General features: G+C 52.3%; 2 protein-coding genes across 5 annotated transcripts; one reads left to right on the top strand and one right to left on the bottom strand.

The window, feature by feature from the left end:
• The first annotated feature begins 5102 nt into the window (after positions 1–5102).
• On the top strand, positions 5103–102966 carry IL16 (interleukin 16). 4 transcript variants are annotated; one of them, XM_047736113.1, is made up of 19 exons: positions 5103–5544; positions 31853–32265; positions 64046–64154; positions 67300–67442; positions 69195–69305; positions 72324–72438; positions 77849–77922; positions 78516–78732; positions 79140–79257; positions 81339–81471; positions 85619–85706; positions 87671–88149; positions 91606–91756; positions 93544–94636; positions 96104–96272; positions 98207–98308; positions 100425–100683; positions 100922–101044; positions 102518–102966. In XM_047736113.1, exons 1-19 carry the CDS (start codon positions 5505–5507, stop codon positions 102709–102711), a joined length of 4131 nt encoding a protein of 1376 aa, XP_047592069.1. In that variant the 5' UTR covers positions 5103–5504; the 3' UTR covers positions 102712–102966. The 4 variants fall into 4 exon arrangements, with proteins under 4 accessions (XP_047592069.1, XP_047592070.1, XP_047592071.1 ...); XM_047736114.1 differs by lacking the exon at positions 5103–5544 and adding an exon at positions 15421–15650; XM_047736115.1 differs by lacking the exons at positions 5103–5544; positions 31853–32265; positions 64046–64154; positions 67300–67442; positions 72324–72438 and having other exon boundaries at positions 69242–69305.
• A 2950-nt stretch (positions 102967–105916) lies between these two features.
• STARD5 (StAR related lipid transfer domain containing 5) lies at positions 105917–113917 on the bottom strand. The gene is made up of 6 exons (XM_047736117.1): positions 113729–113917; positions 113035–113084; positions 112546–112678; positions 108027–108144; positions 107285–107378; positions 105917–106534 (listed from the first exon to the last, which is right to left on the bottom strand). Exons 1-6 carry the CDS (start codon positions 113825–113827, stop codon positions 106387–106389), a joined length of 642 nt encoding a protein of 213 aa, XP_047592073.1. The 5' UTR covers positions 113828–113917; the 3' UTR covers positions 105917–106386.
• Between the last annotated feature and the right edge of the window lie 5818 nt (positions 113918–119735).

The raw sequence follows: 119735 nt of genomic DNA on the forward strand, positions 1-119735 counted from the left end.
AATTGGTGTATTATCTGACTCTGTAATTCTCCGAGTCCAAAAGTAAATGTTGAAGCCAGCAAACATTTAAAAATGAGTGGGTTGGTTGACCAAGGAAATTGATTCTTTGGTGCATTTAACTACCCAGGGCATAGAGGCATTCAGGTTAATAATTACACATCAGGCTGAAAAATAGTCTGCTGGCTTCCCCTGGGCCAGCCCCGGCTCCCTTGGGGTCACTGTCATTCAGGTGGTCACGTGTCCCTCTGGGCAATGGGGCGGCCCCATCTGGGAGGTCATGCCAACCTCCTCGGACAACAGGGCAGGCCACATGCTGCTCGGGGCCCCGAGGGAGGACCAGGAAGCTGAGCAGGGGAGGTCTGTGACATTGGGGCTCCGTTCTTTCTGACACCTGAGATGGGATCTGATGGTGGCCGCTGGGCACTTAGAGGTATAGGCTGAAGGAAGCTGGAGGGGGGGTCCGGGGAGCCGGGGACCTGGTTCCTGGGGACACTGGCAGTGAACCCTGTCCTAGGGAGCAGAGAGCTGGATGTGGATGGGGCTGCCCCTGGGGACGGTGCCTGTGCTGGAACCCAGTAGGGACAGCGGTGTGTGGTTTGGAGGGAAGGAGCTGGCACGGGCCACGTGGTCCAGCATCCAAGTCGGAGGCGAGAACTAGCTGGGTTGTACAGTCAGGGTTGGGTTCAGGGTAGGTTCTGGGTACAGCAGGGAGGGGACAGGCCAGTCCGTGGAAGAGGAGGCAGGCTTGGCAGAGCGGCTGACACATGGGAGCTGGAGGCCCAGGGCTCAGGCAGGCCTGGCAGGCCCTGCACCCATGGCATGAGCATCGCCGGGGCCCCCAGGCACACACGCTGAGCCGCCCCCGCCAGGCTCCCTGGGCAGAACTGGCTCAGGACCGCGTAGGGCCCCCTTCACAGCTAAGGAAGGGGACCCAGTCCTCTGAAGTGAGCACACCCGGGGGGCCTGCTGAGTTGAGGGGGTCGCACACGTCCCCGTCCCAGGACCCTAGCCCTGCAGCCGGGAGCAGAGGCAGAGGCCGCACGAGGATGGTGGGCTGGAATGTTGGGGGCGGAGGTCATGTCTCCCCTCAGGTAGTTTAACTAGTGAGAGACGGGGCCTCCCATTCTTTGCGGCAGACCTTGTGTGACAGACGAGTTCGGGCGCTTTCGGGGTGCTTTGGTCCTAAACCCGACCGTGTGTGACGAAAAGATGCTCCCTCAGTCCCCTCATGGGGTGATCGGGGCCGAGGAGGAGACTCGTTTATAGGAGGAGGCTACGTGGAAAGAACAGAGAACACAGAGAGAAGCCTCCCCGCAATGTGAAACCCCTTCCCCCACATCCTAGCTCGTCCCTTACAATCTGTGATTATGCCTGACCTTGCGCCACGTGGCCTCCTTCATTCACCTGACTCGGCACCTTCTGGATGGAAGTAGCTGTGTGAGGAAGCCCGGTGGCCTGGGGGCTTCCTGGGGGAGCTGGGGGGGCAGACACAGAGGGCGCAGGTGGGGGCCTCAAGCTCGGGGCGACCGCAGTGCCCTTGGCTTCTCCCCTGCCGCACACTTTGGAAATGGTGCCCTCTAGGCACCAGCCTCTCGAGCTTTCCACCAGAGCCCTGGGGACACAGAGTGCAGACAACCCGGCTGGCAGGCTGCCTCAGAGGCGTGTGGATCGGCAGATCGGTTGAGGAAATCATTCTGCAAATTTCTGGAGCCTCGGATCTGTGCCAGGCACTGTCCTGGGCACTCAGGATAAATCAGTGACCGAAACAAAGCTTCTTTCTTGTGATGAACACAGTCTGTGCCTCTGGGCAGAGCTCTGCTTCCCATGCACTACGGTTTCCTATATGTGCATCTCCCCCTCCCTTTTTTTTGCTAAGAAGTAAACTTGCTCTTTTTGAGGGAGGAAACGAATTAGGAAATACAAAGTAAAAGAAATAAAAAGTGCTAATCCTCCCACTGGCCAGAAATAGCGTCTGTCACCATCTTGGCATGGAACTGATAGGTTACTTACAGGAGAAAAAAATGACGTTTGGACACTCAGCCTTCCGAATTTTTCTGCACCGAACCCACTTGTAAACCGTCACTTCTGCAGCGGACGGATACTAATTCTGCTAATGCAAAGTGTACTTAGTTGTTCCTGATTTACTCCTGCTCTGCTCAGTCTCCTCTGGGCACCTACGAGCGCTGTCCGTTCGGGGTCCCGTCCCCCTCACGGGGCGCTGAGGAGCATCGGGGTGCCGGGGAGGGTGCAAGCCGTCCGTGGGCGCTGCTCCGAGCCCTCAGTGTGCGTGGAGCCCACCAGCTGCACCCGCATCCCCAGCTGGGCACCCAGGCCTCCGGTCCTCAGCCGGTGCAGGGCCCTCTCCTCCCTCTGCGTGCCCCTGTCCAGAGCTCCCTGGTCGCCCCGGCACGGTCAGGCAGTTCTGGGCACCTGCTCCAGGCCCGGGGAACCTTCAGCCACACTCCCTCCGTAGGAAGACGTTTCCACTCGGGCAGGCATTTCAGGCAGGAAGTGTGTTCCTTCTTGTCCCCAGAGCACACTGCCCCGGCCTCTTGCTGTCAGCCAGGAGGGAATGGAGGGGGGGCTCCTTTTCAGGCCCCAACACGTGGGCCTTGGGGAGATTTTCATCTCCTTTTGGATAAGAAGACAACTGTTCTTTTTTTCTTTTTTTTTTTTTTTAAGATTTTATTTATTTATTTACTGGGGAGAGAGCAGGAGTGGAGTGGAGAGGCAGAGGGAGAAGGGAGCCCAGGGCGGGACTCGGTGTGGGACTTGATCTCAGGACCCCTGGATCGTGACCTGAGCCCAAGGCAGACGCTCCACCGCCGGAGCCCCCCGGCACCCCGAGAATACGGCTGTTTGTCTGAGGCTCCACGGGGTAAACATGTTTGAATCCTCCGCGCTTTGTTGTTCGTAGCCAAAGGCAAGGTTTTGGCATCAAGAAAACAAACAAAATAGAAACAAACCAAGCAGGTCACCTTCCTGTTGCTGCTGTAGGACTCGCCCCGGGAGTGGTGGTTTCAGAAACTACCAAGTCGTTACCTCGCAGTTCTTGAGGGCGGGAACGCAGCAGGGTCTCCCCCGGCTGAGGTCACGGTGTCGGCAGGGGCCGCGTTTCTTTCTGGAGCCTGGAGGGGAAAACCCGTTTCCTTCCTCCTCCAGCTTCTGGGGGCCGCCTGCGTCCGTGGCTCGCGGCCCCGTCCTCTGTCAGCAAAGCCGGCGGTGGACCTTCTGGTCCACCTCGGACGCCCTCTTTTGCCTCCTTCTCCCACACTTAGGGACCCTTGAGGTGACCTGGGGCCCATCTGGATAATCCAGGATCATCCCTTTATCTTCAAGTCAGCCGATTAGCACATTCATTTCCATCAGCGGCCTTAACTACCCCCTGGAGGACTCAGTCATTCAAAGATTCCTGGGCAGGACACGGACCTTTTTGTAGGGACCGAGCTTCTGCCTACCCCCGCAAATAAAACCTCCTCTGTCGAAGGATTACTCTATCTGATCAAAAGCCATGACTTTCAAAATTATAGCCCTCGCTGTTGACTTGACAAAAACCTACGTAGGGGTTCTAAAGCCCATGGCTTAACTTAAAAAAAAAAAATAAAAAGCCTATTTAATTAAATCTTTTTCTCTCATCCTCTAGATGGTACGAATGGAAAGCTACCGCTGCTCCCCGAATTGTGGGGGATCATCGTGGGTGCGGGGAAGTTCATACAGGAAAACGCCCCTAATTCTCCTTCTCCGAATTTAGTCTTCTTCCGTGGGGGTAGATCACACCCCACACTCGGCAACGTGCACCTTCTTTTTTTCACTTAGCCGTGTAGTGCAGATCTCTTCCTAGCACAATAAATCCTACTCTATCGCGTTATTTTAATTTCTGCAAAGCACACCCTGTTTCGGTAGCCCCGGCCCTCCCTGTGGCTAAGGCTGGGTCCCGCTAGATTGCAAGGTCAGGTCTGGCCCTGGTGCGGACGTCTGAGCTGCTTTCCCGTGGCTCCAGGCCTGGGCGGTTACTTGGTTCTTGGGAGCGAGGTAGGGCCTGCGGCCCTGGGATGGGGATGACGCTCAGGGAGCTGTTCCCACTTCAGGTGCTGATAGTAGACGTTTTCCTGGCAACCCGAGGCACTGGCCAAAGACACCCTCATTTAAGAGGTACGTGGGCTGTATGTGTTGGTCGAGGGTCCAAAGTGACCCAGAGGCATTTTGAGCAAAGCGTTGGTAATTCAGGCACTTTCGACTCTCCAAGGTCCTGAGCAGTGGCAGCATGGACACCAGTCAAGGGGCCCGCCGTGGCCACGCCAGCGACCCAACCCAGGAAGCCCCGGGAGCTCGGGGCAGGTGACAGGTAACCCCAGAACGGGACCAGGGTCTGTGTCACTTGCTTCCCCGGTGGCCTTTTCTCTCTATCAGACGGAGCAGCCTTTCCTTTCAGTCCGACCCTTCGTGGCCGCGTCCCCTGAACGACCACATTCTTCCCCAGTTTCCAGCTCTGACTCTGTGCTCACTTATTGTATATTCTTTTGGTCTCTTCGGTGGGGAATCCAAGGATTTATATAACCCAGCAATCAAGTTGGTCACTTAAAATAATAGTACATCTTGTCCAAGTCTAAAAATAAAATCTCCTGGTATGAGAAGGCAAACAGGGGAAATCAAGTAGAGTTGGCAGAATGCGTTTTATAACCCAGCAAGCCAGGGCTCGCGCCCACTTTTCTTTTCTGCCTGCTTGTCCCGACCTGGGTGGGAGTCAGAGCGCCTTCTGTTTGTCCTGATGAAAGCCAGCCTCCACCTTCCCCGGGGCCCAACTGCCCTTCTGGGGACACAGCCTGCATTCACCAGGAGCGGCTCTGCCCGAGCCCTTAGCAGATTTTATGAAAGGCGTTTTCACTTGGATTAAACAGGCGCTGTGTTTGTGTGTGGTGTGTGTGAAGGAGAAAATGAATCACTTCAACTCTGGGCAGGGATTTTAGGTGTTGTGTTTGTCGCTCGCAATTACATAAACACACCAGAACTCATTAAAAAAAAAAAAAAAGTCGGGAGGTGGGGAGCAGAGCCTAGCACTGGGTATGATCTAAACAGTTTAGCACATTTTCCATACATTCGACCTCAGAGAGGGCTGTATTCAGTCCGCTCCCAACAGAGCCTGAGTCCAAAGGAAAGTTTGAGGTTTTACATTTCTGTTTGCGGTACAGGAAAAGGCTTGTGATCGGAGGTCTTGATTCAGTGAAATAACATTGCCTTCGTGAGCATTTGCTTTGCAAGAAGGGCAGGGGTTGGAAGCAACCGTCGTGAGACTTTAAAGATTTGCTGGCAGAGGGAAAGGGATTTTTTCCCTCCCTCCCTGCCGGGGAACAACAGTCCTAACGAGGAGCTAGCTACTTCGCAGTTTTAACTCACACTCAAATATTCCCCGCCCTGAAGCTGCCGGCGATCCCTGGGACGTCTCCATCGGGCTGGGGCTCTGAGGGGCTTTCCGTGACTCAGCCCCATCCTCAAAGCCCCGCGGCATGAGTTTACAGAAGAGAATCTTCCTTCGGAGGGAGAATGGTAAGTGCAGCTTCTTCTCAGGGGTTCCTGGGGGAGCCGGGGATGGACAGTTTGCCTCTTCTCGGCATCCTCCGGGAGGGCTCTGGAAAAGCACGACTTGGGTTCTGCCGTACGTAGAGTGTGTGTGTGTGTGTGTGTGTGTGTGCGCACGCGTGCGTGCCCCTGTGAGGTGCAGCAGGACACATCCCTGTCTGTCTGCATTGTCATTGTGAACCGGCTGTGTGTGCACTAGGGTGCTTGGCAGAAAGGTGAGGGGTGACAGTGTCCCAGGTCCCCTGAGGGGACGAGAGGGAGCCTGGGCTGGTGCAGTGGGTTTTTATGAACCCTTGCTTCCTCTGTGAATGTTGCTGGCAGCGCTGGAGGGGGGAGGGGGCGCGGCAGACACATCCCTGTCTAAACGCATAGCTGTCAGGGTCCCCCGCTTTGAGCTCTGGTCCCAGCAGGAAACAGAACAGAAGAGGCAGCTGCTCAGCGTCTCCGGGAGAATGGAGCAGGGGACCTCTGAGCCTTGCAGGGCTGGGCACGGGGAGGGGAGAGGTGAGGCTGGGAGGGGCTGTCCTTGCTGCCTTTCTGCAGGTATGGCCCAGTAGATCTGAGTTTGTTTCTTCAGCGACCTCCTTTTGCTCTGGAAACATAAATAAACAGGCACCAGGGAGAAGGATGTTAACCCTTCTGCCCAAATTTTAAAGTCAACACTGGCGGAACCTCAGCTCTGTTGTAACTTTGGCATAAGAGAGTAAACACATGGTTTTCTTTAACAGGGGGAATGAGACAAGTCAAAGGCACACTCTGACTGTTCCAGCTGCAGGGAGATATGGAAGATAGGGCGAGAGCCCGGGGGCCCATTGGGTAGGTTCCTTCAAAGCATCTCTGAAGTTGGAAGGAAGGCAGTGGCATGTAGGGACCAAGAACCGAGCTGTGGGGTCCAGCCACCCGTCAGAATGTCTCCCTTTGGCCATAGACCATGTGGATGCATTTACTGGGGAGTCTTCAAGGGCTGGGCTTGATCTGGTATTCAGTAGGTGCTCAGTATTTGGGGAAACCATTTTATTTCTGGGGAGGCCTTGCTACTTCCTGTCCCTGGCTGCGTCTCCAGGTCTGGCTGGGTTTACTGGTAAGATGCTGGGGCAGAGATCTGTGCAGGAAGGTCATTGGAGAGTGTCCCTAGGGACACCACCTGTATCTCCTTCCCCCAGAAGGAGAAGCTGCACAGGACACAGCTGAGACCCAGCTGATCCCATGGGTTTTGTACCCCTGTAATGACCTGTCACTGCCTGTGGGCTGGCCCAGTTCTGGGGCACAGACTTCGGCAAAGCAGCTGTCCTCAGCAGAGAGTAATTCTTGCAAAGAGACTCAGCTGAGACAGCTGCGGGCCGCCCTTTGTCAGCTGTGGGGAGGAATGCCTCTGTCCTGGGTCTGGGGGCCAATCTGGGGACACCCTACAACCCCCTTAATAGCGATGAGTAAGTCCCTTTTTCTCTGAGTTCAGCTGCAGGATAATTGGGGATTAAAAGCACAAACACCTGTCCAGCTAAAGCCTTACCCTGCCACATGACCTGGGGAAGCCCTTTCCCATTGTGGGGGCTCACTGTCCCCATCTAGAAGGTGGACAGAAGGCTAGAAGTGGAGTTGAGCTGACCTCTAGGAAGGCTCTAGTCCTGCCATCTCACAGGTTTTGAACACGAGACGCAGCGGTTGCTTGTAGCCCCAAAGGTCATGTGATCCCTCCGAAGGCGCTTCCACTCCTCCTGCTGGAAATGGAGCCACCATACCTGGGGGGCCTCGTGAGTGCCCACGGCCTGCGGTCGGCAGGGAGGGACTCTCAGAGGGGGCTCGGCATGGGGCTGGAGCATACGGAGTGGGGTCTGTGCCCACGGAAGGAGTCGAATGGCATGGCACACCGCCGTACTTCTTCGATAGTCAAGAGTTGCATAGTGGGGGACGCCTGGGTGGCTCAGTTGGTTAAGCAGCTGCCTTCGGCTCAGGTCATGATCCCAGCTTCCTGGGATCGAGTCCCATATCGGGCTCCTTGCTCGTCAGGGAGCCTGCTTCTCCCTCTGCCTCTGCCTGCCGTTCTGCCTGCCTGTGCTTGCTCTCTCTCCCTCTCTCTCTCTGACAAATAAATAAATAAAATCTTAAAAAAAAAAAAAAGAGTTGCATAGTGGTGCCCAGGACAATCATGCGTGCACTGAGTCTGTTGCCCACCCCCATCCTGCTGCCCATTTTCTACCTACTTTTCAATCTGCAAAGAATGAAGTCACTTTCTCAAACACTTGGAACTCCTTTTCAACCACTTACTTGGGATGTTCTAGGCTGCAGACCCTAGGCTGGTTTCCGGGGATCAAACGGGACTTCTGAGACAGATGATCACACACACATAACTGTACGGACAAGGAGAGTTGGGTGTGTTGGGGTGCTCTGATGGAGAACTGACCTGGTCTGGTGGGCCAGGGAGGCTCCCCGAGGTGGTGCTCTTTGAGCTGTTTTCTGAAGGGTGTCTGGGCGGCCAGTGGGGGAGGGGTGGAGAAACCAGCTCTAGGTAAAGTGCACGGAGCCTTGTAGGAAAGGGATGAGAGAAGAGAACTGTCCCAGATCTCACCAGCTTATGAGCTACCGTGAACATTTCTAGGGTACTTCCACCCATCTGTTTTCTTTGCAGCATTTAAGAAGAATAATCATGGGGACACCTGGGTGGCTCAGTCGGTTGAGCGTCTGCCTTTGGCTCAGGTCATGATCTCGGAGTCCTGGGATCGAGTCTCACGTCAGGCTCCCTACTCAGCGGGGATCCTGCTTCTCCCTCTGCTGCTCTCCCTGCTTGTGCTCTTACTCTCTGACAAATAAAGAAATAAAATCTTAAAAAAAAAATAAAAATAATCAGGGTGACTTGTTAGCTCAGGAAATACAAGCTTTTGCTGGAGAGTTGAGGCCTCAAGACGCTTCTCTGCGAGCGTGAGCCTGTCCCCTGTGTCCCGCACACCTGGAGGGCAGCCCCCGGGAGTGTCTCTTGTGAAACCAGCCTCTGTCCCTCCTGAGCAGCCATCAGCACCAGACACCAACTCCTTTGACCCTCCCTGCAACCCTGGGAGGCAAACGCAGTTGTCTCTCTAGGTGAACAGAAATGAGGCCGGGGGACTTTCTCCCAGTGGTTTGTTTCCTTCTAAAGCCCGTGTTGCTAGCATGCTGTAGGGACCGTGACCGAGCAGCATCGATGGTGACCCTCACATGCGCACAGACTCATTCCACGCGGTGGCATTGGTTCCTGCAGTCAGCGGAACCCCCACCTGTATGGGCTTAGAAACTCACTACTGATTTAACCATTCCCCAAATTATGGCTTCTCTAACTGCTCTCCATTGTATTTCTTCTGAAATATTACAGTTAAAAATCATTCAAACGTACAGAAGAGTGGAAAGGATTGCTATCAGGGAGCATATCCCACTATTTAAATTCTGCCAGCAACAGTCTCCTCTACTTGTCTTCCCACGTGTCTGTCCATCCTGCGGCCCGTCTGTCCGTCCATGCATCCTCCTTATTTCTCGGACACATTTCTGGAGGAGTTCTAGGCATTCCCTGCCCTTCACGTCTAAGCACCCAGCAAGTGTGTCATCATCCGAGTTCCGTGCTTGCTCACTGTTCTTGTAGGTAGAACATACAGAGCCGGAACGTGCACATCTGGAGGGCGCCGTGCGATTCGTTTTGGGAAAAGCAGACGCAGCTCAGTAAGCCCAGCTCTCGGCACCCTGCGGAGTGCTGCGCCCAGGACACTCTCCCGAGCCCCTTCTCAGTTGTGTTCGGTCTTTTACTAATAATATATTACGTGTCACTAAATTTAAACATGGAGTTTGTCAGACACAGTACCTGCTTTGTCCTGCCTCTGTGTGGGGCAGAACTCTAGGCCATACGGCCCCCGCTGTGCGGGACCAGCCTCCTGATGAGCTCAAGGGCCGACTTCAGCTGGGGGCTGCCAGGAGGGACCCCCAGCGGCAGGTTGCTCTGGGCTGAAGGGAAGCAAGACACTCTGCTGCTGGAGCAGTGCGTCCCCCGGCGGGCGTGGCGGCTGGGCTCTGGGTTCTGACGAGGGGTTGGTACGGGTGACCCAGCGGGTGAGCAGCAGCGGCCCCGGACTCCTGGTCCAGTGCTCCGTCAGGACATACTCCACCTCCAGCCCCGCAGCGCGTCACGTCCCTCTGTCTCGGTCTGTATTCCATCCCAGTCTGTGCGTCTAGCCGCAGATCCCTCTCTCCCTCTGGCTTCCCTCCCTTTTTTTCTGTTGCTCCTTTTCCCCTCTCCTCCTCTCTTCTCATAGCTGTTGAGCCCGCACTCTTTGGGGGATAGCAAGGGCTACCGAGAGGTGTGGGATGTGGTCCCTAGCACAGAGGAGCTCACGCTTGCTGGAGAGGACATGCACGAGCCAGTCCGCATGGAGGGCTTCGGGACTGCAGGAGGGCAGCTCTCGTTGGGGCGAGCTGGGAGGGGCATCAAGGAGGACTTCCTGGAGGAGGTGACGCTAGGTCAAACCTTGAACACTCTCCAAGGGCTGGCCAGGAGGCAGGGGTCTGGGAGTGAGACAGGGCAGCGCAGGGTGCGTGCAGCAAGGTGAAGAGACGGGAGGAAAGCGGGAGCATCTGTGGGGAACGTCAGGCACGGGCGAGACCAGCCCGTGACCTTGGGCAGGGATTTTAAATTTTTGTTTATTGAGTCAGTCATGTCATGACAATAACAAATTAAGAAAAGAAAGTCAGGATTTCTTCATCTTTGCAGATATTGCTCTCTGCTGCAAGGCAGGAAGCAGCGCTCTTCAGATAACTGTGTGGGCTGAGAGAGGAGGGGGTCCAACTGCCTCGCTCCACAGTGTGAGGGTGGGGTGGGCGGGCACCCTGGCTGGCGGGGCCTCTGGCGTCCTGTCAGAGACCCGGAAAACAGGGACTCGACACCCCAACGTGAGCACGCAGACCCAGGGGTCCTGCCAACGCTCCGAGGAGAGGAAACCCTCGTCCCTCACTCCTGCCCTCACCCCCGCGTGTCGCTGACTAACACCTGGCCTTCTCGGGGCCAGGTGGAGGGGAGGCCAGGCCAACAGTCCTCCTGATCTTGGCCTCGAAAAATCACCAGGCAGCCCAGACTGCTCCCTCCCGCAGTGGGCGTTTAACCCTTTCTAAGCCCGTGCTGGGCTGCCTGGTTCGAGATTTCCAGACGGCTCAGCTCCGCTCCCCGACTCAGCTCATGCTCGCGGACGAGGGCTGCTGGGACCCTGTGGACACACAACCCTGGGCTCGAATCCCGGCTCTGTCGCTTTACCACTGCACTTCCTCTCTCTCCCTGGCCGGGCAGGGAAATGGGGACAACCGAGGGCACCCACCCCGCAGGCTCATCGTGGAGCCAGACTGCGTGCCCAGCTCTTGCCCAGCGTCTGGCCCACGGCGAGTGTGCGCACAGAGGGTGTCCATCAGCCAAGCCCGCAGCCCCACGTGCTTTCCTCTCACGCCATGCCCATGGACGAATCCACGAGCCTCTGCGTGTCCAGGCCGCGGGGCTGTTGGGGCTCCTAGAATAAACTCTCTTCCCTTGGAGAGACAGTCCCACTATTTCTTAATCCTGGTGAGGAGCTAGGACGGAGAGTGTGGCCACGCTTCTTGAGTTCTGTTTAAAGCTGTGCCTAATCAGATTCATTTGATTAAGAAACTATCTGTAAGAGATCTTCGTAGGCTCTAAAATGCAAACAAATGTGGAAGCTCGTTACACGGCATTAGTCACTCATTTACTCGTTCAGTCGCGGCTGATTGTTTGTTGAGCCCTTAGGGGCCGAACGTGTCCTCGAGCTGCAGACCCTGTAGGCTGGCAATGTCTGTCGGGGGGCAGACCGCTGACACACAAGCACCCAGACAGTTCAACAGCACCTCTGGGCAGTGGCAGGTTCCCCAAAGAGGGAAAAATGGAGGTGTACTGGGGAGTGCCCAGGGGCCGGTACAGATGGAGTGGACAGGAAAGGCCACATGCAGGACATCAAGACAGGAAAGAGCCCACCATGTGCAGATCTGGAAGCAGAGCCTTCCCAGAAGAGAGCAGTTTGGACCAGCATGTTAGGGTGACGTGGGCTCAGCGTGTTCGAGAAAGGGAAGACGACCAGGGCTAAGGTCGTGTAACTCTTTTGGGATATGGTAAGGCATTGGGATGTGATTTGGAAAAAGTGACACAAAGTCTTGGGTGAATATGTGGGGCCTCTGGCCCGTAGACGGCTTGTTCCTAACGACGCTCATGCTCCCACACTATCAGAGAGGTTTAGGAGGGGGACCAGACTGCAGAGGAGTTGGCTGGTCCCCAGGGAGCTGCCTCTGTCCATCCCTGTGATTGTACATCTGGCCAGGGGCGGAAGTCCTGGCTGCAGGGTCCCATTCTCCGGTGCTGGGCCCCGGATTCCTGGGCTTTTGCAAATGAATGGATGATGGTGACAGTTCTGCAAACGTGAATCTGGGAGGAAGAGATGGGAAAGAGGCAAACCCAGAGCGCTGCTTGGGGTGGGAGTCTTGGGGATCTCTGGTCAGTCCCCAGGGGGAGATGCTGAGCAGGAGGCAAGAAAAAAGAGTTCCTGAGTCAGAAGTGAGTTCGTGGCTGGAGACGTGGGTTTGGGAGCTGTAGGCCCAGGGACAGCCTGCATGCAGTGGGACCTAATCTCATGGCATCTCAGTGAGGCTCTGGGACATGGCAAGGGTGCACGCCCGGAATGGACAACTGAGAGAAGAGAAGGCTGGCGGGAGCACAATACGTCTCTGCAGAAGTCAGTGACAATTGTCACATCAAGTAAGACCTCTCTGGTCCCGTCCTCACGACCTCAAGTTCACAGCATGAAGAATTCCTCAAGGTTTTTAAAGAATACTAGCCGGGTCTGTGCTTGGACCTCCCAGGAGCCTTGTCAGATTGTTGGATTGCTGTCCCGATTCTGCAGAAGGGAACAGTGAGGCTTGGAAAGGGCACGGGACCGGGCTAAGCTCATAGAAGGGCCGGCGCAGAAGCTGGGGTCCCTCATCTGTTGTGAGGCCAAGCATGACCCTCTTGATCTGGCTGCTTTTGGACCAGAACAGACGACCCCGTTGCAGTGTTTTAAAAAGAATGCACTTTTCGTTTTGCCTTCTGAATATTTTGATTTGTGACAGCAAATGTGTACTACTTTTACAATTTAAAAAAAGCAAGGGGAGCATCAGAAGAAATTGTGGACATAGAGTTTAAAAAAAAAATGGATGAAAACATCACCGCATAAGTAGAACTCTCGGTGTAGTCCCGGAAGACGCCGGCTCTGCAGGGAAACGTAGTAAAGGCCTCCTGGTCCCGGGGCGCGAATCCTGAGCGGACCTGCAGGGGTGTATGGGCATGTTAAGCCACCGTGTGAACACGCTCTGTGCATTACATTTTAGGGTATCGGTTGTCAAACTCTGGCAAGCATCGGAATTGCTTGGTAAAGATTTCTGGGCTCCATGGGCTGGAAGGAGCAAGGTGCTGTTTTCCTGCTGGAACGTCCGCGTCTTCCCAGACCCTGCAGGCAGTGTGGCTTCATCTGAGGGCTGCAAGGCCCACAGACGGGGGTTTCAGGTGCCGCTCTGCCCCCAGAACCTGTGCGCCGTAGGAAGGCAAGCTGCTCGTTTCTCGAACTCTAGTCGCCCCATCTGTGAAATGGGTCTAGGGATAGAACCTGCTCCATGGGGGTGAGGACAGGGAAAAAGAAACAGAGTGCTGCTCAGCGGCTAACGCATGGACAGCTGTCTGCAGAAGCCTGCCAGTCCTCACGTCACCAAAACACACACGTGTCTGTGTGTGCAAGTGTGTGCGTGTGCCAGGACACAGAGGCGATCACATGCAGGTGAACCTCGGTTTTCATGCTACGGGAAGGTGAAGACGCAGGTGGAAGGCGCACGGGTGCAGTGTCCTTGGGGGCGTGCTGCTTCTCCTGCGGGCCCATCCCTCATGAGCTCTGTGCTCAGAGTCTTTAACCCCATCTGGCTGATGAGCGAGCTAAAGCAGAGACACGACCCAGATCCTACAGTATGACCTGGGCTACATGTGGCCTGACACCAGCTGCGCGGGCTCTCCCGCCGGCTCTCTGCTCCCTTTCTGCTGGTACGCAGCGAGCTGGCCTATGAGGTGTCAGGCGGCAGTGGGAAGTCTGTCCTTTTTCTGGAGGGGGTCCTGGAGGGCACAGATGCAGTGGTTTCCACCTTGAGGTGCAAAGCACCCTGTGTCGGTAAGGATCTGGGCAGGACCTCACCCGTACCTTGGAACAAATTCGCCATCTGCTAGTTAAGCAAGACAGGTCATCTGGTAGTAGGACAAGGCGGGACTGGATGCAGCATGGGTCATGGTGGCCAGAAGTGGGGGGCTTAGGCTTGGTGTAGGAGGGAGGCTGTGGGGTCTGGGAAAGGTGAGGCTGGCCTCCAGAGGCCTGGGGTACTGCATCAGTCCCAGCCTTTCTGCCAGAACGAGCACGACAGCCCCAGGAGCCGCTGCCTGGGCCCAGGCCCCAGCTGTACTGTGCCCAGGGAATGGAGAGAGTCTGCATGTGTGCATAGAAAAGCTAGCACTGACCAGGGCCTCCACCTCTTGCCCTTGAGAAGTTCCTCCTCTGCTGCCCTCCAGACTCAGCCCCACACTGTGCGACTGTCCCCCGCACCCGCCGACAAAGACAGCTCTGTCTCCCACGTGCCTCCCGGCGACCGTGGGCCTGGCAGCCAGCCCCGCGTGGAATTCCAAGGGCGTCCCACGGGATGCACCTACACCCTCATTAAAGCTGCCAGGAAGTCCTGAAATATTTGCTGGGGGGCACCAGGGCACATTCCACGCTTCATAAGAGGCCCCCCAGACGTCCCGGCCTGGCACATGCCATCAGCTCACAGAGCCTGTGCTGAGGACACGCGTGGGAGGACGCTCCTCAGGGGGCTGATGGGCTGAATGCCACCCTTAGATTGAGCTCCGCAAGGGGACACGTGGGGGCAAAGCACCCCAGTCACACGGCAGTCATCCTGAGAGCGGAAACAGAAGCGCCTTGTCCCTGTGGGCTGTGGCGGCGCTCCGCTCTCCCTGTGTCTGCCCCATCCCGGCTCTCTCGCCTGCATCCCCTGTGTGGCTTTGCCAAAGCAGAGTGACAGGACCTGCCCGCACAGCCTCCCATCCAGGAGGACTAGGGCCCTGCCTGAGAATCTGCATTTCTAGGAGCCAGGGCTGATCCCGCTGGCTTGGGCACCAGACTTTGAAAAGCACTGAGCAGCATCCGTTCCCGAGCCCAAGAGCCATTTTTTAGTGCAGGGACAGAGATACGGTGCCACAGACGGAGCGTGGGCTTTGGCATTGGGTGGATCTGGTATGATCCTGGCTGGGTGACCTTAGGGAAGTTGCTGGACTTTGCTGAGCCAGCGATGGGCTGTGACCCCAGGCCACCCAGTCACAGTGCTCTGCGAATTTTCGGGTGGTGATAGCTTTCACCTGTGATATGGGTATGAAAATATTTGCTACATCGGTGGCAAGACTGTGTGAGCTGATGTTTCTGTAGAGCCCCTAGCCATGCGCCGGGCACAGTGTGCACCCTGAGTCACACTCGATGCGTTCCCACTCTTCCAGCCTCTCGTGGCTTGTCCAAGGAAGGCAACACCAGGAACAAGGAGCCTTACTGGGGTTCTGGGTTCCTGGGTTGGACTGGCCTCCCGGGTGTTCTCTCTAGCCCAGCAGATGGTCGACTCTGTTCCAGGGCCGAGCAGCCCAGTGCTGGCAGCCGTCCCATCAGACCAAGTCTTTTCACGTGGAGAAATCAGATGGCCCAGGCCGGAGTCTCTGAGCAAAGCCGTGCCAGCCTGGACACATTTGCCCCGAGTCACCTGTCCAGAGCAGGTGGTCAAGCAGCGTCTGACTCAGAGCCTCCCAGCCATCGGGGCCTGGGATCCGACCCAGAGACCGGCCTCCGTTCGAGCGAGGAAGTCCGCTTCTCATTGTCAGCCGGCTCGGACCCAGGCCGCAGCCCCAGGCTGGCCCAGATTGATGGTGTCTCAGTCTCTGCTGGGCGCTTGGAGAGGAAAGTGAGGGAGGTGGCTGCTCTGGGGACCGTGTATGGGGAGGTAGGTGGGCCCAGGTGAGTGAATGTCCCTCGGACTAACAGCTGCTCTGCCCCGGAGGCTGACTTCTCTGACCTGTGTAGGGGAGCGGCTTGGTTGGGGGAGGGGCTTCATGGCCTGTTTGGAAGCTGTGCTGGGGCCTGGGCAGGAACGGAAGCCACAGTGCTTGGCTGGGAGTCATTGGGGTGAGGGGACGTGGCTGCTGTGTCCCCTGCCCTTGCTCGCCATCCCCGGGAGTTTGTCTGGGATGTCGGGCTGTGGGACCTGCTCGGTGCAGGGTCTGCGCCAGGGAGCAGAAGGGAGAGGGCGGGAGAGAGGTGGAGGTACTGGGGCAGGGTTTCCAGCTGCCACCAGGCTCCTCCTCCCTGAAGCACAGACATCTTTGACCTTGACCCTCTCTGACCTTGACTGCCTGTCAGTCTCTCCACTATCATGGTCGGGGTCCCACCACCAGTTCCCCGGGCGGTGGTCCTCCCTGATGAACGCGCTTGCGTCTTTGTGGGTGGAGGAAATCTCCTTCTCTCTGCGGACACGGGGAGCATCTACCCCTCCTCCTTCTGACAAATGAATCCCCTCCTGTAGGCGGACCCCCCCCTCCCCGCCCTGCCCGGAGCACAGCAGCTCTGTCCCAGGAGCCCAGCCCCGAGGCAGCCCGGGGAATCGCTGTCTGTGGTTCTGCTTCCCTTTCCTCGGGGTCCCCGGGAAGGACCGGAGTGTTCCCGGCTTGCCAGCTCCTCCGTTCTCCCTTGGTGTCCTGCTGTAAGTGGCTCAGCAGGTACAACCTCCGTGGAGGCTCCCCCTTTCCTCCAGGCCGGGTGAGGACAGAAGCTATCAGGCTGGGCCAGGTGCCTCCACGGAAGCCCTGCTGTTGGTTTGTTCAGTCCCCGGTGATGCTCCTGAGTCACACCCAACCCCCCAGCCCGTCCCTGTGTGTCTTCCTGCCCCAGGCACCGCGTTCTAGAATGTTTGCAGGTGGCATTTTGCTGGAGCCTCTCAGCATCCCTGAGATCCCTGGGATGCTTTCCTAAGCGTCTCGGCTTAGGAAATGTGTCCCCAAAACGGAGAGCTAAGGTGATGTACCCAGGATCACTCAGCTAGAAAGTGGCCTCCCGGGACCTTCACCCCGGCCTACTCCAAAATCTACACTCTCCACAGCTCTGATACGCACCTAGCAAATGTCTGTATTTACTAAACAAGAAAATAACCTTAACTTTCCTGGGTGAAATGTTGGGTTATCATTACCTACAGCAGGTGTTTTCTAGCTCTTTCTATCCACGGGACCTCTTCAGAACTGAAATCTTTCATGAAAACTCACATGTAAACTGTCAAAAGCAGAATTGTTCAGGCAGAAGGTGGGCCAGGAACGTGGGACCCGCCCTTCGCCAGCCTGCCACCCCCCACCCCTGCCATCCCTCCCTGGGGCCCAGCACGGACCCCAGGGTTTGGGGGTAACGTGAGGATGGAACACCCAGAACTGAAATCCACTCGCCAGCGCGATGGGGCCCTTGTTCCTCAGCAGGCTCCTCCGTCTCATCAGCCCGAGCTGGCATTTCGGTCTCTTGGCTCCTGCTCACACCCCAGCTCCGGGGCCACCGAGAGATTTGCTCCGATACGAGGACAGAAGGGTCTTTTAAGGCTTCCTGCCTTTGTGCACTCTGTTCTCTTGACCTGACACGCATTCTCTCGAACCTCCCGCCTTCCCTTCTCCAGGTGGAAAGCCCGCCTTCGGCTTTCCAGCCCCAGCTTGTGGGCTGATTCCTCGGTGAGGCCACTTAGCGAGTCACCACAGGCAGTGGCTCCCCCTTCAAACCTGCATTAGGACACTCCCACTCTCGGAGTTGTCTCCGGACCCACATATGTCTTCTCCAGCAGAGTTCAAGCCCGTGCCATCCTCCTCGACTTGCCGTCCGCGCCGGGCACACGGTGAATGGCAGGAAGCTGTTTGTTGCCTGAACAAGGGAGGAACAACACGGACATAACCTTAGCCACAACCATCTTACCTTGTATTTACACTGTCCATTCGGGATGGCAACAAATTGTCACCCATAAGATTTTTTTTGGTCCTAAGGCACAAATTAGTGCAGATAGCAACACACTCTCATCCACGGGTACAAAAAGTATCCTTGGAGGCAAACTAAACAAATTGTTCTAGGTGTGGTTAAGAGGGCGGCTTGAAGTAGGAACCACTTCTCGTTTTTCTCTTTCGTTCAAACTTTGTTGGCCCCGTCAGCTCAGCAAGGTTGCCCAGCATCTGGCAGAGACGCCGAGGGTCTCCGTGGGAGAGATTGCCGAGCAGACGGGGGACAGGCCACCACGTGTGGAGGGCAGGCTGGGGGGCAGCCAGAGCCCAGGGGAGCCGCTGGGCTGGGCACCCTTGGAGAGGCTGGAGGGCAGGGCGTGCCCCGGGGGAGCGGCTCTGGGCTGGCAGCGCCCCTGCATGGGGACCCTGGAGCTGGGACCACGCACAGAAGGGGCTCTCCTAGGGCTTGCTCTGGGTCCTGCTCTTGCTCTGTCGTCTGCATGGACAGCTGGCCAGACACCTTCTCACAGCTCTTGCAGCAGCTGGGACGGGGCTGCTCCGCTGGTCAGCGGCTGGAGGTGGCCGCCGTGGACACATCCTCACTGCGGGGACAGCCAGCACCTGTGCGGGCTCCCCGCAGACCACAGCAGCCGTCTTCTGGCAAAGCGACGCTGGGGCAAACTCGAGCCCCCTCCTCCTTCCTCTCTCTGCAGCCAGAGTAGAACAGGGGATTTCAGAATCCATCCCGCCTCCTAAATCTGCAGGGAGACAAGCAAGGGCAGGGACATTGCCGTGTCCACAAGAACATTCAGTGGCTCAGAAGAATGGGGCCAAGTGGGAAATGAAAGCAAATGTTCCCTATAAAGCGGCTGTGGGCAATCAGGGAGGGCTTTAGGAGAGTGGTTTTCAGACAAGACCCACGAATGCGCTAGAAATCAGTTTAGTGCCTTGAGACCAGCATTGCTTTTAAAAGAAAAAAAAAAATACAATGAGAAGAATAGAGTATATCAGAATGCACCAGGCTCCGAGCAAAGGCGTATTGTATATCGTTTCTGTCATGTTTTTACTTCACTACACCGTAGTAAGGGTATCGTTTCATGAAACTCTCGTCTTAGTTATCTATGTTTATGCACGTATGTGTGTTTACAAACTTTTATGTACACATGCATCTCCTATGTGTTTATGCGGTATGTATTGTGTGTAAAATGTAAATTTTTACAGTAAGACAGGATCTACAAAGTTTCAAAGAGCAATGGATAGGATTTGGAATGGAGATGGGTAGGGAGAGCATTTTAAACCCCAAATATCCCCGATCTTCTCTTCCAACAAGGTGGCCTTCTCCCCATTAGCCGAGGCAAAGATCCCAGACTGAGTCAGCCCTGAGTTCGTCTCTTTCTGTTCTTGTCTTTTCTTAAATGGATCAGAAGGGCTAGAGCAATGGAAAGGTCGGGGAAGGCTGGCAGGTCCCCAGCGTCACGTGCCTTTCCTCTCCTCGTCCTCTGAGCACTCAGTGGCCAGCTCCCGCTGGGCTGCGGGGGTCCAGCCCCTGGAGCAGGAGACCCTGGTGCGTCCTCGAGCCTCGTCCCTGCCCTCTGTTCCCCATGCATTGGGCTGATTAGTAAATACAGATAATACAACCGTGTGTACGTGTGTGGTGCATGTGGGTGTGTTGACAGAAATAGAAGTAAGATATGTCATTTCTTACCAAAATGCAAACCCAAACCCGTCTTCTTACACAGCACACACATATGCACACACACGCACACATGCACCCACGCACACAGAGACAGAGGCTGGACCACAAATTCTGCAAAATTCTTGCCGGCCAAACACTGATAATTTAGGGCTTGATGTTGCATTTCTCTGATTCTCCTCTCAGTCCGACTTTGAGATTGTAGATGGCAATTCAGTACCCCACTGCCGGCTCCCCAGGAAGGGGTCTTAGTTGTCGCCCTGGGCGTGTTTCAAGCCCTATCCCACTTCTTCTGACAAGTAGGTCTTACTTTAGGTTTGTGTGTTTTAAATTTCCGTGTTGTTGTTTTTTTTCCTTTCTTCCTTCCTAGATTGTAATGTAGTGAGGTGTACCCATTGATTATAGATTTATTATATCACTGCTTTATATTTTGATTTTTACAAAGTTTTGCTTTGCCCCACAACAATTCTTTTCCTGCTTCTGTGTAGCACAAAAAAGTCTACCTCATTCTTCTCCGCGCATGAAGAGCTGTCCCTGTATCTTCAAGGTCAGAATAGATACAAAGTAGCAGGGACAACTCACTGGGTATGTCCCAGGGATGTGGATAAGTGGGCAAACTATCCCGTTAGAGGTCGTCCAGGCCAAGTTACCACACAGAGTCCGTAAGATGTTTGGTTCGACTTTACACATTTTATCTGGCCAGGAAGCACTTTCCCACACTACATGCAGGCGTCCCCAGTCATTCGGTAATTATCGAGCGATTGGTAGGTGCCACTGGCTGAGTCGGGCCTGGCGGTCCAGCTCTGAACACGGGGACAAGCGCCTGCCGGGGTCAGACTCGGGCTGCGCTGCGGGGAGAGCGGGTTCTCAGAGAGCACAGACCCCTCCCCGCCAGCTAAGACAGCGCTGGGGTCTGGAGAGTGGCGTGGTTGGTTCTGAGCAAGTTTTACCTAAGGAGGAGGCATGGAGAGTGGTGAGAATCTAGCTCAGTCAACGGAGACCGAGGACGTGCGTGGCGTGGGCAATGCCTGTGCGGGCCCGCGGGCTGGGGGCGGGGGGCGCTCAGGAGGCTCCCGGGCCAGTGATCCAGTGAGGATTCCAGAAAGGAGCAGAGCAAGAATGGGTCCACCAGGCTGATGACGTCAGAGCTGAAGCCAGGCCACCGAGAAGACTCCTGTCCATTCAACCAGTCACGTTCTTAGCGGGACCATCTGAGAGGACGCACAGGAGAAAAACTGCCTGCGAAGCAATGGTGTGTCATTGTCCCCAGACCTTTACGTGCTCTGAAGCACGGAGACTGGGAGGGCGGCATCCGGGAAGGAGCGAGGGAAGGCCCATCAGACATGGCAGCACGCTTGGAACGGACAGAGAGGAAAGACAAAGTCCCAGTATTGCACTCAGAGACTCTCTATGGAGCCACCAGCAACCTAAAATCAGAGTGCGTGACCTCTCGGTCACTGAGGAGGACTAGAAAGGGAGATTGACTGGACGGGGAAGCAAGGAAAGGAGGCAATGAGGAGCCACACCTAGAGAAAACATGGCGGAATGAAGATGTCTGGATTCGGAGGAAGACATAACGTTCTACATTAAATACGTGTGAGGTGTATGGTGGGTGACGTAAGACATGAGGTCGTACCTTTGTTGGCCTTTGTTCAACGTGGGGCTGAACCATGTGAGTTCACATATATGTGGATTCTTTTGGAAAAAAAGTGCGGTGTGGTAGTGTAAGTGGATTTTTTCTTCCTTATGATTTTCTTAACCGCATTTTCTTTTCTCTAGCTTATGTGATTGTAAGAATGCTCTCTGAGGTACATAATTTACACAAAATGTGTGCTTATCAGCAGTTTATGTCGTCGGTAAGTCTTCTGGTAAATGGTAGCCTGTTGGTAGGTAAGTTTCTAGGGAGTCGAGAGCCAGGTGTGTCGCTAGCCCCCCTGTTGTTCAAGGGTCATGTGTGTATTTAAAAAAGACTCCCAGATTCAGCTTAAAAAATAAATGAAAAAAATTAAAAAAAAAAGAAAACTGAAAAAAAAACCACATTCTCCCTCCCAATCTAGTTCCATCCCTCTTTTAAGAGACACATTTAAAACAAAATTGCATCAAATGAAAAGGGATGGAGCAAATGCCGATGAGAAGAAAGTGGGATAGTGGACCAGATAAATATGGCGTCAATCAAGAAGTACCTCCCACAAAAGGACAAAACGGAGAACACAAAATGGAGACACGGACATCAGAGCACTTCACACACCCGATAAAGCCAATGGCGTACACAAAACAGAAATGTTTAGGATATGAGAAACGCGATGTCAAATTTGAATGCACAGCAGTCTAACCCTTGTCAGATTAAGCAGATGAAATATAAGTAAGGAAATGGAGGTGTTGAATTGCATGACTTCAAGACTGGGTATATATGTATATACATGTATCTTAATATCACATTTGGACACATACATCTTTGAAGTTTCAAACAGAGAATTCTAATTCTTTGGAAATGTGCACGCCACATTGAAAACACTTAGTCATGTTGCATACTGGCTGGCAAAGTAAACCTCAATAAATTCCACCAAGTAAAAAATGTCCAGGACACATCCTGTGGCCACGATGCAATTAAACTGGAATTTTCTAATAAAAAAAATTATAAGAACAGCAAGGCTGCCTCTTGGAGTTCTGACCATAAGACATGAATGAGGACAACAGCAGTCCCCTGCAGAACGGAGCCTAAGCTGGAAATCAAAACTACAATTTATGAAATTTTGAAATTATGAAAATTTGAAATTATGAAAAATTGAAATTTCATAAAAATTCATGAAATTTATGAAACAACAACTGAAAGTCATGTTTCAAAATCCATGGGGTTGCAGCCACAGGGACATTCGGAAGAGGAGTTCTAGCTTTAAATAACGGTGATGATGTCGGCAGTACTGGGAATCACAAGTAGCCTATAAGCTGTGTGAAGGGCTTGACATCCAGCATTTTAATTTATTCTCACAAAGTTGCCATGGGGTGGCCACCACAATCATCTGCATTTTACCAAGAACGTGACTGAGTCACAGAAAGGTCAAGCAGATGTTCAAGGTCAGACACTTAGTAAATGATTGCACTGGGATTTGAACCCAGATTGAGCTGGGCTCTGAAGTCATAGCAGGTGACAACGGCACGCTATGCTGTCCTCTCTGAAACAGGAAGAACAGATCTGAGGCAATCAAATATGAAGCTGTAGAAGGTAGAAAAAAGAAAATATCAGAAACACAGGGTGGGGGGTTGTTGAAGGAGTAAAACTCAAGCAGAAATAAATGTAACAGAAAGCAAACCAAAAAGAGGAGATGTTTGCACTGGTTCTTGGACTCAGTCCTTTGGAAGTGCGGATGGCACTATCTCCTCGAGTCAGAGCAGAGAGGAGGGCGACCGACAGAGCCCGTGCACAGAGTTCTGCAGAAGACTTTGCAAATTCATGGGCAGCTCCACGCTAATAAATACAAAAAGCAAGTCATCGAAATTGACGAAGGAAAAGACTTTTGGAAAAAAATGAGTTATCCGATAACCAAGGAGAGCTTCAAGAAACCACCTCAAAAGCAATGCCAGAGCCAGAAGATTTTATGGAAAAGTTACGTCAAGCTTTTACTAGATGTATCTTAGATGATCCAACCATTTCAGAGTGTAGGAAGGGATGTCAGCGTCCCAAATCTTTTATAATGCCAACACGACCCAGGATGATGATGGGCTGTTTCTGTCTGGGGACATAGACACAAAAATCCTGAGCAAAATATAGGCAAGTGAGTCCTGGTGTTTAGTAAAAACTGTGAGTTGTGAGCCAGTGGGACGTGAAATAACATCAGAGTACAGGTGGCCCAGCCTCACGACGGCCAGAGGTTCCTTCCCGCAGACAAATCGGAAGAGGAAAGGGACGTGCGTATGCCAAGGAGCTGAGATGGCTTTTAATAAACACCCATTCTTGGGGGAAATGCTTCCCAAGTTAGAAATAGTAGAATATGTCCTCGATATAATAAAAAATAATTTTTTCCCTTGATACAGCAGTCCGTATCCTACCTACCATCAAATGCTTGCGGGAACTTCCCTCACTGTCTAGAAAAAGACGTGGCATGCACCTGTGTACCATTGTTTACTGATGTCCTGCCTGGAAACTTCCGTGATATTAAAAAAAAAAAAAGGAAATAAGTAGTATATGCATTTTTAAATGAAGTACAAATTTTAAAAAGATTTTATTTATTTATTTGAGAGAGAGAAAGAGTGCGAGATGGAGAAGCAGACTCCCCACTGGACTGGGAGCCCGATGCAGGACTCCATCCCAGGACCCCGGGATCATGAGCTGAGCCGAAGACAGATGCTTCACCGATTGACCCACCCAGGCACTCTTAAATGAAGGAAATTTTTAACATTCAGTTAGAATCAGTTGGAAACTCAAAAGAAGCTGTTGAGGACCTAGGGTTTGAGGGAGTATGAGAGATCTACAAGGTTGTCAATTATGAGCTAAATATGCAAAACTTGTGACTTACTTAAGGACAAGCAATACCCAACTAGAAAACTTATTTCACAAATGGTACCGTTCCCAGTAGAAACAGAAGCACTGGGGAATAAATGTAATTAGAGATATGTAGAGCCTAAATGAAGAGTATAAAATTTGATTGAAAAGAAAATTTTTAAAAAATGAAGAAATGTTCTCAGGTGGGAAGACTTTCTCCTCAAGTTCATCTGCAAACCCCAGGCGATCTTAATAAAAATTTCAACCGGATATTTCAGAGCCTGAGAAAAATCGCTGTAAAGTTAACCAGAACTACCTGTGGGCAAAAATTTGCCATAAATTTCAGTTTTGTTCTCCAAAACAGGAACCTTTATTTTTCTGGTTCTGAGTGTGAAACACAGTATAAGAAAAAAAAGATCAGGCAAAGAAATTATTAAGTAGGAAGAAAAAGCTTTCTGTAAGATCCCCCGGCACTTTATGTATCCTCCGGAAAAATCATTAACACTTTGGTGTTCGCTAATATAAGTACATTTCTGAAAACAAACCTGGTCTTTAGAACCGTTTTACAGTGTTTCTCAGCATTGTGGTATAGGGCGGGCTTCTTTCCGTGCCCACATATGGAGATTTCTTTTTTTTTTTTTTTAAGATTTTATTTATTTATTTGACAGAGAGAGAGAGATCACAAGTAGGCAGAGAGGCAGGCAGAGAGACAGGAAGGGAAGCAGGCTCCCTGCTGAGCAGAGAACCGGATGCGGGGCTCGATCCCAGGACCCTGAGATCATGACCTGAACTTAAGGCAGAGGCTTAACCCACTGAGCCATCCAGGCGCCCCATACGGAGATTTCTTACACGCGTGTTATTGGAGGCACGATTCATCGCTGACTGTGCACAACTTAACACAATCTCTCCCTGACGGACATGTAGGTTGCTTCCACTATTTTGATTTTTTTGCCTTTCAGCTTGGTACCTCCTGGGGGAAATTCCCTCAGTTTCCTTGGGGGTGAGCACAGTCGTCTGCACTCAGGGGGCCGTCCGTGAAGCCATAAAGGGGCTGCACATGGCACTTGAGGCTACGTGGTCACCTCAGTGTCCCAGCCTGCAGCCGGGACCTTTGTGCTCCTGCCTGTCCCTCCTCCCCGTGACAGACCGCCTCGTGTGTGGCAGCAGCGTTTCCTGAGTGTCTCCTATGAGCAGAGCAGAGCTCTGGGCACTGGGTTCAATAAGGAGTGTCCTTAGTTGGTCCCTTCCGAACAGGGACTTCCCGGATACTTCCCAAGAGGAATTATACCTTCAGCCTTTACCACATTGGAGGGAATCCGTATATTGAAGGGGAAAGGGCCGCCCCACTTTGTCCTTTGTCTCAGAGGCCTGGGTGTTGGGGAGGGCATCCTGATGACCCCATTCGTGCCTGCGTGTTGAGGGCTGAGATGACCTTCCTCCCAGGGAGCTGAGAGTGCAGCCGTCCAGGTGAGGGGCGCCTCCCAGCGTCTTACCCGCCTTCTAGGCTCCTCCAGAGAAACAGTTTCCAAAATGTCTTTCTGGTGGCTCGGCCTTGTCAGCTACTCTGAGAGGCGGCCCATGGGGCTCCATGTCCCTGTGATGTCAGCCGGCTGCCTGGAGTCCTTCATTCTGTGGTCCCAGGTGGGGGACCTTCTCCTAGAGTCACAGAACCAGCGGGTGAGGAGGGATGGATGGATAGAGAGAGAGAAGGAGAGGGAGACACAGAGAAAGACACGTGTTCTGAGGGGTCGGCTCACACAATTATGGAGAAGTCCCACGATCTGCCAGCCCGCAAGCTGGAGGCCCCGGGAACCGCTGGGCGTACTCTACGGCAAGCCCACAGCCCCCGAGAACCAGGACAGCCAACGTGTAAGCCCTAGTCCGAGTTCAAAGACTCCAGAACCATATCCCAGGGCGGGAGAGGATGGGGTCTGTCTCAGCACGAGCAGAGCACATTCGCCCTTCCTCTGCCTTCTGTTCTATGCGGACCGTCAAGGACGATAGACTGGGTGACACCCACCCTTTCCTCAGTCAACATTCAAATGCTCGTGTCTTCTGCAAACGCTGTCACAGGCACACCCAGAAAGAATGTCTGACCAGCGATCTGGGCTGTCACGGAGAATTGTCCATCATACATCTCACCTTAGCCAAATGGTGGGGAAAGGAGTTTCCCATCCTCACTACCAGCTGGGAAACAGCCCCGAGGTGTCTCACCGTTTGCCCAGTCCAGTGCCTGCGTCCAGACACACATGCCCAACCAGTCCCAGCCACAGGCCCCGAAAGAGCAGGGCCCTGAACGTCCTCCCTTCATCCCGCCTCCGCGTCCCTCTTCGGTTCAAGACAGAAAACACCCCCTGGGCTGCAGTGACCCAGCTTGAAAAATTGCCTTTGATATAAGACACTGTCGGGGAATTCAGAAATTTGAAACACATTTTATCAGCGAGTTCGCCTTTCTCCACATGGTTATTTACCCTCTCGAAGTTCTCCAGTGAATTAAGTGTATTCCATCCAGATGGAAACACCATGGCCTTTCCTCCAGGGTTGACTTTGCCCAGCAGAGCGACAGACACGTCATGCTTTTCAGCAAGTGCTGAATGAAACTAATGGGAAGGGCGGGCAGGTGGGCGGGCTTACCGACCCTGCTCCCTGGCACAGTCCAGAAGTTGTTCAAACTCCTTTAAAGGAGGAACTGGCCATTTCTTTGCACTTTGGCTTTATTCTTTTGGCTTTTGTATTTTCTATAGGGATGGCAGCGCAGCCAAGGTCAGTCCTGAGGTCCGCTGAGGACCGTGACGGTGCGTCAGTCCTCATCCCTCTTTGGGGTGCGGTGGCCTTGTGTGTGTTCGGGGACAGCCCTCCAGCCCCAGCACTCTGTGGAAGGGGTGGCGGATGAGCTCAGATGGAAGGAAAAGGCCCCCAGGGAGTGGGAGAGCCGTTTCCTGGGCTAAAGCAAATCCTTCGGGTTTTTCTGCCAGGAAGTGAAAGTAGCTGGTTCTGTGGGCGTAGCCATGCTGGAAAGCTTTTCTGCACGTCCCCAGGAAGCCTCTGGAAGAGACCCCTAAGGTCGTCTTGCGGAGAACTCACTAGCGGCAGAGAAAAACCGACAAGAGCCTAGCAAACACCCTTGGAACCTAGAGCAAAATCCCAGAAAACACACTGCCCAGGCCTTGCAGGCCGCTGGAAGGCTGCTGCACCGCAGGGAGAGGCACGGGCTTGCCCCCAAGCTCTGCTGACATTTGGTCCCAGTAGGAGCCAGAGCTGGTTCCAATGTCCTGAGCACAATTACCAAAGCTAAGCAGAACCATGTGACCACGGTGCTGTGTTTCCAATTATTCTCTCTCCCTTCTCTCTCCATCTTGCCCTCTACGCCAGGCCTAGAGGGAAAGCAGTCTCCCACCCAAGTCCAACTCTGGCCACTCCTCTACAACCCTTTTGCTATTAGTCCCTCCTTTTGTTACATTTGCCATAAAAGCAAGGTTCATTTTGAAAACCATCTTTGCTCTGGACCAAAGGGTTAGCCCCCGGCCCCCAGCATACCACCAGCGTCCCATCTCATGGCCTCTGCCATCCCCACAGGAGAGCCAAGTCTACGCAAAGTCACAGTTCCCTCCAGAAAAGCTTATTTTAAAAAACTGACAGTACTCATCAGACACTCCTGCAAATGGTCCCCTGGGATTAGCACAGTGTCCACGGAGGAATGTGACCTGTCTGCTCTCCTAAGTCCCGCATGCAGCCAACTTCTCCACCACTGAGTGAGGCACACAGCCTTGCACCTGGTCCTGAAGTCTCCAAGTGTTTGTGTCCCGGAAAGCACCCATCGAGGGAGCCCGTCTTTGCTGGGATGCTGTGGTGGGCTGGGAGAGAACGGGAACCGGAAAGGGGATTGGACTTGCGTTCTATGAATCCAGGCACACAGTGACAGAGCTTGGTGGGAAAGAATGCAGAGGCTTTTATATGAGAGACTGGCACTTGAGAGGAGAGATTCGGCTTTGACTGCAGGTAACTGGCTCCTCTCCTAGGCTTACGGTGGGATGAAAGTTTCGAAAAGACTCTTTGTCCCTGGATGTTACTGTTTTACTTTACGTGTGCCAGTAGCATCAGAGAGAATGGTTATTCCAGGAGGATTTTTTTTTTAAGCAAAAAGAGAAACTTGCATAGTGGGCATTAGGTATGGCTGGATCTAGGTGCTCATATTACATCCTTTAAATTCATCCTTCTCACTCTTTCTCTCTGTCCTCCTTGCTTTCTCTCTTCTTGTTCCCTACCTGTTCTCCAACCTCTGTGAGCTCTACACACCCTGTGTATAGAAAGTAGCTCTCCCCTCTCAGCGGCCCTCAGCAACTCTGTATTTATATCTTCCCCATCTAATACCAGTGCAAGTCCAGAAGGATCGTAACACACAACTTTGATTATCTTTCAATTTTCCAAATGCCTGATGGACCAGGGCTGGCTATGAGCAACACATGTGCATGTGCACACATGCACGCACGTATACACACACACATACATACACACACACACACACCCTTCCTTCTCCATGAGGCTCAGGTAAGCTATGGGGAGTCCTCATGAATTTGAAAAAAATGCAAAGTAATTTATTGGGCACCTGGGTGGCTCAGTTGGTTAAGCATCTGCCTTTGGGGTCCTGGAATCGAGCTCCACGTTGGGCTCCCTGCTCTGCAGGAAGCCTGTTTCTCCCTCTCCCTCTCCCCCTGCTTGTGTTCCCTCTCTAGCTGTGTCTCTCTCTGTCAAATTAATACATAAAATATGTTTTTAAAGGCAAAAAAAATTGGATATAAATATGTAAATACTCATAGTGACCTTTGCGTTGTGAGTTACTAGTTCTGGGGAGTTGAACCCACAGAATCAAAAGAACTCCTATTTTGGGGATGATGGCAGGGAGGAGAGCATTCAGCATTTGGATTTGAAAGGTGACAGCTGGGGTAAAGCTGAGTAACGAGAAGGGAAAAAGAAAACACTAAAAATTGAACTTTACGTATTCTACAGCCAGTAGATCTGAGCCCTGCCTGTCTGGTTTTAACAAATCCTCTCAAAACGGAACAGGTTCCAGGCAAGCGGACTGTGTCCTCTGGACCCGGGTTCATGACTTAGGGGCACATAACATGCAGAAGTGATCAAATGAGAGTTTCAGTGGTTTCAGGGGAAGGAAGCCGACTGTGGGCTGTGGCTTGAAGGGAGGTGAGCCTGAGGAGAGAAAGTGCAGGGTGTAAAACATTTGTTCAAGAAGATAAAAAGGAATAGTGTTCCCTTGTCAGCATGTGTCAGGGTTAGGGTTAGTGTTACAATGTGTTACCATGCTAGATCTTGTGTTAAGAATTCTCACTGTAACAAAAGACAAAGAGGAAAGAAGAGATGAAGAGGATAAGAAAGAGATAATGAGAGGAGGATGTGGAGTTGACACATAGTTGCTTTTCTTTTTTTTTTTTTTTTGCGAGAGAGCACGAGCATGTGAGCAGGTTGAGGGGAGGGGGAAGGGGCGGAGGGAGAGAGAGAGAATCTTAAACAGGCACCACGCCCAACGCAGAGCTCAACGCAGCGATCAATGTCAGGACCTTGAGATCATGACCCGAGCCGAAATCAAGGGCTGACTGAGCCACCCAGACACCCCTCGACATAGTTTTTTGGTTTTTTTTTTAGATTTTATTTATTTATTTGACACAGAGAGAGAGATCACAAGTAGGCAGAGAGGCAGGCAGAGAGAGAGAGGGAAGCAGACTCCCCGTTCAGCAGAGAGCCCGATGCGGGGCTCGACCCCAGGACCCTGAGATCATGACCTGAGCTGAAGGCAGAGGCTTAACCCACTGAGCCACCCAGGCGCCCCCACAGTTTTTTTTTTTTTTTTTTAAACAGAAGCAATCTGCATACGTTGCTGGAGACCCAGTGTGGAGGAGAGATTAGGAAACCTGCCCTCCAGAGGGGGGATAACCAGTGCCCGTGTGAAGCTGTGGAAGAGAGCAGGTTCTAGACTCATGCTGCCTGGTTTAATTCCTGCTGTCACCGAGCCCTAGCTGTGTGATCTCGAGAAAGTGACTTAACCTATCTGTGCTTCGATGATCCTTTTTGTGAACCGAGGATATTAATGGAGCCTGCTGTAGATTTTTGTGAGGATGAAATACTAAAAGCACTCAGAGCAGTGCCTGGTGCATCACGAGCCCGGGTAATTATTATTATTTGTTATTATTTTGCTGGTGCTGGTGCTGGGGGAGTGGGAGCCAGAGAACAGATGGTGGTGGGGGGAGGGCGCAGCCTCAATGGGAGGGCAGGTGTTCCACCACCGAGGGTGTGGACAGTATGTGTGGACAGCAAAGACACGTGCTAATTCGATAGTAGGAAGCCGGGAGGATTGCTCTCTGAGAGCTTCTGCATTTGCACGGGGCAGGAGGAGACATTCTCTGTCTAGGATCCAAAGGGAGGGAAATCCAGTTTCTAAGAAGGGAACGTTTTGAAATAGTCGTTGCTGAGAGTGTAGGATCAGACTAACCGTGGAGACGCCGGGCAGCTCTTGGCCAGAGCTGGGGGTCTGATGGGCAGCCAGGGATGTCCCATGGCTATGGTCTGCTCGGGGCTGGGGTGTCCCTTGTGCTCGGGGCTGGGGGTGTCCCACGCAGGGTTCAGCACCTGGAGCCAGGCATGGGGCTCAGCACAGGGCTGACTCCACCTGCAGAGGGGGGTTCTCCCTTACTTAAGCTGGGAGGACATAGCATACGGGACTTGAGATGCTGGGAAGATGGTGGCTGGATGAAATGGACCAATATCCTAACATCTGGTTAGTTTGTACTAACGTCTCAAGAGCGACGCCAACATATACTGGGCTTTCCCACATTTTTTCATTCATTCTTTTGCAGTCATGGCTGAGGTTGCTGTAGATGGTGAGTAATCTGATGACATTAAGGAGCTGATACAGAAAATGATCACTGGGTGCCTCATGGGGGTTGAAGAAAAACAATCTTCCTTTAAGAAGGAATTCTCCTTGCGGGGGCTCTGGAAGGGCTTCTAGTTAGGAACGTTGGAAAGGCTCTGCTCTTCCTTATTCAACCCCGGCTGTGCCCCTGCAGTGGCCCCACGGTCTGCTATTCTGAAACCGGCTCTCCTTTGTGGCTTGGGCCCGAGTCAGGAGCTCTGGATGGACCCCTTCGCCACCTGCCTCGCGGAGACTGAAGCCGAGGGAGGGGCCTCATGGTGATGCGGAGCAGGGCGGGCTGGGAACCGAGGGACGGGGTTGACAGGTGTCTGAGGCCAGTCCTCCCTCTGTCGGGCTGGGAGAGCTGGGGGCGGGAATGGACGAAGGAGCAGGAGCCTCTGGCCGGGTTGTGACCTTGGGCCCTGGGAAGGGCACACTGGTTTGCCAAGCACCTGCTGCGTGAGGGTGTTCCCCCCGCGCTACCATCTCTTAGATGCCATCAGCCCTGGAGGGTCGGCACCGGCCGACACTATGTCCCAACCCGGGTCATAGGCTCTGCATCTGGAAAGGAGGACAAGGCAGCAGCCGTCCTCAGATGGGGCTCCTGGACTCTGGGGTTTCTCTGGAGATGCTACAGGACTCACCAGGGGTGGTGCAAGGGGACAGGCAGGTACATCCTCGTCCCCATCACCCCGAACCCGCTCCATAGACTGGAGCCCCTGCAGACTGGCTGGAAGCACAGATGTCACAAAGCTCGGACCTCTGTCTCTAAAGACATCCCGGGACTCTGACGGCTGCTTTCTGCCATGGCGCTTTGGGCCTTTGGGTCTGCATTTCTCTGTTCTGTGCCTCGGTTTCCCTGTCTGCAGAGTGAGGGTTTGGATAAGAGAAGCTCTGGCCTCGGGGAGTGGAGGGGGTGGTAAACACTTGGGTCTCCCGGACCCCATGAGGTGGGCCACGTGGGCGGGCCAGTGCCACCAAAGTTCGATCTCCCCCGTGCCCTGCCACACGGGCACCAGCTCCCGTGGCTCTGCTCCAGGCCTCTGTCCCACTCCACTTGTCAGTAGCAAGTCACACTGCTTCTTTCCTTCCTCTTTCCTCCAGGGACCCACGACGTGGCAGCTAAACCCAGTCCAGTCACCACCCGCCACCCAAGGGCCGCAGACCGGGAGAAGAAGAAGGGCAGCCTCACCTCCTCTCTGAGGATGGACCCGCACGGCCGTTCTGGAAGGAGCAGGAAATCTACAAAACTGCGGTCCATCTCCCGGTCCCTGATGCTCTGTAACGCTAAGACCAGTGACGATGGTTCAAGCCCCGATGAGAGATACCCGGATCCCTTCGAGATCTCCCTGGGCCAGGGCAAGGAGGGGATTTTCCACTCATCTGTGCAGCTGGCAGACACATCGGAGGCCGGGCCCAGCAGCATTCCTGACCTGGCGCTGGCCTCCGAGGCGGTTCAGGTCCAAGCAGCTGGGAGTGACCGAGGCAAGAGCTTCAGGAGGCTACTCTTCATGAAGGTACGCCCAGGGCCGGCACGGTCGGAAGAGTCTGTGGTTGGTTTCGGGGGCTCCGAATGAAGGTCTTTGAACCCCTTTACTCGGGGGTCAGGAAGGCAGAGAGTTCTAATTCTGAACAAAAGCAAGGAAGAAGCTGAGGCAGGGCTCACCAGAACGGTAATAATGAGCATGGTAGTGAATCAGGCTCAGTTAACCTTCTCACTTGAGAGATTCAATGAGATGCTGTGTCGGTGGGAGGGAAACTGAGCCTGGGTCCCTGCTGGAAAATGCTGGGTAGTGGTCAGTACACTGGCATGTTCTCATCTCAGGCAGACACTCTCTGGCATACGCGCGCATCTCAGGTCACTGACTTACGGGGCCCCGGGCAAGGAGCAGACCTCACGTACTTGGGGCAAGGACGAGGGGATCAGTGCGTTTGCTCTCTGAGTGCTGACCATGAGCATTTGCCAGGTGCCCCTGCCGGTCCCCACACGGGTGTGAGTGCTGGAGCAAACAGGAGGTGAGGGGTCAAGGAAAGCTGAAAATTCGGCCAAAATTCAGAATGACTTCTCTTCCATTAGGACATATTTCAAGTTGTGTTATCACAAGATGGAAATTACTAATAGAGGAGGATAGAGGCTGATTCTCTGTCCAATACTGTGCCTTCAGCCTTCCATCCAAGGTGGGATTTCTCAAGGGTCCAAGCAGCCCAGAACCTTGGAGCTCATGCGGCTTACCCGGCAACAGGCCAGCCGGGAAGGGTCTGTCCCACCCCTACTGGCACGGGCACACGATTGTCAACAGAAAGTCGGGAAGACATTCCAGTCCCCATGGAGGGGATCCAGGACCTTTGCACAGCTTGCTTCCTTGAGGAGGAAATCCATTGCTTAGCATGCATACAATAAACACTATCAGGGACCATCCCTCCAGGTTGGGCTGTTGGGCTCCAGAGACGGGATAGCCCTGGAGGTCTCCAGAGTTAAGCAGCTTCCCCAAGAGCCTCACTCAGCACGGGCTGCTCTGTCACCCACGACATGACTTCTGCTGGTATGGCCTGAGCCCTCCCAATAGGACAGGAGAGGCATGGACTGAGGCTGGGAGGTGGGGAGCGGGTAATGTGCACAGCTGAGTCCCGCGGGGGGCAAGGATGGTCCAGGAAGCCTGGGAGGGCTACTGGCCAGTTTGGAACCCAACCCGAGCTCTTGTTTTCCTTCCGAGGAGCACAGGTGATCCTGAGCCATCCAGGCTAGAGTTCTAAGCAACTGAGGGTTCAGTGTCTGGGCGGGTCTCCTATCAGGAGCGCCAGGACAGGACATAAGGGCAAAGGTGACAGCTGGTCCCGATGTTCTTCCTGGGGGTGCCTCAGTGTTGAATAACACCCCCCTTCCTCCCCCTTTTGGAGGGACACTCTAGTGCCTGCCCCAGCTCCTGCCCCGCCCTGTGCCCTGGTGTGACTCAGTTGGCCCAGATGGACTCCTCAGTGTCCAGCAGCGCCGTGGTTACACTGATTTCAAAACAGTATCTGGAAAGAGGCCCCGTGACATCAGTCTCTCCTCTAGAAACGCCTCATATGAAAATTAAAGAGGAAGTTAGACGAACAGCCAAATTGAAAAAAAAAAAAAAAAAAAGCCTTTTTGGAGGCCCTGTGCTTGGCACAACGAGGGCTGAGGAAATGAGTGCCGGGGATGTGCCGGGGCTGGGCGGTAATTCGCAGAGTCTGGAGTGAGCATCGAACCCACGTTGGGGCGGGAATGTGCAGAGTCCGGAGCGAGCATCGAACCCACGTCGTGTGAGAAGGCGCTGGTGAGGCTCCTGCTTCAGGGGGAGCTTGCAGGCCCCCGGAGGTGAATTTAAGTGGAAGAACGTTGATAACTAGACTCTCTAACCCAACAAACAAAAATACTCAGTTTATCAGGCCTAGACCTTGAAAAGGAAGAAATGCTCAGACCCTTTGGCTACTCCAGACCCACTTTTTTTCCGAATGGAAAGAGTATTTCAAAATGCCCTTTGGGTAGGACGTCGAGCCAGAGGGAAGGAAGCTCCGGCGGGTGGCACTGAGGCCTCGCCCAGACTGTGCTCCTCCTCTCCCTCTTTGTTCTCCCTCCTGTCTCCTTCCTCCCCTTTCCTTCTGTTTCTCCAAACGCTGGCTAAGCACCTGCTACCTCTGGGCTATAGCTAACTATCTACCCCCTGGGGGTTAAGAAACTTATTGGAAACTGTTCCTTCCCTCAGGGAGCTCGTGCTCTGGAGAAGGGGACAGGTGTGAGCCCAGTGAATCCTGTCCCTTGTTCCCTCGTCCAAGCCATGGCATTCCTTGTTTTGCTTTCTTAGGGGAGGGTCTCACGCAGAGGAGGAGTAACAGAACTATATCCTCGAAGGAGCCCTGTGGGCTGTCTTCCATGTCCCTGGAGCTCTGTGCAGTAGCAGGGCTTATGCTCCTCCGATGGCACCTCCCTGGAGGTGAATGGGTCCAGCCAAGTGACTGCGAAATCTCGGTGATCCCGGAAGGTGAGGGTGAGCTCAGGTCGAACAGGGGTCCTCCTGCCCGCCCCTCCCAGAGGCTCTGCCCGTGTGGAGAAAGAACGCAGGGAGTGCAAGGAGGGACCAGAGCGGCGGCGGGTGTGCAGGTCGGATGAGGGCGGGAAGACAGGGGAGATCGTGGAGGGAGGGAGACATGTCTGCGTCCGCCAGCGGAAGCCTGGCTCCAGATGCACGAAAGGGAACCTCTTTGTTTCACTTTTTGAAACACATTTTTTAAAAGATTTTATTTATTTGAAAGAGATTTTTTCAAAAGATTTTATTTATCTATTTGAGAGACAGAGAGTGTGAGAGAGAGATCATGAGCAGGGGGCAGGGGTAGAGGGAGAAAAAGACCCCCCACTAAGCAGGGGAGCCCGACATGGGATGATCCCAGGACACAGGGATCATGACCTGAGTCAAAGGCAGATGCTTAACTGACTGAGCCGCCCAGGAGTCCAGTTTCATTTTAAAATTATTATTCTTTAATACTTTAATTCCAATGTTGTTCACATACAGTGCAATATTAGATTCAGGTGTACGACGTAGTGATTTACCACTCTCCTACCTCATCCATGCTGATCACCACAGGTGCCCTCCTCGGTCCCCATCACCTGTTTCCCCCACCCTCTACCTTCCTCCCTGCTGGTGACCAGCAGTGTGTTCTCTACAGTTAAGAGTCTGTTTCTTGGTTTGTCTCTCTTTTTACCCTACGCTTATTCGTTTCTTAAATTCCATTTATAAGTGAAATCGTATGGTATTTGTCTTCCTCTGAGTGATTTATTTCACTTTGCATAATACTCTCTAGCTCCAGCCCTGTTGTGGCAAATGGCAAGATTCTATTCCTTTTCATGGCTGCGTAATATTCCACTGTGTGTCTATACCACATCTTCTTTATCCATTCCTCTATCGATGGTCCTGTGGGCCGATTCCATATCTTCGTTACTGTAAATAAAGCTGATATACATACTGGGGTACATGTATCCCTTTGAATCAGTATTTTTGTATTTTGGGGGCAAATACCCAGTAGTGTGATTGCTGGGCCGTAGGGTAGCTCTAATTTTAATTTTTCGAGGAGCCCCATGCTGTTTCCTGCAGAGGCTGCCCCAGTGTGCACGCCCACCCACAGTGCACGAGGGTCCCTTCCTCTCCGCGCCCTCACCGACACTTGTTTCCCTCGTTGTTGATTTTAGCCCTTCCGACAGGTGTGAGCTGATGCCTCATTGTGCTGATTTGCATTTCACGACGGGATCTTTTTATTTTTTTATTTTATAGTTTTAGAAGTTGCATAATTCCCAAAGCAAGTCAAGTATTGCAAAACCAAACCGGACTGCTCCTGGCTGGTCCAGGTCTCCCCGGGAGGCAGGACGACAGGATCCTTTTAAAGAAGTCATCGTCTGCTGCAAACTCAGGAAGGCATTTCCCCACATTCCTCCTAGAAGCTGTGCTGCTTTATCTTTCACATTTGAATCTTTAATTCACATGAAGTCGATTTTGTATGCGTTGTGAAATACATATTTAAACGTTTTTTTCCCTGTACAGGTATCTGGGTGATCCAGCATGATTTTTTTTCCCCCTAGCATGATTTTTTGATGAGCCTGCACAGGCTTCCCTGCAGAGCGGTATTATATAAAAAATTCAAGAACCGTATCTGTCATCTGTCTACACACGTACCTATCATTTGTCTCTCTGTCTTTCTGTCATCTCATTACAATCCATTAGTCTTTTTTTTTCCTCCACACTAATATCACACAGTTTTAATTATGACAGTTTTATAATTTTTTTGATATCTGGTAAGTCCTCTAGCTTTGTTCTTCAAACTAGACTCGGTTACGCTATTGGGATTTTTATGGAATTGCCTTGACTCTACAGGTTTATTTGAAGAGAACTGATACCTTCCAAGTATTGAATCCCCCCGTCCGTCTGCACGATAGAGCTCTCCCAAGTCTGACTCTAGTGTTTACGTTTGTTTTTTGCAAGAGACAATCATGTTTCCACTATGTTTGAATAATCAGAGCTCTGTCTCCTCCTTCCAATTTTTATACTTTTTCTTCCTCTGTTTCACTGGCCAGCGTTGCCAGTGGCACCTTGTCTCCTTCTGATCTCAAGAGAAAGTTTCATTATTTTGCAAATAAGTATGATGCTTGCCCTGGTTTTGTTGTAGACGTCCTTTATTGGATTGAGGAAGTTTCTCAGTATTTGTATTTAGAAAAGAAGACTTATTTTTCCCCACATCAGTTGTCCAGTTTTATCAAATGATTTTTTCAGCTTTTATTGAGATAATCATACACTGGGTTTTTTTTTTTTTTCCTACTTTTTTCTTATGAATGTGGTAACTTGGATTGATTGACTTTTTAAAATCTTAAGACAACGTTACACTCCTGGCATCCCAGGATTCAACTTAGCTAAGATCTGTTATCCTTTTGGTGCAACTGTGGCTTTGATATGATAATGTTTTGCTTGTGAGTCTTGCCATTTCTGTATGTGGGAAAGAGTGACCTAAAATTTGTTTCTTGTGATGCCCTTGTCTGGTTTTCATATCATGAGTGTGTATGCTGGCCTCATGAAATGAGTTAGGAAACATTTCCTCTTTTTCATCTTTTGGGATGGTTTGACTAATACAGGTGCTATACTTTTCTGAACGGTTGGGAAAATTCACCTGTGAACCCATCTGGGCCTGGAGATCTCTTTGCGGAAAGGTCTTAAATTTTCACCAAATCTACTTAATAGCTACAAGAATATTCAGGTTTTGTTTTTTTTTTATTTCTTCCAGTATCAATTTTGGTAACATGCATTTTTGTTCCAGAAATTTTTTCAACCAAGTTTCAGAATTTATTAGCGTAAAGTCATTTGTAAATCGAAGTACATTTTCACTGGCATTTTTGTTGAGATAATGGTTAGATTCACATGATGTTGTAAAGAACAGTTTGGAAAAAGATGCCTGGGTGGCTCAGTCAGTTAAGCATCTGGTTTAGGCTCAGGTCGTAATCTCAGGGTCCTGAGATCGAATCCTACATCGGGCTCCCTGCTTAGTGGGGAGTCTGCTTCTCCCTCTGCCTCTGTGATCTCTCTCTCTCTTTCTCTCTCTCAGCCTCTCTATCTCTCAAATAAATAATTTTTTTTTTTTAAAAGAAGAATACAGGGAGATGCTGTGTACTCTCTCCCAGTTTCTCCCAAGGGTAACGTTTTGCAAAACCGTAGTAAAATGTCACAACCAGCACTGGGACATTCACACAACCCATTCATCCGATTCTGACGGCCCAGGCTTTCCCTGCACTCCTATGGGGGTGTGCGTGTTACCTTTCAGAGATCTGCAGGAGCTGGAGTGGCTGCCTGTTCCTCCCCCATACTGATACTTTGTCTCCTCTCTCTCTTTCCCCTTCAATGCATCTGCCATTCCAGAGCGTGTCCATTCTCCAAGGACCAGCTTCTCATTTTGTTGGATTTTTCTGTCCATGGGTTCTGTCTAATTAACCCCTGCCCTTACCCTTACCATTCCTTTCCTCTCCATTCTTAATGTCCAACGTTTTGTTCTTTTTTCCCTAGCTTTTTGAGATAGCAGCCTGGATAATTGATCTGCAGCATTTTAATTTTTTTGTAATTTACGGCTACGAATTTCCTTCTAAATTTAGTGGCTTCATCAGTAAACTCTGAGAGTCCATGTTTTCATGATTTTAGATAGTATATGTGTTCTATTGTGATTTCTAGGGTGACCCGTTTATTTAGAAGTGGGTTGTTTAATTTTCAGGCAGCTGGGGAATTTCTAGTGTGTCCCTCTCTATACTCATTCTTAGACTGATTATTCTAGAGTCAGAGAAGAGAGCGTATTGTAAATAAGTTTAACCGTGGAAACTTCTTGAAACAGAGTATGCAGGTTGTTTTTGTGGCAGTGTTCCATGCATGTCTCTTAGATCAAGTTCGACAACCACATTTTCCAGATCTGCTTCCCTTTCCTGGTCCTGTTCTTCTGTTGGTTGCTGGGAGATGCGTGTCAGTCTCCAGCTAGGACGGCGGATCTGTTTCTCCCTTCAGTGCCGTCAGTTTTTGCTTTATACATTTTGAAGGTATATTTTATGTGCACAGACATTTAGAATTAAAAAATATTTTCCTGGGGTATTATCACTTTATAATAGACAAATCTCCGTCTTCTGTCTAGTGGTGATTTTTGCTAAAAAAATTATTTGCTATTAGTAAAGCTTAACCTAATGTCTTTTGGTTATTTTCCCCTCCTTTTTTTTTTTTTAATCATCAACCTGTGTTTGTGTATTTAAGGAGTATCTCATGTAAGCAGCATATAATCGGTTCATTTTCTTCCACCTACAATCTTTATCTTCTAATAACAAGTATTGATTTACACTTGGTTTTCTCTCTCCCGTTACCCTCTTTTAGGTTAATATATTTTTTTACTACTCTATTTCCCCTTTGACTGGCTTGTCTGTTAAAAAAAAAACATTTTTTCACTATTCTTTTAATCGTTAAAATATAAAACATAATCCTGAATGTGTTTGAGTCTCATATAAATTAGTACTTTTATTCGTTCTCAGACAATACCGAGGCCTTAGAACACACACCGTCATTTACACCTGCCCACTTTTTTGACATTATTCTCATGCATTTTAATTCTCTGTATACACGAATCCCAAGAACAGGTCCTTATTATTGTTCTGTCCAGTCAGTGCTCATTTATGTTAGTTCCCATGTTTACCTTTTCCATTATTCTTTCCATTATTCATCATTCCTTCCTACACTTCCACGTCTCTCCCGGCATCACCGTCCTTCTGTGGGAAGCAGACCTGCCTCTAAGTCTTAAAACATGTATTCTTCCCTCCTACCTGGACAAATGTCCCTTCATAAGAACGCAGATAGTCAAGTTCAGAGGAATGCTCAGGGTTCGTCACCAGAGTGAGGGGACACAGGACAGAGCCGTCTCCTGGCTCTGGGTGGGTGGCCACTGTGCCCTCTGTCCGGCTGCTCCTGCACTGCCCAGCGCCCTGTCCAGTGTGGCTGCCTGCAGTTCTGTAATCGCTGCTCCCAGCAGGGTTCATCCTAGGGGTGTGCACACCAAGGGTGTGACTTGTCCTTGGCAGGACAGATGAAGGGCAGACCAGGAGGGGTTGGGGCCCAAGCTCTGCTGGGTGCAGTCTGATGCCTCCTACCACACCGGTTTCTGACTTTCTCTCGGGCTAAATATTACCGGATCAGCACCCTGGCCTCAGGCACTGCATTTGCTCAGCTTAGAGCGGGCTGTCCTTTCATGGAACTGGATGGGATTGGGAACTGGCACCCAGTACAGCTCTAGAAATACTTGTGCAAAGAACGGTCACATCAATGAGTACAGCTGAGGCAGAGTGTCCTGACGGAGCCCGAGTTTGCCTTGGCTTTCTGAGCCGTCGTGTGGGTGTCCGCTGCACCCCACTCTGGGCATCTCGCCTGCTGGGGTCACCGGACGCCCCATCTGGGAGGGCGGCTGTGGCAGGGGAGAGCAGACATGTGGGAGGTCCTCCCTCAGGGCAGCCCTCCTAGAAGAATGCAAAATGCTTTGATCCACATGGGAAAGGCCTCTGTAGTGGGGCCCGTCCTGCTTTTCTTCACAAATTCAAAATATCGGTTAGGCCAAGTCAGCACTCCCGCTGTGTGACTCAGGCTGGATGAGGTCAGAGTGAGCATCTGAGTCGGGGCTTGTGTGGGGGGGCGGAGGGAGGGTGGTCAGGGCCTCCCTGAGTGGCCGAGTTCCTGCCGTTCGCCGCCTGGGAGCCGCTCAGCCTGTGGCTTTGAGGCCCAGGCTGCCTTGGCTGGGGGGGAAACCCAATCCTTTGGCCGCTTGCCTCTTCCTGCCGCAGAAAAGCAGCTTGGAGAGGCTGAGAGCGGCCCCTGGGAGGGAAGATCAGGGCTCCAGGACTCCCACGGAGCAGCAGCCACACCCCCCCGTGTGTGGCGAGGAGGATGGGAGGGACGGGTGGTCCATGAGCCAACAGTGGGAGCGGAGGCCGCAGGTGTGATTCACAGGCACCTGCTCCCCCCCCACCACCACCACCGCGGGACTTCTCGTCCCTGTTTCCATTCTCAAAGGACATTTGGAACTCTTGGCCTGGAAGCCGGTCTTTTGAATCTCATTGGTTCTACTGGGACCCCTTTGGTCCGTGAGAAGGGGTTTGAATGGAAAGAAGACGACCACAGGGGAAACTGGGAGGAAGTAGTAAACCACTGATGTTTTCAATTCTGCTTCTCGATATGGCCCTCCTTATGTCCATTCCAGTCCACCGAGGGCTTTCCCTATTCCTTGCGTACGGCCCACTGGTTACTGTCTCTGAGCCTCTGCCCTTGCTGCCCTCTGCCTGCACTAACTTCCCGACTTATTTCCATGAGCCCTAGCCTTGGCATCCTCTCTGTAGGGCTCAGCATCCGTGGACCATCTGTAGGAAACTTTCTCTGACCCTCCCCTCCTCCTGCACCCTGAGCTCAGCCATCCCTACGGGAAACAACCTTCTCCTTCTGCATTTCAGGCCTCCCGATTGCACGACACCAATGTATCACAGAAACACACACGTGTCAGGTTCCCCCGAAAGAATGGCAGCACCGGCTCCGGCAGGAAGACCTGACTATCTGTTGGTGCTTCCGCCCAGCTTAGGACAAGTCTGGAAGAACGTTAAAGGCTGCGTGAGAATCCACCACATAGATGAGTTGGAATGTATGACTTCAGGATCTTTAAAAAATACTTTAGGAAATGTCGAGACTATAAAAAGGAATTTATACAATGTACGTACCCTCTAAAAGAAAAAAATGAAGATACCCTGCATACTTGCATTCCAATCCCCAAGTTTAAGAAGCCAGTCTTGCGTGAACTTGGAGGTCCGCTGAGGGCTTCCGTCTGGAGCCAACATTTCTGCCTCTTCCCTTTGCTTCCTCCTCCATCGTTTCTCTCCTCTCTCCGATCCCACAGACCCCTGGAACATGACTTGGAGCTCTGTCTCGGTTCATTTATGAGGTCTGATAGTTTTCATTGCAGGGGGCTGAACGTACCCCCACGTTGGTGCTGGAGTTCTACTACCGGGAGTGACGTGCAGACAACGGACTCCCCCGAGGCCCCCTGGTGCCCCTCGCCTACACACAACTCTCTCCAGGGTCCCCTCTGCAACCAGTGGGCCCCGCCGCAGGTAGGGGTATACCTTTTGCTCCAGCCATGAAGCATAGTTAAATAGTTAAAGAAACTCACGAAGGGAAAGCTGATCTACTAGCTTTAATTCTGTTTTTACCCATTCTGCCACGTTTCTTCCCTCTCTGAGCTTTCCAGCTGTTGTCATTTTCTTTGTATTCGGAGATACTCCTCCAGCCATTCCGTAAGGGGGAGATCTGCTAGCGGAGCCTCTGCTGGCTTTCCCTTCACCTGAGAACATCTTTATTTCCGCTTCCTCCCAGAGGGGTATGGTCGATGGATAGAGGTTATACAGTTGACATAAACTTTCCTGCACTTCTTCCTTCTGCTCCCTCCCATTTCCAGATGTGAAATCCGTCATTTGTGTTAGTGGGTTTTTGTTTGGTTTTGTTTTTATAGATGTGTCGTTTCTCTCTGGTTGTTCTTCAGGCTTTTTTTCTTTGTCTTTAGTTCTCAGGGATTGGATTGTGAGGCACCTTGGGGTTGATCTCTTTGGGTTTCTTATATTCAGTTCTTTAAATCTCCATGTGCTGTTTAAAAAAAAAAAAACCCTTCTACTTCTTTGTGGATATCTCCTCATTTTTCCTTCGTTTGGAGAGAGTTGGTAAGTGACCGTTACAGCATTCTTTCAAAAGATTATTTATTAATTTATTTGACACAGAGAGAGACAGCGAGAGAGGGAACACAAGCAGGGGAAGTGGGAGAGGGGGAAGCAGGCTCCCCGCTGAGCAGGGAGCCCGATGCGGGGCTCGATCCCAGGACTCTGGGATCATGACCTGAGCCGAAAGCAGACACTTAACGACTGAACCACCAAGGCGCCACCCCCGAAAGCATTTTTATGTAGGCTGCTTTATAATCCTCCCCAGAGGATTCCGACACCAGATTCGCCTCAGTGTTGGCATGAACTGTTCACTTGCTGTCGTTCAAATTATGTGTTCCTGGTTCTAGATGCTGAACGTGACCATGAATTGTATCTTGGCTATTTCCACTAATATGTTCAGTCCCTTGATCTGATTTAACCTTGTGTTTCAGCAGGCGGTACCTACTTAAATTTAGCATGTGGTTCTGGACTACTTTTGTGGACTTCTGTTGTAATGACATTTCGGTGTTTGGAGCTTGCCGTGTTATTCTGGTCGGCTCTATTTCTCTGGAACTACTGGGCTTCTCACGTGCTCCTTGCCGGTCCGTCTGCTGGGGTGGACAGACCTCACAGGCGGATGGACCTCCCGAGCTGGCGTCCTCGCTCTGCGGTGGGGCCCGGGTCAGCCTGGGGCTCTGCTGCTGCCATGACTGGATGGAGTTGAGGCCACAAGCTGGTGCCCTGGTTGGCTTCCTCTGGTCTTGTTGATCTCCCCCCTTTCCTGGCCTTTTGGGCAGGCAAGAGAGAACACTTTTGTTTGTTTGTCTCTTGTGTTTGTCTACCTGCCATGCTAGTTTATGGGTCTCTCCAGCACCTAGTCTGGGTGTACAGTAGGTCAGCAGAAAGCCAGGGAAACTCGCTGTATTGTTTAAAGTCCTCAGTTCCCTCCCCATTAGCTGTCTCCTTTCTGGCTTTCAGAATTCTTTTATTGCTATCTGTTGAATAACTTCCAGGGTATTCAGTTGTATTTAGCAGGGAGGAAGAGAGTGGGTGGACGCCATCTTGTCCTGGAACTTCAGGAGTGTCCGTGCTACTGATTTTTGAGGATAATATAGATGGAACCCCACAGTGACTGCTCCTTGGCAGACTTGCTTCTGTTACTCAAATATGTTCTAGAAATTCACTCATTCCGCTTTGTTTTGTAGTTTATTGATTTTTTTTCCCCACTGCTTTGTGGTATTCTATTGTGTGAACACACTCTTTATCCATTCTACTATTTTTTTTTTTTAAGATTTTATTTATTTATTTGACAGAGAGAGAGAGAACACAAGTAGGCAGAGAGGCAGGCAGAGAGACAGGAGGAAGCAGGCTCCCTGCTGAGCAGAGAGCCCAATGCGGGACTCGATCCCAGGACTCCGAGATCATGACCTGAGCCGAAGGCAGCGGCCTAACCCACTGAGCCACCCAAGCGCCCCTCCATTCTACTATTTTTAAAAATTAACGTGTAATGTATTATTTGCTTCAGGGGTACAGGTCTGTGAATCATCAGTCCCACACACCTCACAGCACTCACCATAGCACACACCCTCCCCAATGTCCATCACCCAGACACCCTATCCCACCCACCCCTCCAACCCCTTCAGCAACACTCAGTTTGTTTCCTGAGATTAAGTGTCTCTTATGGTTTGTCTTCCTCCATGGTCCCATCTTGTTTCATTTTTTTCTCTCCCTCCCCCTCCCACTCCCACCCTGCCTCTCAAATTTCTCATATCAGGGAGATCATGTGATAATTGTCTTTCCCTGATTGACTTATTTCAATCAATAATAATTGATTAGCATAATACCCTTAGCATAATACCCTCTAGTTCCAACCACATCGTTGCAAATGGTAAGATTTCATTTTTTTGGATGACTGAGTAGAATTCTCATATATATATACATACACACACACACCACATCCTTTTAATGTACTGTTGGATCCCATTGGCTAGTATTTTGGTGCGAATTTTTGCATCTGTGTTCATCAAGGATATTGGTCTGTAATTCTCCTTTTTGATGGTGTCTTTGCCTGGTTTTAGGATCAGGGTAATGTTGACCTCATAAAATGAGTTTGGAAGTTTTCCTTCCATTTCTATTTTCTGGAACAGTTTCAGGAGAATAGGTATTAATTCTTCTTTAAATGTTTGGTAGAATTCCTGTGGGAAGCCATCTGACCCTGGACTCTTGTTTGTTGGGAGATTTTTGATGACTGCTTCAGTCTCCTTACAGGTTATGGATCTTATGGGTCTGTTCAGGTTCTCTATTTCTTCCTGGTCCAGTTTTGGTAGTTTATATGTCTCCTCCTTTTTTCCCAGATTGTCAAATTTGCTGGTGTATAGTTGCTCACAATATGTTCTTAAAATTTTTTGTATTTCTTTGGTGTTGTTGTGATCTCTCCTCTTTCATTCATGATTTTATTAATTTGGGGTTGGTAAGTCTGGCTAGGGGTTTATCAATCTTATTAATTCTTATTAACTAGGAGAACCAGCTCCTAGTTTCATTGATTTGTTCTACTGTTCTTTTGGTTTCTATTTCATTGATTTCTGCTCTGATCTTTATTATTTCTCTTCTCCTGCTGGGTTTAGGTTTTCTTTGCTGTTCTTTCTCCAGCTCCTTTAGGTGTAGAGTTAGATTGTGTACTTGAGACCTTTCTTGTTTCTTTTTTTTTTTTTAATTTTATTTATTTATTTGACAGACAGAGATCACAAGCAGGCAGAGAGGCAGACAGAGAGAGAGGAGGAAGCAGGCTCCCTGCTGAGCAGAGAGCCCGACGTGGGACTCGATCCCAGGACCCTGAGATCATGACCTGAGCCGAAGGCAGCGGCTTAACCCACTGAGCCACCCAGGCGCCCCCCTTTCTTGTTTCTTAAGAAAGGCTTGGATTGCTATATACTTTCCTCCCAGGACTGCCTTTGCTGTGTCCCAAAAGGATTTGAACAGTTGTGTTTCATTTTCATTTGTTTCCCTGAATTTTTTAAGTTCTTTAATTTCCTTGTTGACCCATTCATTCTTCAGTAGGATGTTCTTCAGTCTTTATTACACCTCATTAATAGCTTTTTTAAAATTTCATTTTGGTTAGATTTTAGTTCTCTTCTTTCTCCAGAACCCCTTTTGGAGAAGGGTTTTTTTTAATTTATTTTATTCTCCAGAAAGGGACTCTGTAGTATCTTCCATGCTTTTTTTGAGCCCAACTAGCACCTCGTCATTCTGAACTCTAGTTCTGACACCTTGCTAATGACTATATTGATTACGTCCCTAGCTGTCGGTACTGTCTCTTTTTCTTGTTTTTGAGGTGAGTTTTCTTGCCTTGTCATTTTGCCCGGATAAGAAGAGATGAATGAGAGAACAAAATACTGAAAGGGTAGCAACAACACCAGAAAAATATACACTAACCAAATTGGAAGAGACCTGAAACTGGGGGGGGGGGGGGGTGCTGGAGAGAAGAAAGGAGAAAACAACAACAACAACTGGTGAATAGAAGAGAGCCACACACTTGATTTTGGGTGTATTTTGGCCTGTTAAACTGCCAAAGGCAAAAACTGCCTCCCAAAATTTTAAAGAAAGAAAAATTTATATATATACAAAAATAAGGGTAAACATGATGAAGGGATGCAATATGACTGTAAAGATCAAAATTAAAAGAGATTCTAAAAAAGAAATTGATAAGATAAGAAGTTGTTTGAAAAAAAGAAAAACAAAAGAGGAAAAAATGTGATCAGGCTGGAGACTAGAACAAAGTCATGTGCTCGATTTAGGGTATATTTTGATCTGTTAGAAGAAACCGTATCCCAAAATTTTAAAGAAAGAAAAACCTATCTGTATACAAAAAATAAGGTTAAATACAATGAAGGGATAAAATAGGACTATAACAATGAAAATTAAGAAAGAGTTTTTAAAAAGACATTGATAAGATAAAATAGCTTTAAAGAGTTAAAATAGGAAGAGGAAAAATTTAAAAAATAGAATAAGAAAAAAATAAAATAAAAAAAATCTAACTTTGAAAGACTATAGAATCATGGGGAGAAAGCTCTGAATTCTGCGTTGTTGCATTCTCCTAGCTGTGGAGTTCTGCAGTTCTCATTGATCAGTGAACTTGGTCTGGCTGGATGTTCTTGCTGATCTTCTGGGGAGGGGCCTGTTGCTGTGATTCTCAAATGTCTTTGCCTGATGTGGAACTGCATCTCCCTTGCCAGGGGCTGGGCTAAGTAATCTGCTCGAGTTTGCTCTTGGAGATTTTGTTCCCTGAACGCTTTCTGTACCGCTTTGGAGGACTAGAATGAAAATGGCAGCCTCCCAATCTCCAGCCCAGAGGATGCAAGAGCTCGGGGCCCCACTCCTCAGTGTGCCCTCAGATAAAAGCAGTCAATCCCTCCTGTCTCCCTGGTCTCTGGCTGCACTCTGAGCTCACCTGGCCTGTGACTGAACTTTTCTATTTTTGATGCAAGCCCTGTTTGGAGTCTCCAAACCTACCACTCAGCAGATTCCTGCAGCCCTGCCCCACCCAGAGAAAGGTGAATCTCCCCATATCTGCCACTTGTGGGGTCCCTGCTCAAAAAGTAGTGGCCCGACTGTGCTCTGGATCACAGTTTAAGGTAACCCCAAGCTGAGAGCCTACTCCCTCCCTGTGACAGGTAGGATGGACAGAGGGAGACGGGGAGACAGAGAATCTCAAGCAGACTCACAGAGCTCAATGCAGGGCTTGATACCATGACCCTGAGATCATGACCTGAACCAAAATCAAGAGTCGGACACCTAACCAACTGAGCCACCCAGGTGCCCTATGACGTTCTTCATTTTAATGGGAAATTTACCACTCATATGTCTATAGTTTGTGCTGTTTTGCATCTTGCTTCAAATTTTTATCCATTCCTAAAGTAAACACGTTTTATTATAATGTTTATCTTCTTCTATTGTCCTCCGAACATCTTATGGTTTTGCCTTTTATATTTATGTGTTTAATCCACCTGGAACTGATGTTTACGAATGTGGGAGTATGTTACATTGTTGACCAGTTGTCCCAGCCCCCTTTGTTGGAGTGTTCATCTTTCCCCTCAAAAGTACAGTGTTATTTCTCTTACAAATCAGATTTCCTCCCATGAACATGCAGCTGTTCAAGGCTCCCTATTCAGCTCTGTTGGTCATTTTATTATCCTAATGTCAAAATTCTACTATCTTAATCACTACATTTAAAAATGAGCATGTTCTCTTGTATAGAAGTTTCTCTGTCTTTGCTTACTTAAGTATGTGTCTATTTGACACCCTTTGATTCTTGATTAAAATTTAAGGATCTGTTTTTAATGTTCTAAAAAACACTTGTAATTTTGATTCATACTATGTTAAAATTATAAATGACTCTACAATATTAAGTCTCCCATTTTTTTTTAAATTTATTTGACAGACAGAGATCACAAGTAGGCAGAGAGGCAGGCAGAGAGAGAGAGAGGAAGGGAAGCAGGCTCCCCGCTGAGCAGGGAGCCCGATGCGGGGCTCGATCCCAGGACCCTGAGACCACGACCTGAGCTCAAGGCAGAGGCTTAACCCACTGAGCCACCCAGGTGCCCCAAGTCTCCCATTTTTGTAAATATAACTTATCTCTCCATTATTTAGGACTTATTTTATGCCCTCCAGTAAGTTTTGTAATTTTCTTCAGAAAGATCTTTTGTATCTTTCCTTAGATTAGTTCCTAGACATTCTTTATTTTCTGATACAATTGTAAATGTTACTTCTTTTTGTTTTTTTAAAGATTTTGTTTTATTTTTTTGACAGACAGAGATCACAAGTAGGCAGAGAGGCAGACCCAGGGGTGGGGGGAAGCAGACTCCCCACCGAGCAGGAAGCCTGCTGCAGGGCTTGATCCCAGGACCCTGGGATCATGACCTGTGCTGAAGGCAGAGGCTTTAACCCACTGAGCCACCCAGGTGCCCCTAAATGTTACCTTTTTAAAGAATTCTATTTTCTAACTATTTTCTGGCATTGTTAATGCAATTTTAAAACAGTTTTTAAAATTAAATTGTTTATTTCAAGATTATTGTAGATTCACCTAAAGTTGTAAGAAAATAACATGGAGAGATCCATATATCTTAGCTACTCTCAAGGGTAACATGTTGGATAATGATAGTATAGTATCACAATTGGGTTATCGGTATCAATGCAGTCAATGTACAGAATATCTCCATTCCTTCAAGGATTCTTCATGTTGCCCCTTTATAGCCACCTCCCTTTCCACCTTCACCCATGGCAACTATATCTACGCTTTCATCATTTCAAGATCATCATACAAATGGTATCAGATGGTGTGTAATCTTTGGGGACAAGAGTGGTACAAATAGTTACACGTTTTATTTTCAAAGAAACTGCCCAACAATTTTCCAGAGTGACCATCCCATTTCATATACACAAAAACAGAGTATGAGTGATCCAGTTTCTCTGCATTCTTGACAGTATTAGATGCCACTATTTTTTATTTTAGCCATCCTGGTAGGTTTGTAGTGATATCTCACTGTGGTTTTAATCTTCATTTCATCATGGCTGATGGCATTGAACATCTTTTCAGGTGCTTATTTGCCTCTTCAGTGAAAAGACTGCTCATGTGTTTTGCCCATTTTTGAGTTAGATTGTTATTTTTCTTGTGGATTTTTAAGAATTCTTTACAAATTCCAAGTACTCATCTTTTATTGTACATGTGGCTTGCAAATATTTTCTCCAGAACTTCAGCTTGTCTTTACATCCTCTTAATGTGAACTTTCATAGAGCAAAAGTTTTTAATTTGGTTGAAGTCCAGTTTATCAATTTTTCCTTTTATGAATTATGTTTTTGGCATCCAGTTTAAGAATTCTTTCCCTAGTGCTAGATCCTAAAAGTTTTCTTCCATTTTTTTTCTAAAAGTATGCATCAAATAGACATATACTTAAATAAGCAAAGAGAAACTTCCATACAAGAGAACATGCTTATTTTTAAATGTAGTGATTAAGATAGTAGAGTTTTGACATTTTCTAAAATTTCTATAGTTTACACATAGTTCCATTTTGGGTTAATTTTGTATGAGATGAGAGATGTGGGCCAAGCTTCCTCTTTCTCCACCTGCCTCCCCAACCATATAAACATTCACTTGGTACAGAATTGTTTGTTAAAAGACCATCTTGCCTCCAAAAAGTTGTGTATGCTTCTTTGTTATAAATCAGGTGGGTATATTGGTGTACATCTATTTCTGGGTTCTCTTTTCTATATGTATATCCCTCTTCCAGTACCACACATTTTTGGTGACTGTAGCTACAAAATTCATCCTGAAATCAGATAGGTGCATTTTTCCTATTTTATTGTTCTTTTTTCAAAGTTGTTTTTAACTATTCTAGTCTCTTGTCATTTTCATATAAATTTTAGAGTAATTTTGTCTATGTCTATAAAAAATCTTGCTGGGATTTTAGCAGGAATCACATGAACTTTATATGTGAATTTGGGGAGAATTAATCTTTGCTGAGTTTTCCAATCTATGAATATGGTTATGTCTCTCTATCCACTGAGATCTTTGATTTCCTTATTAGTGTTTTTTTTTTTGGTTTGCAGCTTACAAGTCCTGTATATGTTTCCTTATACTTATGCCTAACTATATTTTGAGTGATTGTAAATGGTACGCATTTAAATTTTAGTGTCTCTGTGTTCATTGCTCATAGAAAGAAATAGAATTGATTTTTGTTATGTCTAGTTTGTATCCTGCAAATTGTTGAACTCATTTATTCTATGAATTATTTTCATAGATGCCTTGGGATGTTCTATGTAGACAATCATGTAATCTACAAATAAGGGCAAATTGGTTTCTTCCTTTCTGATGCCTTTTACTTTTGTTGTTGTTGCCTTATTGCAGTGGCTAGAACCTTCAGTACCAAGTTGAATGAGGGTTGAGATTAGTTATTCTTGCCTTGTACCCAATATCAGAGGCAAAGCATTCAGTTTTCCTCATGAAGAGTGTGGTTAGCTATGGGTTTTGTGTTCTCCTTTAGTCCTGGTGTTCTGAGAGTGTATGTTATGAATAGGTGCTTAATTTCATCAGATGATTTTCTGCATTGTTGATACGATCATCTGATTTTTCTTTGTTAGCCTGTTAATATGGTAGATTACCTTAATTGATTTTTGAATAAACTATCACTGCATCCTTGGAATAACCCCACGTGGTTATCAGGCATAGTTGTCTTTATCCACTGGTGAATTTTATTTGGTAGTATTTTGCTAAGGATTTCTACCTCTGCAATTACAATAATATTGATCTGTAATTTTCTTTTCTTTTTTTTACTGCCTTTTTCTGGCTTTGGTACTAAAGAAATACTAATATCAGAAAATTAATTGGGAACTATTCTTTCTTATTTTCTGGAGAAGTCTGTATGCAATTGATGTTAATTCTTTAAACGTTTGGTTGAATTCTTCAGTAAAACCATCTGGCCCTAGAATTCTCTTGCTTGGGTGTTTCTTAATTTTTACAGACTTCTAAAGATTTCCTAACTTTTTCTTGAGTTGATTTTGATGAAGTTTTTTTTTTTTCTCAGATTTTTTCATTTTACCTAATTGTTCAAATTTATTCCATAAAGTTGTTTATAATATTCTCTTATCTTTTTAATCTGTATTACATATGTAATCATGTCCCCTCCTAACCCCTCATGTTATTTGTTTTCTCTCAATTAATTTTACTGAAATTTCACCAATATTTTAAAATATTTTCCCAGAACCAAGCTTTAATTTTGTCCATCCGCCTCTTGCATGGCTCATAAATCTTGTTCTTATCTCTAGTATTGTTTCTTCCCTTTCCTTTGAAAATTAGTTCATTAATTATTTTCAGCCTTATCTCTCTTAAAATAAGCATTTAAGATGGTAACTTCTTCTATGAGTATAGCTTTATCTTCAGCTGCATTTCACAAGATTTGATATCTAAATTTTCGTGATCGTTCAGTTCCAAATGCTTTAACATTACCAACATAATTTCTTCTTTGACCAATGAGTTATTTAGAAGGTGTGATTCTTAATTTTCAGATGTGTGAGTATTTTCCAGTTAATCTTCTGCAAAGTTTTTTTGAATTACTTTGATATAATTGTAGATTCCCATACGGTGGCAAAGTACAAGTAGTACACCTTCACCTAGTTTTCCCCAATGATGGCATCTTCTATGATAACTATGTAGGACATTCAAACCAGAAATCTAACACAGTTATGATGTATGTGTAGTTCTGTGCTGTTACCCCACATGTACATCTGTGTAACCACCACCCCAGTCAAGATACAGAGCAGCTCCATCCCCCCAAACCCCTTTACACTGTCCCTTTACCATCACACCCAGCCTCTGACCACCCCTAACCTCTGGCATCACAAATCTGTCTTTTCATCATGCTTTATGGCTGACGGTGTTGTTGTCAGAAAGCATGGTACTATGCCAGGCCATTGTAGTTATTGACAATTGTTTGACGACCCTATGCACGATTATTTTTTACAAGTTTTTATGCATGTTTGAGGAGAAATTGTAATCTGCTCTGGTTAATTGAATTGTTTAAATAGTCTACACACTTTCTGATGTGTATCTGCTTGATCTAGGAGTATCTAGGGAGCAGGTTAAAAATCTACGCCTTCTAACAAAATCTTGTTATGTCCACGTGGGGGGGGCTATAGAATATGCAAACAAGCTTAGAATTGTATCTTCATGATCTAAAGCAGGTATTACATGGTGACTTTACCTGTATTAATCTTTTGTTTAAATCTCCTTTTTCTATAAAATGATACCAGAATTATTTTGATCAGCATTTGTCTGATTTAGCTATAAGAGGAATAATTGACTGTCTTGGACTTCTTTAAAATTAAGAAGACTGCTGGGGCACCTGGTTGACTTGGTTGGTTAAGCATCTGACTCTTGATTTCGGCTCAGGTCATGACGTCAGTGTCCCGAGATCTAGTTCCACATCAGGATCTATGCTCAGCATGGAGCCTGCTTGTCCTTCTCCCTTTGCTCCTCCCCTGGCTCTCTCTCTCTCTCTCTCTCAAATATGTAAATAAAATCTTTAAAAATTTTTTAAAAAGACTGCTCTGTGAAAGACAGTTATCAAGGGAATTAGAAGACAAACCACAGAGTAGGATAAAATCATTGCCAAAAACACAACTGTTATCCAAAATATACAACATATACATTGTTGTGTACATGCACACACACACAAATCTATGCAGGATTATTATCCAAAATTTACCAACAACCTAATTAAAAAGTGGGCCAAAGTGTAAATACCCCACCAGAGAAGATCTACAGATGGCAAGTAAGCACCTGGAAGGACGCCCCACATCAGAGGGCATCAGGAAATGCAGAAGAAAACAACAATGAGCCACTACTACATACACAGTAGACTGGCAGCAATAGGGAGCATTGAGGACACCTGCTGGTGAGGATGTGGAACAACAGAAACTCTCACTACCCCAGGCGGGAGGGCAGTATGGCACAACCACTTGGAAAGACAGTTTGCTGGTTTCTTAGAAAACTGAACAGAGTCTCGCATATGACCCAGCAGTTGGGCTCCTTGGCATTTAGGCAAAGGAGCTTCAAACTTGTGTCCACACAAAATCCTGCATGCGGGTGTGTACAGCACCTTTGTTCATAATTGCCCAAATCTGGAAGAAACCAAGACAGCCCCCAACAGGGGAATCCGTTCATACACTGCGATGCAACCCCACGATCGGATACTGTTCAGCCCTGAAAACAAGTGAGCTGCCAGGCCCTGAACGGACATGCGGGAACTTTGCATGCGTATTCCTAAGAGAAAAAAGCCAGTCTGAAAAGCCTAGCACTGTGGGATTCCATCTACATGGCATTCTGGAAAAGGCAAGTCTATGGGGACAATGAGAAGATCGGTGGTTGCCCAGGGTGGCCTGGTGGAGAGGTAAATAGGCATATCACAGAGGTGGTGAAGTCTATACTCGGTATGAGATTACAGGGGTGGGTACCTGCCGTTACACATTCGTCTAGACCCACAGGCTGCACACAACGGGGAGGGGACCTCAGGCAAGCTGTGGAATCTGCCTGATGATGATGTGTCTGTGTAGGTTCATCCTTGGTAAGGAATGTGCCCTACGTGGGGGCAGAGGGTATGTAGGAAATTTCTGAGGCTCCCTTGCCTCTTTAAAAGTCAAATGACATGTCTAAAAAAATATTTTTAGGTAAATTTATCCTGACAGTCCTTGTCTTTTAGCTGTTCATAGAGCCTCTTAAATTATGCACACCCACTTGCATGTAAAATTATTTCATTTTAAATATTTTTTCTACTTTTATTGTTTTTCTCTCTGCCTTTTTTTTTGTCTTTTTGATGGTTATATTTTTCATTCTTTTTCTCCTTTATTGGTTCTGTTTATAACTCTGTGTCTGTAATTTTATGATTACCCCAGAAAATCTGGCATGCACATCTAGGTTTTCATGTTAAACGTATCATTTTTTACTTGTACCCTCTTTCTGAATGGTACAAAAACCATTGAATATTTTCATTAAGGTAGTGTTCTTGGCTTCTTATATCCTATTACTTTCAGGTAATTTAGCTCTATTTTTAGCTTTCTCTCTAAATATATCTCCTGTTCCTCCCTTCCCCCTCCTCCTCCCTTCTATCGCTGTCCCTCCCCCTCCCTCTTCTTTGGAATGTCCTCAGGGAGGATATAAGGGCGGTGAACTCTCTCAGGTTTTCCATCTGAAAGGACTTCGTTCCACTCACTGTTAGGCCTCCACGTTAACATTGATGGTTGCTCTCTCTTGCCACAATGGATTCATTATTCACAATTGCCACTGAGACAGGAGCTTTGGGTTAAATTCTTGCTCACTAAAAGACGGTCTATCTTCTCTCTGGCTGCTTTACAGATCTTCTACATGTTTTGATGTTCCATAGTTCAACCAGGAGCTAAGCATACTTTTCTCTTTATTCACCTTATTTGGGATTTGTTGGGTTTCATGATGCTGTGGATGGATGATTTCATCAGGATCGGAAGAACCGTATTCACACGCATGTGCAGTGAGTCTCTTTCTGGAAGGCTGGTTAGATCTAGGCATTCCCGCCCCAGCTTAATGGTTCTGAACCCTCCTTCACCCTCTCCATCCCCTTTCCTTGCCATCTGGGTGTCTTTTTCCCATCAGTCCTCTTGTCCCCTCCCCAGTGCTCCCTCACCCACGGTTCAACCCACATATTTCCTTTGAGGTATAAATAATTTTATGATTTTTTAAAATTTTTTGGTACTTTCCCCAAGTCTGCTAAGAAGCTTTCATGGTTCCTCTCTCCTCAAACTGCTCAGTCATCTCTTCTAGTTCTTGAGAAATTTAAATATATTTACTTTGCTTTCTGTGTCTGTTTTCCCAGCACTCGAAGCCTTCGCAGGCCTGATTTTGGTGTGTATCACTCCTTCTGGTTCTCTCTCATGGTACCGTGTTCCAATATGCATTTTGTTCTTTATTATTATTATTATTTAACTTTTTTTCTCTGAGAGCATGTAGGTCTTGTTAGTTTCTCGGTGGGAATCTTTGTGACCCAAGTTAAAGTTTGTTCCTCCAGAGACGTTTCGAGTTGGTTTCTGCCAGGTGGCTGGGGACACCATCAGCCTAGGAGCGTTTTGAACTAAATTCTCGTCTAGAGGTTTTTAAAGACATGCATGTGGTATGAATTAGGGTTGCCAAGTCCTGTGAGGGCCATCTGGTTACTGTTAATCACCAGCAAATCAGGAAGGCTTCCCCTCCTTCCATTAGGGCCATTTCCAGACTGATGATTTTCAGGCAGTTCCTGAGGGTGGGAGGGATTCATTTCCAGCGTACGTTTCAAATGAGGATGTAATTATTAGGGCCCCCTCTGTGCAAGGGGAGTGTCCTCTTGAACCCTGCATCCTGGGAAGAAATCGGGACTCTCTGTCTGCTCCCAACATCCCAGAAAGCTTTGGAAGGTGAAGTTCACGTCCAGACGGTTCATAAAATGATCTCGGGGCATCATCCAGGCTCTGAGCTGCTCACCTGTCAGGAATATGGCCTTTATTTACTTCTCGGCCTCTGAGAAATCCTTACTCCTTCGCTATTTCATTGATAGGTTCCCGCCCCATCCCACGCTTTTTCTTGGTTTTAGCAGAAGGATCAAAGTAACGAGTTCCTGTCTTAACATCCTCGATACTGCCTTGTCGGTGTTTTCTATTACGGACAACGGGATGAACAAATTTCTATACATGTCCTTGTGCATTTTGTCCAATTATTTCCTGTAACCAGTTTCTAGAGTATGAAAACGATGTGACAGAATCGGGACATCTCTGGGAGCTGGACTGGCGCTACTCGGTGACCGGTGGGATTACTGGGGTTCTCGCTGCTGTCGGTGCAGATGCTCCGCCGGGAGGGTTCCGTGTACATCTTCTGAAGATCCCGCTGGAACTACTATAAAAATTGGACGGGGGGGGGGGGTCATTTCTACTAAATTAGTAGAAATATAAACCGTGTTTTGGCAGAAAAATATTCAGCTTTTTTTTGAAAAGTGGTATTCCCCAGAGTTGTTCTTAAATTTAGGAGCACACGTACAGAACTAGGAAGAGGAAAAACTTCTTGACCAGACAACCTAGTTTTATAATGAGAAAAAGGCAGGTGAGACGAGTTTGGGAGCAGACGAGCGAAGGGCGGTCGCACCAGTTATTGAGACAGCCGTCCGCCAGCGTCGGTGCCCTTCCACCGTGAAGCTTTCCCTGGGTCTGACGAGCACAGGGAGCCCCTGGGTTTCTCAGGTGGTGGCTATTCTGCACAGAGAAGGTCTTACAGATAGGGCGGCCCTGAGTTTATTCCCGCAGAATACGTGCAGCGAGGTGTTCTCGAGGAGGGAAGGAGAGCAGGGATGGGCGACTGTAAGACGGGACAGGATGCGAAGGTGCACGGGGCAGGGGTCTGGCTCCCTGGGGCGGGAGGCATGGGGTCTGTCTGAGTGACATCCGAGGAGGCGCAGGCCGGGAGCTCAGATTGGATCTTGACTCCATCGGCGACAGATGCCTCAGAGATTCAGTCAGTCTCTGAGGAGCACTTGCATTTTTACAAAATCACGCCAGCAGGAGCAGCGGTCGAGGGCAGGGGCATTCTGAAGGAAAAAATGAATTTTCCTTTCAAAATAGTTTTATTAAGATATAACCCCAATATTTATACATATATTTATTTAATTTATGTAATATTTCTATTTACATATAAGGTATACTTAAAATATATAATTATATATATTTATAATATATATTTATCTTTATATATATAAATATATTTATTAAGATATAACGTGCAATGTGCCCATTTAAAGTGTACCAGTAAATGGTTTTTAGCCTATTTGCAGAGTTGCGTAACAGTCACTACAAGATTTTATTTTATTTTATTTTATTTTAATTATTTTTTGTAGATAAAAGGATTTTACTTATGGAAAGCCCATGAGACTCGTAAAAAAAAAAAAGAACAACTCTAGAGGAAACAATAAAAGAATTCTGTAAGGGGTGTGGCTTCAAAATTAACAATAAAGAAATCAATATTTTCCTTATGTACAAACTGCAAATAAAATAATGGAAGGAAAGATGACATTTACAAGAGAAGCAAACAAGCAAAAGACCAAATGCCCAGGAGTTAAGGAGACGCATCCAAGGCCCATGTGACTATCTGATTTTAGAACGTTCTCACGCCCATCGGCAGTCACTCTCCACCCAACCAACCCCCAGCCCCTGTCGGTCCTTGACCATCCATGAATCAACTTCCTGTCTCTGAGACGGGCCTGTTCTGAGCTTTTCACAAACTGGAATCAGAGCATCTGTGGTCTTTAGTGACTGGCTTTTTCCACTTAGTATCACGTCTTTAAGTCTCATCCACCTTATAGCACGTGTCCCCCAACCCTGTCCCAGCTCTTGGCTGTCTCTCAAAGCTTTGTGATTGTCCAAGGAGGCTGTCTTGCTTCTCGTAGCTCCCAGGAGGTGAGGCTCTGCCAACCCGTCAGCGTCCCAAAAGGGGAGATCTCCGCCAGAGCCTAGAGTTAGGTGCCTGGGAAGCCAGACCCCCAGGCGACGGCTTTTAAGGAATGCAAGTATACACACAGTCCTATGGGACCAGATCCCGACGAGGTCAAGGTGTTCTCTGGAAGCTGCCACAAACACTGTAGCTCAGACAAGCATATAGGCCCCTTCCCGGGAGACACCAGTGCCCTGTATCGAGGCAGAGGTGACGTGCCCGGCCCACGTTCCTCAACAGCACCTGCAGAGACTCTGGACCTGTGTCAGACGTAAGCCCGTCCCGCAGCCTGAAGCTCTAGGACCAGCAAATAAACCTCCTCAGAAAGGCTGGGGTGGGGGCGGGGGGGGCCCCCGCCTGGCGGTTGTGCATTTCCCTGGGGGAGTAGCATGCCAAGGGCTGTTTCTCCAATCGTTGAGTCCCAGGGACCAAACAGTGTCCCCTGGGTGGCAGGAGCAGAAACGGGGCCACCAGCACCAGATGTAAAAATCAGCACATCAGACGACGGTAGAAGCTTCCCTCTGGGGGATACTGGTGCCCTGGCATCCAGCAGAGGGGGGCACGAAGCTGGCACTCAGTAAAAAAGGAAAAGGAAAAGAAAAAGAAGAGGGAAAGATGCGACCCACCGGCTTTATCCTGGCAGAGGGCTGGCGGGAAGAGCGCACCCGCTGGTTCTGTCCCCTGAGAGGACCCCCCGCTGGCCCCTGCCCCCACCGAGACCGATGCTTTAAAATGAGCAGATTAGTCTCTTTCTCATAAAGTCTGGGCACTTTTCACAGGGCTGCTTCCGTCTGGGCCCTGGGATGGGCCACGTGAACCAGCCTCCTAGGAGCCCGTCCTCAGCTCGCCACAACCCCAGGCTTCCGGGGATCACAAGCCCCAGGACTCTTCAAAGCCCAGTGTTTTGAGGGTTCATTTCTCAGGAGCCCTAAAAGTTGGGGTGTCCGATGTGGGCTACAAACTCTTCACCCCGCAGGGGGAGCTCCAAGCTTCAGGGTCCCTGCTGATCGTGGGCTACCCCATCAGAGGTGGGATTATGAGGCTGTGTCTTAGAATTTCTTGCCGTCCCGCTCCCCTCTCTCATCTGCCTGATGGCAAGGGGTCTCTCCCCCAGCTTGTAGTTTGTTTGTTTCCTGGAGCAAACCGGTCCACATGTGGCCGTCGATGTCTCATGTCTGCGGCGGGAGGTGAGTTCAGGAGCCCCTGGTCGCCGTCTGGAACCAGAGCCTTGTCACTGTGGCTCTGGTTCGCGTTCCCTTGATGGCTAATGACACTGGGTGCCTTCATGTGCTTCCGGGCTTCTCACCTAACTTCTTCAGGAAGATATCTGTCTAGATCCTCTGTCCATCTGAACGGTTGGATCATTTGTATTATTGACTTGGAAGAGCTCTTTACATATTCTCCATCCAAATCCTTCATCAGATACATGACTTGCAAATATTTTCTGCAGTTCTGTGGGCTGTCTTTTCACTTCCTTGATGGTGTCCTTTGAAGCACAAATTTTGTAATTTTGAGGAAGCCCATTTCCACTTTTTTTCTGGGTCCCTCGTGCTTTTGCTGTCATATCTAAGAAGTGTTCTAAACCAAGGTCATGGGGATCTGTTTTCTTCCAAGAATTTTTTCAGTCGTAGCTAGTATGGAGGTCTATGATCCATTCTGGTGGTTTTTATTTTTATTTTTACTTTTTTAGATTTTATTTATTTATTTGACAGAGAGACAGAGAGAGATCACAAAGTAGGCAGAGTGACAGGCACAGGGGAAGGAGGAAGGAGGCTCCCCGCTGAGCAGAGAGCCCAACGCGGGGCTCGAACCCAGGACCCTGAGACCATGACCTGAGCTGAAGGCAGAGGCTTAACCCACTGAGGCACCCAGGTGCCTTCTGATCCATTTTGAGTTAATTTTTGTGTCTGCTGTGGGAAAGTGGTTCAGTTCATTCTTTGACGTGTGGATGTCTACTCATCCCAGAACCATTTGTTCAAAATAATCTTTAAGGGGTGCCGTTCTGCCTCATTCCACACCCAGGCCGCGGTGGGACTGACTGCCTTGGACACTGCCATCCCCACGGCGATGGGCACGCTCCCCCTGGAGCTGCTGCCTGTGGCTGCCGTCTCCCGTGGTAATGAGGGGAGATGTGTCCGGAGACGTGTCCATTAGCCCCTGCCCTCAGGGATGCATCCCCCCTTCCAGGGCTGCCCCACCTTGGGAGCGGGGACAGAAGAGCTGTGTTCTGAGTGCAGCCAAGGGCGCCGCACTGTACAGACGCTCGCAGCAGATCCCACAGAGACTCCTTTGAGGAGAAACCACTCCACCCAGGACGTCTTGCCCAAGAGCGGCCAGACCCCCAGCAGCCAAGGAAAGCTGTTTCAGTCTCGAGAACCATCTTCCGCCATGTGATCATCTCTGAGGGGACAGTAGCCACTTAGATCTTTAAACATAACCATCCGTTGTGTTCACAAGTGTGGAGCAGAAAACACTTATCGGGATTGTCAAATCGACCCCCTTGGCTTACAAAGGGGGAAATTGAGTCCAAACAATTAGGTGACAAGCCCAGGATAATGCAGGATTTATTGCTGCTGGTCTCATACCCTCTACCCACTCTGTCCCACGGTGCATTTCGTCTAAAGGAATTGTTGTGCTCAGAGCTGTAGGGACTGTAGAGAATGAACTACACCTTGAGATAATCCCAGAGTGTGGATGAGGGCTGGATCCTCGTGGGCCTCCAGAAGTCGAAGGCCCACAAAACTTGTGCACTGCCTCTATTTGGGGAACTTTTCAGGGTCATGTAGTTGGGCTTTTTTTTTTTTTCACATGCCGGATAGAAAACCGCCTCTTGGATCCCGCCTTCGGTGGGGAGTAGTACATTTCCGTTCTTCCCTGCACTAGCTGTCCAGGGAGCCCCCTCCCACCTCAGCCAGGTCAGAGCAAAGTCTACACACATATCCAAGAGTTTGGTGCTTGCCTGAGTTGACTCAGGCTGTCAGAGCCTCCGGCTGCTTCAGAGACAAAGTCCACGGCAGAGGGAAGGCACCAGCGGGCGGCCACATTGTCTTTGGTCAGAGGACGCAGAGCCATGAGGGGAAGGACCCTTGTGCTGCCTTGTGCTTGCCGCGGTGGGAGGGGGGATGACCTGCCCATATACCGGGAGGTCGCTGCTCCCACCGTCCTGACCAGAGGAGGCTGCACCCCGGCGTGCAGAGAGCAGAGTGGTCCAGTGGTTCCTCTGGCTTGTTCTGGATAAAGTCTCTTACAGCCAACCCTGAAACCCTGAAAAAAAGCTTCCCTCTTCTGAACATGACACTAACGACTTTCAGGTAATCTGGACCAAAAAAAAAAAAAAAGAAAAGAAAAGAAAAAGTCTCTGCTTCTTATGATTGTCCTGGCATCAACTAACTTTGCTGGCTGAGCTATTTCTACGTTTTGTTTGGGACAGGGAACTTTGGAGAGAGGATGGGAAGGGGAAAAAAATAATGAAGAGTCAACACACTGTCTTAAGTTTACTCACGTGACCCTTGAAATGCATGTAAAATGGGGTTTTTGTTTCTGGTCTGATGGTAAAAGTCACCCAGGCTGCTTGTAGGAGACGCAGAACACACAGGGGAGGGGGAAGTAGGAGAGTAAGAATCCGTAGTCCCGTGACACAGACACGCCCTGCCAGCCAGTAAGAGCAGGACCCTGTCTGCCGACATCATTTCACTACTTGGAATAAGGCCTCATGCATAGGAAGTGCTTAATGAACATTCGTTGAATGGATAATGTTACTATCTTGGTGTATTTATTTCCAGTCCTTTCCTTCTGCTATGTTGCATGATTATTGTGAAACTCTTCATAGCATCCTTTTTCTTTTTTTACCTACCATGATAGTAGAGGCCTACGTATACTACAAAAATTCTCTATAAACACGATTTTTAAAGATGATTCGTGTTTGCATATTCCTCCTTCCTTTTTTTTTTTTTTTAAGGATTTTATTTATTCATTTGACAGACAGAGATCACAAGCAGGCAGAGAGGCAGGCAGAGAGAGAGAGAGGAGGAAGCAGGCTCCCTGCTGAGCAGAGAGCCTGATGTGGGGCTCGATCCCAGGATCCTGAGATCATGACCTGAGCCGAAGGCAGAGGCTTTAACCCACTGAACCCCCCAGGCACTCCATGCCTCACTTCTGTATTTATCTTCATCTTATTAGAGATTGGGGGAAGGTCCCCATTTCCAAGGTACTTCTCAGGGAAGGCTGGGCTTTAGACGAGGAGACGTACTGGCTGTTTTACGAGGTTTCTCTATGTTCTGTGAACCCAAAAGAGCTACTGAGTTCACATGTCAGCATTTGCTTGCACGGTGTCTCTGGAAAGCGTGGGTAAGTGGGAATCGTATCAGAGGATACGGCCTCAGGGACTCTTGTAATTAAGAAATATCTTTTGACTCTTACAGTGCATGAAGCGACTGATTCAAAGAACAAGTCATGATGCTAAATCCTAGAAATAGAGAGTTTTAAAGGTTCAAATGAACTGTGTCAGAGAGTTCCTGCTCCGTCTCCTGAAGACTCTCAGGGGAGTCTGGCAGAAGATGGCTCTGCTTAGGTTCACAGAGCACCACCTGCTGCTGAAAAGGAGAAGGAGCACGAGGGAGATGAGCGCTGGTTTTAAACCCTGACGTGTACAAGAAATACAAGGAGAGCGAGATGCGGTTTCTGGCAGGATCCTCTTGGGTCAGAACTAGATATAACCATAGGCATAGAAAGGGGCTGGGAGTGGGCTATGCACTCCAGAGTGCTTTCTAGTCATTCCCGCTCCTCTTAGACTTTCTACCAAAAAAGTCTATTTCTACCAAAATTCAAAGAATATATAGATTCATGGGGAGAAGTACATGTCAGGACAAGAGCCACGGGTGAGGCCAGCCTCGTTCTGGGACCCCTGAGAGCTTCCTGCACGAGCAGTGCAGATGGCTCAGGACTGAGGGCAGGGCTGACTCACCTGCGCTGGCCACACAGGAAGTGAGCGGGGCAAATGTCAGCAGACCCCGCCCCGCTCCCGCAGAACCCGCCCACTCGCAGTGCCAGGGGCTGGGATGGAGGGCAGGTTGTTGGGTGCAAAGTGATAGGCCCCGGGAGATCCTCTCTCCACCCTTGGAAAGCACCCAGGTGCTCAAGTCCCCCCCCCACACCCCTTGGAGCCAGAACATTAACCAGGTGCTGACAAGGCTGGCTTCGAAGTAAGGTGGGCGTATCAGTTAGAAGATGGCAGCAGGTGCTCCTACAGACCTCTCCCCAGAACACTTAAGTCCCAGGTAGCATTCGAGCCAACAATGGTTTCCAGGTGCAATGACAAATACCCAAAGATTCTACACTCAGCAGATAATTTAAGTGTGACAACCACAAAATAACGTTCTCAGACATGCAGATATCCAGAGATTTCCATCTGCATAACTTCCTTGAGAAAAAACATGCACACACACACAAGCATGCATACGCACTCAGCGATGATGGTAGTGATGAGTGGAACCAACATAATTCAAGAATTAGGTCAAAATCATTGTGGGTAATAAAGTTATATAAATACAGTTCTAGGGAGAGAAATAAAATAATTAATACCATTATCCTCATTATTGACCTCTGTCCCTCTGTCCCTCTGTCCCTCTGTCCTTCTATCTTCTACTCCCTAAAATCTCCAAGTCGTATGTTTTCTGTTTCATCGTTCACCCCGATGGAGAAATGAGTCCAAGTATAACTGTTCAACATATTGCCTTATAAACTCAGCACCGTGGGAGAGTGCTCCAAATTATTAGTCTAAAAAAGGCACGAGGAGAATGTGATCCGTATGGCAAGATAAAGAAGACGGAAAGAACCAAAACTTGAGAATGCTGTTTTTTTTTTTTTTTTTTGAGAATGCTGGCTTTGAATTAAATCTTCAGAGACAGAAATCAGCAAGATAATAAAATCATAATACTCTCAAGAATGCAAGGATGGTTCGATATTAAGAAACTATTCACGTAATGTTCATTCGACAGAGTTCCTAAGTGCCTCCTATGCACAGAACAGAGCAAGTGACCTGAGCTCTTCTCTCTAACACGTCCCCCTGGCTTCCCATCCAGGGAAGGTCTTCCCCCCGTTTGTCGTCCTCTGTCATCGCCAACCCCTCGTCTTTGCTTGCTCGCTTGCTGGGGCCCTTCCTCTGCTAGAACAGCATTGCTCCACCATCGGTGCCCTGTCCGGCTCATTCACGCCCGTTTCCCCAGCACCTGACAAAGAATCAGACGTGTATTGGCTGACATGGTTATTCAACATCATCTCTTGCCTTAGATCCATGTCTGTGCAAATATATCTATTCCTCAATTTTTATTAAATGGGCGACTCTACCCATAGCTTAGCCGATGATGGTGATTCTAAACCCCAGCCTGTATAGAGCCTATAATTTACCGGGGGACACAGAGAATCCAACCAGTACTTCCACCATCAGTGCCCAAACCGCCGCTGTCTACACATGTTTTTCTGTTCTAACCGACTTGCTGAATAAAAGGTGGGAACTGTTTTGCAGGAAGCTTCCACAACGTCTTCCCGAGAAAAGTCTGGAAAAGTAGAAGCACAGAGTAGTACCTTCCTGCTTCCCAAAGCCTGTCACCAAAGGACTCGCAGCAATTCAACCAGTAAGTGCTTCGTGGACCTGTCCCCAGGATGGAGCCTCGCTGTTGCTGAGGACCAGGAACATCAGGGATGTGGGGGGATCTGGGGGAGGGCGGGTCTCGGCCGGTCCAGCTGGATTACACATGGCTGTGGTCTGCTGGAGGGTTCCCTCAGCAGCTCCACCTCGAGATGGACTCAGGTGCCATGTTGGGAAGAGCCGACATAGAGGATAAAAGGCAAGGGCTTTGCTCTAGCTCTGTCTTCTGATGTGCTCCTTGATTTTAGGAAGGCCACTGGCTTTCCCCAGCTCCCTGTCACCTCATCTGTCACCAGATGGGAGTGGAGGCTGGAGGACGTCTGGACTCTTGGTTGCTGCAAAGAGAAGAGCTCTACTCCAAAGTCAGGGAGTTTGAAGAATGCAGAAAAGCACGACGAGATTAAAACCACACCACATGCTGATGTTAGAAATGACCCATGTTAACATTTTCCTTTCATCCCCTCCGATGCATCTATATGCCCACAGAGCACATGTCTACACACGCGCACATGGCACGACTTCGTGTCCTTGGAAATTCTTCTGCAAGCACCATGCTCAGTGGGTCCCTTGTATTTCATTGTGTGACCACACCTAACCTAGTCAACCAAGTCCCTACTGTCAGAGAGCTAAGTTATTCTCGTTATTCTCAGTTTTTCACAAAGATAAGCAGCAGGGTTAAGGTCGTCCGTGAAATTTTGCTTACGTTTGTGATGATTTTCTTCGGGAACCATGAGGGGCCGTGGATGGAAGCATGGTTAGGCGTTCACACTTGCTTCCAGAACCAACGGTCCATGTGACCTTGGGTCAGTCCCTTTTATTCCATCTCTAAACCATGATTTCCCAAACTCATTTCCTATTTTGGGGCTGCTAGTTATTTTTTTTTTATCATAAGTTTTTGCTTATTTTCCCCTTTAGAACAATTTCCTAGAAATGGAGTTTCAAAAGGTTAACTCTGCCTTAGAGTTGATCTGTGCTGCCCAGTTTAAGAAGCAAAGACTCCAGTAACGTGTATGTGTACCTCCTTCTTCATTCATAGCCCACCATATGAGCATTTAACAATATCTATTTGCTGCAGATTTTTCTCTACTCCCCTCTTTCCTCACCTCTGCTTTCTTCTGGTCTGCTTCGCACCCAGGACTGACTACATAAGTTGTAGGGATCTGTGTGAAATGAAAGTGTGGGAACCTTGTTCAAATAGAGAATGGGAGTCGGTGGGGCATTAAACCCAAGTCAAGGCCCCTTTGAGTGTGGGCCTCTGTGACTTCACAGGGCACATGTCCACGCGGCCAGCCATGCTTGCACCCTCGGCACCAAGCAGACCCTAGCCTCCTGGCCCCCTGGCACCCCGGCCTCCTGGCCCCCTGGCTCTCTGCTTTTTCATGGAGCTCAGTGAGAGAGGAGCACCAGCAGGAGACTAGAGGGTGAAGGAGAAGCTGCTGGAGCATGTCTTCCCGGTTCCCTCTGCCTCCGTGCTATGGTCCTGGCAGACCTTGTCTGTCTGGGACCAGACACCAGGTCAGGGTGGCCCGCCTTCCGTGGACCTAGCACCCACCGGGCTCTGAGAAGATGGTCTCCTCCCCTTGCCCCTTCAGGCCCGAGATGGCACCAGCTTCCAGTTTTTGCCAGTTCCTGGGTACCCGGAGGGCTTCGCTCTTTTCCTAAACCCTGTCTACATTTTGCACATGACCCTTCATTCATTCCTCTCAGGGGCCTTGCAGGCTCGCACCTGCCTGGTTCGCTGGCCCCGAAAACCAGCCTCTCCACACAGCTGAGCTTAAATGTTCCTCGTTTCTTCCTTTCCCTTTGGCAGGAGTTCCTCTTATTTTTTTATCCGGGTGATCAGTTTTAGCGTTAATTTATAAAGAGCCTCTCAGTTGTGTTAATATCTGGCTGTCTTTTGTGGGACGTACTTTCTGCAGTTTACTCTTTTCCCTTTAAGTCTTTTCTTAACAGAAAGATGAGAATATCTTTCTATAATCAAATGTATAGTTTTTTTTTCCTTCCTAATAATGTTAACGTTTCTTCCACACCCAGAGAATGATGAAATATTTGGCCAAACTTCCCTCTAATTTGTAAACGACTTGGCTTTTTTTTTTTTTTTTTTTTTTTTTTTTTTTTAAAACAAGCCCGCCCTGTCCATCACTAATGTTTGCTGTTTGGTGTGAAGCAAGACTAAACGTGTTTTGAAGCCGGGCCCAGCGCGGCTGGTCGGCGATCGGTCTCCGCTGGTCGGTGACCGGTCTCTGCCCGCCTCTCGTCGCCCTCTTCTTGCGCGTCTGTTTTATCTCTTGCAAACGATGTGCGGTTCCATCTCAAAAGCGAACAGGGCCGTCTCTTTAACGAGAGTCGCTCAGGCAGTGGGTATTGGTTTTACAGTGAATATTCTCTTCACTTTTCTGCATTTCGCTTGCTGTGATTCCGGTCGCATGTGGCTCGTTGGTCCCCACTTCTTGCTCTGTGTGTTTGCTTCATTTCTGCAGCGACTCCAGAGCTGTGTCCGATTTTTATCCCCACGTCTGGTTTCCTTCACAGGACGTTGATTAACGAATCCGTTGGGTTTCATTAATTAAGGGATACCTGAGACTCAATTTTCCAAGCGCCCTTCCCCCCGGAAAATGGCTTCCTGCCTCCCTCGTGTCTTCCCGTCTTTGTCCCCATCCCATAATTCAGCTTCACCGCAAAGTACAGACGTGCGTTACTGCTCTGCCAGCCTCACAGTACAGTTTCCCTTTCAGAAGTTACGTGGGCCTTTGCACCCACTTTCACGACCACGTTTTCGATGAACTCCATCAGTGCGGTGTGTTTAACTGGTTTTGCCCCCCGCCACACACACACACACAACTTGCGATGGTGACCTTGATCGATCTCCTTGAGGCTGGAGCACATCCACGAGCCGTTTTCAGACTCACGGTGCTTCCGAGACCCACTCTGTCCGGACCCCGGGCCTGGGTCTGTGCTGATCCCAGCTCCATGCTGGGAGTGGGAACTGTCCTCGGGCTGCCTGGGTGCAGAGCCCTGAGCTTGCCCCTGCGCTAGCCCGTGCCTTTGGGGTGGCTCCGAGGGTGTTCTCCCCGGACCTCTGCGTGTGGAGAGCACACATGACCTCTCCCTTTCCTCCCCTCGTGCTTCAGGTGTGAATCCCTACTGCACAGGAGAAATCGATTTTCCAATGATCAAGAAATCCGCGGCTTGTGCAGACAGACAGCCCTACTCCCTCTGCAGTAGCCGGAAGTCTCTGTCTCAGCAGCTGGACTGTCCAGCAGGCAGGGCTGCGGTAAGAACAGAGGGGCAGGGAGGGGGAGGGGCCCGGACTCAGCAGTGGCCGAGGTGGCAGGGGCTGGCTAGTGGGTGTGGGCAGCTCCAGGCAAAGGAAGAACCCCAGGGGGGCTGGTCACCGTTGAGCCTCCCCGCGTGCAGCTGCTGCCTCGTCTGCACTGTCAGGAGCTGATGGGCAGTGAACGTGAGCAGAGCCTGGGGACCGGCTGTGCCCTACCTGCGCCCAGACTCGGCGGGTCGCCGATGAACCGGGCTGGGACAGGGGAGGGAACGCACACACAAGCACGAGGCCGGTAGCCGACGGCCCTGGGCTTGAAGTCAGACCTTCAGGACTCCGAAACCTTGGGCTCTTACCTCGTGCTACGGCAACGGGCTTTACACACAGTGCCTGCAATTTGTAAGCTCAGAAATGAGTGTGTAGCATTTGCCCCGTTTTATAGTTCAGAAGCAGGAGCTTGGCCAGGTGAGTAGCTGTCTGAGTTTACATGTCCTAGAACCCAAGGGACTGGGCAGACTTTGAGCCCAGCCCGCGCACTGCTCGCACTACCTGTCCTTCCCACTGCGGGCGTCAGCTGGCAGGTCGGGGGCTCAGCAGACATGAAACACGGTGTCCCCAGCCTCCTCCTGCTCCTGCCCGAAGCCGTGGGGAGTGCACGCCGAATGCGGCCACCACGACCACCCAGAAGCCCTGTCTGTAGCACCTAGTCCCTCTTTGTCTCCTCTCCAGCTCTGGAAAGCCTACCTCATCCTTCAGACACCTGCCTAACACTACCTCTGCTGGGAGTGCCCCTCACCTGCCAGCTGCATGGGCCTTATACTTCTCCCAGTGCCCATCCTGGGCGCCTGTCCTCTTATAGCCCTCACCCCAGCAGAGCATGAGCGCTCTGAGGGCAGACTCCATAGGCAAGTGATGCTTGATTCCGCACGGTACTCGGGACCCCGGTAGATGCCTGCAAGTCTCACTTTCCTCTTCCCTTCCCTTCGTGGACTTAGTATGTCTTTCATTTGCCAACTGGGAGAATCGAGGGTCCCAGGGTTAGGAAAAAGATGACTTTCCAAGTGGCCGATGACTTTACGTAAGAGGAGTCAGGCACAGAATGGTGAGGTCACTTCCTCAAGGTCACTGGCTGAATTTGGGCAGAGCCATGAGAAGATCCCAAGGCAGCGGGGGCTCAAGTCTCAGCCGTGACTGACAGTCCAGGCTCCACTGTCCCCTCCCTGAGTGGCTTCCTGCAGCACACAGGGCATCTGTCTCTCGGGCACACTTTGCTTGTCGGGTGCAAGTCACCTGTGGGCCTGTCCTGGGATTTACGTTCTGCCTTTTTAAAATCTCCATGTGCCTTGCCCACCACCCACAACCAGCACAAGAAGGGCTCTCAGCACGTGTGTCTTGGGTCCGCTGAGGGCGTTCTGGGCAGCTGGGGTCCCTGCCTCTGTCTGGGACTTTGGCCATAGGACCCATCACCCCAGGGCCGTGTGGTCTGGGATCTGTTTTGCACCTGCCAACTGGACAGGTCTCGAGGGCCTCCCAGGTGCTGGTCTGCAGGGACACAGGACTATTTGCAAGGCTGAAACCATGCAGACCATGAAACACAGCCCCTTCCCACCAGACTTCCACTGTGCCTCATCGACCACACGTGAGGGCCATGCCGTGGGCCCCCCGAGAGAGGGGCTCTGGCTCCCCCCGGCCTGTGAGGTGTGTGGTGCTGTCCCATCGGCTCACCTGCCCCATGCCGCTTCCCTCCTGCAGGGCACCTCGAGACCCACACGGTCGCTCAGCACAGCTCAGCTCGCACAGCCCACGGGAGGCCTGCAGGCTTCTGTCATCTCCAACATCGTGCTGATGAAGGGCCAGGCCAAGGTAAGCAAGGGTCATTGTCAACAGAAGCCACTGGACGGAGACATGCTCCCAAGGAGCTGTCCTGTTCAGGGAAGGAAGGAGCCAGGGCTGGTGGTTCTGGCTGCTAGTGTGAACATCGTGATGTCCCCGTGCAGGTCACCACAGGGCGACTGTCGGCCAGCTTGCTCTTGGCATGGTGTTTTCTAGAAATGAATTCCCCCTGGTGATTACATTCAAATCCTTTCAGTTGTGTTTGTGTCCATTCAAGCTGCTGGAGGCGGCTTAGCCAGCACGGTCTCACCGCTGGGGAGGCTGGGAGTCTACGGCTAAGGTGTCCGTTGAGGACGGCTTTCCCGGTGGGTGGACGGGACCGTCTCGCTGGGTGGGCACAGGGCACGTGGCAAGGGTGACAGAGCGCTCTGGGGTCTCATCCATTCGTGAGCCCCCCCCCATGACCTGACCCCTCCCGAAAGCTCCAGCTGACACACGACGTTTGGGGAGGACGTTTGGTCCACGTGTCTCCACCCGCCTGATACACCCACCCTGAGTTCTGCCCATGACTGCGGAATCCCGAAAGGAGGGACAAGGCAGCGGTGGTGGGAACACCCCAAATGTTTCTTCGTGTTCCCTCCAGAACATTCTGGAGTAGACATGGGCAGTGGCTGCCAGGTTCACGGAGGAGCCCAAGGAGCCGAGATGCTTAAATAATGAAACAGTGGGTTTTGGGTTTTTGTTTGTTCGTTTGATCTACCTGCTGCAATGTCGCGTGTGGTGTGACAGGAGAGGTCCTTGCTGGCTGCTTCCTTTCTGGTCGGTCAGAAGGGGCCCCCTGTGCCCGGACCTTCTCTCCCTCCTCCCCATTCCGTCCTTCTCCCGGGAGCTCAGCAGAGACACGAATGAGAAGACAGAAGCACCAAATGCCGACACCACTGCTCCTCTCGGCGCAAGGAGAAGCCCTCTCCACCTGACCTCGCTCCTAACAGTCTGGCTTTCTGACTCATAGATCCCAATGCTTCTTCCCCTCCCCCCGGACTTAGGCAGCAGTATTTTAAAAAAATCGGTGGCTTTTAAGTCGTTTACAGTGCTCAGAAGAAAGCAAAGGGCACCAAAGCTCATGCAGAGAGGGTCGACGGTGGTTTAACTGATCTCGTGTCTGAACGTTCACTAGATCCCACGTGATCGCACATCACGGGTCACGGGGCCAACAGAGCCGGCGTTCGGGGGCCGGGGCCGGGGCGAGGTGAGCTGTTGGGTGCAGGAAGCCTGGGTGCACAGCAGGACGGCGAGTCTGACGTAAGCAGGGCTTCCACCGCCCGCCTCGCACAACCAGTGCCGGAAGGGAGGCCCGTGGTGAAGACGGCGAGTAGGAGCAGGGACAGCTGAGTTCGGGAGCAGGAAGCAGAGCTCGAAGGCTCTGTAAGGGCTCGAGGTAGAGTCACGATCAAAGGGGGCCACAGAGCAGCTTCGGAAGGAAGGCCAGGCACTGTGCTCGGGGCTGGGCAGGGATGCCTCCTCTGACGGCGGCCACAGCCCCGGGGTCCCCTCCCTTTCCAGCTGAGGACACTGAGGGTCTGAGGGCACAAGTCTTGCTCAGGGTCTCTGGGTTAGTCAGCAGCCGCACTAAAATGACCCCAGACTCCCTGACTCCTGGGGGTCGTTGCCCCCGAGGTGCCGTGCTGCCTCCCCAGGGCGGGCCGACTTGGAGTCTGTGACAATTATTTCAGGATGAAGCTGGGGCCCACAGAGGAGACCTGAAGCCACACCTCCCTCTCATTTTTCCTGGCCCTGTGCCACCCTTGGATACCACTTGTCTCTCCTACCCTGGAACACAGTCCCTGCCTGGTTCCCTACGGCATCTGAATGGGCGCCGGGCCTGCCATCACTCTGGTACCCGGTGACACACAGGCTCAGCTCTGAGCAGCTGCTGGCCAAAGGGACACTGGCCCGGAGCCGCGAGGCTGTCACCACAGTGGCTGTCCCCGTGGGGTCTGTCCAGGAGCCATGCTGTGAGCCACTGCCCAATGCCCCTGCAAGCTGGACCCAAAGACCCAGCTGTCACCTGACTTGTGGCTTCACTCCATAACGCACATGACCTGAGCACCTGCCAGAGGCCGGGCAGCGACCAGTCTGATGCGTTCCCTGCCTTCAGGAAGCTGAGAGTCTAAAAGGGAGCCCATTGAGACTGCAGCCAAGTCCTCCTGGGAAGCGGGAGCTCCTCGGTCCTCCACAAACCGAGCCAGCATGTGTGAATTTCCTCGGCTGCTCTCTGGGTCTGCCGTGTGGTTCTCCGACTCACGGGCGGGTCTGCAGGGGAAGCTGGGGGCTCCCTCCTTGCTCTGACGGTGCACACGTCACTCACAGCTTTCCCTTGCTCCTCCACCTCTGGCCTTGTCTCTGCAGCCTCCCTACCACTCCTGCTTTTGAGGCTCTCTCTGAACCCCCTGAGCTCCCACCAGAGCCCCCGGCCAGTGCTGTGAGCTCCTGGGGCGTTTGTCAGCTCCTGACCCAGTAGAGGGGGCTCAAGGTCACAGTGATGTCCTTGGGAAGGGGAGGGTGGGATGCAAAAACAGAAGGGAAGTGACCAGCCTTGGCGGAAGAACGGGAGCTTCCTCCGTGCAAGCTGCTGTAATCGCTCCCACTGGCTTTTGTTGCTTGGGATCGCCTGAATGTCCAAGCCCAGGCCTGTAGTTAGGTCACGAGCATCATGAGCATCATTTCCCACGGGGCTGACCCGGGGCTCGGAGACAGACTTGCTGGAAAGAGTGTCCGAGCCAGGGCTCAGCGTCGTGCGGGGGTCTTGGGCCATGTCCCTGGCTCTGGGTCAGGGCATCAGACCCGCAGGAGAGCCTGCGACCCCACGCAGCCCAGTGTGGCCCGGAAGTCCTGGTTTTCCCCAAGTCCGGGGGTCTGTGAGTCCAAGGGCACCTGTCTCCTTCCCAGGGTCTTGGCTCCGGGGTTGGGGCAGGCTCTCAGGGAACATCAGCCCAGGGAATAGCGCGGACCCCACTCCTGATGTGCACTCTCCTCTTCTCTCCCCAGGGCCTGGGCTTCAGCATCGTTGGGGGAAAGGATAGCATTTATGGCCCCATTGGAATTTATGTCAAAACCATCTTTCCGGGGGGAGCGGCGGCGGCCGACGGAAGGCTGCAGGAAGGTAGATCTCCCGTGTCTCACTGGCTGAGGTTTGAGGATTCAGACAGACTCGCGAGGCCATAGGAGAGAGTGGAAAGCAAAATGCCTCTGCAGCCTTCAGAATCCGGCTTGCATGCGTCCTGGGGTCCACAGCCCCTGTCCCCGCCCATGCCGTGGGGACAGGCACTTTGCCGGGTGTGTTTGCCCTCAGTCCGGGTCCTGTAGCCGGCCTGGGACAAAGGCCCGAGCTGTCTGGTTCCCTTCCCTTCCTTTCCAAGGGCCCCTCTCTGTGCCCCTGCCATCCCCTTCCTTCTGTCCTGCCCTCCCTGACCACAACCACAGGGAAACCAGGCCTTGTGCTTCTGATGCATCTGAGAAACACTCTCTGAGAGCCGACGGTGCTCCCGGCTCTAGGAGTAGAGGTCATGACTGCATATGATCTCTCTTCTTCAGAGCTCACAGTCCACCAGCTCTTGGGGCCCGGAGAAACCCCTGCACCCTGAGAGTAAGGGGCCTGGGGAGCAGAGCTACCTCCTGAGGGCCCTTCCCGTCTTCTTGTCCTGGAGGGCCCAGGCTTTCTCCCCACCCCAACACCTCCCCCAAAGTAAGTTTTGGAGCATTGGACAACAGTCTTGGCCTGAGGACACACACAAATTTCAAAGAGAGGCAAAAATTCAAGGGGGCAGGCACCCCCTGAGCCGAGGGCAGCCCTGCTGGCCAGACACTGGGTCACACACGGGATGCTTGGGAAAAGCGATGTCACAGCTGTCCCCACCCTTCTCTGCCAGGCCAGTCTCTAGGCTGTGCTGGGAGCCTGACCCCCTTTAAGAACCTCACTTGTTCGGCCTCCTGTCTTCATACTGTTCCCAACTGAAGAACAGTTTTCCTGCTTCTAAATGGCTGGGAAAAAAGTCAAAGGAATTTATAATTCTTTTGTGGCAAGTGAAAACTACATGATATTCAAATTTCAGGATCCCCAGAAAAGCTGTAGGAGGCTATAGCCGCGGGCACGGCTGTCTCTCTCACCCGTGGTCTGGAGCTTGGGCTTGTGACCACGGTCTTGTGTCGTTGAGACGGAGGGCCCGTGGCCAGCAAAGCCCACCATGTTTGCTCTCTGGCCCTTCACAGGACGAGTTTGTTGATAGCAGGATTATGCAAGATAACGCATTCGGACTTTATCAAGGGAGCCAGGGGGAGTCTTTGAAGGTTATTATAATTTGGGAGGGACCAGCTGTGCCCAGGGTTCTTAGGGGACTCTGGAAGCAGGGTGTGGGATGCAGCAGGCTGGCCGGAGAGCAGAGGTGGGCAAGCCTGCGGAGAGGCCGTTGAAAGAGCGGGGCTCCAGCTCGGCTCTCAAGGCTTCTCTCGGGGAGGAGGAAGGAGCAGAGGAGACAGCCTCCCCGAGGTGGGCGTGAAGGGAGGTCAGAGAGAATGCTCAGGCCTTAGGAGATTTACCTGGAGCAGGACCAGGTGACAGAGGAGGAGGCCAAGGATGGCCAAGGAGGATGCCCTGGTTTGTGCCCTGGCGTGCAGGGGGGCCGTGCGGGGCAGCCACGCAGGTGGCCACTAGGTGGGGCTGTGCCGCAGGCGGCGGAGCTGGATCCAGCCCTGGGAGGGAGCAGGGTCCAGTGTAGACCTGGGGGGTCTGCACACCTGGAAATACTTGAGTTATAGGGCAGGTGAAGGAGGTGGGGAAGCGGGGGGAGAGGAGGGCAGAGGCACGGCTCTAGGGGAATCGCCTAATTGAGAGGCAAGTAAAGACGAGAAATCCGTGAGACGAAGGGACAAAGTGAGGAAAGCGGAATCAGAATCTTTCAGTGTTTCATGATCTTTCGTCCTCTCCCGGGTTTAAATGAAGGTGGGGGAGGGGTTGAGCGGCAAGAAAAAGGGTACCATGCTCTGTTTTCTTTCCAGAATGCAAGCGTTTTGAAGCACGCCTCTCGATCCCCCCCACCCTGAGTATTTGTCTCACTTTGTGAATACCGACCCTAAAAATTCAGTGGGAAAGACGCTGAGTCTTCCCACAGCCCCTGATTCTAGCCCTAAACAACTGACCAGATCTCCTGTTGTATCTCTTTCAAAGCCAAGTTTTAGAATCTGGCCTTGAGCGCATGAGGTACATCCAACTGCAACAAAAGTGTGGTCCACAGATCAAGGCTCAAGATGTTTTATTTGCATAACTCTCATTACACAAACGATTGTGTAAGGTTGATTTGGCAAAACAGAGTTTAATCACTTCCCACCAGATACGGCCACAGAAACGCTGGGACTCTGCAAAGAGCCCAGAGTTGGGCTCTGTATTTCTGTTAGGGCTGAGAGGAGAAGTTCAGTCCATTCCGTCATGAAGGTTGATCAAAGAGTGGCCATTTCTCAAGAAGTGAAGAAAGGTGGCCCCATGTCCACTGCAGTGTTGTTTATAACAGCCAAGATAGGGAAGCAGCCCAAGTGTCCATGGATGAACAAATGGGTGAAACTATGGTGTGTGTGTGTGTGTGTACACATGTATAATGGACTATTGCTCAGTCATACAATAAGAATGCGATCGTGCCATCTGTGACGACATGGATGGACCTGGAGGGCATTATTATAAGTGAAATGAGCCAGACAGAGAAAGACAAACACCGTAGGATTTCACTTGTAGGCAGAACCCAAACTACACACAAGTGAACAAGCCCACAAACACCTATGACAGAAAGAGAAACGGACTTGAGTGCAGAGGACAAGCTGGGGCTGCCCGGGGAGAAGGAGGAGTAAAGTAGGTGATGGGGTACAGTAGGTCAAGAGGGAAGAAGTTCTGGTGACGAAATAAAGAAGTCACGGGGGTGAAAAGTGCAGCATCGGGAACGGTCAACGATGTCGGGATGACTCTGGGTGGCACGGATGGTGACCACACTTTCCTCAGTGAGCATTTCGTCACGTCCATAGTTGTTGAGTCATCATGCTGCAGACCTAAAACTAGTGTGTCAACTGTCCTTCGACGTGAAGACGTAAGTAGAGGAAGGTGTTAGTGGCTGGTGCACCCAGAGCATTGATCAGGCTCACATCTGTGTAATGAATCCATCAACTTCTTGTCCATGGCGGAAAAAAAAGAATGGTCATTTCTGAAATATGTTCTTTGTCTCTTCTTCCTTCAGACACATTAGTTACATTTTGATTATTTTTTAAATTTGTCTATTTCTGCTCCGCTTGGACTCTCTGAAGTACAAGGATGGGTTCTTCCATTTTTGGTCAAATTCTGGCAGCTTCTCCATTGCCCTGCCCTGAATCCTTGAATCCTCTGCCCTGCCCACTTCTGCCCTTTATTTCTGACACAAGGACATGTTGGATAAAGTACCTCATTTAAACTTTGAAGTACGACAGATGTAGGAGTTGATGATACAGTGGCCCATGGAGCTGAAGCCCACAGGACCAGGATTTACCTGCCCACACAGGACAGGAGACGCAGATTTGTGATCCCAGGAACCTCAGAGAACTTGCTTGAAGGCTTGATACCAAAGAGTTCCCCTGTGAAAGGCCATCAGGACCCAGAGAAGCAGAGAGGAAGCTTCACTTTGCCCGTGGCTCTTGGGCGCGAGGAAAGACTTCTCCCCACAGGCAAAGGAAGACCCAAGGCTGCATCACGTAGGCGTGTCCTGGGCACATTCACATCCCTACTGAGTACAGGACACCCCAAGCTGAGAACCTAACCTCAGGGCTAGTCCTGGAGGAGGGAAAGCCTCGGCTGTCTCCGTAGATCAAGGAAATGTTCCCACCCTGCAGCGGGGGGTATAAGGGAATCCCCGAGAAAAATGGGCCACAGAAAAATGAGTTCGACACAGAGACCCCGCAGGATGTAGGGAAACATCGCTGATTAATGAGCGTCAGTGGGAATAACAGGAGGATAAGCCCTCAAAAACCCAAGATCACGGAACCATCTAAGACACTGTAGAATTACCACTTTTAATTACGCATTTTAATTAAGTTTTTAAATTTTAATTCCAATCCATTAACATAGAGCTTTGCAATCGCTTCAGGTATGCAATAGAGAAATTCAGCACCTCCTGACATCACCGGTGCCCATCACTCCTTCATCCCCATCCCCTCGTCCCCATCCCCCAGCCACTTCCCCGCTGGGGGCCAGCACTCTGTCCCCGAGGGTTCCGAGTCTGTCTCTTGGTTCGTCTCTTTTTCTCTTTGTTTGTTTTGTTTCCTAAATGTCTCACACGAGTGGAGTCATATGGTATTTGTCTCTCTCGGACTGACTCATTTCACTTAGCAGAATACTCTCTAGTTTCATGCGTGTTGTTGCAAATGGCAGGATTTCATTCTGTTTATGGCTGAGTAATAGTCCACTGGGTGTGTGTACGCCACGTCATCTTTACCTGTTCGTCAGTCCGTGGACGCTCGGGCCGCCTCCAGAATCTGGCTATTGTAGATAACCACGTGACTGGACATAGAGGTTCGTGTATCCCTTTGCATTAGTATCTTCGTAGTTTTAGAATTGCTGTGTCTAAAGACATCGTTGAAAAGGTACAAGAGGGAACGTGAACGACCAAGAAAGAAAAGAACACGGTGGGGGTAGAAATAACTTGTAGGGAACAAAAGGCAAGTCATGGAAACAGGAAAGTCCGTGACCAGCTCAAACCCAGATGACACGCAGCTGGAAGGAGAACCAGGGAGCTGGGCATGACCCGGTGGGCTGCCCGGAGCTGTGGGGGATGGGGCAAGCGTCCGAGAGACATGGAGAGTGAGCGGGACCAAAGGGAGGACAAGTTCTAGACAGGAAGGTCAGCGAGGAAGAGGTGAGGCGAGCTGCGTTGACATAGTGGCTAAGCACTTCCCAGAGTCATTTTAAGGCGCACGACTTCGTGCGGGGCAGCACGCTAGGACGTCACGGTGGAGCTTCAGACCATCCCAGACAATGGCAAGAGCGTCTTTCAAACAACCAGAGGGAAGGGCATAACTGGGGGAGCGGCTGGCAGCAGAAAGCCGGAGTGGAGGGTCCGCGCCCGTGGCCCGGTCCGTGATAGTTAGCGGAGGATGCGGGAGGTAAAGGCGGCAGGGCCCTGAGAGAGGCGGGCGCAGGAGGTGGGAGCCATGCACTGTGGTGAGGAAACGGGGGCAGGAGGCTCGGAGCGCAGACCCCGCTGTGGGAAGGGCATCAGGGAATGAGCTGTGGGAGCGTGTGGCCTGAGGGTCGGGGAGGCAGGAGGGCAGGGGCTGAACCCCAGTGGGCAGGACAGGTCAGGTCAGGTCAGGCCTTGTGGGCCGGCTGGGGACCCTCAATCTGCTCTCAGAAGAGGGGAGGCTCCTTGGAAGGCCGGTCACTGCTGCTCACCTGCCCCCCAGGGGGAGAGCCCCGGGCCGGGAAGCCGTCCTCCCAAACTGTGTGCATGGATGTCCTCTCACTGGGTCACACTCCTCTCTGCTGTGATCTCTCCTTCTCCTGACAGGGGATGAAATTCTGGAACTCAATGGCGAATCGATGGCCGGGCTCACACATCAGGATGCTTTGCAGAAGTTCAAGGTGACCGCTTGCTATCCGTCCGCGGCTGGACTCCAGGGCTTCGGGCATAGGAACCAAGCATGACCCTCCTGTACTCAAACCTGCAAATTCGAACTGTGGGATCCTTGACGTGGGGCGCCCTGCTGATGCGGGTCTGGGCCCAGTGTTAAAAAAGGACCCTGCTCGGAAAATACAAGTGTGATCCGGGGTGCGGTCGGGATGTTTCCACTATTTAAGATTAGCAGACGGTTTCAAAACGCTCGATGTGTTTATGGTGACATATTTACAGATCTGCTCGTAGTTTTTAAGGCAACCAGATGATTTTAAATCCCTGTGTAATGAGTTCAGTTCGAGACTCGGTCCGTTCAGCACATCTGTGTACGCACGCATGCGGGTTACACGCGTGATGTGTCATAGCTGTTTGGCTACACGCAGATGGACGTAGATTGTACCAAATATGCAGACACGGACACGCATGCATGTGCTCACATACACACACCTGCACATGCGTGCACACACGTGGGCACACATGGCGACAGTGCGGGCACACGTTTGGGTACACACAATCACACACGCAGCTGCTGGACGCTGCAGACACTCTCTCTTCCTTTCAGCAAGCCAAAAAGGGGCTCCTGACCCTCACGGTGAGAACGCGCCTGACGGTCCCCCACTCCCTGAGCAGCCACCTGTCCCCGCCGCTGTGCCGCTCCTTGAGCTCCAGCACCTGCGCCACCAAGGACGGCAGCTCCTTCGGCTTGGAAAGCCCGGCCGCCCCTGCCAGCACGGTCAAGGCCAACTACAGGGTCATGGTGGAGGTCTCTCTGCAGAAAGGTAGGGGGGCAGTGGCTCTTCCTCCCCTCTCTTCCTTCACCTTCCTGCCTGGGTCTCCTGCCACCCAGGGGTCCCCGGCGCTTCCCTCCTCTGGAGTCAGTCCAAGGACAGGGCGGGGTGCGGTCGGCGAGCAGATCGCAGCCACTGCTCTGTGTGTCAGCTGAAGCCCAGGACACACCAGGCACCTTCCATCCAGGGGTTCTGTGGCCGCAGGGAAAATAGGACGGAGCAAGGCAAGCCCCGGGCGCACCGAGAGCAGGGCTGGGGTCGCGACAGCAGCTCAGACACCACAAAGTCCGGGGCGGGCGCTTCCCCGCGGGCACCCGTGCTCCAACCCGTTGCAGGAGAACCGAGGTCCTCTGGAGCTCGGTCACGAGCCCCCGTGCTGTCTCCGCTCTCCCTGGCAGAGGCCGGCGTTGGTCTGGGGATCGGCCTGTGCAGCGTGCCCTACTTCCAGTGCATCTCGGGCATCTTCGTCCACACGCTCTCTCCGGGATCGGTGGCACATTTGGATGGACGGCTCCGGTAGGTCCTTATTTCTGTTTTCAGAAAGGAAAAAAACAAAACAAAACAAAACATCCTGATTTACAGCAGAGGGAAGGAATTCCTTAGAAGGCCAGGAGGTTCGTTTGGAGACGGGGTATTTAGAATGAACCCAGCGTGGCTTGGAGCCTCCGTCTTCAGACTGTGGCCCCTGGACCGCCAGCATTGAAATCACTCGGGGGTTCGGTAGAAATGCAGACTCTCGGGCTCCTCTCCAGACCTCCTACAATGGAATCCACAACTTAACCAGATCCTCAGGGATCTGTGGGCACGTGGCAGTTCAAAAGGCATCACCTCGGGGAACTCCAGTCAGAAACGGAAAACATGAAGTGACCACACTTTAATTCCGATGGAGCTGACCCAGAATTTACAGTGACATCGTAGGGACTCGGGTGCGGTCTGCCTGTGGACCCTGTGTGGATAAGGAGGCTTACCAAGCCAATCAGTTTCTGGATGGGAGAAACAAAATCTTTGCAGGCACCGCAGACATATCTCAGGGCAAAGTACTTGTGAAAGGAGCCCTGAATCTACATTTCCTTTCTGTAAGTGATTGGGTTCGGTGACATTCATCCCAGTCTAACTGGTTACGATATTTGTGGTGTCTTCTCTCCTCTGTCTTCCCCCCGGGTTTGAGGTTTGCTACAACAGGAAGGCTTTGCCATATTTTCCAAGATTTTCTTTCCTACGATTGCTGTGGAGGCAAAAGGGCCAGCCAGGCTCGGGCTCTGTCTTGATGGTGCTTCGAGTTAGAGGTGGGCTTGCCATCATGCGTAGGGTGGTGACCGCTGATTGGCTGAGCTGCTGTGCTGTCACTTGGGACATAATGAGAGTCACAGCAACTGCCTTCGCCCTAATCCCTTCAGACAAGAGTCCTTCCTCCTAGACTTGCCGCTGGGCAGGGATTGTTCCGGAAGCCTCTGCTCTCCTTGGCATCTGGTGCTATATGTCTGTGCTCTTCATTTCTGTCAGTGAAAATGGGTACTTTCTTAGCGGAGGTCAAGGGGGACCCACTCAGCAACACTAACAGGAGGCAGCTGACCACAGTGTGGGGGCCAGTGACATCTGTCCCAGGACACCTGCGTTTTCAATCCTGGCCATGCTGATGACCAGCCCTGCCAGTGGTCAGTGAAACAGGGCCCACCACCTGCTTGTTTTTTTTTTTTTTTTTTAATAAAGTTTTATTGAAACACAGCCACACTCATTTGTCTGTGGCTGCTGTTTTCATGCAACATCAGAGCTGGGTGATTGTGACAGAGACAGTGTGGCCTCCGAAGTCTAAAATAGTTATTATTTGGCCTTTTCCAGAGAAAGCTTTTTTTTAGCTCTAAGCTCGGTCTTACCGAGGAGATGATTTCACCCTGTGCCTCAGTTTCCCCGTCTGTGAGGCAAAGGGGGTTGGACTACACCATTCTCTGTGTATGGATAAATCCCTCTTTTGTACCTCACTTTTCTTTCCTTCTTTCTTTCTTTTTTTTTTTTTTTCCTGGTTATGTAGCAGAACAAATGTGAATTTTCCATGACTCACTTCCCATCTTAGGGCCAGAATGTGCTCCATGCCCCTTCTCCTTCCTTTTTCTTGCAAGGACTTCAGCTGCTCTGCAGACAGTCATTTCTTCTTTAGCTTTTAGCGCATGAAGCGTCCCTCTTTGCCCCTAACCATTCTACAGATGGGAACACTGAGGCCCAAAGAGCGGCTATGATTGGTTAAATCACGGTTCCTGGGTTAGTCACTTAAGCTGGTTCACCTACGCCCTCAGTCTCAATCAGGCAGAGTTTAATGGGGGAAAAGGAGGAGGAAGGTTACAGACAAACTTTTGCTCATGGTGTCCCACCCAGGGTATGACACATGTCCCCCACCGTGGCCGTGCAGTGAGGGGCCGAGCTGTGAATGGCTCTGGTCTGTCCTGCTCTGGGGGTCAGTCGGGTGGCGAAGGAGCTCTTCTTGTTGGTGGAATTTTTAGGTGTCATCAAACAGCCCAGCTCGGAGTGGGGCTCCTGGGAAGGGGGCGTCTGAATGCCACCGTGGTTGGCTTGCTGACCGCTTCCCGTGTGTGCTTTCACAGGTGCGGTGACGAGATCGTGGAAATCAATGACTCCCCCGTGCACTGCATGACACTCAACGAGGTCTACGCGATCCTGAGTCGCTGCAGTCCCGGGCCGGTCCCCATCATCGTCAGCCGACACCCAGACCCGCAGGTAACATGCCGCTGGGACATCTTCCCCACCCAGGCTCCCTCTTCCAGGATTCAGCTTCGAACAAGACATAGACGAAAGCTGGTGATGCTGATTGGGTTTGGACTTGAATTTCCAAGAACCTGATCCAAGCGTGGTAACACGTGTCTGCAGCAGGGATCCACCGGCAAAGTCCTAGACAGCAGGGGCAACCGGCGTGAGGTTAAGGGAACGCTTGTGGCTGGGTTACAAGCTCATGGGCAAGAGACTACAGACACGGCATCCCTCCTAGAGAGGTCAAGAGTCAGTCAGTTCACCCGCATGTCTCGCAGGGACCTGCTGTGTGACAGTCCAGCCCAGAGCAGACGAAGCTGGACACGTCCTAGAGCACAGCCCTGCCCTCCGGAAGCTCAGGGTCTTGCTAGAGACACTGGCTCGGGGACGATTGCAGCACAAAGGGCTGAGTATGCTGGGAACGGAAAGAGACAGAAAGGAAGGCCGGTAGAGCAAGAAGTACCAGGAGTTCGCTGGCTTCAGGCGAGGAGTTTGAAGGGGGTCATTCCTGGAAGGGGGGACACAAAGTTCCTTGGCAGAGTCATGAAGGGACCTGTCACAGGGGAGTGGCAGGTTCTCGTGCGGCTGGGATGTGGGTACTGAGTGGAGAGGCCCAGGATCCAGGTCGGCATGGCCCTGGAGCGACACGGTGGTGGGCTTCCCTCGGGGTGCTCAGTTCACACTGTGTTCTGCAGGGGTGAGGAGCTGCGGGAGGACGGGGGTGGTGGATAGAATATGTTCACATTTTGTTTTTTTAACCACTGATGGTGCCGTGGAGGATGGGGTGGGGGACGGGGTGGGGAAATGGAGTGGGGGACAGAGCGGGGGATGGGGTGGGGGACGGGGTGGGGACAGGGTGGGGGATGGGGTTGGGGACGGGGTGGGGGACAGGGTGGAGGACAGGGTGGGGTGGGTGCAGCCTGGAGTCTGGAAGAGGAAGGAAACAGATGGCGAGAGCCTAACTACACAGTAGATGTGAGAAGAGGATGGAGGAGAAGGCGGCGCGGGGACAACTCGGGGGGAACTGTTCGAGCTGTTAGCTGATTAGCCTAGGGCAGGGGGGTCTCCAATGACTGGGGTGTTTTCAGGTCGGAAGGCTGAGCTATGACAACAGCGCCCACAGTAAGGAGAAGAAAAGAAGGAGGAAGGGGGCTTGGGAGGGAGGAAATGGTCTCACGTGAGGCATAAAGAGATTGAGGTACCGTGGGGTGCCCAGGAGATGGTTAGATACAATGGCTGATGCGTGGGGTCAAGTTCGGAGTGAGCCTCGGGCGCGGAGGCCGTGGGCACCCGTGAGGTTCCCCAGGAGCCTGGTGGGTTCCCCATCTCTATTCACGGAATCATTGTAGGTGCCGGGCATATTTGCCGAAAGACATGACGTGCACAGGTGCATTTAGTTGTTGAAACACCCTCTGAAGTCAGTGTAATTCTCCCTTCCAAGCCACAGAGGTGGTAACCGAAGGACTTGGCTCCTGGTGGAGCTACCATGTGAGGACCTCGGCTTTAAAGCCTCTCTCTGGACAAGCGGACTCCAAATTCCCAGTGGAAACAGGGCAGAGATGGGATCACAGACCACATCCAGATGCACCTTGGGTTGTGGGGTTCAGACCCAGGTCCGTTCCTCTAGGGAGCGCTGCGTGGTGAGCACCCGAGGAAAAGCAGACTTCCTAGGAAGGCCAGCAAGGGATTCGTCTAAACCTCTGGAGGCAGAAGGAAAGAGAGCAGCTCAGTGTGTCTTGCTGCATTGGGGCACCACGGGGAGAGGGCAGTGGCCTAGGACTCAGGTGTGGGACCCTGGCCTCGTGGCTGGGGATGGCCACAGATGGGGACCCTGGCCTCGTGGCTCTTGGTTCTAGCCAGAGGGGTGGGACACGCACACAGAGAGGCCATGAGGGGTGAGGGCTATGGGGGCGAGGGTTCAGGGTTCCAGGAGCCCAGAAAACCGAGCCAGGTCTTGAAAGGACAGCCAGGGGGCGGGGCAAAGGCAGTGCAGGCAGGCAAGTCCAGTGCACTCACCTGGCCCTGTCCAGCTCGGCTCCTCACTCTCGGTGACACCTGGGACATCCCAGCACCCCTCGTTCCTCAATTCTGGAATGGGGGAGCGGTCTGGACCTGGCAGGACTGCTGCTGGTTCTAACTCCCTGCATTGAGAATTGACCGTTTCCTGGGCATTGTGTCCAGCGCGTTGAATGATTTATTGTTATTATTTTTTTATCGTGGTAAAACACATCCAACATAAATTCACCATCTTCACCATTTTAAGCGTATGGTTTGGTGGCATGAAGGACCTTCTCCTCCTTGGGCACCAGCGCCACCATCCATCTCTATATCTCCTTTTCACCTCGTAAAGCTGAAACTCTGGTTCACTAAACAGCTTGCCGTCCTCCCTCCCTCCAGCCCCTGGAAACCAGCATTCTTCTTTCTGTCTCTGTGGTTCTGACGACCTCGTGTACTTCATAGAAGTAGAATCATACAGGACTTATCCTTTTGTGACTGAATTATTTCACTTAGTAAATGTCTCCAAATTTCATCCACGTGGTAGCAGGTGTCAGCCTTTCCTTCCTCGTGAAGGCCGCTCGATATTCCATTGTGTGCACCGTAGTTTATCCACTCATCTATCAACAGACGCTCGGGCTGCTTCGCCTTTTAGCTATTGTGATTAATGCTGTTATTTGAGTCCTTGCTTTCCATCGTCTTTGGGTATGTGTCCAGAAGAGAAATTGCTAGACCATAGGATAATTCTATTTTTAATTTTTTGGGGAACTGCCACAATGTTTTCCACAGCAGTGGCACTCACATCCTTATCAACACATGTTTTTCCTGTTTTTTGATGGCACTCATGTTATGGGTGTGAGGCGGTACCTCATTGTGGTTTTGATTTGCATTTCCCCAATGATGAGTGATGTTGAACACCTTTTCATGTACTCACCAGCCATTTCTATGTCTTCTTTCGAGAAAAGTCTATTCAAGTCCTGTGCTTCTTTTTAAATTGGGCTGTTTGATTTTGTTGTTGTTGTTGTTGTTGAATTGTAGGTGTTTATATATTCTGGATCATAATCCCTTATAAGATATATGAATATTTTCTCCCATTCCATGAGTTGCCTTTCACTTGGTTGATTGTGTCTTTAACACACAGATCTTAAGTTTGACATAGTCAGATTTACCTATTTTTATTGTTGTTGCTTGTACTTTTGGTGTCGAATGGTTTATTTTTTTAAAAACCCTCTGACCTCAATGGGAAATAGGTTATATTATTACCTTACAGAAGAAGAACTTGAGGCTTGGGAGGCTAAGTGACTTTCTAAGAGCTTATGACTAGAAATTGGAGGAACTAGGACTTGAATATAAGTCTGTTTGGCTCCAAAAGTCAGACTCTCAACTATTACTCTAAGGTGACTAGTGACCTGTGACAGTAAAATGATGTTGGTAATGATGACGATGATGGTGATGGTGATGACGGTGATGATGATGGGGATGATGAGGACGGTGATAGTGATGCCGGTGCTGGTAAAGATGATGACGATGATGGGGATGATGATGACAATGATGATGGTGACGATGATGGTGATGGTGATGGTGATGATGGTGATAATGATGACAATGGTGATGGTGATGGTGATGGTGATGATGACAATGATGGTGATGGTGCTGATGGTGATGATGATGGGGATGATGAGGATGGTGATAATGATGACGATGGTGATGGTGATGATGACAATGGTGATGGTGATGATGACGATGGTGATGATGGTGACGACAATGGTGATGGTGATGATGACAATGATGGTGATGGTGCTGATGGTGATGGTGATGATGGTGATAATGATGATGATGGTGATGGTGATGATGACGATGGTGATGGTGATGATGACAATGATGGTGATGATGCTGATGGTGATGATGATGGGGATGATGGTGATGGTGCTGATGGTGATGATGATGGTGATGAAGATTATACAATGATCGGGATGATGATGATGACCATGATTATGATGACGACGATGGTGATGATGAAGACGACGGTCACGATGTTGACAACGACAATGATGACAAGAATGACAAAGCCCGATGCGCACATTTCTGCTGTTTTACTTGAGCAGGTGACTCATATTTCCAGGTGTCTGAACTGCAACTCAAGGAAGCTGTGGCCCAGGCTGTGGAGAACGTCAGGTTTGGAAAGGAGAGGCATCAGTGGAGTCTGGAAGGTAAGGGAGACAGCAAGCTCTGACTTGAACATCTTGGCCTTCTTAGATAGCTTAGGGCTTAGCCATTCACTCACCTTCTACCTCAAGGATGTAACAGTAACCACAGACAAGCACGATGTGTGGACAAAGGCTGAAGGCTAGCTGCCTACCAACTAAGCCGGACTCACATTTTCGCTTTGTTTGGGAAGCACAGATGACAGAAGCATCTGAATTTGACTTTTTTTCAATGGGGAGGCAGGCTCCCAGCCTCTGGAATCCACAGTGTCCCCTGTTATCTGACACCAAGCTGCCCGTAATCACTCTGTGTGGTGCACAGAGCATCTGGACAGGACTGGGTTAGCTGAGTCCAGTGCCTGGGCTGCTGGGCTCTAACGGCTCAGTGCTCAACCATGGAGCACGCGGTAGAACAACATGCAAACTATCGACAAGGAGGCTCTTCTGTCTGCAAATGATCCAAGAAATGAAGGCTCACAAAATCTTATTTCAACTCTGTTCTACCATCTCTACCCACTCAACATGCGTTTATGCTCAGGAAAATATAGCTGAGAAACTCACCAATGTTTTGACAGTGGTTCCCTCCAGCTGGTAGGACTGCCGGTGAATTTTCACTTTCATTTCTTCCTTTTTGTGGCTGAATTTTTTTTCTAATGAGGGTATGCTATTTTATGGCCAGGATAAAGCAAAAGAAAATTTTTTTTCTTGAAAGAGGGTTCGAGCTGTGAGCTTGGCTGATTGTGATTTTCTCCTAAAGTTTAGTATTCTCTTCCTTGGGGCTCTCCTTGCTCTCCTGCCCTTCCAGAATGAGCTGGAATTTGAGCAAAAGGCTGGGTTTCAGCCTGCTCCCACTCCATGGAGCACTGACTCGAGGAAAGAAATACCTGGAACAGTTTGTCGCTAAAGGAAGGTTGTGGGGATGGTCCCTGGTGCTGAGAATGGGTGTGTTGGGGGGATGACCCAGGAAGAAAGGCTGGATGGGAGGGAAGTGAAAGGAAGCTCTGGCTAAGAAACTGTGGTTTTGGGTCTCGGTTCATTCTTACCTGGAAGAAATGGTAGCCTTGGGGCGCCTAGGTGGCTCAGTGGGTTAAGCCTCTGCCTTCGGCTCAGGTCGTGATCCCGGGGTCCTGGGATCGAGCCCCGCATCGGGCTCTCTGCTCAGTGGGGAGCCTGCTTCCCCCTCTCTCTCTGCCTGCCTCTCTGCCTGCTTATGATCTCTCTCTCTCTCTCTCTGTCAAATAGATAAATAAAATCTTAAAAAAAAAGAAAAGAAATGGTAGCCTCTTGGGACAAGGCTCTGCACACATTCACAGGTGTTTTCTCTCTTTCATACTGAGCCCTGAAACAACCCCCATGGCCCTGGGGTTATTATCCCCATTTAACAGATGAGAAAATGGGGTGTTGCTGGCTGGGTTCTCCCAGAAGTCAACTCTGAGACAATGTTTGGCAGGATGTGACCTTGGAGGAGTCCCAGGGGTCGGAGCCTGTGGAGAAGAGGGGAACAGGGGCTGGGCAGAGGGAGTTGGGCAGCTAAGCATCACGTCCAATGTCTGGCTGGTAGGAGCGACCCTCCTTTACAGCCGCTCTCAGTCATCACTGGAAACGAGCAGCCTCCTGGGTGAGCGGCTCTCTGTGGGCAGTCCTTGGAGAGGCTGACAGCGGCAGGTGCCTGCCTCCAGTGCTCCCCACGGGTGGGACAGCATGCCCTCCCTTGACGAGTAAGTCGGGGATGCACCTCCATCTCCATCGCATGGAGACTCAGAAAGGTCACGTGATGTTCCCAAGTGAAAGTCATACAGCTTGACCCGGGACAGACCCACGCCTACCAGGCTCCAGATCCAAAGGGACCTCAGATGAGCAGCAGTCTGGGGGGTGCAGTGGGCAACCCAGGGCCATTGGGAGCACAGGGGCCAAGGGTCTGTGTGCCCTCCAAGCTCAGTTGTGTGGGGTCCCCTGTGCTCCCACGGCAGGTGTCAAGAGGCTGGAGAGTAGCTGGCATGGGCGGCCGACGTTGGAGAAGGAGAGAGAGAAGAACTCAGCACCCCCGCATCGCAGGGCTCAGAAGGTCATGATCCGCTCCAGCAGCGACAGCAGCTACATGTCCGGGTCGCCTGGGGGGAGTCCCGTTAGCGGCTGCGAGCAGCAGCCTTCTGACCTGGAAGTCCCCACCCACAGCCCCAGCCTGTCCCAGGGGCAGGAGCTGGGGACGCTTTCTGCGGCTCCTTCCAGGCCACCCCAGGAGAGCCCACCCCTCCCTGGGACGCAGGACAGCCACCCGCCCCTGAAGCTGAAGAAGCCCTTCGAGATTTTGGTGAGAAAGCCCACGACCTCCAAGCCCAAGCCTCCACCCAGAAAATACTTCAAAAGTGACAGTGACCCACAGAAGAGTCTGGAAGAGAGAGAGGACACCCTCGGCCCTTCTGGGCACACCGTGCCCCCGTGTGGCCAGGTAAGAGAGGGGTCTGGCGGGCCGAATGTCCTCCTGAGCTCCAGAGCCAGGGTCGTGGTTTTGTTGCTGTTGGTTTGGTGTTCGTCGTGTGCATGGTTATTCCTGACCACGGCCACAGCCTTCGCCCTGGGGAAGGGTCTCCGGCTCCCCCAGCGCGAGCTCCGGGCTGACTGCAGAGTCCGAGCTGGGCGGCCCAGAACCCGAGCCCCGCGCCCGCTGAGGGGCTGCGGGCCCCTTCTAGAACACGCTGGGGTTTCTGGCTGCTTTCACGGGGCTCATTCGTCAGGCTCGCGCCAACGGAGCCCCAGCAGAGCTCCCGGAAGGCCCTGGGTGAGGCGCCGGCTGGGGGCTTCCGCGCTGAGCTCGTTCCCCGCTTTGAGAGGGGGTTGGTCCAAGTGATGGCTAGACTCCGGCTCCTGGGGCTTTGCCAGCTCCTCTTGCCGACTCCCACTTCCTTCTGGGTGGAGTTTGGGGGGAACTGGAATTCTCTGAACCTCAGTTTCCCTTCCTGGTCCCCGGGGCTCGCCGGTGGCTCCCTGCTCGGTATGTGGACCCACGAGGCTGATGCCCAGCCTCGTCTCAGGCGCGCATGGGTTCGCGGCTGGGACAGTCCCTCCCGCACGTCTGTGCACGACCTCCGCACCCCTCCCCCGCTGCCCGGGCCGGCCCCCCCCCCCCCCAGAGGAAGGCCCCCAGAGGCCAGCCGGGCTGCCCGCAATGCGGACGTCTTCATGCCACACAGGCATCACCCCGGTTCGGCCCCACCCTGCTGGGGGCAAGGGGCCTGGTCATGAAGACGCAGCGGAGCTTCAGCTCCCTCTGCCAGCGGCCCGGCCGCCTTTCCCACCCCGGACCCCTGCAGCAGCCGTGGCCGTGCAGGTGGCAGGGGGACCCCGGGACACCCCCCTAACCACCTGTCATCCGTTGACCATGCAGGAGGGGAGGAGGCCAGAGCGGTGGGGTGGGAAGCCGGGCGGGGGTGGGGGCTGTGAGCAGGAGGGGAGGCCGCGGAGGAGGAAGCAGGTGCTGGGAGGGAAGCGGGTCCTGCAGAGCAAGGCCGGATGTGGCTGGGGCTTGTCACGGTGGGTCTCTTCCCCGCCCCCCTCCCCCCGGCTTGAAGCAATTGTTGCTCTTTTCCTGCGGGTCTGGAAGGCCAAGTGAGGAGCCCGCAGCCCTGGAAGCGGGGCTTTTTGCTTCGTTCCTGGAGACTCCAAGAAGGAGGAGGTCTTGCCCTGGGGGTTCCTGGCTCAGCCAGGTCCTAGATGCAGGTGTCCCCAGGCCAGTTGGCTGGAGGGAGAAGCGGGGTTTCTGCAGGAAGGGCCCGCAGCGGTTTGGGGCGTGGGCGCTTCCTCTGAGCAGCCTTCCCTGGGCGGGGGTCCGCGGGGGTCCACTGGGGTCCGCTGTCCGGCCTCCCCCACCCCTGCCCGCAGCTGCATTTCTCTGTCCCTCTGCTCAGTCCCGCGTGGCCGGCAGGCCCCTGTCAGCAGCACAAGCCACAGGACCTACTTTTACTGGGAGTGGGAGTCGCAGAGAAAGGACAAAACCAAGAAGTAAAGCCGGACCTCCCTCCTCGAGTCCCCGCGACCATTCCTGGGGATTTCCCACTGGATGGGTCTCTGCTTGGCCCCATCCTTCCCTCTGCCTCCCCCTTCTCTCCCAGTCCCCCTGCAGCCTTTCTCTCTGGGGTAAGCCCCAAATCTTTCCCAACCTGAGACCCACGGAACTTCAGATCTACAACCAAAACGACCCTCGGGATCATTCCTTCAGCAAAAGACCAGTTCATTCCCTTCTAGAAAATCAGCTCAGACCATCATTCGGGTGATGTCTAGCCTATAAACCCACGCGTCTGTCCTTTCTCCTTTCCCCTCTCTCTCTCCCTCACTCACCAAGCACTGTGATAAGGAAGGAGCTCGAAGTAGCTTCCAGAAAAATTTGAGTCAACTTGGATTTATTTTGAGGGCTAATTAAGGGAAAAAAAAACCCTAATAATAGGTGTGTTAACGAAACAGCAAAATACATTCATGTCTGTTCTGAGAGGCAAAGTTGCTTTGACTAGTGGTTATGACAGCCTGTAAGACTGTCAGCCATCCATGGATGTAGACAGATGTCACCACATGGAGCTCCCGAATGAGCCAAGTTGAATCCTAGCCCCCTGTCATTTTCCCTGCGTGATGGGGGTCTCAGACACCCCTGGGCTAGTATTTCAAGCTCCAAATACCACAGCCAAGTCTTGCTTCCTCAAAGGACTAGTTCAAGGAGCCCAGTGATTCTGGGTTGGTTGGTCTCCCTGTGTTTCCAAATGCTCTCCCCAAGCTAAGGTCTCTGAAGGGGACCTTGGGTGGGGACGAGGCTCTGTGAACGCATTTCTAGCTTCAGGAGCCCTCTGTCCGGGAATGCTGATTGCCAACGGAGATGTTGACCTCGGGCCACAGACATCTGCCATTTCTGTGTTAGTCCCAAACAATGCATTTATTGCCCCTTTTTTCCTTCCTCTGCGGAGGAAGCCTGCAGCTTTGTCAGACAGCCAGCCTGTCACACCACCTGCCTCTGGACTGAGCGGACATGGGGCCACCACGGCACCGTGAAGTGTTGCACCTGCAGACGAGCCCACACGGGAGGGTCCCTGTGATGACGCCGCCCTACTCCTTCTTCTTCTTGCCTGGGCTGGCGTCATGCTTGTCCCTCTCACTGTGTCCCACTCGCTGGAGCGCTCCTTTTCTGCTTCTCTGCCGGGACATTCTTACTCTTTGCTCAAGAACCAGACAGAAAGCATCTCTCTAGGAAACCTTGTTCACCTGTCTGCTTCCTCAGGGCCCCACCGGCCTCTGGTGTGTGCTGTGGGAATGCAAACCCCAGGCCACCTGGAGACAGGTGCTTGGGGCTGGTCCGGCTGGTCCGAGCCCGTAAGGAAGGAGCTTAAGACTGCATCCCGGGTTTGGTGGGGAGAACACGCCTACCAGGGACTGACCTGGCCACGGCAGGTGCGGAGAGGGCCGCTGGGGTGCGGGTCCCGAGGGCCTGGTGTCTTCAAAGCATGCTTGTGATGGAGAGCTGTTCAGGAAGTGACGGACACGCATTTGGCTCCGAGTGTCCGAACCTTACGTTCATTAAGACCAGGAGCCTGCTGTTCCCCCCTTCCCAGGCCGGGGCTTCACCTGGAGGCAGCTACCGTCCACACCCCGAGCTCCTGGTCCCCATCTCAGGGCACCCAGGGACTTTACGCCTGGCCAGGAGGAGCTCTGTGCAGGACTTGGGCTCCCTGGAAGGCATGGGGCACCCTGGGCCTCTGGGGAGCGGACAGCCCTGGGGAGGAAGGGACCGGCGTACAGGGCTGTCAGGGAGCCCGTCGGGGGAGCAGCGGGGCACGGGCTCTCCGGTGCCAGCCTGCGTGTGCCTGGCCTCTCACGGTAGCAGGCCACCATTTTCACGTGGTCTCCCTTCCTGTTTACACCACAGGAAGCCAGAGAGTGGCTGCCACCGACGCTGCCGCAGGAAGACACAGCGGGGAGAGTCCCCTGCGCCCCTGCCTGCTGCCCGGGGCCTGTGGCCGGCCCGCCCACGGCACCCTCCTCGGAGGCAGAGCCCGGGAGGAGAGGAGGCAGCCCAGGTAGGCTCTCAGCTCCGGCTTCCCAAAGGAAGGAAGGACCTTCTGGGTTAAGGTCCAGAACCGAGGCAAGGATGTGTGTTGGTGCCGGGGATGGAGGGCTGTGCCCAACGGGGCAGCTGGACACAGGCTGATGAACAGGCAGGAGCCCTGAGGTGCCCGTGGGGCAGGACCCCATGGTCCAACCTGCAATGCTGCGGAGGGGCTCGGTCAGGACAGTCAGCCACGGGATGGAGGGGGACGCCCTCTTGCAGGTGGCATCCTATGGACCTCCAGCTGAGGCAGCAGCCTTGCATTTGCTGGCGGGCGCTGTGTCTGGGAGGGTGGCCGTGCCTCCGGCTGGGTGTGGGGTCAGGGCATAGGACTCGGGGTTGGAAGGACCCATGTGGGTCCCCTGGCTCTGCCCCCACAGGCGACCTCCTTTGCTCTCCTGAGCCTCTGTTGCTCACTAGTGGGGTGTGGAAAGTCACATGTCTCCCCAGCCTCTGTTGAATGCTGGCCCTCTGGGGCTCGGGCTAGGTGCTGAGAAAGGGAGGGACCGCGGGACAGAGAATAGATAAACCCTTTCGGGTCGTCGAGGTGCTCCCAGCAGTGGCTACAACCCACTTGCCCTTTGGAGAAATGCTCCGTGGAGAGCACATGAGTGGCTCCCGGAGGGTTGGGAGTGGGTTATACCTGGCTCATCTCTCCCGAGCAGGTGTCCCACTGCGGCAGGCTCCCCTCCTCCATGCTCTCTCCCCCTCATCACCCCAATTGAGGAACACAGGACAGAACACCAGGGTGCTCAGCTCCTAAGAGCGCCTCACGCCTGTGAGCAAAGGACTTGCTGGCTCTGACCGCGGAGCTTCCGGACGGCCCCTTGCAGCAGAGCAATGGACAAAGGCAGAGCCGGGCTGAGAGGCCTGGGCCTGCTGGCCAAGCCTGGAATCCAGTCCCCCCCACAGGTCTCCCAGATTGTGCAGAGCAGCTCCGGTTCCCTGAGCCTTAAGGCTCCCTCAGCTTGCTTCCCTAGAAGCCCCGCACTGAGACTGGGACAGCAGGGGTCAGTGCCCCTCTTGCTGGGCTGCTTCTGGGTACCACGCAGCTCCCAGAACACAAATCCAGAGCAACACGCTATGCACCCGGGGCCAGATCGGACTTGGGGGCCACAGGACGGTCACACGTCCACTTGGCATCTTTGCTGGCTGGTTCTTGGGGGGTGGCCTCCCTCTGTCCCCGGGTAAAGGAGTCTCCCCACCTTTCCGGCAGTGGGTGCACAGATGACATAAGGTGCTGAGCAGCAAGAAGTGGGTTAAGGATCGAGGAGAGCTGGGGGTCCCCATTGGAAGGCACGCTCGTGTTTAATGACACGAGTGGTCCAAAGCAAATATGGCCGCCCTTCTGAGACCTTTGGCTTACGAGTTTGGAAAGGTAAGAACATTGCTTTGGCTTTTAAATTTGCACGACTACGGGCAGGCCGCTGTAGTGCAGCAGGAAGTCGGCAGAGTCAGGAGACGGGGCCGTTGCCGACAGGGGATACCTCGCCCGTGTGAATGTTGCACAACTGAGAAGGGCCAGAGATCGAGCCAGACAGTCTCTGCAGATCCTTCCAGCTCTGAAACGTGGAGAAGCTGACTGTGGCTCTGCGGTGCTCGTTGCTGGCCCTGCCGTCAGGGAACAGTACCGGGGCGGGGGGGGGGCAGCTGTTCCCCCAACCAGGGCTGCTCTCCTGCAGAAGGCTCCTTGCTATTTAGCTCTGAAAATAGGACGGAGGTGTAAAGCTCGGCCTGGACCTTGTTTGTGCTCCCCAGGGACCCCAGCCTCCGCCGTGAAGCACCCTCTCCTTAAGAGGCAGGCTCGGATGGACTACAGCCTTGATAGCACCGTCGAAGACCCCTGGGTTCGAATTTCCGACTGCATCAAAAACCTGTTCAGCCCCATCATGAGCGAGAACCACGGCCACGTGCCTCTGCCGTCCAGCGTCGGTCTGGGTGAAGAAGTCGGGGTACGGGGCCACCCCGATGGGGCGCCGCCCAAGCTGGATGCCGCTGGCGGTGCTCCCAAAGCTTACAAGTCGGTGGACGGCGGCACCGTGAAGAAGGGCCCCCCCGTGGCCCCCAAGCCCGCCTGGTTTCGCCAAAGTTTGAAAAGTCTGAGGACGCGTGCCCAGGAGCCGAGGCGGCTGCCCGACACAGCCTCCCCCGCCCAGCCGACACCGCCTCCCCGGGAGCGCCCGGGGCCCCCCACTCGGACCTTCTCCTCCTCCATCAAACAGAGGATCAGCTCCTTTGAGACCTTTGGCTCCTCTCCGCTGCCCAGCAGAGGAGCCCAGAGACAGAGCCTGCAGGCCTCCTGGGGGGAAGCAGCACAAGCTCCGGGGGAACAAGAGGGAGGACAGGGTCCTGGCCGCTCGGGGCGAGGAGCTCCCCCCGCCGTCGAGCCACAGCCACCAGAGCGAGAGCCGCTGTCGCGGGGCTCCCCCAGCTCCCCCAGGAACAATGAGCCTGGTGTGTCAGAGTCCCCTCTGTCCGGACGGCAGTCGGGTCAGAAAACCCCCCTCCGTGACCCCGACCCTCTCTCGAGGCTGCTGTCCGCACAGACGGAGGAGCCCCAGGGCCCCATCATCAAGATGCCGGGCCAGCGGGCACGGAGCTTTCCCTTGTCCCGGACCCAGTCCTGGGAGATGAAGCCACTGGATGAGAAGACCAGCAAGCTCTACTCCATCAGCAGCCAAGTGTCGTCGGCGGTCATGAAGTCCCTGCTGTGCCTTCCGTCTTCCGTCTCCTGGGGCCAGACGTCCTGCAGCCCCAAGGAAGGGGGTTCTCCTGCGTCGTCGGCCGTGGACGCCCCAGCCGTGAACAGTTCTGCAGAAACTCCTGCCTCGGACACGGGCTTCTCCCTCAAGTGAGTGTACCCAGGACCTCCTGCAGCTTCCTGTCGGTCTTCCCGTTCTTTCTCGTCTTCTCTTTCATAACTGTGCATAACTTTATTTACGATGTCTCTGGTACCCGGAGGGATGGTTCTACCTGTTCTTTCCCGGGTGCGTGCGTGTGCATTACACCCTCCGTATGAAGGAGGACTTTTTCCCGACCCCTGGTCTGGAAGGGTTGGGGAGAGGGGCTGTGCTGGTGGTCCCCGGTGAGCTGTCCATGAGGGTTTGGAATGAATGCACATCTGACATGTCCCGCTCCTGCTCAGGAAGACCCGACTGGAGCCAGGAGGGGATGACCCTCTCCCTGTTTTTCCCCGTCACCCCTGAAGGAATTCACACATATTCCGTGGGTGGCTTCCGGCCCCTGGACTGGGCGTTCGGATGTCTGGGACCACGAGTGGTTTCCTCACTCCCAGTTTGCCCTTCAGCTGAGATTAGGAGGTGGGCAGGACCTGGTCCAAAAACTGGAGGGCTCCCCACAGTCCCCCAGGGCTACCGCTGGGGGGCGAGGTCCTGCCTCGAATTAGGACAACCCTGCATGTCCCACCTTTAGTTCTCACTCTCAGATTGTGAGACCTGTCTGAGACCCGCTGACCCTCAGTTCCATGTCCCAGCCCCAGCAGACAGCCCGGGAGGGAGCCCGCGTGAGCCCCGAGCACGCATGTAGGGCAGGGTCTCCAGAGCCGGACGACCCATGGGTAGCTCCTGGGAGCCAGGCTGATGGGCGGGGGCGGCCAGGAGCTGGCTCTCTCTGGCGGAGAAGCTGCGCTCCGGTCGCGACAGCAGGGCTCATCGTTCCAATGGGCTCTGCCCTGGGACGGCTTCACTTGCTCCCAGCGGAGCTCTGCCGGTCAGAGGGTGGGGAAACGGCTTCTCGCTGAAACCACAGTTTCCTGCAAAAATGAGGTGTAGCTGAAAAAAAAAAAAAAGCCAGCTACAGAATATCCCAATCAGTTCCAAAGGGAAAGGAAGGCCAGTCGCTGGCTGTGTGGTGTCCCTCGTAGTTATTAGGTGCTAACAGCGGGGGATTCGTGGGTGCTGACGGCTGCTGTGAAGGAGCGCAGGGGTGAGTGTGTGCGAGGTGCCGTAGCCGCGGTCCGACCATGGCGTTGGTGCCAGTCATCCACCCCGCTGTCCTCTGGAGTGAGGTGCTGACATTTGTACACCCTGACCCAGAGTCCAACACGCCACGACCTGTGACTGTGACTCCCAGACTGGGCCTCCCTCGGCCGCGTGAGCACAGAGCAGGGCTCGCCCTCCGCACGCCCACAGTCCTGATGCTTCAGTGGCGGGACGCTGGTATCCGCTCAGACTCACTCCATCAAATGACGGAATGCGCGTGGGTGCCCAGCCCCGTGCCTGGAACAGAGGGTGTGACGCGGTGACCGCGAGCTCCTGTAATATTCTGATCAGTGCCCTGTGCTGTTTCCCCCTGAAAGCCTTTCGGAGCTGAGAGAGTACACAGAGGGCCTCGGTGAGCCCACGGAAGCTGAAAGCTGGGACCACGGCTCCCCTCAGTCTGGCCAGTCGGTCCTCTCCCTGCTGAGCTCCGAGGAGTTAAAGAAGCTCATTGAGGAAGTGAAGGTTCTGGATGACGCGACGTTGAAGGTAGGCTTCCGTGGCGAGCGCTTGGAGTGACCACGGCCGTGCTCCAAGCCGTGGCCAGAGCGGGTGTGAAGCGGCCCTGCGGGTCCCCCTGCCCCAGGGAGGACATTGCCTCCCTGGCCCACAGTAAGACCCGCCCTGGGAGGATGCTTGGCAGCTCAGAAAGTGCTTTTAAGAACCTCTGGGCTTCTTGCAACTTTCCTGCTGTTCTGGAAATGAGAAAGGTGGGGCGCGAGAGTTTTCTTTCTCCGAGTTCTGTGCCCCGTCCCTGTCCCACGGGCCGCCGGCCAGGCGTGCGCGTCCAGGGACCAGCTTGTGTTAACGGGAACGCGCTGCTGTAAGCGGCCTGGCTCGCGCGCTCTCATGCCGGAGACTTCCCCTGCACGGGGGGAAGGGACGGTTCCCAGGGCTTGCAAGGGGCCCCCCATTTCACTCAAGTCATTGTGACAGTCCCACTTCCCATCTGCTTCTGAGCACGCCCCCAAGATGGGAGGAGAGGAAGTGGCGGCTCAGCCTGGGTGAGCACCAGCTCACGGGCTTGGCCCTCCTGGGTCGTCCCGGATCTGCAAGGGCTTTTACCCCAGAATCGTCCCGACCGGGGTGAAAGCATTAAGGAGGCCTCGTAGCTGAAATTCCCAAGGTCAAGGGCATTGGCACAGCCCGGCCAACACAGGACGCCCTGGGCGGTGACTCACTTGTCTCACGGACCCCGGGACCATCGTCCCCCAGGGCTTCATTCACACAGAATGACAGGGTCAGCAACAAAGAGCTGTCTTGTGTAGGGTGTCCCTGGGAGGCCACTTGCTTTTGTGCTGGGCAAGGGCAGGTGACCTGACACTTGGGTCAAAGTGGGGAGATTTGGGCCAGTGCTGGGAGAGAGAAGGGTGGAGCGGTGCCCCCATCCCTCTGGGTCTTGGGGACTCCCAACAGGCATCACAGGTCAGGAGCACTCCAGGAGCTCTCGTGGTGTCCGAGCAAGGGAGTCCTTTGACACAGGGTCATTCCCTAGCACCGAGGGGCAAAGTGGTGGCCCGAGAGCCACATGGGCCCGCCGGTGTATTGAATTTGGTCCGAGTGGGGACTGTTAAACTGTTACGTCCTAAAGAGCTGAACTGACACCTGGTGGTCGGGCTTCTCTCTTTGTTGAAAGGGGCCGCTGGGTAGCCCTGGGTCTGTGTGGCTAGGGCACCGGGAGACGGGCTCCCTGGTTCTCGGCAGTTCTCATCACCCGGCAACGCCTCGGTCACTCCGGTTTGCTCCTTTAATGATCTGCCTGCGACGCCCCCTTCCCCCGTCACTATGCATTTGAGCTTGAGGCCTCAGGTCAAGACCAGGAAGAGGGTCCGTGGTTTCAGACGGTCGGAGGGCTTGTTTTGGCTCCTGTGAGCCCACGGCGGGAAGCGTGTGTGCGCGTGTTCTTGCGGACACGTGTGTGCACGGGCGCCCGCATGGGCTGCGGCTGTGACCTGGCCGAGCTCCTCCACGTGTGGCGGTGCCCCATGAAGAGGAGGAAGAGGGAGGCAGGAGGGGACGAGCCAACTTGTGCAGACCAGCCCTGACCTCTGGCCGTCCCCGCAGCCCCCTGGCTGGCCTCGACCCACACCGAAATGGCAGAGCTGTGTTCCCCAAAGCGCCGGGGTTTCCAGCCGACTTAGCGGCACCCGGCCCTGTCTGAACACACTGCGGGTGTGGGGTGAGGCAGCCAGGAGAGGAAAAGAAGGTTACCTGTTACTTTACACACGCCTTTTCCCTGCTCAAGTTCCTATGACTCCAGAAAGCACAGTGCTCCCGGTCCGGGTGATGGATGGGGTTCGAGGAAAGGCTAGAACCTGGCCTGTGGCCACGCTGGGCTCGGGGACGGAGTGAGCCTGACGTGGCTCTTAGATTGTTCGGGCTGGCGTGGTGCATGTCCTTAACAGATGTGTTTCCTACCACAGCAATTAGACAATATCCACGTCACCATCTTGCACAAGGAGGAAGGGGCCGGCCTCGGGTTCAGCCTGGCAGGAGGAGCAGATCTAGAAAACAAAGCGATCACGGTGAGTGTCCAGGGCTGGGGGTACGTGAGCGCCAGAGGCAACAGCCCCAGCGGAGAGGACACCTGCCAGGAAGGGCCTCACTCTGGGGCTCAGACGAGCGAGTGGCTGGTGCCAGGCCACCGGACAGGGTCCTAGAGGGGAGCTGTGGGGACCCCACCCTCTATAAGAAACCTAGTGACGTCCCCTACGTTACTGCACATTCGACCCTCGTCGCAATCCTTCACCGAACAAGCGGGGTCTCTGCGGACCCCAGACAACCTGCATACGGCAAGGGAACCTGAATCACTTGTGGAAATGCAAAATAAATAAATAAATAAATAAATAAAAACTCCCAGGTGTCTCAGCCTCACAGCAGGACCGCTGGGCCAGAACTTCTCAACGTCAAAGGGGACGTTCTAAAAAACAGCAAACCCAGCGAATGTCACTGGATCATACACCTGAAAGTGGCTCATTGTGCGTTGTGCGAATTTCAAGTCAACAATTCGAAGCAGATTTTATCCAACATCTCTCGCTCTGGACAAGGAGACCAGGAAGCTGTTCGCGACTGGACATTTAGACCGGAATGGTTTATGGTCTCTGGGCCTCCATGGAAGGCTGCGCAGCCGGGACAGGACACCTGCGCAGCCGGGACGGGACACCTGCGCGTGACAGCTGCGTTGTCGCAGGGCCTCCTGGTGTGGCGCACGCGCATTCCCCTGCCCGGCTGGAGGCTGACCCTCCAGCTCACCACCCGCCTGAACGGAACACCCACCCTGGCCGGTGGGTGACTCGGCTGCTCTGACCGGCCTGGCCAGAGCTGCCCCCACGTGAGCTGTGACTTCCTTCTCTGAAGCAGGCTCTCTACCACAAGAAAAGCACCAAAAACCACCCAGGACCTGTTTCTGTCACAAAGCACGCAGCCCCGGACCGCAAAGAGCCCCCGGCTGTGCAGTTGACCTTCCGTTTGAGGAGGAGTGAGAGCCGGGCCTGTGAGAAGAGCCCTTGGGATCCTGGGTTCTGCCCTGAGGGGTGACCTGTCTCCGTCCCCTTTGGCCAGCCTCTCTGGACACCAAACAGGCAATGCACGTCAGCCAGGCACGTGCACCAGACTCCCTCTCTCACCCTCCGGGCGGGAACACGTCCTTTCCTTTCCCAAGTTGTCATTGCAAGAGAATCAATGCTGAGCACCGTCCGTGACCGAGGGCCGTGCTGGGCACTCACTGGCTTGTGTCAACCATCTTCCCCCTGACTCAGGGAGCAGGGGTGGACAAGTAGGGACTCCGGCAGGGGACGGAGATACTCACCAGAACTTCTGCTTCGTACCTGGGTCTCGTACAGAGCCTGGGGACCCTGCCACATCTGACTGTGACGCAGAATTTTTCGGACACCAAAATAATGAAGAGAAGCTGAGAGCCTGGTTTGCACGATGCTGTAGCACGTCTCAGTGACAGCCCTGCCCACCGTCGCGCAGGCCCTCTGCGCTGTGCACGGTAGAACTGACCTCATTAAAGGGGCAGAGGCCAAGACGTGCGCTGTTTTAAAAACCCCATCTATTTTGCTGAAAGGGAACCGGGTGGGGTCCCCTTTCAGCAAAATAGAAATTCTGGATCAGAATTTCTGCGGGAGGAGCTTTAAAAATGCCCAGACTTCCCAGAAAAGCATTTCTCAAAAAATCATCCTGCTGAAGACGGGGGCCTGAGAACTGCACAGGGAAAAAAAGGATGGTTTGCTGAAAGGCTTTCAGGGATCACTGCGTGTTCTTCCAGAAGTGGGGTGCAAAGTGGCTTTGCTGAGTCTCTAATACGTCTTCCGACAAACTGGAGACATTTTCAGACCTTCCGTTTCACCCAGACCTTAGAGCCCTTTCCCTTAGGTCCACGCAGGAGGCACAGAACCTGTGCTTCGGGAAAACACTCCCGGAGGCGTTGCTGAGCAGGGAAGGCGAGAGATTTGACCTGGGTTGTTTACTGGGATTGCTGGGATCGGCTAGGCCACTGTGTTAGCAAGGGTTCTGAGGACGGGTCTGACCACTCTCACCGGGGATCTCTGCTCTGGGTGTCTAGTCTGGATCCTCTTCCAGCACGAGTCTGGAGCTGACACCCGCGACTCCCGGTCTTGACTTCCGTTGGTTCTGCAGGTCCACAGAGTGTTCCCCAACGGGCTGGCCTCCCAGGAGGGAACTATTCAGAAGGGCAACGAGGTTCTGTCCATCAACGGCAAGTCCCTCAAAGGGGCCACACACAGCGATGCCCTGGCCATCCTCCGCCAAGCTCGGGACCCCAGGCAAGCCGTGATCGTCACCAGGAGGCCGGTTCTGGAGGACACTCCTGACCCGAACTCCTCTTCGGACTCTACGGCGGCAGCCTCTGTGGCCAGCGACGTTTCCGCAGATTCCAGTAAGTGCCTCCAGGCTTGCGGGAGGCGCTGGGGGTCACACCGCCTTTGACCACGTGGGGCCAGGGCGGCTGGGGCTCCATGACAGTGCGTGGCCTGCCTAGCACGTTGCTGGGGGCACATGTCTGTGTTCATATGTGCATGGGCACGGGTGCAAGGCGGGCAGGCAGCCTTCCCCGGCTCACGTGGGTGCCCAGAGAGGAGGACGTCCCTAACAACGTCCCTGTCCTTCCCCTGCAGCAGAGGCCACGGTGCACACAGTGACACTGGAGAAGACCTCCGCGGGGCTGGGCTTTAGCCTGGAGGGCGGCAAGGGCTCTCTGCTTGGGGACAAGCCTCTCACCGTGAACCGGATTTTCAAAGGTGTGGTGTGCGTCTGCGTCTTTGCGCTCTCTCCAGTTGGGGGGGGTCAGACCAGGCCCCCACAATGCTTCTGGGCACCTTCTGGGCCATGTTGGTCTCCCACAACCCCGTGCCCTCCTGGAGGCAGGCAGTCCACTCAGGGACTCAGTTCTGCTTTTTCTACCTTCTCTCCTCGCCTCGGGACATCCCCTTGCCCCTTCTCATTCTCTGGGTCCTGGTAAGTGATGAAGACCTAGGCTTGGTTCAGCCTCGCAGGGCCCGGAACTAGGGTGAGGCCAGAGAGGCACAGCCAGGACATGGCCCTGAAGGGGGGTCCCCAGACCCGCAGTAGCCAATTTCAATGCACTAGGTCTAAGAATTAAAATTTAACAAAATCCATAATGAACAAAATATCAAAGTTTAAAATAAGGACAGGGTCTTCCCACTTGGACACACACAGCCTCACTCGGCTCCCCCCACTCCTGGACCCGTCAGCTCCCCCCACTCCTGGACCCGTCAGCTCTCGTTTTTATTCAAAACACTGACGTTTTATTCATCTCAGGTTGAGGTGCAAGCCGGCCAAAAGTGGGGGTCACTCAGGGTTCCCCGTGACTGTCGTGAGAGGCCTGCACTCCCAGGGCTTTTCAGGCTAGAGCCCCAGCAGCAGGGCGGGGAGCTGGGGCAGAGCCCCGGGCAGGTGTCAAGGGACCCGGCTTCGGGCCCCAGCTCAGCCTCTCACTTGCTGAGTGACTGCTGCCCCCCAGGGACCGGGGCTCCTCGTCCACACAGAGCTATGGGGTATGTCTGGACCCGGGTGCGAGGAGGCTCCCTGGGGCGGGGGGCTCCCCGGGAATCCTCATTTACTCCAACTCTGGGAAAGACGTTCTTAGCATTTGAAGGTGGACTACCAGCTCTGAGGCCTGGCTGGTTACCCCAGTCCTCACGCTCCTGGCAAGTGCAAAGGGACAACTACTCCCCACGCAGTGCTAGTTGGACACCCGATGGGCACAAGGATCCGAAATACTTGAGCAGTTTTTAAATTCTCATTACTATTAGCTTTTAGTCACTATCTCTGAATCTCATGGTGGCAAACAGATGGGAAATTCGTTACAATAAAGCAACAGTCCTTTGAAAGAGTGGGGGCCGTACACGATTCTGTCCTCTTCCCACAGACGCAGGGTTCTTCTCCAGGCCTCTAGGATCCAGAAAGTCTCCACAACTTGGCTCTGAGCTTGGGGCTGCCTGGAACCTCCCTTCTCTGGGACACACAGGCTACACCTTTCCTGAGGGCCACGGAGCTAGAGCCTGGCGTGCCCACCTTGAGGTCACCGTCTGATGAGATGCCCCATCAACGGTCCACCGCCAAGCTCCTGAGGGACGGGCACCCTGTTCTCTCCCGAGCTGTCCCGCTCCTCGGAGACTGACGCTGGGAGGTAACTTTCCTTGCTCCCCGGTCACCTGTGCAACCCGTTATCTTCTTCCTCCTCCTCTCAGGGGCCGCCTCGGAGCAGAGCGAGACAATCCAGCCAGGGGACGAGCTCCTACACTTGGCTGGCACGGCCATGCAGGGCCTCACACGGTTTGAAGCCTGGAACATCATCAAGACCTTGCCCGATGGACCTGTCCCGATCGTCATCAGGAGGAAAAGCCATCAGGCCAAGGGGACCGCAGGGGCGGGAGACCCGTAGGCAAGCACAGAGCTGCTCACAAGCGCTAATTCTCAGGGTCACTGCTGCTCCCTGCCCGGACAGGGGACAGCAGAGATGTGCTTCCTGGTGCCGCTGCCCTGGTCCTGACCTTCCAGGAAGTCACCCATCCGGAGGGCGGTCCCGAAAGGAAGGGCAGAGTCACACCGGGGAGGCCCGTACAGACTAGGCACAGAGAGCATAAAGAAAATACTGTGGTGCTATAAATAAAACGGCTGTGTCCCGGTTTGTATGAAACCCATGTCCTGCTTGGCAGACTTCCCGAGTCCTGGAACGCTGGGATGATGCACGCCGCATACGGCATTTGCGTTTCTCATGCGTCTGCCACGTGGGGATGGGCTGTGCTGCTCTCCTGGGCATCTGCCCGAGCGGCTCGGAGGCTGCTCGATCACTGCCCCCGAGGGTCAGTCTGGTGTAGTCTTTTGGTGGGACCCGAACTGGAGCGGTCAGCCTGGACGCTTGCAGGGGGCCTCGCCCCGGGGCCCGGGCTTCCTCACACATGGCTGCTGGGGTAAGAGTGAGAGCCGGCTCGGGGGTCCTCTTCTGACCCTGTCTCAGAGCCCCGAGGCATCTTCTGCTCGACCCTATCGGGGAAGCCGACCCAGGTGCGAGGCGAGGGCAGCCGCTGCTGGGCTATGGGGAAAACACCATCTACCAGACAAAACCCTTGCGAAGCTGGTTGTCATTGGGTGGGAGATCCAAGGCCTAGGGGGAACTGGGTGGTGAGGCAAGGACGCCAAGGGGAGTACAGGTGAGACTCAAAGCGTGGGCAGGTGTGCCAACAGCATGGACCAGCCCGTGTATGACACGGTAAACTAGAAATTGCTATCGTCAACCTACCCCGGGCCGAGCACCAGGCTGGCGTTAGCAGTCACAGTCTTTGCTAATCACAGTGAGGTTCTATGGGGCGTGGTTTTGTGCCACTGAATTGATGAGGGGCCAAGACCGGGAGACGGCAAGTGGCCCGGCCCGTCCAGGTTGGTGAACGATGTGGCCGAGACCAAGTCCTTCTTTTCTGTGATTCAGTACAGACCGACGGGCCAGTATGGACCAGCACATATTTGCTTTGTTCATACCTTAATGCCTGACGGCCACGCTCAGGGCAGACCTACGTCTTAGCAGCAAGCAGCAACACCCGGCCAGCCCCCGCAGCATCCCAGCCCTGCCCCAGCCCCATGACTGGTGGAGTCTAGGGACAACACACAAGTGAGTTACTCCCAGGCCAGGAGCACTGGGGCCACGCCGGTAGAATCTGGTGGTCTCTCCAGGGTCGGCAGGAGGCAGACTATTTCCTGGCAGCGAACCCACAGGACTCTCACCGGGGGGCCCTCTTCACGCCATTGCCACGTGCAGCGTCACTGCAGTGGGCGCCAGCTCGCCGATCCCCTCATCCCAGGAAGCGGCGGGCTTACAGCGGTCGCGTCCTGCCTGCTGCCTAGAGTGTTCTCCTGTGAGTTTTGCCCTGCCCCGCACAGAGACAAGGTCTCAGACACTGGGCGGACAGGTTCTTCAGGTTTAACAGATATTGAAGATCACTGCGACCCAGCACGGGAAGACATGCCTGAGTTCCCCGGGTCACTCCACAGGATCCTGCCTTTGCCCCCGGGGCTGGCCGGGGAGGCACACCCGGGTCCCACCATCTCGTAGCGACCAGCTGCCGGGCGAGTAGCCGGGTCAGGCATACGGACCAGCCCAGGGAAGGAGTGGCCTTCCATCGGGACCAGAGCAGGGGACACACACCAGCGCAGGGCTGGCCGCGGGCCGGGGACACACAGAAGGCACCCGGCAAGTCTCAGCAGGCTTGTCTCAGGACTAGGGCACAGCTGGCCCGTGGCCCTCCCAGTCCCTCCTCCTGCTTTGGAAGGTCCCTCCCTCCCCACTCAGGACGCCGCCCCTGGTCGTTTCCAGTCTCGGTGCTGGGGGGTGGGGGACGCGTCTTCAGTCCAGGAGCCAGCAAGGGCTCGACACTAGAGCTCATCCGTTTGAAGTCACGGTGCTGGGATTTACGCGGGAGATTTGGCTGTCCCTGGCCGACATCTTGAGAAGGGAGCAGAGGCAGAGGAGAGCGCCTCAGTGAACAGCTTCCGGTCACCCCCAAATACGGCAAGCGCCACAGCTCACCATCAGGGACCCACTCCCACCTTGTGGGCACCGCACCCACCCCAGGGCCTCTCCCAGGCTGCCCTGGTTCCTTGCTTTGAGCCGCATCTAATCAGTCGGTACGTCATCTCATCTGCAGGGACTTGAAGCAGCAGGCGACCTGGGGACTGTTTTTCCTGTCCCCACGTTGTCCCTGCAAGACAGGCCGTGCAGCAGGGGCCGGTGATGGCACTGACTGGGAGAAGGAATTCTGAGTGAGTGGCAGGCACCAGGACAGGGGCACGTTTTCAGTCTCCCGGGCAGCACAGCTTCCCCCCGAGGGACCCTGTGACCCTCCGAGCTGCGGCGCAATGGGTTCTCCATCCTGCTAGACAGGGAGGCAGAGGTGGTTTCCAGGGTCTCCTGAGCGGCCACCTGGCGGAGTCAGGGCCTGCTACGCACTTACAGAGGGAATGTGATCTAACGAATCCGAGAGCCTGAGGAAGGTTTCTGGGTAAGTCAGCGGGACGGTCCCAACGATAGGACTATGAGGTCTGCGGTCCCACTGCGACCTGTAAAAAGGGGGCTCCCTAACCCCTCCTGTTTCAAAGCTTGCTCGTGCTTCACCACACCCAGAGACAGACGCCCCAGGACTCGAAGGTGGGGAAGTGAGTCCTACGCACAAGGCGGGGCTGTCTTTCCCTGGGAGGAGGACTCTGGAAACTTCCTGCGGACTGTTGTTACCGCAACTCAAGGACACTGGGGTCAGACACGGGATGCCGCTCACTGTGACAGGCTGTGTGGTCCCGATCCGAGACAAGGAGGGGACCTCGTGTGGCTGCTGAGGCCCCTTTCAGGTGGCAAAGCCGTGCTCCCCCGTTCCGACGACCCACACAGTAGGCCAGACCTGTGCGATCTCAGAGCAGAGCCTAGAGTGGGGACTCCAGGCAGCGCCGCTGGAGGGGACCTGCCCTCCCATCCTTCATGGGGACAGCAGAGTGGCTCGAGCATGGAGGACGCCAGCCCCGAGGCTGCTGAGCTGGCCCGGGTCCGCTGGGGACACGGGAGTTAACTCAGTGGAAAAATGTGGAAAGGACAGATTCAAATGGAACCTACAACCAAAAGAAATATCGAATGTATTTTTCCCCAATGCTTAGCTCATTTGTTAAAAGAGTATTTTCCAAGCCGTTATTGTTTTAAGGGGGAAACCTGGGGCCGTGTGATCAGTTCAGAGAGCACTGGGTGCGAACCAGGCAGCAGAACCTGGCTTTTGGCGTCAGTGGGGGTCCTTCCTAACCGGCGGGGGCAGGTGGCCTCTGGCGGTGACTGGAACACACAGGCCTCAGACCAGAGCGCACCCCTTGGGGTCTGTGGACAACCAGGGCCAAGGAGCGACTCCCTCGCCGGCCCGGAGCGGGGAGTGGGGTGGTGGAGGCCACTCCCACCGGTTTCTCCACCGAGACGAGCTGTCCCCAAGCAGGTCCCATAGGGTGAAAACTGGCCCTCGGAGCTCTCTGGTACCCTGGCATCGGGGCTCTGCAGTGAGTCCCGGGAGTCCTCGGCTAGCAGGTGCAAACGTCAGTCGTACAAAGTCTTCACGGCTTTCTCCAGGTTGGTGTAGAACCCGGCCATGCTTCGGGGGAAGAAGGAGTCCACCACGCTCTGCGGGAGGTAGCCGCTGAGGTTGGTCTGGAAGAACGTGACCAGGTGGGTCTTGTTGGGCTCCCTACGGAAACAGGGGTAGAGCCGCGTCACACGTCGGGAGCGGGACATGGGGGGCTGTGCCCCAAGGCCACGGAGGAGCACCCACCCTGACAGATAAGGCCGGGACACTGAGATTCGTCATCGGGAACCCCACCCAGCATGGCACCTGCCCATCACGGAGCCCGAGGGCCTGCACCTTCCAAACCGCGGCCTCCTCCCAGTCGCACAGACAGGGCAACAGAGGCCTGGAGAGGGACACGGTGGGCAGGTGAACAGCACAACCCAGGACGGGCTGCTCTGGGCTGTGGCTTTTCTACTCACTGAAGGGAGACAAGCCTTGCGTGGGACATGGGGTGGGGACGGCCACCCCTCAGCTGCTCCGGGCTGGCGGACAGAGGTCAAAGAGCACAGAAGGGAGGACCTGGCCCTCTGGCCCTGCACTGCCAGCCTCTGACGCCTCTGACCAGGGAGAGGTCCTCTGACCTCCCTGAGCTCGTTCTCTCATTTGCTAAATGGGACCATGACATTTGCCCAGCCTGCCTTATAGGACTGGAGGGGAGCCCCACACTGGAAACAGTAAGAACAAGGCCTCCCCTGGTGCTTGGGCCTTCCCCTGGTGCTTGGGCGCACTGTGTCACGACGTGTCCAGAACAGGGCTCCCTACGGGCTGGTTTATTACCGCAAACTGTAATTAACGCACCCATTGCCCAGAAGGTCCACAGTTAAGCTACGCGTAGGTCTGGGCACGTTATTCAACCCCGATGATCCTTACCCTGGCACAGGCTCACAGAAGCAGCCACAAGGGTGGTTAAACCCTCTCACGTAACCCGGCTTTGGGGGACACAATGGGTGCTCCACGTTGATAGCTGGAAGACAGCCAAATGGGGATTGAGCTACGACCTCAGCTCTTGTGCAAGCAGACCACACCACCTGGAGCCTGAGGAGTCAGTATGGGTGCCCTGGGACCAGTCCCCGAGCCCCCGCCATCCTTTACACTCACATGCGCGCGCACACACACACACACACACACACACACACACACACACGCACATACCCATGTTCATGGCTTCCCAAACCTGCTGGCATCTCAGAGACAAGAACATTCCACAGGGTAAGGCCAGGGGGCAGGAGGGAGGCACCCATCTCCATCTGTCCCCACATAGAGGATCCGGACGAATGGCGAGGGCTGTGGCTTTCAGGAGGCAGTGGGACACGTGCAGGGGCAGGAGGGAGGGGACAGGGCCACAACCCCGTGCAGCGACAGCATAGACCATGAGCCTCAGTGGGAAAGACGAGGGATGCTGGCCACGTCTGTGACATCAACATACAATGACTGGCCTGGGTGCTCCCTTGCCATGGCCCCCCACGACATGTGATCCCCCTGCACCTGCAGAGGCCAGGTGCACACGGAACAGGGGACCCAGGGTGATCCCCCGCTAGCTGCCATGGCCAGGTGCTTGAGGAACAGGGGACCCAGGCTGTGAGTCCCCGGTGGCAGTCTGGCTGTCACTCACCATTGGAACTGAGGGTCCCGTCCTCATACGTCTTCATGAGCACCAAGTCCACAAAGTCTCTGGGGGAGATAAGCTTCATGGCAGCTGAGGGGCTGGTGGTTCTGCTCACACACAGCGTCTGTCAAAGCACAGAGGGTCGCGTTTACAGCCGCAGGCCTCCCTGCCCTGCCCTACACCCAGTGTCTGGGAAGCGGGGAGTCTGGGGAGTCCGGCCTTCAGAGCAAAGGCCTCCTTCAGTGCTGTGCCTGGGCAACCTTCTGGTCCCCCCGGGCCGGCCCTGGAGGGAGCGCCCCCTTGATCCGCACCCCAATCTCAGAGTATGCCACCAGGCCACCCTCCCAGTTTGAAGGCAAGGTCACCCCAAACCCAACCAGGCTTTATCCCATCCTTCCCCTCCTCCAGCAAGGCCACCGCCCTCTCCGGGTCACAGCGGAGAAGAGCAGGTCAGCTGTCGGAATGGACAGACCTCTCGGGGGCATGGCGCAGGCAAGAAGGGACTGCTTTTAAGGGACTGGGTTGTAAGACTGGGGAGTGTCTTGGCAGAGACACCTGTGCCCTGAGGGTCTGAGTCTTCAGGAGGGCACTGGGAATCCATTTCCAGACGACGTGGCCTCCCTGTGTTCCTCCTAAAAACACCAGCCTTGGAACAGGGTCACCTCCACATAGGCTCTCCCTTTCCTCTGGGGACAAATGCACAGCACACCCTGCCCATCCAGAATCCTGCTAGCAGGCACGGTCCCAGCGGCCACGTCCCCCAGGGCACCAAAGGGACAGGTCAGGACGCTGGTTGCACCAGTTGAGCACGGCCACAGTTAGGATCCCATGTCCACCCTCTTACTCTTTTTAAAGGCCAAAGCTTGCTGTTAGAAACAAGGCAGTTTGGACACTTCTGAATTCTCCTATTTTGCAGCAGGAATGGCGGAAGTGATATCTATCTATCTATCTATATTTTTATTAGTAACCGCTGGCTTCTCGTCCTGATTCCTGCTGCAGGATCCATCCCTCCTGAAGGAGCACGGACAGTGTTGGTAAGAAACACCCAAGGTGGCAACGTGGGATAAACCCAAAAGTCGCGCACGGATCTGTGTCTCATCCTTCCTGCTGTCCGCCTGCCCTCTCTCTCGCCGACGCAGAATTCCAGTATTTGGGAGTGCTCAAAATCAGGCTGATAAACACCAGTCTGCAAGGGAGGGTTCCTTCTCCGCACTGTCGTCGTCATGGCAAGGAGGAACCACAGGTCGGCTGTGCCTCCCCTTCTCGGAAACCTGAGCTCACCGGCGGCCTGGTTCTTCCTCTTTTCAGTCCCCGTCCACCGAAGGCTCCATCTCTCCGTCTTCCTCCTTCTTTTTTTTCTTTGAAGATTTCATCTCTAAGTCATCTCTGCATCCAACAATGGGGGGCTCGAACTCAGGGAGCCCCAATATCCAGTCACCTGCTCCACCAACTGGAACCAGCCAGGCGCCCCTCTCTTCCTAGCAGGAAGTCCTATCTTTCCAGGGGCCTGTGAATTCGCGTAAGAAAAGGCCTCCCGGTCCTCTCTTCAAGAGATGTAAAATGTATTACTTTTTACATATACTAGTGCTTCATCCACATCTGTAATACAATCGTACTGTTTTAATAACTTACAATTGTATCTCAATCCAGATTCTTTCTAACACGCAGTCCCAGGAGATGTATGATGTACATATAATTAATAGCCATATTAATGAAGGATGATGTCTTTGAAGCATAAATATATTAGGGTGAAATTCCGTAGCCCGCAAGCAATGGAGAAACGAGTTCAAGAAAAAAAATAATATAAAACTTTTGTTTCAGGAAAAAGTGTTCATGTGTGATGAGGAGAACAGAGGCAAAGGAAAGCAGATAAAATTAAATTTCCTTACAGGTTGAAGATGAATGACAAATACTTGAGTCGGGAAAGATACCCCTGCAAGAACTCAGGACTGCCTTGCTAGAGGCAAAAAGCAACCTTAGCTTGACCACAGCTAGGCCTCCAGGATCCTGGAAGTCTTCTTTAGCATATGAAAACCCTTCTGGAAACTTCCTTTATCTCTACCCACCCCAAGTTAAAACTGTATAATCAGTGGTTCCTCTCACTCCCAGGGCAGATCTCTCGGCCCATGGGCCCGTCCCTGTGCTTTAAAAAAAGTGCCTTTCTGCCCCTAACATGTCTCAAGAATTCTTTCTACACCGTTCACTCCTGGCCCATATCGCATCAACATACTTTTAAAATAAACGATAGTAAATAAAACTTCATGTCATGCAGATGCATCGGAAAGAATGACGTCCTTGTTTTGCCTAAAACTGTCTGATTTATCCCATGTAAAATGCCATGCTTCTAGGGCCGCCTGGGTGGCTCAGTGGGTTAAGCGTCTGCCTTCAATTCAGGTCGTGTTCTCAGGGTCCTGGGATCCAGCCCCGCACTGGGATCCCTGCTCGGTGGGAAGCCTGCTTCTCCCTCTCCCTCTCCCTCTCCCCCTGCTTGTGCTCACTCTCTCATTCGTCTGTCAAATAAATAAATAAAATCTTAAAAAATATGCTCTGCTTTGCAATTTATGATGAAAATTTTAGACGTTAACGAAATGTCCGGCATCAAGTGGACATATGGGGATGATGTAGAATTTCTTGGAACTCTGCTGGAGGCATGCGCGCAAAACATCTGCAAACTTGCAGGACAGGATTGACAGGGTCAGGCAGGGAAGGGGGAGGGGGGAGGACGTGGGGGCTGCTTTGGCGCACACTGGCTCAGCCATCCGACGAAGACCGAAGACCGAGGGTCCATGCGGGCCCCAGGCAGGGAAGCAGACATGCCTTTCCAGGAAGAACCAGGGTGCTCAGAGAGAGACCCTGTGGCACTGATGAGGGAGCAGAAGGCTAGCAGAGGACAAAGCCTGAGCTGACCACCAGCAACCTCCCCCACGCCCCTCCTGGGTGGGTGTGTGCGACATTCCTCCAGGAAACTTGCCACTATTTGTAAGAGGCTAAAACAACCTTAGCTTGGTCAGAGCCAAGCCTCCAGGATCCCAGCCTATGAAAGCCCTTTTGGATGCCTCCCTTTTTCCTTACCTCCCCCAACTTCCAAGTCTAAACAGCCCACAGAAATGCAGCCCCTGTGACCTTCAAGAAAACTCCATAACCGGTCATTCTGTCACATCTGGGTTTTGTTGTAAAGGCCACTAACCCCTGGTTTCCCAACTCGAGGCATAGGTGTCTATTTATTTACCGGCTTCCTCATTTTTTTTACTCTCTCTGGTGGCTCCTATGTCACTGTTCACAATATTTTTATCCAAATGTACTCACTTTCATAAACTTAAATAAATTTATTTTAAAAGGAAGCTACTTATCTGTAAAATATACACACAAAGGATTGTTGCTTCTAATTCTGATTCTGAAGCTGAGATCATCGGGTTTTGTTATAAAGATTAGCAAGTGTTAAATGGGTGTCACAGGGACCGAACTGAAACTCTCCCCTTCAAGCTCTGAGAGGAATTAGAAAAGAACTGAATCCCGGTGACATCACCAAGCATGATTCAAGGTCAGTGTTTGCCTAACAACCTCGTATCTCAGGGGTGTGTGCCCCACCCTTCAGGAAACACCCATATAAACTCTAGACCATGAACTCAAATGTGAATTCTGGGCCAGGCCAAGAGCACCTGGATCGTCCAGATGGACCAGCACAGAACTGTGGAGCGAGGTTGCAAACACCATCTGTGTAAACAGGCAAGAGGGCATCATGTCTACACACCTCAGAACTATTGGACTGGCAACTTTCCCCCAGGGCAACTTTATTATTAGTTCTGGCTACGACTCCCCACCCCCCTTCCTAACTTCTGTAATCAAACTGAGTTGGGTTCTTCACGCTGCAAGTTCCTAACGCTTACTGTTCTTCAGACAGAAGCATCTAGAATTGCGCTAATACGATAGCCACTAGCCCCCCATGTCTGTTTAAATTTACCCCGAGAGTAATAAAAAGTAAATAAAATGAATAACTCGTTTCCTCCAACGAGACACCTTTCGAGTGCTCTGTGGCCCCATGGGACCCGGGGGCTACTGTAGTGGACAGGGTTGACAGAACATTTCCATTATTCTAGAAAGTTCTTCCCGGGCAGCTCGAGCTTGGATGACATACACTGGCACCAGCGGAGAAACTGTAATCCAGGGAGGCCACCCGGCGAGGCAGGTCCTGACTCTGACTGCGGCTCTGGACTCATAATCACGGCCCCATCGAGGGGCACCATTTCAAACCCGAGCTGACGAGTCCAGGCTTTAGTGACCTCAGAGCACATTCACGCCGCCGGCCTTGACCAGTGCTGTTGATCTTGCCATTTCTCTGACGGCTTAGGGCGTCTCCCCCCATCTGGTCACACGGTTTCCCACCTGCGCCCGGGCCAAGGTTGGGCCTGAGCATGGCAAGCAGCGGGCAGCCCGTGTCTGCCGCGGTACCGGGGTCATGCGGGGTGCTGCCCTTGCCAAAAGGTGTCCCCGACCCCCTAGGGTGACCATGCTTGGAAAGACTTACATCAGTGAGGCTTTCGATAATTTCAAAGCTGCTCACATTCTCATCCCACTTGGCCCGAAGGGTCCCAGGAAGCGGTTTGATGCAGACCCACACCTTCTCCGGGGGCGCGTTCACGATGCCTTCTCCCCGGTACCTGCAGCACGAGAAGGAACGTGATCCCGGGCATCCACCCAAGCTTCTGATCCCGGGATCAGAGGCAAGGACTAGACGTCACACCTGTCCCTGCTCTTTGAAGACAGCCTTGCGGTCCGGGGCTGCGAGTGAACCGGCCTCCCCCCCCCACCACACCTGCCAAAGCGGACCGGAAGCGTTCACGAGATCCAGCCTGCTGGAAAGGATTCACATAACAACAGAGGCTTTTCTGGACGATAACCGGCAAGTGGATTCCAGGGTGCTAGGGCAGATCGGCATGATTTTAGGAAGCAAACCCACAGAGACATCAAGAAGGGAGTGGCCCCTCTCACAAACTTGGGCGAGGCAGGCACTTACAGGTTCCCTGAAAACTCCACAGATGGCCTCCAGGAAACTGACACTCCATTCTGTCAAAAGGCACAGAATCGTAGAATTTAGAGCTAGAAAGGCTCTGGGAGGTCACCTGACCCAGTCCCCTGCGCTACAGAAGAGGAGTCTGCAGCCTCAAGAGATGGGCTGCTCCACGCTGACCAACTCCTGTGTGGCAGGGCAGGGGTTGGTCTTGGACCGAGCTTTCCCTCCGCAGAACGTGGTGGAGCAGGGGTTCTGAACTGGCTGATTCCAAGAGCTTGGGGTGATTTTCAAACCTCCTAAAAGCCACCATGCCATTTGTCTCCTCAAGCAATTTCCATCTATTTGTTAAAAATCAGAAGCCTCGCATAAGCAAAACTATGCCCATGCCACCCTCCTGGGGATGGGGAGAGGCTCCGGCCAAGAAGAGGGCAGGCTCTGGAGCCTAACCACCGTCTGCTGGCCAAGTGACCTTGGGCAAGTCACTCACTGAAAGGGACAGATCGGCATCTCCCGGGGTCATGGTACAAACAGGTCCAGGGTTTTTTAAGGAATCGACCCTCAGTGGAATCTACCCCCACCCTATCCAGCTCCAGGGTACTGGAGGGCAGAAAGGGGCAGGAAGAGGAGGAGCCTGGGGTCTTCGGAGACCCCAGCCCCAGGGAGCACGCCACCCCTTCCTGCCCAGCTCCGCACTCACGGCTTCCCGGCAAATCTTCCATCCTGACTCGTCCCGCCGGTACTGGAGCACCTTCTCCGCCACCGCCTCGCTCATCTGCGCGGCCAGCGTCGGGTCCATCGCGCCAAGCGGTCCCCGCGGTTACGGGATCCCAGCCGGGCGGTGCTGTGGCCTAGGTTGGCTCTGGGTCTGGGTCCGGGAGGCCGCGGCGCCCGGCCCCGGGGGCGGAGCCACAGCTCCGGTCCCGCCCCGCGCCTCGGATTGGCCCCGGCGGGCAGGCGGGCCCCGCCCCGTCCCGAGATTGGCAGGACGGTCCTGGGAGGGCGGTGCAGACCTGCGGGGTCCGCCTCCGGCCTGGGAGGGGCCCCGCGCGGCTGAGGAGGGGCGGGGTGGGCGTCCCGGTGGCCGAGGCGGCGGGGAGCGGGGACTTCCGCTCCGAGCGCCCGGAGGCCTGTCGCAGGGCCAGGAATGACCTGGGGGGCGCAGGAGGGGTGCGGGGAGTCGGGGAGGCGGTGGGGCCTGCAGCGCGGGCGGCGGCGGCGGCGGGCAGCGGAGGGCTCCTCGGGCAGTGCCCACCGGGTGGGATCCGGAGGTCTGTGCCAGTGACCTGGGGGCTGCGGCAGCGGGCAGCTCGGTGGCCCGTCCTGCGCCCTGAGCCCCTGGTGGCCCGGCGGAATGGACAGCTGGCGCGTCCAGTACTGGGCACATTTGTTGTTGTTTTAATTTTTACTCACATTCTGGTTAGTTACCTTCCCAGAGCAAGACTGGTTTCAGGAGTAGAATTCAGGGCTCATCACTACACAGGACATCCAGTGCTCATCACAAGTGCCTTCCTTAATGCCGTCCCCCATCTAGCCCCGCCCCTGCCCACCTCCCTCCATCAACCCTCGGTGTTCTCTTTAGTTTGTGGCCAGTAGGGCCTGAAAGACCTCAGTAGGGGTGTCCGGGAGGCTGAGATGCCCAGACATCTGGGGGAGAGCTGGGCTCCGGCTAAGAAGTACAGGCTTCTTTGGGAGCAGATGTCCCCAGTGTTGGGGAGCTTGTGGGGTCCCATCCCCTGCGCGTGAATGGCTAGGGCAGTCTCGGTTTCCTCCTCTTTATAACCAACTAAATAAATTTGAAAAGGTCCTCACTGAGGTCTATTTCTGTTTGTTTGCTTATCATTTCATTTAAAGGTTTGAAAAATGGCGTAAACAAAAGGACTGCTTGGAAAAAAAAGGACTGCTTGGCAACCCTTTTCGGAGGATGTGATGGGCTGCTGGGTTGTAAAGAAGCCGGGCGTGGGGAATTAGGGGGTCCCAGACTCTGGACCCAGCTTCCCCCAGTAGTGGCTATGTGGTTTTGGGCAAGTCACTTAACCCGGAGCCTCAGTTTCCTCCAAGGGGAAATGGGACAATAATACGTGTCTCTGTGTGCCATTGTGATGGGCAAGTGAAGAAACATGTGGGTGTTCCTAGGAGCCATAAAAAAAAAAGGACCAATAACATAACCACATTAAAAAAAATTAGCATGGGACACCTGGGTGGCTCAGTTGGTGAAGTGTTTGCCTTTGGCTCAGGGTCCTGGGATTGAGCCCTGCATCAGGCTCCCGGCTCGGTGGGCAGCCTGCTTCTCCCTCTGTCTAATACTCACTCCACGCTTGTGCCCTCCCTGACAAATAAATAAATAAAATCTTAAAAAAAAACTTAAGCACATCGAAAATGCCACAAAACGTTAGGCAATGGTTTAAAGGCAAAATTGGGCCATACTTTGACTGAAAGTGTTTTTTTTTTTTTCTGTGTATAAAGTGCTGTTATAAATTATTAGGAAATTTTCAAACAACCCAACAGACAAAACAAATGCATCAGAAATGAACAGATACTAGGCAGAAAACTAAATTAACGTGGCTAATGGAGACATGAAAAGATGCAGAACCCCTTCATAGCTAGGGAATTTGTAATTAAAACGAGGGAGCACATTCACAGCTATCTGATGTGTAGATAGCAAGAGATTTGTTAATTCCCTGTGTTGGCAAGTATATAGAGAAACAAATTTTTTTATACACTGCGAACAGGAGTGTAAGTCTATGTAACCCTACGGGAGGAAAACAACCTATCTTAAAATCTCCATTTACTTGTGTTTTGACCCAAAGCCTCCTGCGCCAAGATGCATAGGACAGATCTTACAACAGGGAAGGATTTATTTCTCAATAGAGTAAAGAAAGTAACAGGATTTTCACTTGGTAGAATACTATGTAGCCATCGTGACACAGATGAAAGGAACGTGGAGCTGGAACAGGAAATGTTATCTAGAGCTCATCTAGAAGCAGGACTTGATATGAATAGACTGTTCTAACCAAGAACAATTTATTCTCCACGAAGGAAATAAATGGTATTTAAAACAACTTTAAATAGCTCAATATTATTTAAATTCTTATCCCCCTCCTTAAAATGTTTAATATGTGTACTGACAGGGAACAATATCATATACATATATATGATATTGATAAATAAATATATATATATATATATGTATATATATATATATATTTGCACATTTGGGGAAAAAAATATATATATATTTTCCAAGTGTGCAAATTGAAGGCCAGAAGTGTTGTAGGTAAGTTGGTGCTCAGCGGAGATGGCCCGGGTCCAGATTCCAGCATCACCACTTACTAGCTGTGACCCTTGTAAGTCACTGGCCCATGCAGACCTTAGCATCCTCCTTTGGAGAATGAGAAAAATAATAGTACTAACTCATAAGGTTGATGTATGGGTCAAAGGTTTCAATGGATGAGTAACAATTAGAATGGTGCTTGGCATACAATGCATGTTTACGTGTAAGATATCCATAAATATCTTGAGTGAGCGAGAAGTATCTAGAGATGTCTGTGCATGTTTATACATCTAGGTGTTTGGAAGACTGACTCCTAGAAAGGTATAGAATAAACTGTGAGCAGTAGGGAGTAATGCCAAAGGAGATTACTTATTTATTTTATATCATCATATACTGTTTAATTATTTTAATTACTGACATGAAAGAGTTTTTAAATTAAAAAAAAAAGCCTCATTGAAAAATTCAGTGTAGACTATTTCTGTAAAACTATGGCTGGACACCCGGTCAGGCTGGGGCCTCGCAGAATTTTGTTTGGAGATAAAATGCTCTGAAAACAAAGCTGGAGGAAATTAAGACTTGCTATAGAAAGTGACTTCCATCAGACATCTGACACTTGAGAGATTTCTGTTTTAATCAAATGGAGCATTGGTTTTGAATTTTTTTTTTTTAATCCCTGTAAGAGCTTTTAATGTTTGCTCTCAGAAAGTGGGAAGCCCTGGGTAGATGAGATATTTGCAGGAGCAAAGTGCAGATCCCCGAGGTCTGTGACAAATGGCAGCAGGGGACGGGCGAGGTCAGGGCATCCCCCCCGGGAAACCTCTGGTCTCTTGCCTGTGGAGGCCGGGCAGGGAGCAGGAGCAGGGGGCAGGAGGTATGCCCACATGGCCAGGCACTCAGTGGGACCTGGGGCTGCAGTTCAGAGCTGATGGGAAGGAGGGTGCAGGGGAGGGGTCTGTCGTGTCCGCCCATCAGAGCCCTTTCTTCGAGGGCCTCGGGCCTCGGGCCTTGGAGTAACCCACCTGTAGTCCAGACCTCACCAAAGTCCCAGATGAATTTTAAATAGGTGTATACGGCATGGGGGGGGCCCAGCAGTGTCCACCCCAAACACACTCCAGACCACAGACGTGGCGGGGGGAAGCCATGTGCACAAGTGCTCCGGCCCTAAAAGCTTAGGAGTACGTGCTTTTCACGTGGACCGTGACGTTCGTTCTGTAATACGTTAGCTCAGGCAGGTGCTGTCCACACGGGCAAATCGCCTTCCGGAAGCACTGTCTGTTTATTCCTAGCAGCAGCTGATGGCTACTGAACTGTGCTACTTGCCGGCCAGCATCCTGGGCTCTGCACCCGTGCTGGACCTTCGAAGCCTCATGACACCCCAGCAGTGGGAGGTGTGGCCACAGTCCCATCTTACAGGTTAAGAAACTGAAAATCACACAGCTAGTGAGGAACAGAGCTGTGGCCCATACCCAGTTCCTTTTTCTGAAGGTCACGGGTTTGCTTACACGCTTTACTACCTCTTCCTCCATGTAAGGACATACATTTTAGCATGAAATGGGCAGAGAGTAAAATCAGAAATCGGAGCAATCTACAGACCCTAAAAGAGGGAACACACACATACACACACACAGGAGAGGCACATACACCAAGTAGCAGGAAAACAGGAATTCTACCTTGGACTGTAGATTGAGTCTTTTAAAGATGCATAGAAAACTTTTCTGTAAAAGTTCTGACCTTCGCAAATTTGGAAACATAAGCAGTGACCGAGGGAGTGTCCTGAGATTAGTAAAACTTTTCAGAATATTCTGATCGGTGGCTCAGTGGGTTAAAGCCTCTGCCTTCGGCTCAGGTCATGATCTCAGGGTCCTGGGATCGAGCCCCACATCGGGCTCTCTGCTCAGCAGGGAGCCTGCTTCCCCCTCTCGCTCTCTGCCTGCCTCTCTGCCTACTTGTGATCTCTGTCAAATAAATAAATAAAATTTAAAAAAAGAGAGAGAGAGAATTTCACACATCATATGTAATGGATATTGTTATGACAATTTCTGAGACCCCAGAGGAGTTCGTTACATGGGCTTTTATAGGACAGATTTTGAAAAATAGCATGAATCATGTACTCTGTGATGGCTTGACCAAAGCACAGATGTGAATCACTGCCCCCCAGCGCCCATCACCAAAAGCCAAAGGAATGTTGTGTGGCATCAGTGAAAAGGTGTTCGACCGTGCAGACGAGAAGCCTCCCGCAGCACACAGCTGACAGGAAGGCCAGAGCTGGTGGCCTCCAGGGACAGAAAACCGAGCAAAGGCAGGCAGGCTGTCGGTTCACAGAAGAGAAAATGCAGGTGGCCGGTGCATACAGGGGAGGATGCTAAAAATCAGGGGAATGCAAATTAATTGAAATAACTTTTTTTCCAGCCATTGGCAGAATTTACCTAGTGCGGTGATATCATGTTTGAGTGGGGCTCTAAGCAAAATGGCCCTTGTCATCTGCCGATGGAGGTTGCATGGGGGTCTGTGTGCCTAGAGACTCACGGAGGAGCAGCCTGTGATGCTGAACACGGCTGGCCTGTGCCCCGGGGATCCCCCTTCCGGCAGGACCAGCATCCGCTCCCGGGTCAGCACCAGCATGTGCGCGGTTGAAGCCTTATAGAAGATGCTGAGTGCAACGTGTTGCACTCAAGTGGGAATGATTTCAATGTCCACCAGCAGGAGATGGAGAGATACGGAGTTTATTCATACGGTGAAATGCGAAATACCACGCAGCGGTTCTAAGTGAGCTTGATCGATACATTTTATCGACAGACCTCAAACACACAAAGAGGTACAATGATACATGCACAATGATAATATTTATGGAGTAACACCTGCTTGCGCATTATTTATGGATATTTACACATATTCATACAGGCACGCAGCTTATGTAAGTCTAAACAATTTAATGGACATACACGGAATTCTTGGCAGTAGGAGGGGCGTGGATCTGTGTGTGTGTATTTTAGTGCACTTTGATTATATCTGTAATATTTTCTTATTAATAATAATAAAGGGACCAAGTGGAGAGGACATGAAATCGCAGCGGCTGCTGACACTGTAGGAAGGGGGTGCTTGTCACACCTGGCTTGGTACTATTCTGCGTCTTTTAAATTTCTCTAAGACGGAGCCCAATGCTGAGTGCGGGCACGCAGGTGAGCTATGTTGTGCAGGGAAAGGTGCTACTCACACCTGCGGCCGTGGGTGTGTGTTGGCAATGCCTGTGTGTCCTCCGTTATGACGCAGAGCTGGCAGGTTCTCTGGTCCTGGCGGAGCGCCTTCCCAGCCTCACAGACACAGCAGCTCCGGCAGGTCCCCAGCGGGAGCGCCAGCCTCTCTAACCTGTGTCTTGGTGTCCCTGGAAGCCCCAAGCCTCAGCCCCAGACCAAGCGCTTGGCAGAGGGGCCGC

This window comes from Lutra lutra, chromosome 7, assembly GCF_902655055.1.
Source record: "Lutra lutra chromosome 7, mLutLut1.2, whole genome shotgun sequence".
NCBI classification, from domain to species: domain Eukaryota; kingdom Metazoa; phylum Chordata; class Mammalia; order Carnivora; family Mustelidae; genus Lutra; species Lutra lutra.

Coding starts and splice junctions, on each gene's coding strand:
- STARD5 (XM_047736117.1), bottom strand. CDS start 113,827: ATGGACCCGACGCTGGCCGCGCAGATGAGCGAGGCGGTGGCGGAGAAG. Junction 113,085..113,728: donor GGAAGATTTGCCGGGAAGCC/GTGAGTGCGGAG, acceptor GCCTTTTGACAG/AATGGAGTGTCAGTTTCCTG. Junction 108,145..112,545: donor TTATCGAAAGCCTCACTGAT/GTAAGTCTTTCC, acceptor GTGCTTTGACAG/ACGCTGTGTGTGAGCAGAAC.
- IL16 (XM_047736113.1), top strand. CDS start 5,505: ATGAGTTTACAGAAGAGAATCTTCCTTCGGAGGGAGAATG. Junction 88,150..91,605: donor CCGTGCCCCCGTGTGGCCAG/GTAAGAGAGGGG, acceptor TTTACACCACAG/GAAGCCAGAGAGTGGCTGCC. Junction 96,273..98,206: donor TGGATGACGCGACGTTGAAG/GTAGGCTTCCGT, acceptor TTCCTACCACAG/CAATTAGACAATATCCACGT.